Source organism: Athene noctua, chromosome 36, assembly GCF_965140245.1.
Source record: "Athene noctua chromosome 36, bAthNoc1.hap1.1, whole genome shotgun sequence".
Lineage (NCBI taxonomy): Eukaryota > Metazoa > Chordata > Aves > Strigiformes > Strigidae > Athene > Athene noctua.
In genome coordinates this window covers 742,088-884,279 of record NC_134072.1, presented here as the reverse complement: position 1 = coordinate 884,279, position 142,192 = coordinate 742,088, and the positions used below count along the sequence as shown (strand labels likewise).

Below are 142,192 nucleotides of genomic sequence, written 5' to 3'. Positions count from 1 at the left end.
GGGGTCCCACCCAGTTCCTGCGTCCATTTTTGGGGTCCCCATCTGACGGGGGAGGGAAATGGGAGACACCCCCCCCCCTTCCCTCCGCACACCCCAACATGGCGGCGCCCACCAGGGAGGCGCCATTTTTGGGGTCCCGGGGGATTATGGGGGTTCCCGCCACCAGGGGGAGCCCTTGGGGGGGGGGAGGGGGTGTCCCAGTTCCAAACTGGTTTGTACTGGGAGCGGGGGGAGGGGTGACAATAAAGGTGTTGCCACGGCACAGCGTGTGTGTGTGGGGGAGGGGCGTACTGGGCCTACTGGGCGAGGGGGGCCAAGAGCACTGGTGTAAACTGGGGTGAGGCCCAGGGGTGTAAATGGGTGGAACTGGGAGTGGGGGCCAAACCCAGTGGTGTGGAGTGGGGGGTTTTAATGGGTCAAACTGGGGTTGAACTGGGATGGCGGCCAAGCCCACTGGTCCAAACTGGGGTGTAACTGGTGTGGGGGCCAAGCCCAGTGGTTCAAACTGGGGTGTAACTGGTGTGGGGGCCAAACCCAGTGGTTCAAACTGGGGTGTAACTGGGATGGGGGCCAGATCCACTGCCCAGGACCACGGTGGGGGCCAAACCCAGTGGTGTAAACTGGAGTGGAACTGGGATGGGGGCCAAATCCAGTGTTCTGGACTGGGAGCTTTAGTGGTCCAAATTGGCTTATATTGGGTTGGGGGGCCAAATCCCTTGGTCCATACTGGGGTGAACTGGAATGGGGGCCAAGCCCAGTGGTGTAAACTGTGGTGGAGCTGGAGTGGGGGCCAAATCCAGTGTTGTGGACTGGGAGTTAATAGTCCAAACTAGTTTATACTGGGTTGGGGGGCCAAATGCTTTGATCCAAACTGGGGTGGAAGTGGGATTGGGGCCAAATCCAGTGCTGGGGACTGGGGTGTCAGCCAGGCCCAGTGGTGTCAAATGGGGAGGAAGCGGGGTGGGGGCCAAATCCAGTGCTTGTGACTGAGGGCTTTAATGGTCCAAACTGGGGTTGGGGGCCAATCCCAGTGGTCCAAACCGGGGCGTAATGTGAGGGGGCCAGGCCCAGTGGTGTAAACGGGTGGAACTGGAGGGTGGGGGCCAAATCCAGTGTTGTGGAGTGGGGAGTTTAATGGGCCAAACTGGGGTGGAACTGGGTTTGGGGCCAAATCCAGCGCCTGGGACTGGGGTGGCGGCCAGGCCCAGTGGTGTAAAGTGGGGAGGAAGTGGGTTGGGGGCCAAATGCCGTGGTCGAAACTGGGGTGTAACTCAGGTGGGGGACATGCCTGGTGGTGTAAACTGGGGTGGGGGCCAAATCCAGTGGCAGCACTGGGGTGGCAGCCTGGCCTGGTGGTGTAAGATGGGGTAGAAGTGGGATGCGGGGCCAATCCCAGTTGTTGCAAACTGGGGGGGTAACGGAGATGGGGGCCAAATCCAGTGCCCAGGACTGGGGTGGAACTGAAGGGGGGCCAAGCCCAGTGGTGTAAACTGATACGGAAGTGGGGTAGGGGCCAAATCCAGTGTTGCAGACTGGGAGCTTTAATGGTCCAAACTGGGCGATACTGGGGTGGGGGCCAAGCCCAGTGGTGTAAAGTGGAGTGGAACTGGGCTGGGGGCCAAACCCAGTGCTCTGTACTGGGAGCTATAATGGTCCAAACTGGGTGATACTGGGCTGGGGGGCCAAAGCCCTTGGTTTAAACTGGGGTGGAATTGGGATTGGGGCCAAATCCAGTGCTGGGGACTGGGGTGTCAGCCAGGCCCAGTGGTGTAAACGGGTGGAACTGGGCTGGGGGCCAGGCCCAGTGGTCGAAATGGGTGGAAGTGGGGTGGGGGGGCCAAGCCCGGTGGTGTAAACTGGAGTGGAACTGGGATGGGGGGGGCAGATCTGGTGGTGTAAAGGTGGGGTGGATGCGGGATGGAGCCAGGCCCAGCGGTGTAAACTGGGGTGGAAGTGAGGTGGGGGCCAAATCCAGTGTTGCAGACTGGGGTGGAACTGAAGGGGGAGACGTGCCCAGTGGTGTAAACTGGGGTTGGAATGGGATGTGGGGCCAATCCCAGTGGTCCAAAGTGTGGTGTAACTGCAATGGGGGCCAAGTCCAGTGGTGTAAACTGGGGTTGGAGTGGGATGGGGGCCAAATCCAGTGCTTGCGACTGAGGGCTCGAATGGGTCAAACTGGGGTGGGGGCCAATCCCAGTGGTCCAAACTGGGGTGTAACTTTTGTGGGGGCCAGGCCCAGTGGTGTAGAGGGCGGAACTGGAGGGTGGGGGCCAAATCCAGTGTTGTGGACTAAGGGGCTTCAATGGTCCAAACTGGGGTGTAACTGGGGTTGGGGAGGGTCAAATGCTTTGGTTCAAACCGGGGTGGAACTGGGTTTGGGGCCAAATCCAGTGTTCTGGTCTGGGGGCTTTAATGGTCCAAACTGGGTAGTACTGGGTTGGGGGGCCAAATCCCTAGGTCCAGACTGGGGTGGAACTGGGATTGGGGCCAAATCCAGTGCTCGGGACTGGGGGGGGGGGTGGGGGGGGTGAGGGCCAGGCCCAGTGGTGTAAACTGGGGTGGTAGTGGGATGGGGGCCAAATCCAGTGGTCTGAGCTGGGGTAGAACTGAGGGAAGTGCTCAGTGGTGTAAACTGGGGTGAAACTGGGATGGGGGCCAGGCCCAGTGGCCGAAACTGGTGGAAGGAGGAGGGGGGGGCGGGCAAGCCCAGTGGTGTAAACTGGGGTGTAACTGGTCATCCTGTGCCCGGTACTCGATCAGGGGTTTAAAGGGGTGCTGGGCCAAGGCTTAATGGTGTAAACTGGAGTGTAACCGGGGTGCAGTTGGGGTGCGGCGCAGACACAGTGGTGCAACTGGGGTGAACTGGGATGGACCCAGCCCCACTGGTGCAACTGGGATGGAACTGGAGTGGACTGGGGTGTGGCCCAGCCCCCGTGGTGTAACTGGGGTGTAACTGGGGTCAACTGGGCTGCAACTGGGGTGCGGCCCAACCCCGGTGGTGTAACTGGGCTCCGGTGGCGTAACTGGGCCCCGGTGCTGTAACTGGGAGGCAACTGGGACGTCACTGGGCTGGGGGGGGCGCGGGGGTGGGTTCGCTGATGCCAGCAGGAGCGGAACTGGTCTTACTGGGCCCAGTGGTGTAACTGGGGTGTAACTGGGTGGGCCCGGACGCCCCCGGGGGGACCCGGGAGTGGTCGGACTGGTTGAGGTTGGGGACTGGGAGGGACTGGGAGGGACTGGGAGGGACTGGGGCAGGACTGGGACTCCGGGGGTGCCGAAGGGACCCGCGAGCGCCGGGGCCCCCCCCCGTGTCCCCCCGCGTGGCTCTGGCGTCCCCCGTGTCCCCCGATGCCCCCCCGGGGCCCCCCCCGGGCCCCCCCCCCCCCCCCAGGGACCCCCGGGGGCCCCCGCGGGAGGGGGGGGCGGGGGGGGGGGCGCGCTACCGGCTGAGGGTGACGACGGGGTCCCAGTGGGGGGGGGGCACGCTGGCGCCTGTCACCCTCGGCCTGGTGGGGACGGGGGGACAGAGCCCCCCCTGCCACCTCGACTGGCCCCTCCACCGCCTCTGCCCCGGCACCGTGAGTGCGCTGGGAGGGACTGGGGGGCACTGGGAGGGACTGGGGGGGGACTGGGGGGCACTGGGAGGGGGCTGAGGGGGACTGGGAAGGGACTGGGGGATGACAGGGGTGATGGGGGGGTGACATCAGGGGTGACGGGGGGACAGGGTGATGGGTGACAAGGGGTGACACGAGGGGTGACAGGGCTGACGGGGGGTGACAGGGGGTGACAGGGGGTGACAGGGGGTGACGGGGGGTGACAGGCGGTGACAGGGGGTGACAGGGGGTGACGGTCGGTGACGGGCGGTGGTGCCACCGCAGACGGTGGTGACAGAGGTGACGTCGGGGCGGCCCCTGGGGACCCTCCTGCTGCTGCGGGTGCGGAAGGAGCCGCTGGTGTCCCTTGTCCCCGACCACTGGTTCTGCGCCCGCGTCACCGTCACCGGGCCCCTGCGGGGGGGGGACGCCGAGGGGGACAGCGATGGGGACGATGGGGACAGCGATGGGGACAGCGAGGGGGACACCCCCAGGGCCACCTTCCCCTGCTACCGCTGGCTGGAGAGCGGCTGCCTGGAGCTGCGGGAGGCCACCGGTACGGGGACACCGGGGGACATGGGGACACTGTGGGGACATGGGGGGACATGGGGACACTGGGGGACATGGGGACACTGTGGGGACATGGGGGGACATGGGGACACCGGGGGACATGGGGACACTGTGGGGACATGGGGACACCGGGGAACATGGGGGGGACACGGGGACACTGTGGGGACATGGGGACACTGTGGGGACATGGGGGGGGACATGGGGACATAGCGGGACACTGAGGGACATGGGGACACTTGGGGACATGGGAGACATGAGGGGACATTGAGAACATGGGGACACGGGGACAAGGGGACAACCATGGGGACTTGGGGACATTTGGGGACAAGAGGATGTCACGGGGACATGAGGACACCGTGGGGACACGGGGGACACAGGGGGGACACTGGGGACACTTGGGGACAAGGGAACCCCATGGGGACAGGGGGACATGGGGCCACCGGGGAGATATGGGACATGGGGACACTTGGGGACACACGGGGACATGGGGACACAAGGACGTGGGGACACTTGGGGACACTTGGGGACACCACAGGGCCACCACGGGGACAAGGGGTCACCTGTGACGGCCACCACCTGCCGTGACACGGGGAGTGGGAGCACTGGGAGGGAACTGGAGGCACTGGGGGGGGCTGTGTCACCTGTCCCCGTGTCCCCGTGTCCCCGTGTCCCCGTGTCCCCCAGCCCGGACGCCGCGTGGGGCCGCCTGGGAGCCGCAGCTGCTGCAGCAGCGCCAGGAGGAGCGGAGGGAGCGTGAGGAGGCCTTCCAGTATGGACTGGGAGCACTGGGAGGGCACTGGGAGGGTACTGGGAGGGTACTGGGAGCACTGGAGGGTACTGGGGGGGCACTGGGAGGGTACTGGGAGCACTGGAGGGCACTGGGGGGGCACTGGGAGGGTACTGGGAGCGCTGGGAGGGCACTGGGGGGTTACTGGGAGCACTGGAAGCACTGGGGGCTTACTGGGAGGGCACTGGGAGCCCTGGAAGGTCACTGGGGGAATTACTGGGAGGGTACTGGGAGCACGGGGAGGTTACTGGGAGGTCACTGTGGGGTTACTGGGAGCACTGGGGGGTCACTGGGAGGTCACTGGGGGGTCACTGGAGGGTCACTGGGCATTACTGGGAGCACTGGGAGGTCACTGGGAGGTCACTGGGTGTTACTGGGAGGACGGGGGGGTTACTGGGCGTTACTGGGAGGACAGGGGGGTTACTGGGGGTTACTGGGAGCACTGGGGGGTCACTGGGAGGTCGCTGGAGGGTCACCGGGCGTTCCTGGGAGCACGGGGGGGTCACTGGGGGGTGCCGGGGGGGCACCGGGGGTTACTGGGCCGCACTGGGAGCACTGGGAGCCCCGCCCCCAGGTGGGCTCCCTTCGCCCCGGGCTGGCCCTGGCGCCTGCGCGCGCTGCCCCCCGCGCTCTGCCCCTGGCCCCGCCCCCCGCCGGACCCGGCCCCGCCCCCGGAGAGGCCCCGCCCCCCGGCGCTGCCCCCCGCCCTGGCCTTTCCGCTGGGACACCGGGCCAGCATCGCCGCCCGCGCCGCCGCCGCGTCAGTGTCCCCGAGTGTCCCCGAGTGTCCCCGGGGGTCCCCCACCCTGTCCCACGGGCCCCCTCCCCCGGCTCCTGTGTCCTCCGTGTCACCTGGTGTCCCCTGGTGTCCCCGTGGCCCCCACCCCACAGTGTCCCCAAGTGTCCCCAAGTGTCCCCTGGTGTCCCACACCCTGTCCCATGTGCCCCCTCCGCCGGGTCCTGTGTCCTCTGTGTCACCTGGTGTCCCCTGGTGTCCCTGTGGCTCCCACCCCATAGCGTCCCCAAGTGTCCCCAAGTGTCCCCCACCCTGTCCCATGTGCCCCCTCCCCCGGCTCCTGTGTCCTCCGTGTCACCTGGTGTCCCCTGGTGTCCCCGTGGCCCCCACCCCACAGTGTCCCCAAGTGTCCCCAAGTGTCCCCTGGTGTCCCCAAGTGTCCCACACCCTGTCCCATGTGCCCCCTCCCCCGGCTCCTGTGTCCTCTGTGGCCCCTGGTGGCCCCTGGTGGCCCCGTGGCTCCCCCCCACAGTGTCCCCAAGTGTCCCCAAGTGTCCCCTGGTGTCCCACACCCTGTCCCATGTGCCCCCTCCGCCGGGTCCTGTGTCCTCTGTGTCACCTGGTGTCCCCTGGTGTCCCCGTGGCTCCCACCCCATAGCGTCCCCAAGTGTCCCCAAGTGTCCCCCACCCTGTCCCATGTGCCCCCTCCACCGGGTCCTGTGTCCTCCGTGTCATCTGGTGGCCCCTGGTGGCCCCGTGGCCCCCACCCCACAGTGTCCCCAAGTGTCCCCAAGTGTCCCCAAGTGTCCCCTGGTGTCCCCCACCCTGTCCCATCGGTGCCCCCCCATGTCCTGTGTCCTCCATGTCCCCACTGTGTCCCCAGAGTGTCCCCAGGCCTGTGGCCCCTCCTTGTCCCCTGGGTCCCCAACTGTCCCCCCACCCCACAGTGTCCCCTGGTGTCCCCACCGTGTCCCCACAGTGTCCCCACGGCCCCTGCTGTCCCCATATCCCCCATGTCCCCCGCCCCGATGTCCCCACAGTGTCCCCATGTCCCCTGGTGTCCCCATATCCCCCAAGTCACCCCGCTGCGGTGTCCCCATGGTGTCCCCCGGTGTCCCCATGACCCCCATGTCCCCCCCCAGTGTCCCCATGTCCCCCCTGTCCCCTGGTGTCCCCATATTCCCCATGCCCCCCCCCCGTGTCCCCTGGTTTCCCCATGACCCCCCCATTCCCACCGTGTCCCCCCTGTGTCCCCCTGGTGTCCCCCGGTGTCCCCATGTCCCTGTCCCTGTCCCCCCTGTGTCCCCCCCCGGTGTCCCCATGTCTCATTCCCCCCCCGTCCCCCCCATGTCCTCATGTCCCCGTCCCTGTCCCCCCTGTCCCCCTCGGTGTCCCCATGTCCCCATCTGTGTCCCCATGTCCCCCCCCATCCCCCCCTGTCCCCCCCGTGTCCCCATGTCCCTGTCCCTGTCCCCCCCGGTGTCCCCATGTCCCCATCCCTGTCCCTGTCCCCCCCTGTCCCCCCCGTGTCCCCATGTCCCTGTCCCTGTCCCTCCTGGTGTCCCCATGTCCCCATCCCTGTCCCTGTCCCCCTCTGTCCCCCCCGTGTCCCCATGTCCCCTCCCTGTCCCCCCCGTGTCCCCGTGTCCCCATCTGTGTCCCCATGTCCCCCCCCGTCCACCCCTGTCCCCCCCGTGTCCCCATGTCCCTGTCCCTGTCCCTGTCCCCCCCCGTCCCCCCCGGTGTCCCCATGTCCCCATCTGTGTCCCCATGTCCCCCCCCTGTCCCCCCCCCGTCCCCCCCGGGTGTCCCCATGTCCCCATCCCTGTCCCTGTCCCCCCCTGTCCCCCCAGTGTCCCCATGTCCCTGTCCCTGTCCCCCCGGTGTCCCCATGTCCCCATCTGTGTCCCCATGTCCCCCCCCGTCCCCCGCTGTCCCCCCCGTGTCCCCATGTCCCTGTCCCTGTCCCCCCCCTGTCCCCCCCGGGTGTCCCCATGTCCCCATCTGTGTCCCCATGTCCCCCCCCGTCCCCCGCTGTCCCCCCCGTGTCGCCATGTCCCTGTCCCTGTCCCCAGGCAGGTCCGGGTGCGGCTGCGGGGGCTCCGCCCCGGGGGCTCCTGGAGCAGCTTCGAGGACGTTCGGGAGGCGCTGGGGGCGCCCGGGACCCCCATCAGCGGTGGGTGCCCCCCAAAAAAGGGGGGACCCCGGGTCTGGGGGGGTCACAGGAGTCCGGGGGGGGGACAGGGGGGGACCCAGGCGTTTGGGGGGGCACAAGAGTCCCTGGGGACACATGGGGGGGGGGTCAGGCGTTTTGGGGGGGTTCCAGGGGGACTCTGGAGTTTTGGGGGGGCCATGGGGGGACCCAGGGGTCCCGGGGGGGTCCCGGGGGGGGACCCTGGAGTTTGGGGGGGGACCCAGGCACCTGGGGGGGGGGTCTCAGGGGTTTGGGGGGACCCTGAAGTTTGGGGGGAGCATGGGGGGGACCCAGACTCCTGGGGGGGGGTCCCAGGGGATTTTGGGGGGGTCCCAGCGGTTTGGGGGGGACCCAGACACCTGAGGGGGGTCGCAGGGGTTTTGGGGTGACCCTGGAGCTTTGGGGGGACATGGGGGGACCCAGGCACCTGGAGGGGGGGTCACAGGGGTTTTGGGGGTACCCTGGCATTTTGGGGAGGGCCATAGGGGGGACCCAGGCACCTGGGGGGGTCCCAGGGGTTTTGGGGGGACCCTGGAGCTTTGGGGGGGCCATGGGGGCACCCAGGAGTCGGGGGGGTCCCAGGGGTTTTGGGGGTACCCGGGGGTTTTGGGGGGCCATGGGGGGACCCACGTGTCTAGGGGGGGTCCCATGGGTTTTGGGGGGACCCCGGATTTTTGGGGGGGCCATGGGGGCACACAGGCGCCTGGGGGGGGATCCCCGAGGTTTTGGGGGTACCCGGGCATTTTTCGGGGGGCCATGGGGGGGACCCAGGAATCTGGGGGGGTCCCAGGAGTTTTGGGGGGACCCTGGAGCTTTGGGGGGGCCATGGGGGCACCCAGGCGCCTGGGGGGGGGATCCCCGAGGTTTTGGGGGTCCCCGGGGGTTTTGGGGGGACCCTGGAGCTTTGGGGGGGCCTTGGGGGGGACCCAGGCGCCTGGGGGGGGGATCCCCGGGGTTTTGGGGGTCCCCGGGGGTTTTGGGGGGGGCCCACGGCTTGACGCAGGCGTGGGGCCCCCCCAGAGTACGTGGTGCAGCACTGGCAGGACGACGCCTTTTTCGGGGCGCAGTACCTGAGCGGGGTGAACCCCGTCCTGCTGCGCCGCTGCTCCCGCCTGCCCCCCAACTTCCCCGTCACCCCCCCCATGGTGGCCCCCAGCCTCGGCCCCGCCACCTGCCTCCAGCGCGAGATGGAGGTGAGACCCCCCCGCGAGAAAAGGGGGGGCGGGGGGGGCACCCCGATATTCTGTGGGGTCCCAGGTGTCTGGGAAGGGGGGGGTGGGGGCTGGAGGGTCACGGGGACCCCCCGAGTTTTGGGGGGGTCGCAGGTGTCTGGGGAGGGGGGTGGGGGGGAGCCGGGGTGGGTCGTAGGGACCCCGCAGTGTTTTGGGGGGGCTGGGGGGGGGGTCATGGGGACCCCGTTTTTTTAGGGGGGGTCCCAGCTGTCTGGAGGGGAGGGGGGGGGGCAAGGGGGTCACGGTGACCCCGGTTTTGGGGGTCCCAGGTGTTGGGGCAGCGGGGGGGGGGGGCGCGGGGACCCCATTTTTTTGGGGGGTTCTAAGTGTCTAGGGGGGGGGGGGGAGTCATAGGGACCCCGTTTTTTTTGGGGGGGGGCCCAGACATCGGGGGGGGGGGCCACACCCCCAGGTTTGGGGGTACTCGGCCATTTGGGGGGCTCGGGCACCCCAATATCCCAACCAGGGCCGGGGGGGGGACGGGACATCCCCCCCCCCCAAATCCGGGGGATCCCCAATGTTTGGGGGGGCTCAGGTGTGGGGGGGCACCCCCCGTCTCGGGGGCCGTGGGGTGCCCACGGCTCCGGGGCGCAGGGGGGGCGCCTGTTCCTGGCCGACTACGCGCTGCTGGACGGGATCCCCACGGGGCGCCTGGGGGGGGCCCCCCAGTTCCTGGCCGCCCCCCTCTGCCTGCTCTGGCTCAGCCCCCGCGGGCAGCTGCTGCCCATCGCCATCCAGGTGCGGCCCCAGTGTCCCCAGTGTCCCCAGTGTCCCCAGTGTCCCCCAGTGTCCCCAGTGTCCCCCAGTGTCCCCCAGTGTCCCCATGGCCCCATGTCCCCAGTGTCCCCATGGCCCCCAGTGTCCCCATGGCCCCCAGTGTCCCCATTGTCCCCCAGTGTCCCCAGTGTCCCCCAGTGTCCCCATGGCCCCATGGCCCCAGTGTCCCCAGTGTCCCCAGTGTCCCCCAGTATCCCCAGTGTCCCCAGTGTCCCCCAGTGTCCCCATGGCCCCAGTGTCCCCAGTGTCCCCCAGTATCCCCAGTGTCCCCAGTGTCCCCAGTGTCCCCATGGCCCCATGGCCCCAGTGTCCCCCATTGTCCCCCAGTGTCCCCATGTCCCCATGTCCCCAGTGTCCCCATGGCCCCCAGTGTCCCCCATTGTCCCCCAGTGTCCCCATGGCCCCCAGTGTCCCCCAGTGTCCCCAGTGTCCCCCAGTGTCCCCCAGTGTCCCCCAGTGTCCCCATGTCCCCATGGCCCCAGTGTCCCCATGTCCCCAGTGTCCCCCAGTGTCCCCATGTCCCCATGGCCCCAGTGTCCCCATGTCCCCAGTGTCCCCCAGTGTCCCCATGGCCCCAGTGTCCCCCCGTGGCCCCAGGGTGTCCCCCCATGTCCCTCCTGTTCCTGGGTGTCCCCATGTGTCTCCATGTCCCCATGTCCCTCGTGTCCCCCCCCATGTCCCCCCTTGTCCCTCCATCCTCCATGTCCCCTTGTCCCCATGTCCCCGTGGTGTCCCCATGGCATCCTCTTGTCCCCACATGCCCCTTGTCCCCATGATGTCCCCACGGTGTCCCCTTGCCTTCCCATGTCCCCATGGTGTCCCCATCCCCCGTGTCCCCACGGTGTCCCCTTGTCCCCTCCATGTCCCCATGGTGTCCCTCATGGTGTCCCCATGCCATCCCCATGTCCCTGTGGTGTCCTCATGGTGTCCCCTTGTCCCCACATCCTCCATGTCCCCACGGCGTCCCCCTTGTCCCTCTGTGTCCCCATGTCCCCCATGGTGTCCCCTTGTCCCCTCCATTTCCTCATAGTGTCCCCATGGTGTCCCCATGTCACTCTCATGTCCTCACGGTGTCCCCTTGTCCCCTCCATGTCCCCATGTCACCCCCATGTCCCCATGGTGTCCCCTTGTCCCCTCCATGTCCTCATGGTGTCCCCACGGTGTCCCCATGTCATCCCCATATCCCCATGTTGTCCTCATGGTGCTCCCTTGTCCCCACATCCCTCATGTCCACACAGTGTCCCCTTGTCCCCTCCATGTCCCCATGTCACCCCCCTGTCCCCATGGTGTCCCCTCGTCCCCTCCGTGTCCCCATGCCATCCCGTGTCCCCATGGTGTCCCCTTGTCCCCTCCGTGTTCTCATGGTGTCCCCTCCGTGTCCCCATGCCATCCCTGCGTCCCCACGGTGTCCCCCTCGTCCCTCCGTGTCCCCGTGACGTCCTGTGTCCCCACGGCGTCCCCCTCGTCCCTCCATGTCCCCGTGACGTCCTGTGTCCCCGCGGTGTCCCCCTTGTCCCTCTGTGTCCCCGTGACATCCCGTGTCCCCACGGCGTCCCCTTGTCCCTCCATGTCCCCATGTCATCCCCATGTCCCCACGGTGTCCCCTTGTCCCTCCATGTCCCTGTGACATCCCGTGTCCCCATGGTGTCCCCTCGTCCCCTCCGTGTCCCCATGGTGTCCCCATGGTGTCCCCTCGTCCCCTCCGTGTCCCTGTGACATCCCGCGTCCCCACGGCGTCCCCCTCGTCCCTCCGTGTCCCCGTGACGTCCCGTGTCCCCGCGGTGTCCCCCGCAGCTGTCGCAGCGCCCCGGCCCCGCGGCGCCCATCTTCCTGCCGGGGGACGGCCGGTGGGGGTGGGCGCTGGCCAAGCTCTGGGTGCGGGGCGCCCACTTCACCCTGCACGAGATGGTGCCGCACCTGCTGCACGGCCACTTCCTGGGGGAGGCCTTCGCCCTGGCCACCCACCGCCTGCCCGCCTGCCACCCGCTCTACCAGGTACCCCAAACCCGCGCCCCAAACCCGCGCCCCGAAATCCGCGCCCCAAACCCGCGCCCCAAACCCGCGCCCCGAAATCCGTGCCCTGAAATCCGCGCCCCAAACCTGCGCCCCCAAACCCGCGCCCCGAAATCTGTGCCCTGAAATCCGCGCCCCAAACCCGCGCCCCGAAATCCGTGCCCTGAAATCCGCGCCCCAAAACCTGTGCCCCAAACCCGCGCCCCCAAACCCGCGCCCCCAAACCTGCGCCCCCAAACCTGCACCCCCAAATCTGCGCCCCCAAACCCACGCCCCGAGACCCTGCACCCCAAAACCCGTGCCCTGAAATCCACACCCCAAATCCTGCACCCCAAACCGGCACCCCGAAACCCTGCACCCTGAAACCCTGCACCCCGAAACCCGCGCCCCAAAACCTGCACCCTGAAATCTGCACCCCAAATCCTGCACCCCAAACGGCACCCCGAAACCCTGCGCCCCGAAACCCTGCACCCCGAAACCTGTACCTCAAATCCCACACCCCAATTCCTGCACCCAAACATCTGCAACGCAAATTCCGGGATCTCAAACTGCACCCCAAATCCTGCACCCCAAACTGGCACCCCGAAACCCTGCACCCCAAAACCCGCGCCCTGAAATCCGCACCCCAATTCCTGCACCCAAAACTCTGCACCTAAAATTCTGCGCCCAAAAATCTGCAATGCAAATCCCGGGATCTCAAACTGCACCCCAAAACTGCACCCCGAAATCCACACCCCCAAATCCTCATCCCAAATCCTGCACCCCAAAATCTGCACCCCAAAACTGCACCCCGAAACCCTGCACCCCGAAACCCGCACCCCAAATCCCCACCCCAAATCCTGCACCCCAAAATCTGCACCCCGAAATCTGCACCCCGAAATCTGCAACGCAGATCCTGGGATCTCAGACTGCACCCCTAATCCCGCACCCAAAACTCTGCACCCCAAAACTCTGCACCCCAAACCCCTGCACCCCGAAATCCACACCCTGAAATTGGCACCCCAAAACCTGCACCCCAAAATCTGTGCACCAAAACCTGTAACGTAAATCCTGGGATCTCAAACTGCGCCCCAAAACCCTGCACCCCGAAATTGGCACCCCGAATTCTGCACCCCAAAATCTGCACCCCCCCCAAATCCTCGCCCTGGCCACGCGCTACCCGCACCCACCCTACCAGGGACCCCAAAACCCTGCACCCCAAATCCACACACCAGAGCTGCCCCCCCCCCGCCCCGGGGCACCCCCAGACCTTCAGGTGTCCCCCCCGTGTCCCCATCGCCCCTGCGTCCCCGGGAGTCCCCCTGTCCCCAGGTGTCCCCAAGGGTCCCCACGTCCCCCCACATGTTCCCACAGTGTCCCCGTGTCCCCATGTGCCACGTCCCCTGTCCCCACATCCACATGTCCCCATGTCCCCGTCCCTGTCCACACGTCCCCACGTCCCCATGTCCCCTGTCCCCATATCGCCATGTCCCCATGTCCCCACATTCTCATGTCCCTGTCCCTGTCCCCATGCCCTCATGTCCCCTGTCCCCATGTCCCCATACCCCCATGTCCCTGTCCCCTGTCCCTGTCCCCATGTCCCTGTCCCCATGCCCCCATGTCCCCTGTCCCCATGTCCCCATGTCCCCTGTCCCCATGTCCCCATGTCCCTGTCCCCATATCTCCATGTCCCCACTTCCCCATGTCCCTGTCCCTGTCCCTGTCCCCATGTCCCTGTCCCCATGTCCCCTGTCCATGTCCCCATATCCCCACATCCCCATGTCCCTGTCCCTGTCCCTGTCCCCATGTCCCTGTCCCCGTCCCCAGCTCCTGCTGCCCCACTGCCGCTTCACCTTCCACATCAACATTTTGGCGCGGGAGACGCTGCTCAACCCCGGGGGCATCATCGACCAGGTCAGCTGCCACCCGCGCCCCCACCTGGGGTGACACCCGGCCACCGCCCGGGGTGACACCCGGCCACCAGCATCCCCCCTGGTGACAACCCAGGTGCTTGTGTCCCCAGGGTGGCACCCAGTGGCCACCCGGGGCCCTGCGGTGGCACCCGGGTCCCCCCAGCCATGGGGGACATCGGGGTGGGGGGAGGCCGGAGGACGCTGAGGGGTGGTGACGTCCCCAGGCCACCGCCGTGGGGCGGGAGGGGACACTGGAGCTGGTGGCCCGGGCGACGGCGGCGCTGACCTACAGGGAGTTGTGTGTCCCCGATGACCTGGAGGACCGCGGGGTCACCGATATCCCCGACTACCACTATCGCGATGACGCCCTGGAGATCTGGGGGGCCATCGAGAGGTGGGGTGGGGACACGAGGTGGGGACAATGGGGGTGGGGCGCGTGGAAATGGGAACGATGAAGGTGGGGACGACGGGGGTGGGACATGGGGATGGGGACAACGGGGATGGGGACAAAGGGACAGGGATGATGGGAATGGGGACCTGGGGATGGGGACAGTGAGGATGGAGACAAGGGGGATGGAGGTCATGGGGATGGGGACAATGGGGCCACGGAGATGCGGCCACGGGGATGATGAGGATGGAAGCAACAGCGTTGGGGACATGGGGTTGGGGACCACAGGGCGTGGCCCTGTCCCCGTGTCTCACCGGTGGCCCTGTGGTGGCCCTGTGGTGGCCCAGCCTGGTGGAGGGGATCGTGGCTCTTTACTACCCGGAGGACAGTGACGTGGCCGAGGACCACGAGCTTCAGGCCTGGGTGGGCGAGATCTTCACCTACGCTGTGCTGGGCAACGAGAAGACGGGTAGGGGACACGGTGACAGTCGCGGTGACGGGCACGGGCACGGTCATGGTCACGTCAGCGTGATGGTGACCGGGGTGGTCATAGTGGTGGTGACACCACGGTAACGGTCACGATGATGGTGATGGCGATGGTCACGGTTGTGGTCGTGGGCACGTCACAGTCACGGTGACATCGGGGCCACCATCACCCCACAGTGACGGTGACGGCCGTGGTCACGGCTATGGTGTTGGCTGTGGGCATGCCGCAGTCGTGGCCATGATGACAGTCACTGTTACAGCCGTGGCCAAGGCCTCACACCACAGTCACGGCCACCATCGCGGTGATGGTCATGGCCATGCCATGGTCATGGCCACGGTCGTGGCCAGACTTGTGACGTGGCAGGGGCGTGGTCACGGCAGTGGGTGTGGTTAAGACATGGGATGGCCTTGGGCATGGTCACAGTCATGGCCACGGGCATGGTCATGGTCATGACATGGTAGGGACATGGGATGGGCATGGCGATGGTCGTGGGCGTGGTTGTGCCACGGCCACCGTCAAGACATGGAATGGGTATGGTCACGGTCATGGTCACGGTCACGGTCACGCCATGGACACGATCACACCACAGCCAAAATACAGACGGGTGTCATGTTCGTGGCCACGGTCACGTCGTGGTCATCGTCAAAATATGGGATGGACACGGTCACATCCGCTGTCACGGTCATGCCATGGTCATGGTCATGCCACGGTCAAGGTATGGGATGGGTGTGGTTGTGTCCACGATCATGGTCATGCCATGGCCATTGTCCAGACGTGGGGGGGACATCGTCATGCCCACAGTTGTGGTCATGCCATGGGCGTGATCAAGGCATGGGATGGCCACGGTTGTCTTCATGATCACGGTCACGCCATGGTCAAGACACGCGATGGGCACGGTCACGTCTGTGGTCGTGGTCATGCCATGATCGTCACAGACATGGAATAGACACGATCATGGTCACGGCCGTGGTCGTGCCACTGGCACGGTCACACCATGGTCAAGACATGAGCAGGCACGATCATGGCCGTGGTCATCAAGACATGTGGGGAATATGGCCGTGGCCATGGTTGTGGTCCTATCACGACCACGGTCAAGACGTGGGATGGCCACGGTTGTGTCCATGACTATGGTCATGGCACGACCACGGTCACGGCCACAGTCAAGCCATGGTCAAGACATGGGGTGGGCGTTGCTGTGTCCATGGTCACGGTCAAGGCATGAGCTGGACATGGTCATGTCCACGGTCACGGCCGTGCTACGGTCTAGACACAGGATGGGCGTGGTCATGTCCACGGTCACGGCCGTGCTACGGTGTAGACACAGGATGGGCGTGGCCATGTCCACGGTCACGGCCGTGCCATAGCCATCGTCAAGACGTGGGATGGGTGTGGTCATGGTCGTGTCCACGGTCAGGCCACAAACTGGGCATGTGATGGTCACGGTCACGCCCTGCCCGTGCCGGGGGGTGTTGGTGGGGCCCATGTGTGGGGGCTGCCCCTGGTGGGTGACATCATCGATGACCTCACGCTGCCCCGCCCCCCAGGCTTCCCCTCCAAGCTCTGCAGCCGCCCCAAGCTGGTGAAGTTCGTCACCATGATCATCTTCTGCTGCTCCGCCCGGCACTCGGCCGTCAACAGCGGCCAGGTGGCACCTGGGGACACGGGGGGACACGGGGGGGGGACGCGGGGACACGGGGAGGACGTGGGGACCTGGCGGGGGGATGTGAGGACATGGGAGAATGTGAGGGGACACGGGGGAACTTGGAGGGTGGAGAGACCCAAGTGTCCATGTAGGGCTCAGAGGTGGCCACGGAGCCACTTTGGTGGCCGGGGGGGGGACATGGGGACATGGGGGGGGTGGGGAGACCCAAGCACCCCTGTGTGGGGCTCAGAGGTGGCCACGGAGCCACTTTGGTGGCCATGGGGGGGACATGGGGACATGGGGGGGGTGGGGAGACCCAAGCGCCCCTGTGAGGCTCAGAGGTGGCCACGGAGCCACTTTGGTGGCCATGGGGGGGACATGGGGACATGGGGGGGGGTGGGGAGACCCAAGCGCCCCTGTGAGTCTCAGAGGTGGCCACGGAGCCACTTTGGTGGCCATGGGGGGGACATGGGGACATGGGGGGGGTGGGGAGACCCAAGCGCCCCTGTGTGGGGCTCAGAGGTGGCCACGGAGCCACCTTGGTGGCCACGGGGAACTTGTGGATGTGACAACCACCCGGGTGGCTCCGGTGGGACCCGGGTGACCTTGGAGGAGGTCGGGGGGCGCGTCCCCCCCTCTACTGACCCCCCCCGCCCCCCCAGTACGATTATGCCGCCTGGATGCCCAACACGCCGGGGACGCTGCAGCGGCCACCACCCACCAGGAAGGAGGAAGCCACGGCCGAGCTGTTCCTGGCCACCCTCCCGTCCCCCGAGGCCACCGGCGCCCTCCTGGCCCTGCTCAGCGTCGTCAGCTATGAGGGCGGCGAGCCGGTGAGGGGGGGCCCAGGCGTCCGGGGGGGGTCCCCAACATGTCCCCAAGGGCACCCAGGTGTCCAAGGGGTCCCCAACATGTCCCCAAGGGGCCCCAAATGTCCCCAGGAGGACCCAGGTGTCTGGGGGGGGCCCTCGCATGTCCCCAAGGGGCCCCAAGTGTCCAGGGGGTCTCCCACATGTCCCCAAGGGCACCCAGGCATTGGGGTGGGGTCCCCAACACGTCCCCAGGAGGACTGAGGTGTTCAAGAGGGTCCCCCACCTGTCCCCAGGGGTCCCCAAGTGGCTGAGGGGGGTCCCCCACGTGTTCCCAAGTGTCCAGGGGGTCCCCCACATGTCACCAGGGGGGTCCAAGTGTCCAGGCAGGTCCCCACATGTCCCCAAGGGGACCCAAATGTCCGTGTGGGTCCCCCACATGTCCCCAAGTGTCCGGGGGGTCCCCCACATGTCCCCAAGGGCCCCAGGTGTCCGGGCAGGTCCCCCACATGTCCCCAAGTGTCCGGGGGGTCCCCCACATGTCCCCAAGGGCCCCGAGTGTCCGGGCAGGTCCCCCACATGTCCCCAAGGGGCCCCAGCCATCTTGGATGGCCACCCCCGGGGACCCAGACGTCCGGGGGGGTCCCCCACATGTCGCCAGGGGGACCCAGGCCCCTGGGCCCCCCCTTAACGTGCCCTGGGCCCCCAGCGGCCGCTGGGCTCCCGCCCGCAGGAGCCCTTCAGTGGGGCGGCCCCACGGCGGCTGATCGGGGCCTTCCGGCGCCGCGTGGCCGCCATCTCGCAGCGCGTCCAGCGGCGCAACGCGGGGCTGGCGCTGCCCTACCCCTACCTCGACCCCGCCCGCGTGCAGGAGAGCGTCGCCATCTGACCCCCCCGCGGCCCCAACCCCCTCCCCCCGCGGCACCGACCCCCCAACGTGGCCCCGACCCCCCCCCCCAGTGTCCCCAAACTCTTTGGATCATCCCCGACCCTCCCCATGGTGGCCCCAACCGCCCCAAGATGTCCCCAACCCCCCCCCACATGTCCCCAACCCCCCCGCGATGTCCCCAACCCTCCCCATGGTGACCCCAACCCCCCAATATGTCCCCAACCCCCCCCCACATGTCCCCAACCCCCTCGTGATGTCCCCAACCCTCCCCATGGTGACCCCAAGCCCCCCCCCAACCTCCCCAACATGTTCCCAACCCCCCCCACATGTCCCCAACCCCCCCAGGATGTCCCCAACCCTCCCCGTGGTGACCCCAACCCCCCAACATGTCCCCAACCCCCCAACATGTCCCCAACCGCCCCGGATGTCCCCAACCTCCCCCCGCCCATCAGCACACCCCTGGTGTCCCCTGTCCCCCCCCCAGAGTGTCCCCAACCTCCCCAGATGTCCCCACCCCCCCCCCCCCGGATGTCCCCAACCCTCCCTGGGCCATCCCCAAGCTCCCCGAGGTGTCCCCAAACCTGTCCCCTCCCCCCCCCCCCGTCATTGTCCCCATCTGCCCCGGCCCTGCCTCAGTTTCCCCAATGTCCCCAATGTCCCCAATGTCCCCCGTCCCTGCACTATGGGGGGGTGGACACGAGGAATAAATGTGGCTCCTCCCCCCCCCCGCATGGCTTGGGACTGAGTTGGGGACAAGGGACAAGCGTGGGGACAGCACGGCCATGGGGACACGATGACCATGGGGATGAGGGACACCACGGCCATGGGGACACCCCCGTCATGGGGACAAGGGACACTGTGACACATGGGGACACGGGGACCATGGGGGGGGACACAATGACTATGGGCATGGAGGGACACCATGGCCGCGGGGACAAGGGACACTGTGACAGTGGGGACACCCCGGCTGTGGGGACGAGAGACCCTGTGACACGTGGGGACACCGTGACACATGGGGACACAATGACCATTGGGACACCCTGGCCACGGGGACACGGTGACCATGGGGACAAGGGACACCATGGCCATGGGGACATGATGGCCACGGAGATGAGGGACACCATGACAGTGGGGACACCCCGGCTGTGGGGACACCGTGACCGTGGGATGAGGGACACTGTGACACATGGGGACACGGGGACCATGGGGGGGGACACAATGACTATGGGCATGGAGGGACACCATGGCCGCGGGGACAAGGGACACCGTGACAGTGGGGACATGTGACCGTGGGGACGAGAGGCCCTGTGACACGTGGGGACACCGTGACCGTGGGGACATGATGGCCATGGGGATGGGGACACCATGACAGTGGGGACACCCTGGCCGTGGGGAGAGGGGACACGTGACCGTGGGGACACGTGACCGTGGGGATGGGGACACCATGACAGTGGGGACACCCTGGCCGTGGGGAGAGGGGACACGTGACCGTGGGGACACGTGACCGTGGGGATGGGGACACCATGACACTGGGGACACCCTGGCCGTGGGGACAGGGGACACGTGACCGTGGGGATGGGGACACCATGGCCACGGGGCCAGCCGGGCCGCGGGGCCACGTGACACGCTTCCCCGGAGCCTCTGCGCATGCGCGGCTCCTGCCCCGCCCCCCAGGAAGCTCCTCACGGTGGGGGCGGGGCCTGGACGCGCGCGCGGGTGCCCCGGGGTCACCGTGACGTCACCCGTGACGTCACCCGTGACCTTCCCCGCCCCCCGGCGGGGTCACGGGGTCAGTCCGGCCTTGACGGGAGCGGGGGGGGCGCAAAGGCTTCTGGGTAACACCGCCCCTCCCCCACCGATGAGTTAACGGGGCTGGGGGTGCCCCTCCCCCACCGCGGGGGCACCCATGGGTGGGGGTGGGGTGGGGTGGGGGCGGGGCCCCTCTGCCCTCCCCTGGTTGGCTGCCGCCGGGGGGAGGGGGGCAGGGGGGTGGGGGGTGGGGGGGTCCCGCCAGCGCGCGCGGGAGGGGGCGGGGTCACCCCGGGGTCAACGCCCCCCCCCGCCCCCCACGACCCGCCCCCCCCCTCTGGTGGCGGCCCCGGGGCTGCGGCGGGGCCAGAGGCTGCGGAGCGGCGCGTGGTACGGGGGGGGGGGCACGCGTGACGTGACGTGACGTGACGTAGCGTGACGTGACGTGACGTAGCGTGACGTGGGGGGGGACCCCCAGAACCGGGGGGGGGCGTGGGGGGATGTTGGGTCCCGCGTGGCATCGCTGGGGGGGGGGGAGATCCCGCGTGGGTGCGGGGTCACGTGGGGAGGGGGGGTGAGGGGGGGGTCCCCGAGGGGTTTTGGGGTCCCACGGGGGGGTTGGGGGGTCCCTGAGGAGTTTCTGGGGTCCCACGGGGGGGGTTGGGGGGTCCCTGAGGGGTTTTGGGGTCCCACGGGGGGGTTGGGGGGTCCCTGAGGAGTTTTTGGGGTCCCACGGGGGGGGTTGGGGGGTCCCTGAGGGGTTTTGGGGGTCCCACGGGGGGGGTTGGGGGGTCCCTGAGGGGTTTTGGGGGTTCCACGGGGGGGGTTGGGGGGTCCCTGAGGAGTTTTTGGGGTCCCACGGGGGGGTTGGGGGGTCCCTGAGGAGTTTTGGGGTGCCACGGGGGGGTTGGGGGGTCCCTGAGGAGTTTTTGGGGTCCCACGGGGGGGGTTGGGGGGTCCCCGAGGGGTTTTGGGGTCCCACGGGGGGGGTTGGGGGGTCCCTGAGGGGTTTTGGGGTCCCACGGGGGGGGTTGGGGGGTCCCTGAGGAGTTTTTGGGGTCCCATGGGGGGGTTGGGGGGTCCCTGAGGAGTTTTTGGGGTCCCACGGGGGGGGTTGGGGGGTCCCTGAGGGGTTTTGGGGTCCCACGGGGGGGGTTGGGGGGTCCCTGAGGAGTTTTTGGGGTCCCACGGGGGGGGTTGGGGGGTCCCTGAGGGGTTTTGGGGTCCCATGGGGGGGTTGGGGGGTCCCTGAGAGGGTCCCCAGGGTTTGGGGGGGGGTCGTGGTGTTGGGGGGAGGACACCCCTGAAGTTTTGAGGGGGGGTCCCCGGGGTTTGGGAGTTCCCGAGGTTTACGGGGGGCCCTGGGGGTCTCTGGGGGGGGATCCCCAGCTTTGGGGTCCCAGGGATTTGGGGTGTCTCTGGGGGGTTTTTGGGGGGGACACTACACCCCCCCCCAAGTTTGGGGGGTCCCTGATGTTGGGGGGTCCCAGGAGACTTTGATGTCCCCGGGGGGGGGGGTCTCCAGGTTTGGGGGTCCCAGATTTGGGGGGGGGGGGGGGGCTGATCCGGCGATCCCCACCTTTGGGGGTGCTGGGGGGGGTCCCAGGTTTAGGGGTGCTGAGAGGGGGTGTCCCCAGCTTTGGGGGTCCCCTCTCACTCTCTCCCCCCCCCCCCCCCCCAAAGATGCAGTTGCTGCGGTTTTACGTGCGGCCGGGCCCCCCCGAGCGGGTGGGGGGTCCCGGGGGTGGATCTGGGGGGGCCCCCCCAGGGCTGGGTTTGGGGTCCCCCCTGCGGGTGGCCCGAGCCGTGGAACCGGGGGTCACCGCTGTCACCTGCGAGCTCTGCTACTACCTGGCCTGGGACGGTACGGGGGGGCCGGGGGGGGTCAGGGGGGGCCGGGGGGGAATATGGGGGGGACACGGCGGGGGGGGACACATGGGGGATAGGGGGGGACACTGGGGGACTTGGGGGGCGGCAGGAATATGGGGGGACACAGAGTGGGGGGGGGGGATTTGGGGACATGGGGGGGGGGGCCGGGGGCTTTGGGGGGGTCTCAGAGGGCTGGGGGGGGGTGAGGGGGCAGCAGGGGGTGCTGGGGGGCACTGGGTGTCGGGGGGGGGTGTTTTTCGGGGGGTCACAGCGTTTGGGGTGCGCAGGGGAGACCCCCCCCGACGCGGAGGAAGGTCGGATCCTGCGCTGGCTCCTGGGGTCCCCCCTGGGGGAGGGGGATGAGGTGGCCCCCCAAAGCTTCCTGCGCCCCCACGGCCCCCACCTGCTGCTGGAGATCGGGCCCAGGTATGGGGGGGTCCCAGGGGTGCTGGGGGGGGTCCCAGGGGTGCTGGGGGGGGGTCCCAGGGGTGCTGTGGGGGGGTCCCAGGGGTGCTGTGGGGTCCCAGGGCTGCTGAGGGGGGGTCCCAGGGGTGCTGGGGGGGGTCCCAGGGGTGCTGTGGGGTCCCAGGGGTGCTGAGGGGGGGTCCCAGGGGTGCTGGGGGGGGTCCCAGGGGTGCTGTGGGGTCCCAGGGGTGCTGAGGGGGGGTCCCAGGGGTGCTGAGGGGGGGTCCCAGGGGTGCTGGGGGGGGTCCCAGGGGTGCTGGGGGGGGCCCCGTGGGCGCAGTGGGGGGGTCCCAGGGGTGCTGTGGGTGCCCCATCGGGGGATCCCAGGGGTGCCTGCGGTGTCCTGTGGGGGTCGGGGGGGGTCCTGTGGATCCTGGGGGTCCCATGGGTGCCGGGGGGGTCCTGTGGGTGCCCTGTGGGGGGCTGTGGGTACCCGGTGGGGCGTCCTGGGGGTGCCATGAGGGGTTCCCATGGGTGCTGGGGGTCCCATGGATTCTGAGGGGGTCCCCTGGGTGCTGGGGGTCCCCTGGGTGCTGGGGGGGTCCCATAGGTGCTGGGGGGGTCCCCTGGGTGCTGGGGGTCCCATGGGTGCTGGGTGCCGACAGGTTGGGGGTCTCCACGGCCGCCTCCACCAACGCCGTGTCCCTGTGCCGGGCGGCCGGGCTGGGCCGGGTGCAGCGCCTGGAGCGCTCCCGCCGCCTCCTGCTCCAGGTGACACCGGGGACACCGGGGACATCGGGGACATCGGGGACATCGGGGACACTGGGGACACTGGGGACATTGGGGACATTGGGGACACTGGGGACACCGGGGACATCAGGGACATCGGGGACACCGGGGACACTGGGGACATCGGGGACATCGGGGACACTGGGGACACCGGGGACACTGGGGACATCGGGGACATCGGGGACACTGGGGACACCGGGGGCATCAGGGACATCGGGGACACCGGGGACATCGGGGACACTGGGGACATCGGGGACACTGGGGACACCGGGGACACCGGGGACACTGGGGACACCGGGGACACCGGGGACACTGGGGACACCGGGGGCATCAGGGACATCGGGGACACTGGGGACACTGGGGACACCGGGGATGGGGGGGCACCGGGGGCATCAGGGACGTTTGGGACACGAGGGGCACTGGGGACAGGGGGGACCTCAGGGGTGTGGGGGACATTGGGGACACCAGGGACATGGGGGGGGCATTGGGGACATCGGGGGTGTTGGGGACATTGGGGACATCAGGGATGGGGGGCACTGGGGACATGGGGGGGCTCTGGGGTCTTGGGGGGCATCAGGGACGTTGGGGGGCACTGGGGATGGGGGGGCGTTGGAGATGGTGGGGACATTGGGGGCATAAGGGACATTTGGGACATGGGGGGGCATCAAGGACCTTGGGGGACATCGGGGACACTGGGGGCATCAGGGACAGGGGAGCACTGGGGACACTGGTGACGTGGGGGGGGGCACTGGGGACATTGGAGACTTGGGGGGCATCAGGGACAGGGGGGGGGACATCAGGGACATGGGGGGGACACTGGGACGGGGGGACACTGGGGACATGGGGGTCATCAGGGACATCAGAGACGGGGGGGCCATGGGTGGCGGGGGGGGCACTGGGGAGATGGGGTGCGTGTGTGTCCCCCCCGTGTCCTTGTGGTCCCCGTGTCCCTGGGGGTGCCCCTGTCCCTGGGTTCCCCGTGTCCCCCCCGATCTGGGGGGGTCCCTGCAGGCAGCGGGGGTGTGACGTGGGGTGTCCCCGTTCCCCCCCCCCAGTTCGAGGGGCCCCCCCCGGCGGGGGCAGCGGGGCGCCTGGGGCGGGCGCTGCGGGACGCCATGACGGAGCAGCTGTACCCCGAGCCCCTGGTCACCTTCGGGGTCCCCGTGCGCCCCGTCCCCGTCACCACCATCGACGTCCTGGGGGGGGGCCCCCAGGCCCTGGAGAAGGCGGACAGTGAGCTGGGTAAGGGGGGGCGCGGGGAGGGGGGGGACAGGGGCTGTGGGGGGGCATGGGGATGGTCGGGGACATGGGGACAGGGGGATGTGGGGGCGCTTGGGGACATGGGGGACATGTTGGGGACACGGGGGGGACACGCGTTATGGGGGGGCAGGGGGTTATGGGGGGACATGGGGACGAGGAATGAGGGGGGGGCGTGGGGACAGGGATATGGGGGTGCTTGGGGACATGGGGACTTTAGGGGGGGACATGAGGTATGGGGGGGCATAGGGATAGGGGACATGGGGACAGGGGGATGTGGGGGCGCTTGGGGACATGGGGACATGTTGGAGACACGGGGGGACATGGGGACAGGGGGGATGTGGGGGCGCTTGGGGACATGGGGACATGTTGGAGACACGGGGGGACATGGGGACAGGGGGGATGTGGGGGCGCTTGGGGACATGGGGGACACGTTGCGGACGCGGGGGGGACATGGGGACAGGGGGGATGTGGGGGCGCTTGGGGACATGGGGGACGCGTTGGGGACGCGGGGGGGACATGGGGACAGGGGGGATGTGGGGGCGCTTGGGGACATGGGGGACGCGTTGCGGACGCGGGGGGGACATGGGGACAGGGGGGATGTGGGGGGGCTTGGGGACATGGGGGACACGTTGCGGACGCGGGGGGGACATGGGGACAGGGGGAATGTGGGGGCGCTTGGGGACATGGGGGGGACATGGGCTATGGGGGGGCAGGGGAATATGGGGGGACATGGGGACAAGGGGGGATGAGGGGGGACGTGGGGGGGCGTGTGCACGTGGGGGTGCTTGGGGACAAGGGGACAGGGATATGGGGGACATGGGGGTGCTTGGGGACATGGGGGGACAAATTGGGGACATGAGGGGCACATGGGCTGTAGGGGGTGCAGGGGGATATGGGGGGACAGGGACACGGGGGGGACGTGGGACATGGGGACACGGGGACGTGACGTGGAGGATGAGAGCGATGAGGCCGTGGGGCGTGGGGACGCGGGGCTGCTTGGGGACAGGGACAGGGGACAAGGGACAAGGGGACAGGGGGCCGTGGGGACAGGGGCCATGGCCATGGGGACAGGGGACAAGGGACGAGGGCCACGGCCATGGGGACGTGGATGTGGGGACACGGAGGACAAGGGACGAGGCACGTGGGGACACTTGGGGACAAAGCGTCACACGGACACGGGGTGTCCCTGAGGCCCCGGGTGCGGGTCGAGGGAGCTGAGGGGCCGTGGGCGGGGGGGGTGGGGGTGTCGGGGGGGGTCCCTGGGGACCCTTGGGGACACCGGTGTCCCCGCAGGCCTGGCCTTTGACCCCTGGGACGTGCAGTACTACACCCGCCTCTTCCGCGCCGCCGGGCGCAACCCCACCTCGGTGGAGTGCTTCGACCTGGCCCAGTCCAACAGGTGCCCCCCAAACCCCCCGGCCCCCCAACTGCCCCCCGGCCCCCCGACTGCCCCCCAGCCCCCCGACTGCCCCCCAGCCCCCCGACTGCCCCCCGGCCCCCCCAAACCCCCCGGCCCCCCGACTGCCCCCCGGCCCCCCAACTGCCCCCCGGCCCCCCGACTGCCCCCCGGCCCCCCCAAACCCCCCGGCCACCCAACCGCCCCCCAGCCCCCCCAGTTCCCCCCTGGCCCCCCAACTGCCCCCCGGCCCGCCCAAACCCCCCGGCCCCCCAACTGCCCCCTGGCCCCCCCAATTCCCCCACAGCCCCCCCAACTCCGCCCCGAGCCCCCCAACTGCCCCCCAGCCCCCCCAACTCCGCCCCAAGCCCCCCAACTGCCCCTGACCCCCCTCAACCCTCCTCTGGACCCCCCCAAATACTCCTGACCCCCCCCAATCCCACCCCCCAGCCCCCTCCCAGCCCCCCAACATCCCCCCGAGTCCCCCCAGGTCCCCCGGACCCTTCCCCCACCCCCAGGACACCCCCAACCCCCCTGTGACTGTGTCCCCACGGCCCCCACTGCTGCCACCCCCCGCGTCTGTGTCCCCCCTTGATGTCACCCCATAACCGTGTCCCCACGTCCCCCCTTGATGCCACCTCCACTGTCTGTGACCCCGCTGATGCCACCCCAGGACTCTGTCCCCACGTGTCCCCTTGATGCCACCCCCATATCTGTCCCCTTCTTGGTGCCGCCCTGTGACCGTGTCCCTGTGTCCCCCCTTGATGCCACCTTCATTGTCTGTGTCCCCCCTTGATGCCACCCCATGACCATGTCCCCATGTCCCTGTGTCCCCCCTTGATACCACTCCATACCCGTGCCCCCCCTTGATGCCACCCCATGACTGTGTCCCCATGTCCCCCCTTGATGCCACCCCCATACCCGTGTCCCCACATCCCCCCTTGATGCCACCTCCACTGTCTGTGTCCCCCCTTGATGCCGCCCCATGACTGTGTCCCCGTGTCCCCGTGTCCCCCCTTGATGCCGCCCCATGACCGTGTCCCCATGTCCCCGTGTCCCCCCTTGATGCCACCCCATGACCATGTCCCTGTGTCCCCCCTTGATGCCACCCCATAACTGTGTCCCCATGTCCCCGTGTCCCCCCTTGATGCCACCCCATGACCGTGTCCCCATGTCCCCGTGTCCCCCCTTGATGCCACCCCATGACCATGTCCCTGTGTCCCCCCTTGATGCCACCCCATAACTGTGTCCCCATGTCCCCGTGTCCCCCCTTGATGCCGCCCCGTGACGGTGGCCCCCGCTGAGCGTGTCCCCGTGTCCCCGTGTCCCCAGCGAGCACAGCCGCCATTGGTTCTTCAAGGGGCGGCTGGTGGTGGATGGGCGGGAGGAGCCGCAGTCGCTCTTCCAGAGCATCATGGGAACGCAGAGCTCCAGCAACCCCAACAACGTCATCAAGTTCTCCGACAACAGCAGGTGCGGCCCGGGGGGCAAGGCCGGGGGGCCCTGGGGTGGCCACCACCCGTGGGTGCCATGGTGTGGAGGGTTTGGGGGGATCCGTCACCCGTGGGTGCCATGGCATGGAGATTTGGGGGTTCCACCACCCATGGGTGCCCATGGCATGGAGATTTGGGGGTTCCATCACCCATGGGTGCCCATGACATGGAGATTTGGGGGTTCCACCACCCATGGGTGCCATGGCATGGAGATTTGGGGTTCTATCACCCATGGGTGCCCATGACATGGAGATTTGGGGTTCCACCACCCATGGGTGCCCATGACATGGAGATTTGGGGTTCCATCACTCATGGGTGCCATGACATGGAGATTTGGGGGTTCCACCACCCATGGGTGCCCATGACATGGAGATTTGGGGGTTCCACCACCCATGGGTGCCCATGACATGGAGATTTGGGGGTTCCACCACCCATGGGTGCCCATGACATGGAGATTTGGGGTTCCACCACCCATGGGTGCCCATGACATGGAGATTTGGGGTTCCACCACCCATGGGTGCCCATGGCATGGAGATTTGGGGTTCCATCACCCATGGGTGCCCATGACATGGAGATTTGGGGTTCTACCACCCATGGGTGCCATGACATGGAGATTTGGGGTTCCATCACCCATGGGTGCCCAGGGATAGAGATTTGGGGGTTCCATCACCCATGGGTGCCCATGGCATGGAGATTTGGGGTTCCACCACCCATGGGTGCCCATGACATGGAGATTTGGGGTTCCACCATCCATGGGTGCCCATGGCATGGAGATTTGGGGTTCCACCACCCATGGGTGCCATGGCATGGAGATTTGGGGTTCCATCACCCATGGGTGCCCATGACATGGAGATTTGGGGGTTCCACCACCCATGGGTGCCCATGACATGGAGATTTGGGGGTTCCACCACCCATGGGTGCCATGGCATGGAGATTTGGGGTTCCATCACCCATGGGTGCCCATGACATGGAGATTTGGGGTTCCACCTCCCATGGGTGCCCATGACATGGAGATTTGGGGGTTCCACCGCCCATGGGTGCCATGGCATGGAGATTTGGGGTTCCACCACCCATGGGTGCCCATGACATGGAGATTTGGGGGTTCCACCACCCATGGGTGCCCATGACATGGAGATTTGGGGTTCCACCACCCATGGGTGCCATGACATGGAGATTTGGGGGTTCCACCACCCATGGGTGCCCATGACATGGAGATTTGGGGTTCCACCACCTATGGGTGCCCAGGGATAGAGATTTGGGGGTTCCACCACCCATGGGTGCCCATGACATGGAGATTTGGGGTTCCACCACCCATGGGTGCCATGGCATGGAGATTTGGGGTTCCATCACCCATGGGTGCCCATGGCATGGAGATTTGGGGGTTCCACCACCCATGGGTGCCATGGCATGGAGATTTGGGGGTTCCACCGCCCATGGGTGCCATGGCATGGAGATTTGGGGTTCCATCACCCATGGGTGCCCATGGCATGGAGATTTGGGGTTCCACCACCCATGGGTGCCCATGACATGGAGATTTGGGGTTCCACCATCCATGGGTGCCCATGGCATGGAGATTTGGGGTTCCACCACCCATGGGTGCCATGGCATGGAGATTTGGGGTTCCATCACCCATGGGTGCCCATGACATGGAGATTTGGGGGTTCCACCACCCATGGGTGCCCATGACATGGAGATTTGGGGGTTCCACCACCCATGGGTGCCATGGCATGGAGATTTGGGGTTCCATCACCCATGGGTGCCCATGACATGGAGATTTGGGGTTCCACCTCCCATGGGTGCCCATGACATGGAGATTTGGGGGTTCCACCGCCCATGGGTGCCATGGCATGGAGATTTGGGGTTCCACCACCCATGGGTGCCCATGACATGGAGATTTGGGGGTTCCACCACCCATGGGTGCCCATGACATGGAGATTTGGGGTTCCACCACCCATGGGTGCCATGACATGGAGATTTGGGGGTTCCACCACCCATGGGTGCCCATGACATGGAGATTTGGGGTTCCACCACCTATGGGTGCCCAGGGATAGAGATTTGGGGGTTCCACCACCCATGGGTGCCCATGACATGGAGATTTGGGGTTCCACCACCCATGGGTGCCATGGCATGGAGATTTGGGGTTCCATCACCCATGGGTGCCCATGGCATGGAGATTTGGGGGTTCCACCACCCATGGGTGCCATGGCATGGAGATTTGGGGGTTCCACCGCCCATGGGTGCCATGGCATGGAGATTTGGGGTTCCACCACCCATGGGTGCCCATGACATGGAGATTTGGGGTTCCACCACCCATGGGTGCCCATGACATGGAGATTTGGGGGTTCCACCACCCATGGGTGCCCATGACATGGAGATTTGGGGTTCCACCACCCATGGGTGCCATGACATGGAGATTTGGGGGTTCCACCACCCATGGGTGCCCATGACATGGAGATTTGGGGTTCCACCACCCATGGGTGCCCATGACATGGAGATTTGGGGTTCCACCACCCATGGGTGCCCATGACATGGAGATTTGGGGTTCCACCACCCATGGGTGCCCATGACATGGAGATTTGGGGGTTCCACCACCCATGGGTGCCCATGACATGGAGATTTGGGGTTCCACCACCCATGGGTGCCCATGGCATGGAGATTTGGGGTTCCATCACCCATGGGTGCCCATGACATGGAGATTTGGGGTTCAACCACCCATGGGTGCCCATGGCATGGAGATTTGGGGTTCCATCACCCATGGGTGCCCATGACATGGAGATTTGGGGTTCCACCACCCATGGGTGCCCATGACATGGAGATTTGGGGTTCCATCACCCATGGGTGCCCATGACATGGAGATTTGGGGGTTCCACCACCCATGGGTGCCCATGACATGGAGATTTGGGGTTCCACCCGCCACGGCTGCCATGCCGTGGGTGCTGGGGGACCCCACGCGCCGTGGGTGCCGGCGGGGGTGGGTGACGCACCGGGGGTCCCCCCAGCGCCATCCGGGGGGTTCCGGTGACGGCGCTGTGGCCGCGTGACCCGGCGGCCCCGAGCCCCTTCGAGAAGAGGACGAGCATCCGCCACGTCATCTTCACCGCCGAGACCCACAACTTCCCCACCGGTCAGCCAATGGGGCTGGGGGGGTGGGGTGGGGCTTAAGGAATGGGCGTGTCCTAACCTGGCCCCGCCCCTTGTGCCCCCCCCAAAGCTGTGGCCCCCTTCAGCGGGGCGACGACGGGCACCGGGGGCCGCATCCGGGACGTGCAGTGCACCGGGCGCGGCGCCCACGTCATCGCCGGCACCGCCGGCTACAGCTTCGGCAACCTGCTCATCCCCGGTGAGCGCTGGGGGGGCGCCCCAAAAACCCCAGGGGACACCCCCCAACCCCCCCGGGGAGACCCCAATGCCCCAGGGACCCCCTGAAACCTCCTGGGACCCCTCCCTACCTCTGGGAGCCCCCCCAGATACTTTCAGCCCTCCTGGGACACCCCCCAATTTCCTCCTGGGGCCCCCCCCAATAACCCTGGGACCCCCCCCCAAATCTCCTCCAGGATTCTGACCCCCCCCGGACCCCCCCAATACATCTGAGAGCCCCCTAAATCTCCTCATGGATTCTGTAACCCCCTGGGACCCCCCAATACCTGTAGGAGCCCCCCCAGATACCCTAGATACTTTCAGCCCTCCTGGGATACCCCCCATTTTCCTCCTGGGCCCCCCCCAATAACCCTGGGACCCCCCCAAACCTCCTCCAGGATTCTGACCCCCCCCGGACCCCCCCAATACATCTGAGACCCCCCTAAATCCCCTCATGGATTCTGAAACCCCCTGGGACCCCCCAATATCTCTGCCCCCCCCCCCTAAACACCCCAGAACTTTCAGCGCCCCCCAGGTCATCCCCCAACTTCCCCCTGGGACCCCCCAATACCCCTGCCCCCCCCCCCGATAACCCTGGGACCCCCCCAAACCCCCTCCAGGATTCTGAAAGCCCCTGGGACCCCCCAATACCTCTGGGAGCCCCAAGCCCCCCCCAAACCACAATACCAAGGGGCCTCCCCCCCCCCGCATCCCCCTGGGACCCCCCAGAACCCCTGAGACCCCCCAAACCCCCCTCATGATCCCCCAAATGTCCCAGGACCCCCCCGGACCCTGCCACACCCCCCAATACCTCTGAGACTCCAGGGCAGCCCCCCTCCTCCCCCTCGAGGCACCCCAATACTTCGGGGATCCCCTCAGACCTCCTGGGACCCCCCCAATACCCCTGGGCCCCCCCTAAACCCCCTCCAAGATTCCAAACACCCCCTGGGACCCCCCAATAGCCCTGGGACCCCCAACCCCCCCGCCAGGACCCCCAATACCCCAGGAATCCCCCCCAAACCTCCCCCTCCCATCCCTTAGACCCCCCCCAACCCCCTGGATCCCCCCCAAAACTCCTCTGCACCCCCCAAAGCTCACTTGAGCCCTCAGAAACTCCCCTGGTTTCCCCCAAACTTGGGGTGTCCCCACCCCTGGGACCCCCCAAATCCCCCCCCCCGACCCCCTCAGATGGACGGGGACCCAAATATCGGGGTCCCCCCCAGGCTACGAGCTGCCCTGGGAAGACGGGGCGCAGCCGTACCCCAAATCCTTCGCCCGCCCCCTGGAAATCGCCATCGGGGCCAGCGACGGCGCCAGCGACTACGGCAACAAATTTGGGGAGCCCGTGCTGGCTGGTGAGTGGGGGACCCCCCCCCGGGGACACTTGGGGACCCCTGGGGACATTTGGGGACCCTTTGGGGAGACTCAAGGACTTCCATGGTCTTGGGGACCCTTGGGGACACCCCACAGCTTTGGGGACCCCCAGGACACTTGGGGACCTTCCCGTGACACGTTGAGATCTCCGTGGTCTTGGGGACCCCTGGGGACCCTCGGGGACACTCTACAGTGTTGGGGACCCCTTGGGGACATTTGGGGACGCTCTGGGTCACCCCCAAAGAGCCCCAGGGCCTCGAGGATCTCTGGGACATTTGGGGACCCTCTGGGTCACCCCCAAAGAATTCCAGGGCCTTGAGGTCCCCTGGGGACATTTGGGGACCCTCTGGGTGACCCCCAAAGACCTTCAGGGCCTTGAGGACCCCTTGGGGACATTTGGGGACCCTCTGGGTGACCCCCAAAGACCTTCAGGACCTTGAGGACCCCTGGGGACATTTGGGGACCCTCTGGGTGACCCGCAAAAACCTTCAGGGCCTTGAGGACCCCTTGGGGACATTTGGGGACCCTCTGGGTGACCCCCAAAGAATTGCAGGGCCTTGAGGACCCCTGGGGACATTTGGGGACCCTCTGGGTGACCCCGAAAAACCTTCATGGTCTTGAGGACCCGTTGGGGACATTTGGGGACCCTCTGAGTGACCCCCAAAAACCTTCATGGTCTTGAGGACCCCTTGGGGACATTTGGGGACCCTCTGGGTGACCCCCAAAGAATTGCAGGGCCTTGAGGACCCCTGGGGACTTTTGGGGACCCTCTGGGTGACCCTGAAAAACCTTCATGGTCTTGAGGACCCGTTGGGGACATTTGGGGACCCTCTGGGTGACCCCCAAAAACCTTCAGGGCCTTGAGGACCTCTGGGGACATTTGGGGATCCTCCAGGTGACCCCCAAAAACCTTCATGGTCTTGAGGACCCCTGGGGACATTTGGGGACCCTCTGGGTGACCCCCAAAGACCTTCAGGGCCTTGATGGCCCCTTGGGGACATTTGGGGACCCTCTGGGTGACCCCCAAAGACCTCTGAGGCCTTGCGGCCACCCCGGAGCGGGGCGGTGGCAGGCGGCGGAGGTTTTGGGGTGCCGGGGGGTGACACTGGGGGTCCCCCCAGGCTTCGCCCGCTCCTTCGGGCAGGTGCTGCCGGGGGGGCAGCGGCGGGAGTGGATCAAGCCCATCATGTTCAGCGGCGGCATCGGCGCCATCGAGGACGAGCACGTGCGCAAGGAGCCCCCCGAGCCCGGTGAGGGCCCCCCCAAACCACCTCGGCACCCCCAAATTGCTCTTGGGACCTCGTGTGACCCTCAAGCTTCCCCTGGGACCCCCAAATCCCCAAGAAACCCCTGGGACCCCCCCCTAACCCACCTGCATGAGACATCCCGACCCCCCCCGGGACCCCCAGACCCTCCCTGGGACCCCTAAACCCCCTGTGGAACCCCCAAACCCTCCCTGGGACCCCCAACCCCCCCATGGGACCCCTAAACCCCCTATGGGACCCCCAAACCCTCCCTGGGACCCCCAACCCCCCCATGGGACTCCTAAACCCCCTGTGGGACCCCCAAAACCCTCCTGGGGCCTCCAAATCCCCCCATGGGACCCCTAAACCCCCTGTGGGACCCCCAAAACCCTCCTGGGGCCTCCAAATCCCCCCATGGGACCCCTAAACCCCCTATGGGACCCCCAACCCACCCCCCCGGGGCCCCCAAACCCGCCATGGGACCCCCAAACCCCCCATGGTGCCCCCAAATGCCCCATAGGACCCCTAAACCCCCCCGTGGGACCCCTAAACCCCCTATGGGACCCCCCAAACCCCTTATGGGACCCTCAACCTCCTCCCAGGACCCCCAAATCCTTCATGGAACCCCCAACCCTCCCGGGATGTGTGAACCCCCTGTGGGATCCCCAAATTTCCCCTGAGAGCCCCCCTGAACCCCCCCCATGGGGCTCCAAACCTCCCCTGGGACCCCCAGCTCCCCCTCAGGTGACCCCCAAACTTCCCCTGGGACCCCCAAATCCCCAGGGAACCCCCTATGGGACCCCCAACCCCTCCCTGGGACCCCCAACCCCCCCGTGGGACCCCTAAACCCCCTATAGGACTCCCAATTCCCCCATGGGATCCCCAAATTTCCCCTGGAACCCCCAAATCCCTCTGGACCCCCGGGGACCCCCCCAACCCTCCAGGGACCCTCAAACCCCAACGGGACCCTCCCTGAACCCCCCCATGGGACTCCAACCCCCTTTGGGACCCCCAAATTGCCATGGGACCCCCAAGTTCCCTCATGGGACCCCCAAACCCGTATGGAACCCCCAGAAGCCCCCAAACCCCCTGTGGGACCCCCAACACCTTCCCTGTCCCCCCCAAATCCTTCACGGGACCCCCAACACTCCCAGATTGTCCAAATCCCACCATGGGACCCCAAAATACTCCTGGGACACCCCAACCCCCCCCCCAGCACCCCCAAATCCCACTGAGCCCACTGAGCCCCTTCACACTCCCTCATCCCCCCACCCTGGGACCCTAAAATCCTTGAGGGACCCCACCCCCCACCCTGGGAACCCCAAATCCCCCCCTCCAGCCCCCCCGGTCACCCCTGGGCCCCCCAATATCCCCCCACACCCTCCCTGACACCCCCATATTCTCCTCCCGCCTCCACCACCCGTGAGACCCCCAAATCCTCCCCCCAGGCTTCACTGGGACCCCCAAATCCCTGCCAGGCCCCCCCATCACCTCTGGGCCCCCCCAAATCCCCCCTCCATGTCTCTCCACCACACCCCTAACACCCCAAAATCCCCCCCAACACCCCCAAATGCCCCCCAGCTCCCCTCCACCATCTCTGGGACCCCCAAATCCTTCCCCCAGGCCTCCCTGAGACCCTCAAATTTTGCCCCCCAGGCCCCCCCATTCCTCCTAGGAACCCCAGATCCCTCCCCAGGCCCCCCAAACACCCCCAAATCCTTCCCAGTTTTCTTCCTCCATCGCTCCTAGGACCCCCAAATCACTCCTCAGGATGCCCCCCCACCCCTGGTACCCCCAAATTCCCCCCTTTCTCCCTTCTTGTCACCCTCGGGACTCTCAAATCGCCCCTAGACCCCCCCCGACACCCCCAAATCCCCTTTCCCAAGCTCCCCCCATCACCCCTGGGACCCCTAAATCCCCCCCCCATGCGCCTCAGGACTCTCAAATCGCCCCTAGACCCCCCCCGACACCCCCAAATCCCTCCTCCCAGCTCCCCCCATCACTCCTGGGACCCCCAAATTCCCCAAGTTCCCTGGGGGGTCTGAGGGGTCTCACCCCTGTCTGTCCCCCCCCCAGGGATGCTGGTGGTGAAAGTGGGGGGCCCCGTGTACCGTATCGGTGTCGGGGGGGGGGCTGCCTCCTCCATCCAGGTAAGGGGGGGTCTAGGGGGTCCCTGTGTGCTACGGGGGGGCGCTGGGAGTCCGTGGCGGGTGTCCCCACGGTGTGTGTGTCCCCCCCCCCCATGGTGTCCCCAGGTTCAGGGGGACAACGCGGAGGAGCGGGACGTGGGGGCGGTGCAGAGGGGGGACCCCGAAATGGAGCAGAAGATGAACCGGGTGCTGCGGGGGTGCATCGAGAGCGGGGGGGGGAACCCCATCTGCAGCATCCACGACCAGGGGGCTGGCGGCAACGGTACGGGGACACGGGGGGACAGGGGGACATGGGGGGACACGGGGGGACGCGAGGGGACATGGGGACGTGGGGGGACATGGGGACGTGGGGGGACACGGGGGGACGCGAGGGGACATGGGGACATGGGGGGACACGGGGGGACATGGGGACATGGGGGGACACGGGGGGACACGAGGGGACATGGGAACGTGGGGGGACACGGGGGGACACGAGGGGACATGGGGGTACACGGGGGGACATGGGGGGACATGAGAGGAAACGGGCGACAAGGGGGGTCACACGGGGACATGGAGACACAGGGCATGTGGGGGGACATGGGGGGCATAGGGGACACAGAACATGGGGGGGACACAGGGGGACATGGGGACACATGAGAGGACATGGGGGGACATGGGGACACAGGGACATGAGAGGATATGGTGGACACGGGGACATGGGGGGACGGGGGGGACACGGGACATGGGGGGACACGGGGACATAGGGACGTGGGGGGATGTGGGGACACGGGGGCCATGTGACATGGGGGGTTGTAGGGACATGGGGGACATGGGGACCTGGAGGGACATGGGGGGGATACAGGGACATGGGGGCACACGGGGATGACACAGGGACGTGGGGGGGGGACACGGACATGGGGGGGACATGGGCACACACAGGGGGTGTCCCCAGCGTCCCTGTCACCGCTGTCCCCAGGGAACGTCCTGAAGGAGCTCAGCGAGCCGGCGGGGGCCGTCATCTACGCCAGCCGCTTCCAGGTACCGGGACCCCCCCGTGGGACCCCCCCGGGACCCCCCCCGACCCCCTCCCCTTAGGGACACCCCACCCACAGCCACCCTCATCCCCCCTCCCTAGGGGCACCCCCAGGTGTCCCCAAGACCCCCCGGGACCCCCCCCACCCACTTTGTGTCCCTGATGTGACCCTGGGGTGCCCCCCCCTCCCTTTTGTGTCACTGTCACGTCCCCAAACCCCACAGGGACCCCCTGGGTGCCCCCCCTGCCCCCTTTGTGTCCCCCCCATGTCCCCAAACTCCTCAGGATCCCCCTGGGTGCCCCCCCAACCCCCTTTACATCCCCCAGATGTCCCCAAACCCCACAGGGACCCCCTGGGTGCCCCCCCCTGCCCCCTTTGTGTCCCCCCCATATCCCCAAACTCCCCAGGGTCCCCCTGGGTGCCCCCCAACCCCCTTTACAACCCCCAGGTGTCCCCAAACCCCACAGGGTGCCCCCCACCCCCTTTACATCCCCCTTGCAACCCCTGGGTGCCCCCCACCCCTTTCAAATGTCCCCCCAATAAGCCCCATAGGACCCCCCCCAGGTGCCCCCCAACCTCCCTGTGTCCCCGTTTCCCCCCCCTTTGCCCCTCGGTGCCGCCCTGGGACCCCCGATTCCCCCCTCTATCCCCCAGAAGCCCTGTCCCCGCGGTGCCCCCCTCGGTGTCCCCTGTCTGTGTCCCCCCCCACCCTGCCCCGCGGTGACGGGGGGTGGTGGCAGCGGGGGGACCCCACCCTGAGCGTGCTGGAGCTGTGGGGCGCCGAGTACCAGGAGTCCAACGCGCTGCTGGTGCGGCCGCCGCGCCTGGGGCTGCTGCGGCGCTTGGCCGCCCGCGAGCGCTGTCCCCTCTGTGTGGTGGGGACCGTCACCGGCGACGGGAGGGTAAGGGCGGGGGGGCGGGGGGGGTGTGGGGACGTGGAGATAGAGGGACGTGGGGACGTGGGACGTGAGATGTGGGACGTGGGGACGTGGGGATGTGGGATGTGGGGACGTGGGGACGTGGGACGTGGGACGTGGGGACGTGGGGACGTGGGGACGTGGGGATGTGGAGACGTGGGATGTGGGACGTGGAACGTGGGACGTGGGACGTGGGGACGTGGGACGTGGGGACGTGGAGACGTGGGACGTGGGGACGTGGGGACGTGGGACGTGGGACGTGGGACATGGGGACATGGGGATGTGGGATGCGGGGACGTGGGGACGTGGGGACGTGGGACATAGGACACTGGGATGTGGGAACGTGGGACATGGGGACATTGGGACATGGGGATGTGGGACATGGGGACAGGGGACGTGGGGACGTGGGACGTGGGACGTGGGGATGTGGGACATAGGACACGGGGATGTGGGGACATGGGGACATTGGAACATGGGGATGTGGGACATGGGGACATGGGGACAGGGGACGTGGGGATGTGGGGACATGGGATGTGAGAATATGGGACATGGGGACATGGGAAATGGGACACAGGGATGTGGGGACATGGGACATAGGATGTGGGGACGTGGGACATGGGGATATGGGACGTGGGGATGTGAGGACATGGGAACATGGGGATGTGGGGACATGGGACGCGGGGATGTGGGGACATGGGGACATGGGACACGGGGACATGGGACATAGAGACATGGAGATATAGGGACATGGTATGTGGGGATGTGGGACATGGGGACATGGGACGTGGAGATATAGGGACATAGGATGTGGGGGTGTGGGACATGGGGACATTGGGACATGGGGACATTGGGACATGGGGACATTGGGACATGGGACGTGGGACGTGGGGATACGGGGACATGGGACGTGGGATGTGGGGACATGGGGACATGGGACACGGGGATGTGGGGACGTGGGGGACACCATGGGGACGTGGGGACACAGGACATGGGGTCACGTTGGGGACGGGGGGGCCGTCAGGCCTTGTGGAGATTGAGGGACACGGGGGGTCCCGGGGGTGGCTTTGGGGGTCCCTGGGGTCCTTTTGGGGTCCCTGGGGGGTGTTTTGGGGGTGCCCCGGCCCTGCTGACACCCCCCCCCCCCCCCCAGATCGTGCTGGTGGATGATCTGGAGGCGCCGGTGCCCGAGGGGGGGTCCCACGAGGGGCTCCCCACCCCCGTCAACCTGGAGCTCGAGTGGGTGCTGGGCAAGATGCCCCGAAAGGTGAGGGGGGGCGGGGGGGAAGGGGACCCCCGGGGGCACCCGCTGGGGTCACCCCAGGGGCTGGGAGCCGAGAGTCACCCCTGGGGTGTTGGGGAACCCCCCGATAGGGGTTGGGACCCCCAGGACGATGGGGACCCCCAGTGGGGACACCCAAGGGGGATGGGGAGCCCCCCAGTGGGGTTGGGGACCCCCCAGTTGGGAGTGGGGACCCCCAGGACGATGGGGACCCCCAGTGGGGGTCACTCAAGGGGGTTGGGGACCCTCCAGTTGGGAATGGGGACACCCGATGGTGATGGGGTCCCCTGTGATGATGGGGACCCCCAATGGCGACCCCCCCAGTGGTGATGGGGACCCCCCAGTTAGGAATGGGGACCCCCAGGATGATGGGGACACCCCAATGGGGACACCCAGTGGTGATGGGGACCCCCCCAGTTGGGAGTGGGGACACCCAATGGGGATGGGTGCTGTGGGACTGGGGACCCCCAGGATGATGGGGACCCCCCAGTGGAGATGGGGAGCCCCCAGTTGGGAATGGGGACCCCCAGGATGATGGGGACACCCCAATAGGGATGGGGACCCCCATGAGGATGATGGGGACCCCCAGTGGGGACATTCAAGGGGGATGGGGACCCCCAGTGGGAATGGGAACCCCCAGGATGATGGGGACCCCCCAGTTTGGAATGGGGACACCCAATGGGGATGGGGACCCCCATGATGATGGGGACCCCCAGTGGGGTGGGGCTACCCCAGTTGGGAGTGGGGACCCTCAGGATGATGGGGACCCCCCAGTTTGGAGTGGGAACACCCAATGGGGCCACTCCAGTTGGGAATGGGGACCCCCGTGATGATGGGGACCCCCCAGTGGGGATGGGGACACCCAAGGGGGATGGGGACCCCCCTGATGACGGGTCCCCTCGTGCCCCCCAGGAGTTCGTGCTGCAGCGGGTGCCCCCCACCCTGCGCCCGCTGGCGCTGCCCCCGGGGCTGTCGGTGCGGTCGGCGCTGGAGCGGGTCCTGCGGCTCCCGGCCGTGGCCAGCAAGCGCTACCTCACCAACAAGGTACCCGTGTCCCCCCGTGTCCCCCCATGTCCCCCCGTGTCCCTCCGCGTGTCCCCAACCCCGGCCACGGGCTCCCCTGGGCCAGCTGCTCCCCCCTGCACCCACCATCCCTGGCTGCCGTGGTCCCCTCCGTGTCCCCAACTGACTTGGTGGCCACAGCACCCTCTGTGTCCCCTCCCCACGTGGTGGCCACAGTCCCCTCCGTGTCCCCACCAATCCCCTTCGTGTCCCCAATGTACTTTGTGGCCACAGTCCCCTCCATGTCCCCAACCCATTTGATGGCCATGGGCCATGCCACATCCCCAGTCCCCTTGTGCCACCAATCCCCTCCGTGTCCCCAGCCTGCTTGGTGGCCGTGGGCCAGGCCATATCCCCTGTCCCTTTGTGCCACCAATCCTCTCTGTGTCCCCAACCCACTTGGTGGCCATGGGCCACGCCATGTCCCTAGTCCCTCCTGTGCCACCAGTCCCCTCTGTGTCCTCACTCCTGTCCATGTCCCCAATGTACCTGGTGGCCACGGTTCCCTCCATGCCCCTGATCCCCTCCGTGTCCCCAACCCCTTTGGTGGCCGTGGTCCTCTCCATGTCCCCGATGTCTTCTGTGCCACCGATACCTTCCGTGTCACCAATCCCCTTCCAGACGTCTGTGTCCCACCCCGTGTCCCTCAGTCAATGCCACTCCCTGGAAAATGTCCTACCCCGTGTCCCCGTCCCCCCCCGAATGTGACCCATCCACGTGCCCCTCAAATCCCGTCCCCGTGGCCACCTCCCAGCCCGTGTCCCCCACTGACGCCGCTGTCCCCGGGGCAGGTGGACCGCTCGGTGACGGGGCTGGTGGCCCAGCAGCAGTGCGTGGGCCCCCTGCACACGCCGCTAGCCGACGTGGCCGTGGTGGCCCTGTCCCACTTCGACACGGTGGGGGCGGCCACAGCGCTGGGCGAGCAGCCAATCAAGGGCCTCCTGGACCCGGCGGCCGGCGCCCGCCTGGCGCTCACCGAGGCCCTCACCAACCTCGTCTTCGCCCGCATCACCGACCTCCGCGTGAGTACGGCGCCGCTGGGGTGGCCACGGGAGCGGGGACTTGCCTTTGGCGTGGCTACGGGGTGGCCATGCCATGGGGGATGTGCTACTGTCACGGCAAGGCCATGGCGTGGCTACGGGAGCAGGGACGTGGCTTTGGTGTGGCTACGGGGTGGCCATATCATAGGGGGCGTGCCACCCAATACATGGCGTGGCTACGGGAACAGGGATGTGGCTTTGACGTGGCTGTGGGGTGGCCATGTCACGGGGGACGCGCTACCGTCACGGCAAGGCCGTGGTGTGGCTACGGGAGTGGTGACATGGCTACGGGGTGGCCACATCATGGGGGAGGTGCCACCCAAAGCCCTGGCGTGGCCACGGGAGCGGGGACATGGCTTTGGCGTGGCTATGGGATGGCCACGACATGGGATGGCCCTGTCACACCAATGGAGACGGTGCCACTCCTTGCCACACCAGGACCACGATGTGGCCACAAGATGGGGCTGTGGGGCCACGGCACTCTAATGGCCGTGGCTACGGGTACCACAGCATGGCCGGTGTGGGCTGTGGCACAACCGTGGTGTGGCCAAAGGGGACCACGGGGTGGCCACGGCACAGCCCATGGCATAGCCACGTCATAATTATGGGACATGGGGCTACCGGGTGCTCGCCAGGGCCACCAGGGCCACAGGTGGGGTGGCACAGTCACGTCACAGCCACAGAGCCACCAGGACCACGTCACTGCCGGCGGACCACAGTATTGTCACCGTGGCCACGTCATGGGCCCAGGGGCCCGGACACGGCCATGGGCACCGTGTCACAGCCGTGCTGTGGCCACTGAGACCCCCGGGGCCGTGCCACAGCCCCAGGGTGGGAGGTTGGGGGCTACCAAGGGGCAACCTGGGGGCTTGAGGGTGGCAGGAGGGGGCTGGGACATTGCGGTGGCTCTGATGTGTCCCCCCGCTCCCTGTCCTGTGTCCCCTCGTGTCCCCGTGTTCTCTGTGTCCCCTCATGTCCCTATGTTCTCTGTGACCCCCCGTGTCCCCATGTCCCAATGTTCTGTGTCCCCCTGTGTCCCCTTGTGTCCCCATGTTCCCCGTGTCCCCATGTTGTGTCCCCGTGTCCCCTTGTTCTCTGTGACCCCCTGTGTCCCCGTGTCCCCATGTTCTGTGTCCCCTTGTGTCCCCATGTCCCCATGTTCCCTGTGTCACCATGTTCCCTGTGTCCCCTCATGTCCCCGTGTCCCCATGTTCTCTGTGTCTCTGTGTTCTGTGTCCCCGTGGCCCCATGTTCTGTGTTCCTCTGTGTCCCCTTGTGTCCCCATGTCTCCATGTTCCCTGTGTCCCCATGGCCCCATGTTGCGTCCCCATAATCCCATGTTTTCTGTGAACCTACGTGTTCTCTCGTGTCCACATGTCCCCTGTGTCCCCACGTCCCCGTGTCCCTTGTGTCCCCGTGTCCCCTGTGTCGCCCGTCCCCGTGTCCCTTGTGTCCCCCTGTGTCCCCATGTCCCCTGTGTCCCCCCGTCCCCGTGTCCCTTGTGTCCCCCCATGTCCCCTGTGTCGCCCGTCCCCGTGTCCCATGTGTCCCCCTGTGTCCCCTGTGTCCCCACGTCCCCGTGTCCCTCGTGCCCCCCTGTGTCCCCTCATGTCCCCACATCCCCTGTGTCCCCAGGACGTGAAGTGCTCGGGGAACTGGATGTGGGGGGCGAAGACGGGGTCGGAGGGGGGGGCGCTGGTGACGGCCTGCGAGGGGCTGGTGGGGCTCCTGCACCGCCTGGGCGTGGCCATCGACGGGGGCAAGGACTCGCTCAGCATGGCGGCCCGCGTGGGCACCGACACCGTCCTGGCGCCCGGTGAGTCCCGCGGGGCGGGGGGCGGGGTGCCACCGCCATCGTGGGCCATGGGTGACACGAGTGGGTCCCGTAGGTGCCACCGCCATTGTGGGCCACGGGTGACACGAGTGGGTCCCGTGGGTGCCACCACTGTGATGGGTGAAGGGTGACACAAGTGGGCCCCGTGGGTGCCACCACCATCGTGGGTCACGGGTGACACAAGTGGGTCAAATAGGTGCCACCGCCATTGTGGGCCACGGGTGACACGAGTGGGTCCCGTGGGTGCCACCACTGTGATGGGTGATGGGTGACACAAGTGGGTCCTGTGGGTGCCACCACCACGATGGGTGATGGGTGACACAAGTGGGTCCCGTGGGTGCCACTGCCATCGTGGGCCACGGGTGCCACAAGTGGGTCCCGTGGGTGCCACCACTGTGATGGGTGAAGGGTGACACAAGTGGGTCCCGTGGGTGCCACCGCCATCACAGGTCACGGGTGACACGAGTGGGCCCCGTGGGTGCCACCGCCGTGATGATGGGTGCCGGGTGCCACCACCACGGTGCTGTGACCCGTGGGTGCCACCACCCCTTCTCCTGGCCCTGGGTGCCCCACTGTGACCCCCCCCATGACCCCCCAGCCCCCTGGGTGACCCCCCCGTGACCTTTTGACCCCCCCAGGCACCCTGGTGGTCTCGGCCTACGCCGTGTGCCCCGACATCACGGCCACCGTCACCCCCGACCTCAAGTGTCCCGATGGCAAAGGTCAGTGACCCCGGCGGGTTTTGGGGTGCTCTGAACCCCGCGAGGCGGTTGGGGTGCCCTCAGGGAGTCACGCCCACCCCCGGGGAGGTTTTGGGGTCCCCCAGGAGCCCCCCATGATCTGTGGGGAGTTTTGGGGTGCTTACAGGCGTTTGACACTCTCCGTGGATTTTGGGGTGCCCGGGAGGGTTTTAGGGTAATCTGGGGGGTGATGACATCTTGGGGACGTTTTGGGGTGCTTTGACTCCTGGGGGGTGTTGGGGTGCCCTTGGGGGGGGACACTTACCTCCCTCTGGATTTTGGGGTCCCCCAAGAGCCCCCTTATGAATCCTGGGGAGTTTTGAGGTGCTTGCAGGGGGTTGAGACCCCCCCCATAGATTTTGGGGTGCCCAGGAGGGTTTTAGGGTGACCAGGGGTGAGTGGTGACCCCCTGGGGACATTTTGGGGTGCAGTGACTCCTGGGAGGTGTTGGGGTGCCCTTGGGGAGGGACTTTGGGGTGCTGTACCTCCCCCTGGATTTTGGGGTCCCCCAGGAGCTCCCCTGTGAACCCTGGAGAGTTTTGGGGTGCTTGCAGGGGGTTGAGACCCCCCCCATAGATTTTGGGGTGCCCAGGAGGGTTTTAGGGTGACCAGGGGTGAGTGGTGACCCCCTGGGGACATTTTGGGGTGCAGTGACTCCTGGGAGGTGTTGGGGTGCCCTTGGGGGGGACACTTCGGGGTGCTGTACCTCCCCCTGGATTTTGGGGTCCCCCAAGAGCCCCCCTGTGAACCCTGGGGAGTTTTGGGGACCCCCCCCCATGGGTTTTAGGCTGACCAGGGGTGAGCGTTGACCCCCTGGGTCTGTTTCGGGGTGCCGTGACTCCTGGGAGGTGTTGGGGTGCCCTTGGGGAGGGACTTTGGGGTGCTGTACCTCCCCCTGGATTTTGGGGTCCCCCAGGAGCTCCCCTGTGAACCCTGGAGAGTTTTGGGGTGCTTGCAGGGGGTTGAGACCCCCCCCATAGATTTTGGGGTGCCCAGGAGGGTTTTAGGGTGACCAGGGGTGAGTGGTGACCCCATGGGGACATTTTGGGGTGCAGTGACTCCTGGGAGGTGTTGGGGTGCCCTTGGGGGGGACACTTCGGGGTGCTGTACCTCCCCCTGGATTTTGGGGTCCCCCAAGAGCCCCCCTGTGAACCCTGGGGAGTTTTGGGGACCCCCCCCCATGGGTTTTAGGCTGACCAGGGGTGAGCGTTGACCCCCTGGGTCTGTTTCGGGGTGCCGTGACTCCTGTGAGGTGTTGGGGTGCCCTTGGGGGTACCTTGGGGTGCTCTACCCCCCCCCCCATGGATTTTGGGGTCCCCCAGGTGCCCTCCTGTGGGTGCAGCTGAGCCCGGGGCGGCACCGGCTGGGGGGCAGCGCCCTGGCCCAGGTCTTCTCGCAGTTGGGGGACACGTGCCCCGACCTGGAGGACCCCGAAATCCTGGCGGCCGCCTTCCGCGTCACCCAGAGCCTCATCGAGGGTGGGTGCTGGGGGGGGTCCTGGGACCCCCCCGGGGAGTTGGGGGGTCATGGGGGGGTGGAGAGGGACTCGGGGGGGGAGAAAAGGGGAGCCCTGGGAGGGGAATTTGGGGTGTGGGAGGGATTGGCGGAGGTGGGGGGATTGGGGGGGGGGATTGGTGCGAAGGGATTTGGGGTGCGTGAGGGGGTTTGGGTGTAGGAGGTTTTGGGGTGAAGGGGGGATTTGGGGTGCAGGGGAGGGATTTGGGGGTGCCATGGGGGGATTTGGGGTGCCGTGTGGGGATTTGGGGTGTGTGAGGGATTTGGGGTGCAGGAGAGGGATTTGGGGGTGCCATGGGGGGATTTGGGGTGCAGTGGGGAGATTTGGGGTTTGGGGAGATTGGGGTCCAGCAGAGATTTGGGGTGCAGCAGGGGAATTTGGGGTGTGTGAGGGATTTGGGGTGCTGGGGAGGGATTTGGGGTCCATGAAAGATTTGGGGTGCAGCAGAGGGATTTGGGGCGCAGTGGGGATTTGGGGTGCAGTGGGATTTGGGGTGCAGGGGAGGGATTTGGGGGTGCCATGGGGGGATTTGGGGTGCAGTGGGGAGATGTGGGGTGCAGGAGGGGATCGGGGTACAGTGAGGGTTTGGGGTGTAGGGCTCTTTGGGGGGGATTTGGGGTGCAGGGAGAAATTTGGGACGTGGGGGAGATTTGGGGTGCCGGGGATTTGGGGGTAGGAGGGGTTGGGGGGGGTGTGTGGGCTTTGGGGTGCGGAGGGGAGATTTGGGGTGCGGGGGGGGTGGTCCAGGTGTGCGGGGACTTGGGGTGATCTGAGGGGGTGTGGGGTGACCCCGAGGTGGGGGGTACGTGGGACTTGGGGTGACACGGGGTCGAGGTGCGGGTCGGGGCCACTTGGGGTGACGCCAGGGGGTGACGCAGGGTCGGGGTGACGCCGTGGGGTGACGTGGGCCAGGGGGACGGGTTGGGGTGACTCGGGGTGACACCGGGGAGTGACGTGGGGTTGGGGTGGGTTGGGGTGATGACGGGGGGTACACAGGGTCGGGGGGAGAAGGGGGGGTGACGTGGGGTGGCGCCGGGTCAGAGTGGGGGTCAGGGTGACGCCGTGGGGTCGGAGTGGGGTGACTTGGGGTGAGGCTGGGGGGTGAAACGTGGTCAGGGGGTGGCTCGGGGTGACACCGCCGGGTGACACGGGGTCAGGGGGTGGCTCAGGGTGACGCCATGGGGTGACGTGGGGTCAGGGGGTGACTTGGGGTGACACCAGGTTGGGGTGACTCGGGGTGACACCATGGGGTGACGTGGGGTCAGGGGGTGACTTGGGGGGACACCAGGTTGGGGTGACTCGGGGTGACACCGTGGGGTGACGTGGGGTCAGGGGGTGACTTGGGGGGACACCAGGTTGGGGTGACTCGGGGTGACACCGTGGGGTGACGTGGGGTCAGGGGGTGACTTGGGGTGACACCAGGTTGGGGTGACTCGGAGTGACACCGTGGGGTGACGTGGGGTCAGGGGGTGACTTGGGGTGACACCAGGTTGGGGTGACTCAGGGTGACACCGTGGGGTGACGTGGGGGCAGGGGGTGACTTGGGGGGACACCAGGTTGGGGTGACTCGGGGTGACACCGTGGGGTGACGTGGGGGCAGGGGGTGACTTGGGGTGACGCCATGGGGTGACGCCGGGTCAGGGGGTGGCTCAGGGTGACACTGTGGGGTCGGGGGGTGACTCGAGGTGACACTGCGGGGTGATGGGGGGTTGGGGGGTGACTCCGGGTGACACCGTGGGGTGATGGGGGGTCAGGAGATAACTTGGGGTGACACCGCGGGGTGACACCAGATCGGGGTGACTCGGGGTGACCCTGCGGGGTGACGCGGGGTCAGGGGGTGACTCGGGATGACACCGCGGGGTGACGCGGGGTCGGGGGGTGACTCGGGGTGACACCGCGGGGTGACACCAGGTCGGGGTGATTCGGGGTGACACCGTGGGGTGATGTGGGGTTGCGGAGTGACTTGGCGTGATGTCGCGGGGTGACGCGGGGTCAGGGGGTGACTCAGGGTGACACTGTGGGGTCGGGGGGTGACTTGGGGTGACACCGCGGAGTGACGGGGGGTCGGGGGGTGACTCCGGGTGACACCGTGGGGTGACACCAGGTCGGGGTGACTCGGGGTGACGCCGCGGGGTGCCGCGGGGTCGGGGGGTGACTCGGGGTGACGCCGCGGGGTGACGCGGGGGCGGGGCCTGACGCTGCCCCCCAGAGCGGGGGCTGAGCGCGGGCCACGACGTGAGCGACGGGGGGACGCTGGGCTGCCTGCTGGAGATGGCCTTCGCCGGCAACTGCGGCCTCCGCGTGGACATCGCCACCGCCCCCCCCGGAGCCTCCCGTGAGTCCCTGTCACCCCCTGTCACCCCCTGGGGACACCCCTGGGATGCCCCGTCCCGGGGAACGGCCCCCCCACCCCCCCATCTTGGGGAGCCCCTGGCGGCCCCCGGAGAGCCCCCAGCTCCGTGGCCCAGCGTCACGTGGCCCGGGGCCGGGTGTCCCCTGTCCCCCTGTCGCCGTGTCCCCTGTCCCCGTATGCTCATGTCCCTGATGTCCCCGCGTCCCCACATGCCCCGTCCCCACGTTCTGTGTTCTCATGTCCCCTGTCCCCATTATCCCATGTCACCGTGTTTTCTGTCCCCATGTCCCCATGTCCCCATGTCCCCTGTCCCCCTGTCCCGTGTCCCCATGTCCCCATGTCTCCCTGTCCCCATGTCCCCTGTCCCCTGTCCCCCTGTCCCATGTCCCCTGTCCCCTGTCCCCTGTCCCCATGTCCCCATGTCTCCCTGTCCCCATGTCCCCTGTCCCCTGTCCCCCTGTCCCATGTCCCCTGTCCCCTGTCCCCTGTCCCCATGTCCCCATGTCTCCCTGTCCCCATGTCCCCTGTCCCCTGTCCCCCTGTCCCATGTCCCCTGTCCCCCTGTCCCCTGTCCCCATGTCCCTCATCCCCGTCTCTGATGTCCCACGTCACCGTCCCCGCCGTGTCCCCTGTCCCCTCAGCGCTGGCCGTGCTGTTCGCGGAGGAGCCGGGCTTGCTGCTGGAGGTGCCGGTGGCCACCAGCGTGGCCGTCTGCCGCCGCTACCAGGAGGCCGGCGTGCGCTGCGTCCCCATTGGCCACAGCGGCCCCTACGGGCCCGACGCCATGGTGAGGGGACACGGGGACACAGCGGGGGGCAGGGGGCCCTGGCTGGCCCCGTGGCCACAGGACGGGACTGAGGATCTGCAGATCTGTCCCCGTGGTGTCACACTGGGACTGGAGGCGGCCATGGCCGTGTCCCCGTGATGTCACGCTGGGACAGGAGGTGGCCATCACAATGTCCTTGTGGCCCTGACCAGGCCTGTGTCCAGCTGCGGGTGTGGATGACAGTGGCCATAGTGATGGCCATGGTGGTGGCTGTGTTGGTGGCCATGTCCCCCTGTCCCTCACTATCCCCACGTCCCTGTGGCATGTTCATGTGGTGGTGGCCATGGTGGTGGCCATGTCCCCGTGTCCCCCACCATCCCCATGTCCCCGTGGCAGGTTGAGCTGGCCGTGGCCATGTCGGTGGCCATGTCCCCGTGTCCCTCACCATCCCCTTGTACCCGTGGCAGGTTCATGTGGTGGTGGCCATGTCGGTGGCCATGTCCCCGTGTCCCCCACCATCCCTGTGTCCCCATGGCAGGTTCATGTGGTGGTGGCCATGTTGGCGACCATCTCCCCGTGTCCCTCACCATCCCCGTGTCCCCGTGGCAGGTTGAGGTGGCCGTGGCCATGTCGGTGACCATCTCCCCGTGTCCCTCACCATCCCCGTGTCCCCGTGGCAGGTTGAGGTGGCCGTGGCCATGTCAGCGACCATCTCCCCGTGTCCCTCACCATCCCCATGTCCCCGTGGCAGGTTGAGGTGGCCGTGGCCATGTCGGTGACCATCTCCCCGTGTCCCTCACCATCCCCGTGTCCCCGTGGCAGGTTGAGGTGGCCGTGGCCATGTCAGCAACCATCTCCCCGTGTCCCTCACCATCCCCGTGTCCCCGTGGCAGGTTGAGGTGGCCGTGGCCATGTCGGTGACCATCTCCCCGTGTCCCTCACCATCCCCGTGTCCCCGTGGCAGGTTGAGGTGGCCGTGGCCATGTCAGCGACCATCTCCCCGTGTCCCTCACCATCCCCATGTCCCCGTGGCAGGTTGAGGTGGCCGTGGCCATGTCAGCGACCATCTCCCCGTGTCCCTCACCATCCCCGTGTCCCCGTGGCAGGTTGAGGTGGCCGTGGCCATGTCGGTGACCATCTCCCCGTGTCCCTCACCATCCCCGTGTCCCCGTGGCAGGTTGAGGTGGCCGTGGCCATGTCAGCGACCATCTCCCCGTGTCCCTCACCATCCCCGTGTCCCCGTGGCAGGTTGAGGTGGCCGTGGCGGGCGTGTCCGTGCTGTCCGAGCCCGTGGGGGACCTGCGGGCGCTCTGGGAGGAGACGAGCTTCCGGCTGGAGCGGGAGCAGGCGGCCGCCGACTGCGTGGCCCAGGAGGAGGCCGGGCTGCGCCGGCGCCGGGGACCCTCCTACGCCCTCACCTTTGACCCCCTGGAGGAGCCCCCCCTGCTCCGGCACATGGGTGAGGGGATGGGGAGATGGGGGGGGGGGCTGGGGGATTATTGGGGTGTGGGCGATCGCGGGGGCCTGGGAAGATGTGGGGGGGTCTCAGGGATTTGGGGGTCTGGGAGAACGTGGTGGCACATGGGGGGCTGGGGGTCACTTGGGGGTTCTGGGGGGTCACATGGGGGTCCAGGGGTCATATGGGGGGGTCACTTGGCGGTCTAGGGGTCACTTGGGGGGTCCGGGGGTCACTTGGGGGTTCAGGGATCACTTGGGAGTTTTGGGGGTCACATGGAGGTTGTGGGGGTCACTTGGAGGTTGTGGGGGTCACTTGGGGGTCTGGAGGTCACATGGGGGGTCTGGGGGTCACATGGGGGGTCTGGGGATCACTTGGGGGGTCCAGCGGTCGCTTGGGGGCTCTGGGGGTTCTGGAGATCACATGGAGGTTCTGGGGGTCACATGGGGGTTCCGTAAGTCCCTTGGGGTTCGTGGGGTCACTTGGGGGTCCTGGAGGTCACTTGGGGGCTCTGGGGGTCCTGGGGGGTCACTTGGAGGTCCTGGAGGTCACACAGGGGGTCTGGGGGTCACATGAGGATCTGGGGGTCACACAGGGGGTCCGGAGGTCACTTGGGGTCTCTGGGGGTTCTGCGGGGTCACTTGGAGGTCCTGGAGGTCACACAGGGGGTCTGGGGGTCACATAGGGATCTGGGGGTCACTTGGGGGCTCTGGGGGTTCTGGGGGGGGTCATTTGGGGGTCCTGGAGGTCACACGGGGGTTCGGGGGGGTCACATGGGGGTCTGGGGGTCACATGGGGATCTGGGGGTCACTTGGGGGCTCTGGGGGTTCTGGGGGGTCACTTGGGGGTCCTGGAGGTCACACGGGGGTTCCGGGGGGGTCTCTGGGGGGTTCCGGGGGGTGCGTGGGGCCGCGCTGACCCCGTGGCCCCCCAGAGCTGCCGGGCCCGCGCGTGGCCGTGGTGCGGGAGGAGGGCAGCAACGGGGACCGCGAGATGGCCGCCGCCTTCCTCATGGCCGGCTTCCAGGTGAGGGACCCCCCCAAAAAACACCCCCCCCCGCCCCCCCCCCCAGCTCCTGGGGGCCCCCCCGGGTATGCGGAGGGGCGGGGCTCGCCCGTGGGCGGGGTCCCAGGTGTCCCCGTGTCCCCAGGTCTGGGACGTGACGACCGAGGACTTGTGCTCCGGCTCCGCCACCCTCGACGGCTTCCGGGGGCTCGTCTTCGTGGGGGGGTTCAGCTACGCCGACGTCCTCGGCTCCGCCAAGGGTGAGAATTTGGGGTACCCCCCACCCCCAGTTTCACACCTGGGGGCAGTTTTGGGGGAGCCCAGGGGGGTGTTGTGAGGATTTGGGGGTCACTGTGGGATGAGCCTGGTTTTGGGGTGTCCCTAGTTTTGGACTGTACCAGGTTTTGGGGTGTCTCTAGTTTCGGGGCGTGCCAGGTTTTGGGGTGTTCAGGGTCCTTGGCTGCATCAAGGGTGAGAATTTGGGGTACCCCCCCACCCCAGTTTCACACCTGGGGGCAGTTTTGGGTGTTGTGGGGATTTGGGGGTCACTGTTGGGGTGTCCCTGGTTTTGGGGTGTCTGTGGGTGGGGGAAGTCCCTGTTTTGGGGTGTCCCTGTTTCAGGGTGTCCCTGGTTTTGGGGTGTCCCTAGCTTTGGGGTGTTCAGGGTCCTCGGCTCCGCCAAGGCTGAGAATTTGGGGTACCCCCACCCCACTTTCACACCTGGGGGCAGTTTTGGGGGGAGCCCAGGGGGGTTTTGTGGGGATTTGGGGGTCACTGTTGGGGTGTCCCTGGTTTTGGGGTGTCCCTAGTTTTGGACTGTACCAGGTTTTGGGGTGTCTCTAGTTTTGGGGCGTGCCAGGTTTTGGGGTGTTCAGGGTCCTTGGCTGCATCAAGGGTGAGAATTTGGGGTACCCCCCCACCCCAGTTTCACACCTGGGGGCAGTTTTGGGGGAGCCCAGGGGGGTGTTGTGGGGATTTGGGGGTCACTGTGGGGTGTCCCTGGTTTTGGGGTGTCCCTGGTTTTGGGGTGTCTGTGGGTGGGGGAAGTCCCTGTTTTGGGGTGTCCCCGTTTCAGGGTGTCCCTGGTTTTGGGGTGTCCCTAGTTTTGGGGTGTTGAGGGTCCTTGGCTCCACCAAGAGTGAGAACTTGGGGTACCGGCCCCCCAATTTCATATCTTGGGGCAGTTTGGGGGAGCCGAGGGGCCGCTGTACCCCAACACGGGGGGTGTTGGGATTTGGGGGTGACTGTTGGGGTGAGTCTGGTTTTGGGGTGTCCATGGGTTGGGGGAGACCCTGTTTCGGGGTGTGTCAGGTTTTGGGGTGTCCCTAGTTTCGGGGTGTGCTAGATTTTGGGGTGTTGAGAGTTCTGGGGGCTCCAGGCTTTGAGGTGCCCCTGGTTTTGGGGTGTCCTTGTTTCTGCATGATGTCAATTTTGGGGTGTCTCTTGTTTTGGGGTGCCCCTGGTTTTGGGGGTGTCCCTGTTTCTGAGTGACCCTGGTTTTGGGGGTGTCCCTTAGTTTTGGGGTGTCCTTTGTTGTGCAGGTTCCCCAGGTTTAGGGTGCTCGTCTCTTGGGGAGCGCCCCTGTTTTGGGGTGCTCCTGGTTTTGGGGTTCCCCTGTTTTTACAACAGAATATTTGAGGGTGTCTCCGTTTCTGGGTGCCCCCGGCTTTGGGGCCCTCCCTGGTTTTTGGGGTGTCCATTTCCCAGTGCCCCCGTTTTGGGGTGACCCTGTTTTGGGTACTGCCGGTTTTGGGGTGCTGCTGGTTTGGGGGTGCCCCTGCGGCGCGATGCCTCAGATTTTGGGGGCGCCCTTGGTCTGGGGGTGCAGGGTGTTGGGGATGCCGGGGTGCTGTGTTGGGGGTCCCCATTTTGGGGGTGCTGAGTTGAGGGGGGGGTCCCCATTTTGGGGGATCCCCATTTTGGGGGTGCTGAGTTGAGGGGGGGTGTCCCCGTTTTGGGGGATCCCCATTTTGGGGGTGCTGAGTTGAGGGGGGGGGTCCCCGTTTTGGTGCTGCCTCTAGTTTGGGGGTGGCGTTTGGGGATGTTGGGGTGCCGGGTGGGTGATCCACAGTTTTGGGGTGCCCCCGTTTGGGGGTGCGGTGTTGGGGGGAGGGGTGTGTCCCCATTTTGGGGGGCCCCCCCGATGTGATTTGGGGGGGGGGGGGTGTCTCTGCGTGCAGCCAGCGCGCTGCGTGCGGGCGTCCCCATTTTGGGGGTGCTGGCGGGGGGGGGTGTGCGTGTGTGTGTGTGTGTGTGTGCGGCCTTTGGAGGTGCCGGAGGCTGGATTTCGGGGTGCCCCTGGTTTGGGGGTGCCCTGAGCCCCCCCTTTGCCCCCCCAGGCTGGGCGGCCGCCGCCCGCTTCCACCCGCGGCTCCGCGGGACCCTCGAGCGCTTCCGCCGGCGCCCCGACACCTTCAGCCTCGGCGTCTGCAACGGGTGCCAGCTGCTGGCGCTGCTCGGCTGGGTGGGGCCCCCCCAAGGTGGGCGCGGGGGGGGCACCCACGGGTGGGGGGGCACCCTTGGGGGGGAGTGTCCCACCTTGGGGTCACCCCCGGGGGGTGCCGGGGGGGGGTGATGCCATTAGAAGGGAGGATTTGGGGGGGGGGGGGGGGGGGGCACCCATGGGTGGGGTCAGTGACCCTGGGGGGGGTGGGGGGTGTCCCTTGGGGGGTCCCCTGGGGGGGGGGGGGATCCCTGGAGGGTTTGACTTTGGGGGGGGCATCCCCTTGGGGGGGGGGTGTCCCTGTGGGGTTGTCCCCTGGGGTGGGAGGGGGTCCCCTGAGTTCTTGGGGGGGTCCCCTGAGTCGGGGGGGGTCCCTGAGGGGGGGGGGTGGGGTCCCTGAGGGGGGGGGGTGGTGTCCCTGAGTCGGGGGGGGTCCCTGAGTCGGGGGGGGTCCCTGAGGGGGGGGGGTGTGTCCCTTGGGGGGGGGTTTCCTGGGAGGGTGCCCCTGGGGGTGTCCCCTTGGGGGTCGGATTTTGGGGGGGGGGGGGTCTGTGTCCCCAGGGGGGTGTCCCCCCCCCGGCGGGCGCTGACGCTGTGGGGTGCAGCGGAGGGGGCCCCCCCCGCCGTGGTGCTGAGCCCCAACCTCTCGGGGCGCTTCGAGTCGCGGTTCGTGACGGTGCGGGTGGAGCCCGGCCCCGCCCTGATGCTGCGGGGGATGGAGGGCGCCCGCCTCGGCGTCTGGGTGGCCCACGGGGAAGGTGGGTGCTGGGGGCACTGGGAGCACTGGGAGCACTGGGAGAGCTGGGAGGGATGGCAGCGTGGGGGCACTGGGAGTATTGGGAGCGCTGGGAGGGCACTGGGAGCACTGGGAGGGGTGGGAGGGATGGCGGCGTGGGGGCACTGGGAGTATTGGGAGCGCTGGGAGGGCACTGGGAGCACTGGGAGGGGTGGGAGGGATGGTGGCGTGGGGGCACTGGGAGTATTGGGAGCACTGGGAGGGCACTGGGAGGAGTGGGAGGGATGGCAGCATGGGGGCACTGGGAGTATTGGGAGCGCTGGGAGGGCACTGGGAGCACTGGGAGGGGTGGGAGGGATGGCGGCGTGGGGGCACTGGGAGCACTGGGAGGGTACTGGGGGCAATGGAAGGGCACTGGGAGCACTGGGGGTACTGGGGGTCATGGGGGCACTGGGAGCACTTGGGGGGGGCAATTGAAGGGCACTGGGAGCACTGGGAGGGTACTGGGGGCAGTGGAAGGGCACTGGGAGCACTGGGGGGGGGGCACTTGGAGGGCAGTGGGAGCACTGGGGGGGGGCACTGGTAGGGCACTGGGAGCACTGGGGGTACTGGGGGCCATGGGGACACTGGGAGCACTGGGGGGGGGCACTGGTAGGGCACTGGGAGCACTGGGGGTACTGGGGGCCATGGGGACACTGGGAGCACTGGGGGGGGGCACTGGTAGGGCACTGGGAGCACTGGGGGTGCCGGGGGGGCCCTGCTGCTCTTTGGGGTGACCCCCCCCCGCCCCGTGTCCCCCCCAGGGCGGTTCCAGTTCCGGGAGCCGGGGGGGCTGGCGGCGGCGCTGGGGGGGGCGCTGGTGCCCCTCCGCTACGTGGACGACGGGGGGAGCCCCACGGGCGAGTACCCCCTGAACCCCAACGGCTCGGGGGGGGGCGCGGCCGCCCTCTGCTCCCCCTGCGGCCGCCACCTGGCCGCCATGCCCCACCCCGAGCGGGGGGTGCGGCCCTGGCAGTGGCCCTGGCGGCCGCCGGCCTGGGGGGGCCCCGCGGGCCGGGGGGGGGCGGCGGGGGGCGGCGACGCCCCCTGGCTCCGAATGTTCCGGAACGCCTGCGAGTGGTGCCTGCGCTGGCCCCACGGCCCCCAGTGAGCCACGCCCCGGGACACGCCCCCGCGGAGCCACGGACGGAGCCACGGACGGACACATGGACGGACACATGGATGGACCACGGACAGACCCACAGACAGACCCACGGATGGAGCCACGGATGGACACATGGACAGACCCACGGACAGAGCCACAGACGGAGCCACAGATGGAGCCACAGACAGACACATGGATGGACACATAGACAGACCACAGACAGACCCACGGACGGAGCCACGGACGGACACATGGATGGACCACGGACAGACCCACAGACAGACCCACGGATGGAGCCACGGACGGACACATGGACGGACACATGGACAGACACATGGACGGACACGTGGATGGACACATGGATGGACCACGGACAGACCCACGGACGGAGCCACGGACAGACCATGGACAGAGCCACGGACGAGCCACGGACGGACACATGGATGGACCACGGACAGACCCACAGACAGACCCACGGATGGACACATGGACAGACCCACGGACAGAGCCACAGACGGAGCCACAGACAGACACATGGATGGACACATAGACAGACCACAGACAGACCCACGGACGGAGCCACGGACGGACACATGGATGGACCACGGACAGACACATGGACAGACCATGGACAGACCCACGGACAGAGCTGAGTCACGGACGGACCCACAGACAGAGCCACAGACAGACCCACAGACGGACCCACGGACAGAGCTGAGTCATGGACGGACCCACAGACAGAGCCACAGACAGACCCACGGACAGACCCACAGACAGACCCACGGACAGAGCTGAGTCATGGACAGACCCACGGACAGACCCACAGACAGACCCATGGACAGACCCACGGACAGACCCACGGACAGACCCACGGACAGACCACGGATGGACCCATGGATGTAGCCACAGGCAGACCTATGGCTGCCCCACAGACAGACCCACGGCCGGACCCACGGCGCCCCCCAGCACTGACCAATGGGAGCCCGACCCCCATCACCGCCTCCACCAATAGAAAGCTCCGGACCGCGGGGGGGCGGGGCTTGTAATAAAGTGCTTCGGCTGCAGCGGGGGGGGGCGAGGAGTTATTGGGGGGACCTGGGGGGGGGGGGATGGGGGGGCACCCGGGTCCCTTTTTGGGGGGGGGGGAGTTGGGGGGGGATGGGGGGGACACCCGGGTCCCCTCGGGGGGGTGAGGGGGGGATGGTGGCACGTGGGTCCCATTTTGGGGGGCGGGGATGGGGGGGGGGGTACGAGGGTCCCCTGGGGGGGGTGAGGGGGTTGGGGGGGGCACCCGGGCCCCCCCCCGCGGCATTTCGGGGCGCGGGGTTGGGGTTCAGGACCCTCCCCCCCCCCCGCCCCATCCACCTCCGGCCGTTTGTCACCTCCGCCCCTCCCCCCGCCCCCGATTCCCGCTGATTTGAGCCCAAAAGGCGCCGGGGGGGGGAGGGGGGGCCCGAGCGTGGGAGAACGCGAGCGCGCGCGTTCCCAGGGCCCCTCCCCCCGGCGGGTGCCGGACACGTGCGGGATCAAAGGGGCCGCCGGGCGCCCCCTCCCCCCCCCCAAGGGCCTCGTGCCGCTTCACACCCCCCCTCCCCCACCCCCCTCCCCCCCAGCGGATCCAGGGACGGGCCCAACCCCCCCCAGTGCTCCCAGTGCTCCCAGTTCCCTCCATCAGTGCTCCCAGTGCCGCCCCAGTGCTCCCAGTGCCTCCCAGTGCCCCCCCAGTGCTCCCAGTGCCCCCCCAGTGCTCCCAGTTCCCTCCATCAGTGCTCCCAGTGCCGCCCCAGTGCTCCCAGTGCCTCCCAGTGCCCCCCCCAGTGCTCCCAGTTCCCTCCATCAGTGTTTCCAGTGCTCCCAGTGCCTCCCAGTGCTCCCAGTGCCCCCCCAGTGTTCCCAGTGCCCTCCCCAGTGCTCCCAGTTGCTCTCAGCACCATCCCAGTGCTCCCAGTTCCCTCCATCAGTGCTCCCAGTTCCTCCCAGTGTTCACAGTGGCCTCCCCAGTGCCCCCAGTTCCTCCCAGTGTTCCCAGTGACCCCTCAGTGTTCCCAGTGCTCACCCAGTGTTCCCAGTGCCCCCAGTTCCTCTCAGTGCTCCCAGTGTTCCCCCCACTGTTCCCAGTGCTCCCAATGCTCCCAGTACTTCCAGTAACACCCCTAGTGCCCCCCAGTACCCCCCACTGCTCCCACTGCTCCCCCAGTACTCCCCCAGTGCCCCCAGTGCCTCCCCAGTATCTCCCAGTACCCCTCTACCGCCACCAGTGCTCCCCCAGTGTCCCTCCCCAGTGTCCCCCAGTGCTCCCACTCCTCCCAGTGCCTCTACTGGTCTCCCCAGTACCCCCAGTACTCCCAGTACCCCCTCCAGTATCCCCAGTGTCCTCCCAGTGCACCCAGAGCACTCCCAGTGCTCCCCCTCTCCCCACCATGTCTCCAGTGCCCCCAGTAACCCCCCCCCGTATCCCCAGTGTCCCTCCAGTGCCCCCAGTGCCTCCACTGCCCCTTCCCAGTGTCCCCAGTACGCCCAGTGCCCCCCCAGCATTCCCAGTGTCCTCCTCAGTGCCCCCACTGCTCCCAGTGCTCCCAGTGACCCCCCCAGCACTCCCAGTGTCCCTCCCAGTGCCCCCAGTTCTCCCAGTGACCCCCCCCAGCACCCCCAGTGTCCCTCCCAGTGCTCCCAGTTCTCCCAGTGACCCCCCAGCACTCCCAGTGACCCCCCCCAGCACCCCCAGTGTCCCTCCCAGTGCTCCCAGTTCTCCCAGTGACCCCCCAGCACTCCCAGTGACCCCCCACCAGCACCCCCAGTGTCCCTCCCAGTGCCCCCAGTTCTCCCAGTGACCCCCCCAGCACCCCCAGTGTCCCTCCCAGTGACCCCAGTTCTCCCAGTGACCCCCCCCAGCACCCCCAGTGTCCCTCCCAGTGCTCCCAGTTCTCCCAGTGACCCCCCAGCACTCCCAGTGACCCCCCCCAGCACCCCCAGTGTCCCTCCCAGTGCTCCCAGTTCTCCCAGTGACCCCCCAGCACTCCCAGTGACCCCCCCCCAGCACCCCCAGTGTCCCTCCCAGTGCCCCCAGTGCTCCCAGTTCTCCCAGTGACCCCCCCAGCACCCCCAGTGTCCCTCCCAGTGCTCCCAGTAACCCCCCCCCCCCAGTGTCCCCCGCTGCCCCCCCAGTCCCCCTCCTCCTCCATCTCCCCGGCCCCCCCCAGCGCTCCCCCTCCCCCCCACTGCTCCCAGTGCTCCCAGTTCTCACTCCACCCCCCCTCCCCCCCGGACCCCTCCGCCCGAGCCCCCCGCCCCGGGGCGGGGCCGCCCGCGCCCATAAAGGTCCCTCCGGGCCCCCCCGGGCCAGACCCGCCCGCCCCGGCCCCGGCCCCGGCACCATGAGCAGCGCCGCGGAGCCCCACAGCGACAGGAAGGTAACGGCGGCCCGGCCCGGCTCGGCCCGGCCTGGGCTCGGCCCGGTTCGGACCCCTCCGGCCCGCTTCAGCCCCCCTGGGCCCGGCCCGGCTCGGCCTGCTCCGGGCTTGGCCCAGCTCTGCCTGGTTTGAGCTTAGACCAGCTCAGCCCGGTTTGGCCCGGTTCAGCCCGGTTTGGGTTCGGCCCAATTCAGACCCGCTTTGGCCCAGTTCAGCCCATTTTGGCCTGACTCGGCCCGGCTTGGCCCTGTCTGGGCTTGGCCCAGCTCAGCCCACTTTGGCCCAGTTCAGCCCTGTTTGGGTTTGACCCGGTTCAGCCTGGTTGGGGCTTAAATTGATTTGGACCTATTTGGCCCAGTTCAGCCTTGTTTGGGCTTGGACTAGCTCAGCCCGGTTTGGCCCAGTTCAGCCCGGTTTGGGTTTGGCCCAATTCAGACCCGCTTTGGCCCAGTTCAGCCCATTTTGGCCTGACACAGCCCAGCTTGGCCCTGTCTGGGCTTGGACCGGCTCAGCCCAGTTTGGCCCGGCTCGGCCCGCTCTGGGCTTGGGCAGTTCAGCTCACTTTGGGCTTGGCCCAGCTCAGCTGAATTTGGCCCAGTTCAGCCTGGTTGGGACTTAAATTGATTTGGACCCATTTGCCCCAGTTCAGCCTTGCTTGGGCTTGGCCCAGCTTGGCCCTGTCTGGGCTTGGCCCAGCTCAGCTCAATTTGGGCTTGGCACTGCTTAGCCCAATTTGGCCCGGTTCAGCCCAGTTTGGGTTTAGCCCGGTTCAGACCCCTTTGGCCCAGTTCAGCCCAATTTGGCCTGACTCAGCTCGGCTTGGCTTTGTCTGGGCTTAGACGAGCTCAGCCCAATTTGGCCCAGTTCAGCCTTGTTTGGGCTTGGACTAGCTCAGCCCACTTTGGCCCGGTTCAGCCCGGTTTGGATTTGGCCCAATTCAGACCCCCTTTGGCCCAGTTCAGCCCAGTTTGGCCTGACTCGGCCCGGCTTGGCCCAGCTCAGCTCACTTTGGGCTTGGCCTGGTTCAGCTGAATTTGGCCCAGTTCAACCTGGTTGGGACTTAAATTGGTTTGGACCCATTTGGCCCAGTTCAGCCTTGTCTGGGCTTGGCCCAGCTCAGCTCAGTTTGGCCTGGTTCAGCCCGGTTTGGACTTTAACTGGTTCAGACCCATTTGGCCCAGTTCAGCCCAATTTAGGTTTGTCCCACTTTAGCCCAATTTGGGCTTGGACCAGTGGAGCTCAATTTGGCCCATTTCATCCTGGTTTGAACTTGGCCCAGTTCAGCCCTGTTTGGGCTTGGCCCGGTTCAGCCCCATTTGGCCTGGTTAATCCAAGTTGGGGGTTGGGGGTTTAACTGGTTCGGACCTGTTTGGCCCAGTGTGGGCTTTGCCTGGTTTGGCCCCATTTGGCCCAGTTCAGCCCAATTTGAGCTTGGCCCAGTTTGACCCCTTTTGGCTCGGTTTGGGCTTGGCCCAGTTCAGCCCAGTCTGGCCTGACTCAGGTCAATTAGGGTTTGGCCCAGTTCAGCCTGGATTGGGCTTGGTCTGGTTTGCACCAGTTTGAACTTCAACTGGTTTGGCCCCATTTAGCCCAGTTAGGTCCAGTTAGGGTTTGGCCCAGTTCAGCCTGGTTTGGGGCTTGGTCTCGTTTGTATCTATTTGGCCCGATTTGAGCTTGGCTCTGTTCAGCCCAGTTTAGTCCAGTTTGGGTTTGGCCCAGTTTGACCCAACTAGTGTTTGGTCCAGCTCAACCTGGCTTGATCTTGGCCCAGTTTGGCCCCATTCGGCCCAGCTTGGCCCAGTTCAGCACAGTTCCAACCCGTTAGGGCTTGGCCCATTTCGGCTTTGCTTGTGCTTGGCCCAGTTCGGGCCAGTTCCCAGTAAGGGCTTGGCCCAGTTTGGCCCAGTTCCACCCACTTAGGGCTTTCAGCCATGATTGGTCTTGGCTGGGTTGAGCCTGGTCTGGCCTTGGCCCAGTTTGGCACACCTTGGCCCAGTTAGGACTTGCTGCTGTTTGGGCTTAGCCCAGTTTGACCCCGTTCAGCCCAGTTAGGACTCGGCTCAGTTCTGCCCCATTCAGGCTTGGCCCAGTTCAGTCCAGTTAAGACCAGACCCAGTTCAGCTCTGGTTTGACCCAGTTTGTCCCAGTTTGGGTTTGGCCTAGTCAGGACTTGGCCTGGTTCAGCCCGACACAGCTGAGTTCGGCCGTGTTCAGGATTGGCCCCCTTACGCCCAGTCTGGGCCATCTTGGCCCAGTTTGGCCCATCTAGATCTTAGCCCAGTTTGGCCCAGTTAGGACTTGACCCAGTTTGGCCCAGTTCAGCTCATATTGGCCTGGTTCAACCCAGTTCAGCCCAGTTTGATCTGTTTCAACCTGATCTAGCCCAGTTCAGCCCAGTTCACCCCAGTCTGGCTCAGTCTCCGCCCAACCCAGTCCAGACTTGTCCCAGCCCAGCCCTGCTCAGCCCAGTCTGGTTCAGCTTGGCCCAGTTCGTCCGAACCCAGTTAAACCCAGTCCGAGTTTGTCCTGACTCAACCTGGTTTGGCCCCGGCTGGCTCAGATTAGCCCAGTTCATCCCAGTTTGGCCCACAGTGGGCTCCCTCTCTCTTGGCCCAGCTCAGTTGGACCCGGTTTTGAGTTTGATCTGGTCTTGCTGACCCAGGCCTCGTCCCCAGTTTGGCCCAGTTCAGCCCCAATCCAACCCAGTTTGTCCCCAAAAGATTTGATCCCAGCCCAATTTGGGCTGGTTTGGCCCCAACCTGACCAGTTTGGCCCAGTTGCCCCCAGTCTGGTTTGGCCCAGTTTGGCCCCAACCCAACCCAGTCCGATTTAACCCCAGCCTGGTTTGGTTCAGTCCTGGCCCAGTCTGGCCCAGTTTAAACCCCAACTCAACCCATCCCATCCCAGTTTAACCCCATTATGACCTGGCCCAGTTTGGTCCAGCTTTGGACCAGTTAGGCCCAGCCCAGGTCCTAACACAACCCAGTTTGGTCCCAGTCCACCCATTCTCAACCCAGTTTGTTCCCAGTCCAACCCATCCTATCCCAGTTTAGTCCCAGTCCAACCCGTCCCATCCCAGTTTGTTCCCAGTCCAACCCATCCCAACCCAGTTTGGTCCCAGTCCAACCCATCCCATCCCATCCCAGTTTAGTCCCAGTCCAACCCATCCCAACCCAGTTTGGTCCCAGTCCAACCCATCCCATCCCAGTTTAGTCCCAGTCCAACCCATCCTATCGCAGTTTAGTCCCAGTCCAACCCATCCCATCCCAGTTTAGTCCCAGTCTAATCCATCCCATCCCAGTTTGTTCCCAGTCCAACCCATCCCATCCCAGTTTAGTCCCAGTCTAACCCATCCCATCCCAGTTTGTTCCCAGTCCAACCCATCCCATCCCAGTTTAGTCCCAGTCTAACCCATCCCATCCCAGTTTGTTCCCAGTCCAACCCATCCCATCCCAGTTTAGTCCCAGTCCAACCCATCCTATCCCAGTTTGTTCCTAGTCCAACCCATCCCATCCCAGTTTAGTCCCAGTCCAACCCATCCCATCCCAGTTTACTCCCAGTCCAACCCATCCCATCCCCGTTTGTTCCCAGTCCAACCCATCCCAACCCAGTTTAGTCCCAGTCCAACCCATCCCATCCCAGTTTAGTCCCAGTCCAACCCATCCCATCCCAGTTTACTCCCAGTCCAACCCATCCCATCCCCGTTTGTTCCCAGTCCAACCCATCCCAACCCAGTTTAGTCCCAGTCCAACCCATCCCATCCCAGTTTGCTCCCAGTCCAACCCATCCCATCCCAGTCTGGCCTTGTTGGGACCCGGCCTGGTTCGGCCCTGGCCCGCTCAGGCCCGGCTTGGGGCTCACTTTCACTCTGCCCCTCCCCCTCCCTCCCCTCCCCCGCCCCGGGCAGCTCCTGAAGCCGCTCATGGAGAAGCGTCGCCGCGACCGCATGAACCGCAGCCTCGACCGCCTCCGGCTGCTGCTGCTCGCGGCCACCCGCGACGAGGTGAGGCCCTGTCGCCACTATCGCGCCTCGATCGCGACTATCGCGGCTCTATTGCGACTATCGCGGCTCTATTGCGACTATCGCGGCTCTATCGTGGCTCTATCGCGACCATCGCGCCTCATCCGTGACTATCACAGCTCTATCGTGGCCCTGTCGCGCCTATCGCACCTCGATTGTGACTATCACAGCTCTATCGCGACTATCGTGGCTCTATCGCGGCTCTATCGCTACTATCGTGCCCCGATCGTGACTATCACAGCTCTACCGCGACTATCACAGCTCTATCACGGCTCTATGACAACTATCGCTCCTTGATCGTGGCTATCACAGCTCTATTGCTACTATCGTGGCTCTATCATGGCTCTATCGTGGCTCTATCACGACTATCGCAGCTCTATTGTGACTATCACAGCTCTGTCACGGCTCTATCGCGACTATCGCGGCCCTGTTCTCAGTTCTAACGCAGCCATATCGTGGCTCTTCACAGATTTATTGCGACTATCACGACTATCATGACTATTTGGGGTCGATAAGGGCTCGACTGTGACTATCACAGCTCTGTCATGATATTATCGTGACTATCACGGCTCTGTCGTGGCTTTATCTCGACACCTGTGGCTCTGTCGCAGCTCTGTAATGACCTTCAGGGCTCTGTCATGTTCCCTGGCGGCTCTCTTGTTGCGCTATCACGATTATTGTGACTGTCACGACAGGTGCGGTGCTGTCGTGACTTTCACAGCTCTGTCGTGACTCTCAGGGCTCTGTCGTTACCATCCCACCCTTTCTCGTGACGCTGTGGTGACTCAATCACAATTATCTGGGGGCTCTGTCGTGACTCTGTCGTGACGCTCGGGGCTCGCTCAGGGTTCTGTCACGATTATCCGTTGCGATTAATCACCTCGGTATCTTGTGGCGGCAGCTTTGTCCTGCTGCCTCCCGCCCACCAGGGGGCGCTGTCGCGGCTCTGTCGGGACATTATCGGGACATTCTTGGGGACACTCTTGGGGACATTATCGGGGCACTATCGCGATACTATCGGAGCTCTATCGGGGGGCTCTGTCGGGTCGGTGTCGCGACGCTCCTGGGGTGTTACTGGGGCACCATCACGACCCCCCCGGGATGCTCCGGGGGCTCCGGGCGCTGCCGGGGAACTCTCGGGGTGCAACGTGGGGGCACAACTGGGTCACGCTTGGTGGTCTGTCAGGACACTGTCGCGACACTATTGGGGCGCCACAATTGGGGAGCTCTATCGTGACACTATCGTGACACTATCGGGACACTATTGTGACACTATCGTGACAATATAGTGACACTACTGTGGCACTATCATGACACTAATGGGAAGCTCTATTGTGGCACTATCATGACACTATTGGGGAGTTCTATCGTGACACTATCATGACACTATTGGGAAGCTCTATCATGACACTATCGTGACACTATTGTGACACTATAATGTCACTCTTTGGGAGCTCTATCGTGACACTTGTGACACTATCGTGACACTATAATGGCGCTCTTTGGGAGCTCTATCGTGACACTTGTGGCACTATCATGACACTATCGTGACACTATCGTGACACTACTGGGGAGCTCTATCGTGACACTATCGTGACACTGTCAGAGCACTCCTGGCCCCCCAGGCCTTGCTCACGGCTCTCTAGGGGTGCTGTTGGGGGCCCTTCGGTGGTTCTGTCACGACACCGCGGCCGCCCCCGCCCCCTCCCTGCCCCCCACCATCACAATCCGTGTGACATGTGTGTGTGTGTGTCCCCCTCCCCTCCCCCACCCGGTCTCTCTCTCTCCCCTCCCCCCCACCCCCCCCAGCGCCTCCGGAACCCCAAAGTGGAGAAGGCCGAGATCCTGCAGAAAACGGTTCAGTTCCTGCGGGCGCAACCCCTCTCAGGTCCGTGCCTCAGTTTCCCCCACCCACCCCGGGGACCCCCGCCCCTGCCCCACAGCCAGCCGGGGAGGGGGGGGGACACACACACGCCATGTTGTGGCTTCTCAGGTGGCTGCTATGGGGCTGCGTGGGGGGAGGCGGGGGGGGGCTGAGGTGGTCACCGTGTTTCTCTTCGGCACAGAGCCCTCGGGGACGGAGGAGCTGTTCCTGCGGCGCTACCGTAGCGGCTACCGGGAGTGCCTGGCCCGTGCCGCTCGCTTCCTCCGGGCCATCCCAGCGGAGCCTCCCTGTCCCGGCCAGGGCCCCACGGCTGTTTGCGCCCCGCCGCTCACCGCCGGTCCCGCTGACAACCCCGGGCCCCCCGGCCGCCATGGACTGCCCGCGCCGCGGGTGGGGCCCAGCTGCCCTGGTTACCACGGTTACGGGCCTGGTTACCACAACTTCGGGCCTACTCCGGGGCCTAGTCTGGGGCCTACTCACAGGCCTGACTGCGGCCTTGGTTACCGCCCCGGTGATGGCCCTGGTTGCCCCAGTGGTGGCCCGGGTTGCCCCGGCGATGGCGCCTGTTGCCCTGATGATGGCCCCGGTTGCCCTGGCGACAGGTCCAGCTGTCCTGGTTACCACGGTTACGGGCCTGGTTTGGGGCCTACTTTCGGGCCTACTTTCGGGCCTAGTTGGGGTCCCAGCCTGGGGCCCCAGCACGGCCCCAGCGGCCATGAGGACTCACGGCGGTGCTGCGCCAAGGAGGAGGCACCCAGGGGGGGCGAGGGGCTGCCGGGGCCACCCCACCATGTCTGGAGACCCTGGCCCTGAACCGCAGGGCGCCCAGGGGTGGTGGCGGGGGGGCAGCTCTGCGTCCCCCACTTGCTCACTGGGAGGATGGGGGGGGGTGTGTGCTGGGAGGATGGGGGGGGAACTGGTACACTGGGAGGAAGGCCCTTTTTGAGTACTGGGAGGACAGCAGTAAACTGGTATGCTGGGAGGAGGTTTTTAACGAGTATACTGGGAGCATGGCAGTTTTCACTGGTATACTGGGAGGAAGGTGGGTTTTGAACTGGTATGCTATGAGGATAGTGGTTAGTGATTTGTATACTGGGAATTTTTTTTTTTTTTTTTAAACTGGTGTACTGGGAAGACAGGGGTTCTTAACTGGTATACTGGGAGGAAGACTGCTTTCTCACTGGTATACTGGGAGAAGGGTTTTTAACTGGTATACTGGGAGGAAGGCCCCTTTCCACTGGTGTGCTGGGAGAACGGAGTTTTTTCACTGGTATACTGGGAGGACTGAACTTCTTTACTGGATATACTGGGTGGATGTGAAAGTTTTAACTAGTATACTGGAAAAAAGGCGTGTTTTCACCCGTACACTGGGAGGACAAGGATCTATTACTGGGGGAGGATGCAGGGGTTTTACTGGTGCACTGGGAGGAGAGGGTTTTCTTTTTCACGAGTATACCAGAAATAAATTTTTTACAGGTATACTGGGGGGAACAGATGGTTTTAACTGGTGTACTGGGAAGAAGGGGACTTTTCCCTTAGTATACTGGGAGGATGGCAGTTTTTAACTGGTATACTGGGAGGATGGGGAGGTTTGCTGGTATACTGGGAGGAAGGTGGGTTTTTTCACTGGTATACTGGGAAGATGAGGAACTTCCCCAGCTCTGGAGCTGCTCCTGTTTTACCCCAGACCTGGCGTTAATCCAGTTTTCCCAGAGTTGGTCGATGGTCTTCGAATTGAGGGTTTCTGCCCCAAAACGCAGCCCCAGGTCCTGGAGGCCCAGAACAGGGGGACCCTTCCTCCATCCTCCCTTGGGGGAGGAAATCTGAATCCTGGCCAGAAATTGGGAGGACTGGGAACGGCTCTGGGAGGCATTGTAGGGGGAACTTGAAGCTCCTGGGGCCGGTTTTGGGGTGAAGGGGTGGTGTTTTGGGGGTCTGTTAACACTTTCTTCCCAGTACAGGTGGAGCCTTGGCGTCCCAGCCAGCCCCAGATCCTAAACTGGGGGGGGGGGGGGGCTAAAAGGGGGTGGGAAGAGGGGTGGGGGGGAAAATATCTTTTTTTATTATAACCTTTTTTTTTTTTCCCCCCTTTCCTGTATTTGATTTGTGTCCCCTTCCCCCTTTTTTCATGTATTTCTGGGGGAAAAAAAAAATTAATTCAAATACAGAATGTGTTGTGTCCTGGCTGCTTCTGGCATCAGTGGGGGCGCGGGGGCTGTGAGACACTGGGGAGCCCCCACCAGGCCTATGGGTGGGCGGGGGGGGTCTGCAGGGAGAGAACGTAGCCATGGGCTAGAAATGACCTTGAAAAACGTTATTTCGTGGAATAGTTGAGGGTCGATGGCACCTCTGGAGGTCGCCTGGTCCAACCCCAGCTAGAGCCGGTGGCCCGGGATCGTGCCCAGATGGCTTCTGAGTATCTCCAGGGTGGGAGCCTGGTCTGACTCGGTCACTCTCACACTTACAGGTTGTTTCTTGGTGATCAAAGGGAACCTCCCGTGTCCCAGTTTGTGCCCGTTGCCTCTTGGTCTTGGCACTGGGCGCCGCTGAGAAGAGCCTGGCTCCGTCTCTGCGCTCTTTGCAGGGGGGTTGGCCTAGATGACCCTTGGAAGTCTCTTCCAACCCAACCCATTCCGTGTAGGGCCTCTGCACGAGGTCCAGCAGAGCACGTCTCCTCGCTCAGGAGGAGCGTTGTCCACCGGGAAACTCCTGGATTCGAATCGCAGAATCATTTCGGTGGGAAAAGACCCTTAAGATCATCGAGTCCGCCCTAAACTTAACCCTGCCCACCACTGAGCCATGCCCCTGAGCGCCACGTCTACACGTCTTTGCCACACCTCCAGGGATGGTGACTCCACCACTCCCTGGGCAGCCTCTTCCAGGGCCTGACAACCCTTTCCACGTAGAATTTTTCCCTAATATCCAACCGAAACCTCCCCTGGTGCAACCTGAGGCCATTTCCTCCCATCCTTGTTACTCGGGAAAAGAGACCGACCCCCACCTCGCTCCAACCTCCTTTCGGGTGGTTGTAGAGAGCAACAACGTCTCCCCTGAGGCTCCTTTTCTCCAGGCTCGACACCCCAGTTCCCTCAGCTGCTCCTCACAGCGTTTGTTCTCCAGATCCTTCACCAGCTTCATCGCTCTTTGGACTCTCCCCGTCAGGCTGGTTGAAGCCCCCCGTGAGGACCAGGGCTTGTGACTGTGAGGCTGCTCCTCTCCGCCGCTTGTTCTTCCTGACCCGTAGCCACACCCCACCCCGTCCCCGTCCCCCGTTCTTGACTTCATCCCAACCCAGGAGGTCTCAGCTGGCTCCTCATCCCTCCCCATGGAAAAACTCCGCGCTCCCCACAAAGGGCAAACCCTCCTGCTCCTTCCGAAGGAGCTCGTGTCCCTCCGCTGCAACACCGCGGTCGCGGGAGCCGTCCCGCCCCGTCTCCGTCACCCCCACGGGGTCGTAGACCTGCGGCTGGGGGCAGGTTTCCCACTTATCAGTCACGAGCGGCAGGTTCAGGGCATTTTCCTGCAGGACGCTTTCCACGTTTGCCGATTTTCCTAATGCGATTTCATTCCAGTTTAAAAAAAAAAAAAAAAAAATCAGCCCGGAGATTTTGGCCAAGTCGCATTTTGATGTGGCCAAGGTGTGAGCAGTCACAGAGAAGAAACAGAGAAAAAACACCTTTTTTTTTTTTTTTTTTTTCCCCCCCGCAGGCAAAATTTTTGTGCTTGTTTTTATAGCTGAAAGGGGAGATAATAAATTTTTGGCAACAGGTAAAAATTCAGCTTTTGGGAGACATATTGTCTACCTCAAAAAAATAACAGTTATTAATGTGCAGGCATAAGCAACCGCCCTACATTGATGACTGTGGTTCAAACTATCATGAAACTTGTTCCTCCAGCACCCGGCCCCACCTCGGTTTCTGTTTGTACTTTCACTGGCAATAAAAGATTTTTTATTTTTTTTTTTCCCTCACGTGCAGTAAGATAACAGTCATGCTATATTCACGTCAGGTCCTCGTGAGACCTTGAGACACGCCTGCTCAGCTTCCGAGGTCTCCAGCAGCTCTTTACAGCTGACAAGTCGCTCCTGTCTTTACACGGGGAGTTGCAAAATTTCTTCCTTTGACCCAGTGACGATTTGGGGAACGTGGCCCTTGGGATGACTATCGGGGCTGTGACTCTGATTAACAACAACAAAAAAACCCCATAAATAACGCCAAGATTCAGTTTCAGACCACGGTCCTTCTCTCTGCAGTGGTTCACATCGCACCTGACCCAAAAAGTGCTGTTTTGACCCGTTTTTAAACATGCAGGCGGATGAAGGTCTTGCCCGGGTATCAGCACATGGAGTTTATGCCACGGCTGCAGTGTCTTGGGTCTGCTACGGGTACTTTGAAAACGGATTTTAAACATGTTTATTGTTCTTCCATGGGAACGCAATGGTTTGGTTGAAATTACTTCAGGACTCGGCGAGCGAACACAATCAAAATGTCTGGGTGTGAATTGTTATAGACTGAAAACTCCCGGGTTTTGAGACTGGGCTCACTGCGAGATAAACCTTCAGGCTACATTGGGGTTCTGCCGAGCCCTGTGGGCTTCGGTTTACTCGAGTGGCAAATAAACGAACAAACGAAAGTAAAAATAAAGGGGAAAAGGGATGGCCTGAAGGATGTCGGCAGGATACTTCAGTAATTTAGCAAGTGAGAACGTACCGTAGCTTCCACTTGCAGGTCAACACGTTCTTTGCGCGAGGAGGAGTCGTGGTCTCCAACTCCGCGTCAGGACTCCCCGCACGTTTTTCACTTTTAGCATAAAAATAGAAAAATAACCCCTAAAACACCTGCCCTGCCCTCCAGGGGAGGCGGAAGGGTGGAGGTGCAGGAATCATTTATATCTTTTCCTTTTTTTTTTTTTTTTTTTTTTTTGGTGGTTTTGAACGAGTCTTTTCCATATGAATTAACTTTTGGAATGTGATTTTTAACATTTAAAAAATTTCTTTTCCCTTTTTACCTCCCCCCGAATGCCTGAGGTAGGCGTTTCATCCTTTTGTTGTGAAAGAGGCAGATTTTAGGGACGGGCACATCATTCCTAGCGGCTGATTTTTTTTTTTTGTTTGAGGGTGAAGTTTGATCCAGGCAGGTTCCAGGAACCTTTGTTGAGTTGGAACCAATTTTTTTACTTTCATGGATTTGCCAGAATTCCCTCGTCTTCAAGCGACTGATTGGCTCTTAACATAACCGGCTCTTAATTCCCGCGAATCTAATCGAGACACAAGAAAATGCACTTGATTTTTCAACATCTTGACTTGTTTTTACATTCCCCGCGTGGTGGCTTGACCCAGGTGCCCACCAAAGCTGCTCTATCACCCCCCTCCTCGGCTGGACAGGGGAGAGAAAATATAACGAAAGGCTCGTGGGGGGAGATGAGGACGGGGAGATCACATGGCAATTACCACTTTTACCGTAATTGCCACGGGCAAAACAGACTTGACTTGGGGAAATTAGTTTATTGCCAATCAAATCAGAGGGAGGTGATGAGAAATACAACCACATCTTACAATCACCTTCCTCCCACCCCTCCCTCCTTCAGCTTTGCTCCTGATTTGTCCACCGCCTCCCCCTCAGCGGCGCAGGGGGGCAGGGGATGGGGGTTGTGGTCAGTTCTTCCCCCATTTTTTCTGCTGCTCCTTCCTCCTCAGGGGGGAGGGCTCCTCACACTCCTCCTCTGCTCGAGCGTGGGGTCCCTCCACAAACTTCTCCAGCGTGGATCCTTCCCACAGGGCTGCAGCTCTTCCCAAACCGCTCCAGCAGTGGGGTCCGCGGCTCCGGCCAGGATCCTCCTCCAGCGTGGGCTTCCCACGGGGCCACAACCTGCCTTGGGGCACCCACCTGTTCGGGCGTGGGGTCCTCCACGGGCTGCGGGTAGAGATCTGCTCCCCCCCGGGCCTCCATGGGCTGCACAGCCTCACCGTGGTCTTCATCGCGGGTTGCTCTGCTGCCCGGAGCGCCTCCTCCTCCTCGTTTTTCACCAGTTTTGGTGCCCGCAGAGTTGTTCCTCTCACATATTCTCACCCCTTTGCGCCGCTATTGTTGTCCCCATCGTTTCCCCCAAACTCTCCTTAAATACGTTATCCCAGAGGCGCAACCACCGTCGCTCACGGCCTTGGCCGACGGTGGGTCCATCTTGGAGCCGCTGGCGTCGGGTCTATGGGACATGAGGGGAAGCTTCGAGCAGATTCTCACAGAAGCCACTACCCCTGTAGCCCCCCCAGGGACCAAGACCCGGCCCCGCAAACCCCAACATTTCCATTCCTGCAATTCAACGTTGTGTCACGACTTGCGGAAAACATAAATCCGCGACAGCAGGAACGTGAATTCAGGGGCCATGCTTGTTTCTCGTGAGGGAGGGCTCTGTGGAATCAGCAAAACAAAGCTGTAAATCCTTAAAAAAAAAAAAAAAAAAAAAAAAGTCCAGCTAGGCTGGAGGCGTGTGGCTGTCATTGGCTTACCTCGTTAGCAAATGATACGCCTGGCTGATAACAGGACGGAATAAAACATGGATTTACAGCCCGGCGCTGAAACAGCTGAAAAAGGAAGGAGAAAGAGCCACAAGGTGCGTAATTTAATTTACTGGATACCTGTTTTTTGAGAAATTTTTGCTCGCCTGCTGCCCGTTTGCCTGGTGGTTGAACAGACATTTATAAACCCAACATCCTTATTTTTAGGGTCTAGATACTTGGGAATGAAAGAAAGGAAAATTGGGTGTTACGGGTGGTTGGGGTGGGTGCTGAGGGCATTAAAAACATTAATAATAATAATAATATTAACAATAATAATAATATAACGAATACGGGTTTACCATTTATTGTTATTATTGACAATTATTCTTTCAGTTTTTCCCCCGAATGAATGTCAGCTCTTAGGGGTCCTGGTTAATTTTCAGTCGATATAAAAGGGAATTGCAGAGAGGCCGAGACACTTTAGTGTTTAAAATAGATTTTTTTCAGCGAAGTGTTTTTGGGCTGCTTGGCCATGAGAGGTGAAGAGGTGCAACGGGCTTAATTTTTTTTTTTTTTTTATGAACTCACTTTTCTTCTCCTTCACAAATAACTGGCTGAGTATTTTTCTTTTCTTTTCTTTTCTTTTCTTTTCTTTTCTTTTCTTTTCTTTTCTTTTCTTTTCTTTTCTTTTCTTTTCTTTTCTTTTCTTTTCTTTTCTTTTCTTTTCTTTTCTTTTCTTTTCTTTTCTTTTCTTTTCTTTTCTTTTCTTTTCTTTTCTTTTCTTTTCTTTTCTTTTCTTCCCTTCCCTTCCCTTCCCTTCCCTTCCCTTCCCTTCCCTTCCCTTCCCTTCCCTTCCCTTCCCTTCCCTTCCCTTCCCTTCCCTTCCCTTCCCTTCCCTTCCCTTCCCTTCCCTTCCCTTCCCTTCCCTTCCCTTCCCTTCCCTTCCCTTCCCTTCCCTTCCCTTCCCTTCCCTTCCCTTTCCCCTCCCCTCCCCTCCCCTCCTCTCTCCTCCCCTCTCCTCTCCTCTCCTCTCCTCTCCTCTCCTCTCCTCTCCTCTCCTCTCCTCTCCTCTCCTCTCCTCTCCTCTCCTCTCCTCTCCTCTCCTCTCCTCTCCTCTCCTCTCCTCTCCTCTCCTCTCCTCTCCTCTCCTCTCCTCTCCTCTCCTCTCCCTTCCCTTCCCTTTTTTTTTTTCCCCCCCTTTTTTTACAGCACATGAATATTCTCCTACATAACAGGAGGTTTTGTTTGCTTGAAAAAATAAAATTTGCAAAACCAAAAGGTGCAAATTCATTCAGTTTTAGTTCTGGAGTTTTGGTAAAATGGGAAAAAAAAAATTCACTGTAATTAGAGTTGGATGAAAATTATGTTTTGTGAATATTTAAAAGGAGTTTTCAGGGAGGAAAAGAAATCCCCCAGTGATGAATCACGACCTCATCCGTGTTAATTGAATTATTCTGAATATGCGAATTATTGCACTTGGCCCTTAGAGTAATGCGTTCACGAAGGGATATGCTTTAAGGTCGAAATAATTTCTGGAGTTTTCCAAACCTGTTGTTTTTGTTTTCCTTCTATAACTGCGTTTGTCTGGGTGTAGATGGAAAAGAAGAAATTCAGCAAATTGGAAATTATATTAATCGTCCTCTTCTGTTTGGTGGTGGCCGTTGCCTGTGTTCTCATCGGGGTTTTAGCAACGCGGGAAACCGTGTCCAAAAGCCCCCGTAAGTGCTGATTTCTGCTGCTGGACAGGGAAAAAAATCCTCACCTTGAGCTTTTTTGATCTTTGATAAAATCGTGATTTAGACATTATTTAAACTTGAGAGAGTCTGTTAAAATATATTGAAATGTAATATAAAATGTATAATAGATGATATAAAATACAGATGCAATGCGTAATTTATTGTTTAGATATGAATAGATCAAATTTTATGTGAAATATATTCTAGATATGAATAAAAGATAAAAATAAAAATAAAAGTAAAAGTAAAAATAAAAATAAAGTAAAAATAAAAGTAAAAGTAAAAGTAAAAATAAAAATAAAATAAAAATAAAAATAAAAAATAAAGTAGAAATAAAAGTAAAAGTAAAAATAAAAATAAAATAAAATAAAATAAAAATAAAATAAAATAAAATAAAAATAAAAATAAAAATAAAAATAAATAAAAAAATAAGTAGAAATAAAAGTAAAAGTAAAAATAAAATAAAAATAAATAAAATAAAAATAAAAATAAAATAAAATTAAAAAAAATAAAGAAGTTGAAATAAAAGTAAAAGTAAAAATAAAAATAAAATTAAAAAATAAAAATAAAAATAAAATTAAAAATAAAATAAAAATAAATAAAATAAAAATAAAAATAAAAAAATAAAGTAGAAATAAGAGTAAAAGTAAAAATAAAAATAAAATAAAAATAAAAATAAAAAATAAATAAAATAAAAATAAAAAAATAAATAAGATAAAAATAAAAATAAAATTAAAATAAAAATAAAATAAAAATAAAAATAAAATAATAAAAATTAAATTTAAAAACTAAAACTAAAAATAAAATTAAAAAATAAAAAATAAAATTTAAAAAGAAAAATAAAAATAAAAATTAAAATTAAAAAATAAAAATAAAAATTAAAAACTAAGAATAAAAATAAAATTAAAAAATAAAAATTAAAGTTAAAAACTAAAAAAAAAGAAGAAAATTAAAAAAAAATTAAAATTAAAAAAATAAAAATAATAATAAAAATTAAAAATAAATTAAAATTACAATAAAAATAATTCTTTTGCAATCTGCAGAAGCAGTCCGCTGCCCCCCGGATCTCGTGGGGATTACTTTACTGCCCACCGTGATCAGAGTCTTCAAGAATGTGGAAAATCACCAATTCCCCCCTCCCAAAAACAAACAAAAAACCATTAGAAGCAACATTTTCCTTCCGCCCTTTGCAGATTTCCGATTCGGGGATTTGCGGCTCCCGCCAGAGCGGAGCCGGTGGCCGGGGTGACGCCGAGCGCCAGAACAAGCGGGGGGACGGGGGGTGAAAGGCAGATGTGATCCCCCTAAACCCTCCCTGTCCGTTCGCTCCGGTTTCTGAAAATCCGGTGGCGGCTGGAGACTCTGCGGAGGACGGAGCCACTGAAAGGGCCTTTCATAATCGCTGGCACCACAATAGTAGTAGTAACGCTAATACCCGTAGTGCTGCTAAGAGTAGCGCTAGTACCCATAGTGCTGCTAAGAGTAGCGCTAATACCCTTAGTACTGCTAAGAGTAACGCTAATACCCATAGTGCTGCTAAGAGTAACGCTAATACCGATAGTGCTGCTAAGAGTAGCGCTAATACCCTTAGTACTGCTAAGAGTAACGCTAATACTGATAGTGCTGCTAAGAGTAACGCTAATACCCTTAGTACTGCTAAGAGTAGCGCTAATACCCATAGTGCTGCTAAGAGTAGCACTAATACCCATAGTGCTGCTAAGAGTAACGCTAGTAATAATTTGAATTAATTAACTTTAAATTAGTGAATAAGAACTTTATTAATATAAATAAATGGTAACAACAAAATTTTAATCATTTCAATCATTTCAATCATTTCAGTATTTTAAATAATTTTAATAGTTTTAATAATGTCAATAATTTCAATCATTTTGGCATTTTAAATAATTTAAATAGTTTTAATAATTCCAATCATGTCAATATTTTAAATAGTTTTAATAACTTCAATCATTTCAATAATGTCGAGCATTCCAATCATTTCAGTATTTTTAATAATTTTAATAATTTTAATCATTTCAATCATGTCAATATTTTAAATAATTTTAATAATTTTAATCATTTCAATAATGTAAATATTTTAAATAATTTTAATAATTTCAATAATTTCAATCATTTCAGTATCTTAAATCATTTAAATAGTTTTAATAATTTCAATCATGTTAATATTTTAAATAATTTTAATAATTTCAATAGTTTCAATAATGTCGATCATTCCAATCATTTCAGTATTTTAAATAATTTTGTTTTAATAATTCCAATCATTTCAATATTTTAAATAATTTTAATAGTTTTAATAATTTCAATCATGTCAATGTTTTAAATCATTTAAATAATTTCAGTAATGTCGATCATTTCAATCATTTCAGTATTTTAAATGATTTTAATAGTTTTAATCATTCCAATCATTCCAATATTTTAACTAATTTTAACAATTTTAACCGTTTCAATCATGTCAATATTTTAAATAATTTTAATAATTTCAATAATTTCAATATGTCGATCATTCCAATCATTTCACTACTTTAAATAATTCTAATAGCTTTAATCATTTCAATCATGTCAATGTTTTAAATCATTTTAATAATTTCAGTAATGTCGCTCATTTCAATCATTTCAATATTTTAAATAATTTTAATAATTTCAATAATTTCAATAATGTCGATCATTTCAATCATTTCAATATTTTAAATAATTTTGCTAGTTTTAATCATTTCAATCATGTCAATGTTTTAAATAATTTTAACAGTTTCAATAATGTCGATCATTTCAATAATTTCAGTATTTTAAATAATTTTAATAGTTTTAATCATTTCAATCATTCCAATATTTTAAGTAATTTTAACAATTTTAATAATTTCAATCATGTCAATGTTTTAAATAATTTTAATGGTTTCAATAATGTCGTTCATTTCAATCATTTCAATATTTTAAATAATTTTAATAGTTTTAATAATTCCAATCATTTCAGTATTTTAAATAATTTTAATAGTTTTAATAATTCCAATCATGTCAATGTTTTAAATCATTTTAATAATTTCAGTAATGTCGATCATTTCAATCATTTCAGTATTTTAAATAATTTAAATAGTTTTAATAATTTCCATCATGTTAATATTTTAAATAATTTTAACAATTTTAATCATTTCAATCATGTCAATGTTTTCAATCATTTAAATAATTTCAGTAATGTCGATCATTTCAATCGTTTCAATATTTTAACTAATTTTAATAGTTTTAATCATTCCAATCATTCCAATATTTTAACTAATTTTAATAGTTTTAATCATTCCAATCATTCCAATATTTTAACTAATTTTAACAATTGTAACCGTTTCAGTCATGTCAACGTTTTCAATCATTTCAATCCTTCATTTCGATAACGTGGATCCTTTGGATCCTTTCAATAATTTCCGTTCCAATCGTTTGAGATTAACCCCTCGACTTCTCGCCTCACAGAATTCTCCCCAAGCTGCCCCGGCACGGCCAGAGCCGAGCGCATCGACTGCATCCCGGACCAAGTAGCTACCAAGGTTGGGAAAAAATGAGAAAAAGAAGCCAAAAATTTTAACAATTCGATAGCTTGACACCCGTGGAATAAACGAATTACCAGAACGACTTACCCTCTTTCCGCCGGAGCGGATTTTTGTCACGGTTTTTGAGCGGCCTAGGCCTGAGCGTCTCCGTGGCGCCGTGCAGCCGCGGTCAGTCAGGATTCCCCCGGTTGCCCCCGCCGCCGCGGTGCCTTTTCCTCCTGTTTCCTGCCTTTTCCGCGCCTGGAGCAGCGGCGTAAAGCCTGTCCTAAGGACTTAAACCCGAGTTGGGAACAAAATGGTGCCAAGGCCAAGCACCTTGGGAGCGGTTGCCCTCTGCTGAGTGCGGGTCCCGGTTACTGTGCGCTTAAGTTACGTCGTCGTTTAGCGACGTGCCGCTTTGTGTCTTTATATAATAATTCACTTCCTGACGGCTGCAGATGTGGCTCTGTTCATCCAGCAGCTCATCGCGCCTACAGACGTGTGCGTTCCTGTCTTTATGTACGTATTTCTTTCTTTATGTCTGTCTAGATATGTGTTCATTTACTCACGTCTTTATTTTATAGGTATTCCTTTATTTATGTCTTTATCTTTATATTTCTGTCTTTATTTTTATATGTATTCATTTATTTATGTCTTTATTTTTATATTTATTTATTTATGTCTTTATTTTTATATGTATTCATTTATTTATGTCTTTATTTTTATATTTATTTATTTATGTCTTTATTTTTATATGTATTCATTTATTTATGTCTTTATTTTTATATTTATTTATTTATGTCTTTATTCTTATATTTCTGTCTTTATTTTTATATGTATTCATTTATTTATGTGTTAATTTTTATATTTATTTATTTATGTCTTTATTTTTATATGTATTCATTTATTTATGTCTTTATTTTTACATTTCTGTCTTTATTTTTATATGTATTCATTTATTTATGTCTTTCTTTTTATATTTATGTCTTTATTTTTATATGTATTCATTTATTTATGTCTTTATTTTTATATTTCTGTCTTTATTTTTATATGTATTCATTTATTTATGTCTTTATTTTTATATTTCTGTCTTTATTTTTATATGTATTCATTTATTTATGTGTTAATTTTTATATTTCTGTCTTTATTTTTATATGTATTCATTTATTTATGTCTTAATTTTTATATGTATTTATTTATGTCTTTATTTTTATATGTATTTATGTCTTAATTTTTATATTTATTTATTTATGCCTTTATTTTTATATTTATTTATTTATGTCTTAATTTTAATATTTATTTACGTCTTTATTTTTATATGTATTTATGTCTTAATTTTTATATGTATTTATTTATGTCTTTATATATGTATTCATTTATTTATGTCTTTATTTTTATATGTATTTATTGATGTCTTTATTTTTATATGTCTTTATGTCTTCATTTTTACATTTATTTATTTATGCCTTTATTTTTATACTTATATATTTATGCCTTTATTTTTATATTTATTTATTTATGTCTTAATTTTTATATTCATTTATTTATGTCTTTATTTTAATATTTATGTCTTTATTTTTATATTTATTTATGTCTTTATTTTTATACGTATTTATTTATGTCTTAATTTTTATATGTATTTATGTCTATTTTTATATGTATTCATTTATTTATGTCTTAATTTTAATATTTATTTATGTCTTAATTTTTATATTTATTTATGTCTTAATTTTTATATGTATTTATTTATGTCTTTATATATGTATTCATTTATTTATGTCTTTATTTTTATACGTATTTATTGATGTCTTTATTTTTATATGTATTTATGTCTTTATTTTTATACGTATTTATTGATGTCTTTATTTTTATATGTATTTATGTCTTCATTTTTATATTTATTTATTTATGTCTTTATTTTTATATTTATTTATGTCTTAATTTTTATATTTATTTATGTCTTTATTTTAATATTTATGTCTTTATTTTTATATTCATTTATTTGTCTTTATTTTTATACGTATTTATTTATGTCTTAATTTTTATATTTATTTATGTCTTTATTTTTATATGTATTTATGTCTTAATTTTTATATTTATGTAATGTCTTTATTTTTATATTTCTTTATGTCTTTATTTTTGTATGTATTCATTTATTTATGCCTTTATTTTTATATTTATTTATTTATGTCTTTAGTTTTATATTCTATCATTTATGTCTTTATACATATATTCATTTTTTTATGTCTTTCTTTAAGTCCCACGTCTTGCATCACCCCTAAAATTTAACCGAGTTTTTTTTTAGAAGGTTCCGTGTGGAACGGAGCGGGGGCGCAAAGTGACCAAGCTGAAAATCCTCTTATTCCCTTCATGAAGCGTTGATTTTTTTTTTTTTTTAATTTTTTTTTTTTTTCATTTATTCCAGGATTAAGGTGATTTTACGGCGCCTTTTTTTTTTTTCACCATGACGTGGTAAAAGGCTCTTTGAGGAAATGGCAGTGAATTTAAATTAGATGTAAACGCGTTTGTCTGATAGGGAGTCTGGCATCCCTCGTGCATGGAAAATATATTAACAAAAATGTAAAATAACGGAGCGGTTGCGCGTGCGGCCGCGCCGCCGCCCTGGTGCCGGGGCAGAGGTCAGGAGTTAGGGCTTAGGCCGCGGGAAATCCTCCGGCCTGATCCCGGGGCCGGTCGCTGTCGGGTGTTTATGGCCCCGCGGGTGCGGCGGGCGTCGCTGGTTATTTACCCAAGGGGAGAGAGTTTATAATTACGCAAATCAGCGTTTGCATGGACTCTGCTCCTCTCTCCGTGCTGGGCGCCAGAGTTACAGACTATAAAATATGGTTACGATAATAGTTGGTTTTTTTTTTAAAATCTGCTCTAGTTACAGACTATAAAATATGGTTACGATAATAGTTGTTTTTTTTTTAAAAAAAATCTGCTATCGTTACAGACTATAAAATATGGTTACGATAATAGTTGTTTTTTTTTTAAAAAAATCTGCTCTAGTTACAGACTATAAAATATGGTTACGATAATAGTTGTTTTTTTTTTTAAAATCTGCTCTAGTTACAGACTATAAAATATGGTTACGATAATAGTTGTTTTTTTTTTAAAAAAAATCTGCTATCGTTACAGACTATAAAATATGGTTACGATAAGTTTTTTTTTTTTAAAAAAATCTGCTCTAGTTACAGACTATAAAATATGGTTACGATAAGTTTTTTTTTTTTTAAAAAATCTGCTCTAGTTACAGACTATAAAATATGGTTACGATAAGTTTTTTTTTTTTTTAAAAAATCTGCTCTAGTTACAGACTATAAAATATGGTTACGATAAGTTTTTTTTTTTTTAAAAAATCTGCTCTAGTTACAGACTATAAAATATGGTTACGATAAGTTTTTTTTTTTTTAAAAAATCTGCTCTAGTTACAGACTATAAAATATGGTTACGATAAGTTTTTTTTTTTTTTAAAAAATCTGCTCTAGTTACAGACTATAAAATATGGTTACGATAAGTTTTTTTTTTTTTAAAAAATCTGCTCTAGTTACAGACTATAAAATATGGTTACGATAAGTTTTTTTTTTTAAAAAAAAATCTGCTCTAGTTACAGACTATAAAATATGGTTACGATAAGTTTTTTTTTTAAAAAAAAAATCTGCTCTAGTTACAGACTATAAAATATGGTTACGATAAGTTTTTTTTTTTTAAAAAAAATCTGCTCTAGTTACAGACTATAAAATATGGTTACGATAAGTTTTTTTTTTTTAAAAAATCTGCTCTAGTTACAGACTATAAAATATGGTTACGATAAGTTTTTTTTTTTAAAAAAAATCTGCTCTAGTTACAGACTATAAAATATGGTTACGATAATTTTTTTTTTTTAAAAAAATCTGCTCTAGTTACAGACTATAAAATATGGTTACGATAATAGTTTTTTTTTTTTTTTTAAAAAAATCTGCTATCGTTACAGACTATAAAATATGGTTAGGATAATATTATTTTTAAAAAAAAAAAAATCTGCTATCGTTACAGACTATAAAATATGGTTACAATAATAGGGTTTTTTTTAAATATATCTGCTATAGTTACAGACTATAAAATATGTTTATGATAGATTTTTTTTAAAAAAAATCTGCTATATTTAGAGACTATAAAATGTTTATGATAATAGTTTTCTTTTTTAAAAAAGTATCTTCCATAGTTACAGACTATAAAATACGTTTATTATAATAGATTTTTTTAAAAAATTATATCTGCTCTAGTTACAGACTATAAAATATGGTTACGATAATAGTTTTTTTTTTTTAAAAAAAAATCTGCTCTAGTTACAGACTATAAAATATGGTTACGATAATAGTTTTATTTTTAAAAAAATGTATCTTCTATAGTTACAGACTATAAAATATGGTTACGATAATAGGTTTAAAAAAAATCTGCTATGTTTATATAAAAAAGTATAAAAAGTATATCTAAACAAACATACCGTAGTGCATATAATATCAGCACGACACAATATTAGATGGTCTATATATAAAAATTATTTATTTATACTTTAAATTTTTAAATATATATATATTTAAGTATATATATATATTTTAAAATTTAAAGTATAAATAAATAATTTTTTAGGTTGACTGCTCCTTTCTCAGAGCTGGGCGTGAAACTTACAGTCTCTAAAATAGAGATACTATCAAAGGTTTTTTTATATAAATATATGTATATATAAAAAGTTTCTCTATATAGGAGTGTATATATATAAAATAAATATGCTATATATAAAAAAAAAATATATAGGTGTGTATATATATGAAATAAATATGCTATATAAAATATATATATAGGAGTGTATATATAAGAAATAAATATATTTATAGGAGTGTATATATATAAAATAAATATATATAGGAGTGTATATATATAAAATAAATATATATAGGAGTGTATATATAAGGAATAAATATGCTATATATAAAAAAATACATAGGAGTGTATATATATGAAATAAATATGCTATACATAAAAAAAATATATAGGAGTGTATATATATAAAATAAATTTGCTATATAAAAATATATATAGGATTGTATATATAAGAAATAAATATATATATGAGTGTATATATAAGAAATAAATATGCTATATATATAAAAATATATAGGAGTGTATACATATGAAATAAATATGCTATATTTAACAAAAAATATAGGAGTGTATATATATAAAATAAATACGCTATATATAAAAATAGATATATAGGAGTGTATATATATATAAAATAAATACGCTATATATAAAAATAGATATATAGGAGTGTATATATTTATAAATTAAATACGCTATATATAAAAATAGATATATAGGAGTGTATATATATATAAAATAAATACGCTATATATAAAAATAGATATATAGGAGTGTATATATATAAAATAAATACGCTATATATAAAAATAGATATATAGGAGTGTATATATATATAAAATAAATATGCTATATAAAAAAATAGATATATAGGAGTGTATATATATATAAAATAAATATGCTATAGATATTAAAAAATATGTAGGAGTGTATACATATGAAATAAGTACGCGACATATAAGACATAAGAATATAACAAAATAGTGTAACTGTATATATAATTTATGTATATAAACCTATATATGGTTTTAAAATTATAATTATAAAATATTATTTTGATAGATAATTTATGTATATAATTTTAATATCATTTTTATCTAGAATTTATAATTTTATATAGATAATTTTTATATATAAAGAAATAATTTTTCAGGTGGACTCTGCTCCTTTCTTGGTGCTGGACATGAGAGATACTGACTAAAAACCACCTATACTCCTAAGGAAGTTTTAAATAAATATATATATGTGTGTGCGTGACGCTTCCTGAAAGTGCAACGTCACTGACAGCCATGAAGATTATTCAAAGCCCTATTTAAATATTCGTCCTTTAATAATTTTATTTCAATAGGCCTCGCTCTAGGAAGAAGAAAGAGTAACTGGAAGATGCTAAAGCCGAGTTAGAAAACTGGAGAACGGGGATATTAACCAGCCGGGCCTTGGGCTCGCTCTGATACCGAGGGATTAATTTTAGTCTTTAGTCCCGAGAGTCGTTGCGTCGGTTTTTAGAGTCGTCGTGGTTTAGGGGATGGAGCTGGGTTTATCTTTACGGCACACCCGTCCTTGGTTGGGCCGAGGCTGCGTGCGGACTCGGCCCTCGGCTCCCCGCGGGGTTCCCCGCGTATCGCTGTGACACTTTGACCCCGGCAATGGCTCGTTGCGTTAACGACGGGGGGGAAAAAAAAAAAAAGAAATTAAATTGATTTATGACCCAAATCATCCCTTCGGCAGCAGAACTCGTTTAAAAAAGTGAGTGAACGCTCAGTTTTCTAACGGCAGAGTGAAGGCGGCCTCGTGCCGTGGGGCTGGAGAGGTTCGGTGTCGTGGTTTAAATGACGGATCGAATTGCTTGTTTGGGGGATTTTTTTTTTTATTTTATTCTTTTTTTAAATAAAAAAGTGGTTTTTTTCCTCAATTTGCGGCCATGCGTAACTCCCCCGGACATTTCTGCTGTTGAGGTTGACGTGACCGACGCAAGTGGAGATGCCCACGAGACACAAAGAGCCGACGGATTTGCCTCTGTGCTCAAATTTTTTTTTTTTTTTTTTTTTTCACTATTTTAAAAGGAAACCTTCACTTTTATATATTCTTCAGGGAGAATTTTCATTTTCACCCTTTTTCTGGCTCTCGCAGCCACAAGCCGATATTCTTTAATTATATATTCAATAGAATTGAATAATAATATCATTTCAATCATTTCTTTAACGGACTCGTGTCGCTCGTAGCTTTAAGAAAGAACAAAATTACAAAATACTCATTTTTTTTTTTAAACTAATAAGCAATATTTCACATCACATCCCCCAGACAAGTTGTCCGGGCTTTTGGCCACCAAACGGGCCGAGAGGTCGTCCAGTGACGGAGGCAAGCTGGTTGCCGCTATTCGGCAGGTTTGTTGCTCGGGTGCCTTCGGCGATGGGATTTTTTTTGACTGAAAATCTCCTTTTTTTGGGCCAGAGCCTCTGCACCCTCCGCGGCTGCTGCTGGAGCCCCCAGAGCGACCCCAGCGTGCCCTGGTGCTTCTTCTCCCTACACCACGGGTACAAGGTGGACGGCCCCGTGGAAACAACTCAGGAGGGTGAGTTGGCACCAAAGCTCCCACGCGTGCGGGCAGGCAGACTCCATTTCAGTACCAGTAATTATTTCATTTTATTTCATTGTATTTTATTTTATTTTATTTTATTTTATTTTATTTTATTTTATTTTATTTTATTTTACTTTATTTTATTTTACTTTATTTTATTTTATTTTATTTTAATTTGATTTGATTTTATTTTTAATTTTTTTTTGTTCTGTTCTACTTTATTTTATGATTTGATTTTATTTTTATTTTATTTCATTTTATTTTATTTTTAAATTTTATTTTATTTTTTTGTTCTGTTCTACTTTATTTTATGATTTTATTTTATTTTATTTTAATTTAATTTTATTTTATTTTATTTTTAAATTTTATTTTATTTTTTTGTTCTGTTCTACTTTATTTTATGATTTGATTTTATTTTTATTTTATTTCATTTTATTTTATTTTTAAATTTTATTTTATTTTTTTGTTCTGTTCTACTTTATTTTATGATTTGATTTTATTTTTATTTTATTTTATTTTATTTTATTTTTAAATTTTATTTTATTTTTTTGTTCTGTTCTACTTTATTTTATGATTTGATTTTATTTTTATTTTATTTTATTTTATTTTATTTTATTTTATTTTTAAATTTTATTTTATTTTTTTTGTTCTGTTCTACTTTATTTTATGATTTGATTTTATTTTACTTTCTTTTTATTTTATCTTACTTTATTTTTCTTATTTTAGTTAATTTTATTGGTTTTTATTTTTTAAAAATTTAATTTAATGTTATTTTATTTTATTTTATTTACTTTATTTTTAAATTTTATTTTATTTTTTTGTTTTATTCTGTTCTATTTTATTTTATGATTTTATTTTATTTTACTTTCTTTTTGTTTTATCTTTATTTTTCTTATTTTAGTTAATTGTACTGGTTTTGTTTATTTTAAAAAAAATTAATTTAATGTCATGTCATTTTATTTTATTTTATTTTATTTTATTTTATTTTATTTTATTTTATTTTTAAATTTTATTTTATTTTTTGTTTTGTTCTGTTCTACTTTATTTTATGATTTTATTTTATTTTACTTTCTTTTTATTTTATCTTTATTTTTCTTATTTTAGTTAATTTTACTTGTTTTGTTTATTTTTTAAAAATTTAATTTAATGCCATTTTATTTTATTTTATTTTATTTTATTTTATTTTATTTTATTTTATTTTATTTTATTTTTTAATTTTATGTTATTTTTTGTTCTGTTCTATTCTATTCTTTATTTTAAGATTTGATTTTATTTTACTTTATTTTTATTTTATCTTACTTTATTTTTATCTTAGTTAATTTTACTGGTTTTATTTATTTTTTAAAAAATTAATTTAATGTAATGTAATTTAATTTTATTTAATTTTATTTTATTTTATTTTAATTTTTGTTATTTTTTATTCTGTTCTATTCTATTCTATTTAATGATTTTCTTTTATTTTACATTATTTTAATTTTATTTTACTTTATTTTTATCTTATTTCACATTATTTTATTTTAGTTAATTTTGCTATTCTCAAAATTTTATTTTATTTTTATTTTTTATTTTGTTTTGTTCTGTTCTACTTTATTTTATTATTTGATTTGATTTTACTTTATTTTTATTTTATCTTTATTTTTATCTTATTTTACTTTATTTTATTTTAGTTAATTTTACTGGTTTTGTTTATTTTTACAAAATTTAATGTAATTTTATTTTATTTTTTATTTTGTTTTGTTCTGTTCTATTCTATTCTTTATTTTAAGATTTGATTTTATTTTACTTAATTTTTATCTTTATTATTATCTTATTTTAATATTTTTTAGATTTTATTTTATATTTTTTTTCTGTTCTATTCATTTTATGATTTGATTTTATTTTACTTTATTTTTGTCATTATTTTTATCTTATTTTACTTTATTTTAGTTAATGTTACTATTTTTAAAATTTTACTATTTTATTTTTTATTTTGTTTTGTTCTGTTCTATTCTACTTGATGATTTTATTCTATTTTATTTTAAATTTATTTTACTTTATTCTTATCTTATTTTACTTTTTATTTTAGATAATTTTACTATTTTGGTTTTTTAAAAATATTTTATTTTATTCTTTTTATGTTATTTTTCTGTTCTATTCTATTCTATTCTATTCTAGTCTAAATCTATTCTGTTCTAGTCTATTCTACTTTATGATTTTATTTTATTTTATTTTAAATTTATTTTACTTTATTCTTATTTTACTTTATTTTAGTTAATTTTACTATTTTGGTTTTTTTAATATTTCATTTTATTCTTATTATTTTATTTTTCTCTTCTAGTCTAGTCTAGTCTAGTCTAGTCTAAATCTATTCTGTTCTAGTCTATTCTACTTTATGATTTTATTTTATTTTTATTTTAAATTTATTTTACTTTATTCTTATTTTACTTTATTTTAGTTACTTTTACTATTTTTTAAAAAAATATTTTATTTTATTCTTTTTATTTTTCTATTCTAGTCTAGTCTAGTCTATGCTAGCCTAGTCTATGCTAGTCTAGTCTAGTCTAGTCTAAATCTATTCTGTTCTATTCTTTCTACTTTATGATTTTATTTTATTTTAAATTTATTTTACTTTATTCTTATCTTATTTCACTTTATTTTAGTTAATTTTACTATTTTGTTTTTTTTTAATATTTTATTTTATTCTTATTATTTTATTTTTCTGTTCTAGTCTAGTCTAAATCTATTCTGTTCTAGTCTATTCTACTTTATGATTTTATTTTATTTTTATTTTAAATTTAATGTACTTTATTCTTATTTTATTTTAGTTAATTTTACTATTTTGTGTTTTTTTAAATATTTTATTTTATTATTTTTATTTTTCTATTCTATTCTAGTCTATGCTAGTCTAGTCTAGTCTAGTCTAAATCTATTCTGTTCTTTCTACTTTATGATTTTATTTTATTTTATTTTAAATTTATTTTACTTTATTCTTGTCTTATTTCACTTTATTTTAGCTAATTTTACTATTTTGTTTTTTTTTAATATTTTATTTTATTCTTATTTTATTTTTCTGTTCTAGTCTAGTCTAGTCTAAATCTATTCTGTTCTAGTCTATTCTACTTTATGATTTTATTTTACTTTATTTTAAATTTATTTTACTTTAATCTTATTTTATTTTAGTTAATTTCACGATTTTTGGTTTTTATTTTGTTTTACGAAATGAAAGTAAATTCCGTTCAATGCAATGAAGTGTGTGTAGGGGTAGGGCGGGGGCGACGGTTTAACTGACGGAGGCGAGTCCTACGGCCGGAATCGATCCCTGGGAGGGCCGAGGCGCTGGCGCAGCTCGCCGGGAGCGGTGTGGCTGCCCCCTCCCTGGCAGGGCTCAAGGCCGGCCTGGACGGGCTTTGGGCAGCCTGGGCTGGCGGCGTGATCTCATTCCACCCCCCCAAGGGTTCCAGGCCACGCTGACGCGTCTCCCCTCCCCTTCGCTCTTCGGGAGCGACATCGCCCGCGTCCTGCTCACGGCGCAGCACCAGACGCCCAATCGCTTTCGCTTCAAGGTGAGATTTTTCTCTTCATTATCAACAAAATTTTGGCCTGGCTGGAGCATGACGGAGATGCCGGGGGGGTATAAAGGCAGATTAATTCTCTTTCTCGTCCCATGACTCCCCCCCAAAATACAACCTGCTACTTCCAAGGTAAAATTTTGACCAGGAGCATCTTTTTTGTACCCGGAGGAGCCAAGTTTTTCAGGATTTGCGTGTGAAAAATTGCAAACACCTTTTAAAAGATCAGCTTTGACTGTCTGCCTTCCCGCCCGCTGCCCTTCTGTGGAAAATGGTTTTGCACCAAATACATTTATTCACGACTATTTCAGCAGAAAGCTTTAACCCTTTCTTTGCGTTTTACGGAAAATTTGGTGCTCGGTGCGTAGCAAATGTGCAGAAATCTGTGGGTTTGGGGAGTGGACAGAACTTCTGTTGTTTGGCTTTTTTTTTTTTTTTTTAAATTTTTATTTCGTTGTTTTTGTTTTGTTTTGTGGGGTTTAGTTTTCGTTTGCTTTTAAGATATTATTTTTAAATTTTATTTATTTATTTATTCATTTTTTTACCCCTCTGTTTTTGGTTTGTTGGTTTGTTTTTGGTTTTTTTTTTTTTTTCCCCAAAATTTTAAAATTTTCTTGGGGCTGGAGCGTGTTTGCCACATGTTTTCCTGCCAAAAATCTGGAAGTCAGGCTGGATTTGGCTCCACCCAGCCATGGTAGGACACGCAGAAAGACTGAAGATGAGATGCTGAAGAAGGGCTGGGCAATGCCTACAAATAGGGTCCTGCAGAATTCTGCCTCCTGCATATTTCCAACGGGGAAAAACACCCTCAGATCAAGCAGTAATGGGAAATACTCTCGTTACTGCCCAAATAAAGAGGCTGAATAGGTTTTCCCAGCCTTAATTTTGCCATTTATTGACGTTGACTTGTTGTGACGCTGTTTTGAAAACAGGTGGGGTGTTTTTTTTTCGCCAAGCGAAATTCAGATGGTCGTGCTGGAAAGTGTTAAAACGAGGCGTTAATTTCGAAATTATTTTGTTCTTTAAACATATATATTTTTTCTTTAATCATATGTAGATCACTGACCCTAAAACACAAAGATTCGAAGTCCCTCATGAGCATGTGAGACCCTTCAGTGGTCCGGCAGCCTCCAACTTAAAATATAAAGTTGACGTCCAGCAAAACCCCTTTGGCATCAAGGTGACTAGAAGAAGCAATGGAGGAGTTTTGTGAGTAAATTTTGGGCTTTTTATCCCTAAAATCACGTGGCCATCTGTTTTCTCAGAAGGTCTATGTTGCTTTGGGTGTCCTCTTCGGCGCGTGAACTGATTCTCCTCTTCTTTTGGTGGATAAATAGCACGAAAAGACTCTTTCTGCATAAAATTTGGGAGACGGGGAGGTCTAACGCACCAGGTTTGGCTTTTTCCGCATTGGCTCCGGGCCCTTAATCCCAGGGAGAATTGATTAATTGTGCCATCGATTCATCAATAACAATTACGTCTTATTTATGACGTTGCTCCTCAAGTTCTCAACCCCCCCAAATCAGGTGGTGTTTTGGGTGTGTGATAGGAGACTATTTAGTACCAACTATTTAGTGCTAAGCTGGTCCTTGAAAACCATGAGTAAAATATTCAAAGTGCTTCTATACTGAAGGATTTTAATCCATTTGTTTTCTAAAAAAAAACCCAAAACCAACCCAAACCCACAACTAGAGAAAGCAAAGCTGGACTAACAGCCTTGCACCGAGACCCACCTCAAGCCGGAAGCCTCAGGGGTAAATATTTATTAAATCAATTAAAAAGTGATGGCTTAGCTGACCACTAGCAGAGTCAGATTGCTATCAACTCTTTAATTAATTAGGATTTGCATTTTTTCCTCTTATTAGCATTGTCTGCTTTCTTAAAGGCCTCTCTGAAGGCTGATTTATGATCAGCGAGGGGGTGCTCAGGACTGGTTTAGTTGACACGTGGCGGGGAAAATAATTTAATTTGTCTGGACCCGCTTGAAACAGGTCTAGATTTGTTTAGATTTTCCTTTCGGTTTTGATTTAATTTGGAGGAAAAGATGTCGGGGTGTTTGAAACGTGCGTTCGGACATTGCTTAAATTTTCCTTAGGTTTTTATTTAATTCGGAAAAAAATTAGAGTTGTGTTTGATGGTTTCGATGAAAAAAAAAAAACCAAAACAACAAAGCAACGCAATGAATAGATTTTTATTAAAAACCCCTCGGTATTTTTACAGCAATACGCAACATGACTGGTTTTGGGTAAAATATGAGATGCGTGTGATAAAATGAGTAGCGGCACGTGTTGGGTTGGTTTGTTGGTTTTTTTTTTTGGGGGGGGGGTGTTAGTGATCCTAATGGATCCAACCTTCAGCACCAAAATTTTTCCGCCACATGTCATCGTCCCGCCAGGTTCGACACCACCATCGGCCCCTTGCTCTACGCTGAGCAGTTTCTGCAGCTCTCCATCAAACTCCCCAGCAGCAACATCTACGGGGTGGGGGAGCACGTCCACAAGCAGTACCGGCACGACGTCAACTGGAAAACCTGGCCCATATTCAACCGGGACACGGCCCCGTCCGGAGTAAGAACTTATTTTATTCCGTTTTTTCTTCATTTCAAGTCAATTCTGGAATCTGGCTGTAGTTGGCACATTAATATCCTGTGAGGGTTTGGGGATTTTTTTGCCTTAAAGACTTGGCAAGTTTTGCCAAATGTGAGATACCACCGAACAAATTCCCGTCGAATGGCTTTTTGTAAATATTTGGATTGAATTTCTTGCGTTTTGCTGCAAATCAGCTGATGAATATTCATACCTGGCAGGTTTGGGGGTTTGCTTTTTTTTTTTTTAAATTTAAAAATTTTTTTTAATTTACCTGCTCATGAAGATGCAGCATTTTTTCCTTTCGTGGCATCGAACCTCGTGAAATTATGCAAAGCAAACCAAATCTGCCAGCAATTATTTCGTTTCTACATTTTCTGCCTTTTTTTTTTTTTTTTTTGAGGTGATTTCTAGCGCTTCTGGTTTTCAAAATGTGTAAAAACATATTTTTCCATCTGCAATGAGATGTTTTATCCTGAATCCGTGAGGTTTTGACGCTCTATCGCTGCATTAACTCGCAAAGTTTGTCATTTAAAATCAGTCATGGGTATTTATATTAATTTTTTTGCTTTTATTGCTTTTTCTGACTTGGATTCCCCCCCACAACAATATTTTTTTGGGGGGTACTTTGGGGGAAATAGTCAAATGTTATTTCTTATTGATATATTTTGGGCTCGATGAGAAAAAAGGAAATATTAGGTAGAGTGTGTAAGTGCTTGACTAAGGTAATGTTGCCCAAAATCCCCAATAAAAACCATTAAATTTCTGGTGAATAATCAACAACAGGGAGCAAGAAAAATGGTGTAGATCATGAAAGAAGAAATAATAAGTATATTTTTACATTTTATTTGAGTCTCCAAACCAGCTTATTTATAACGAAAGCATCTCAAACTCAATTTAAAATTGTTTTTCGTTATTTGAGATAATAATGAGATTAAACGAGTATTAAATGGAGATTATTTAATGCAGCGCTAATCCTCACGCTGAATTTAGACTAAGTCCTGAAGGCTTTTGCTGAAATAGGAGTGACCTGGACAGGATTCGGGGAGAAGTTCGGTTGGCAGTTAATCAATGTTTTAGGAGAAAAAAAATATTTTTTTTTCAAAATGTTGAGGCGTTGTCTGTGGGCTGAGACACCGGTTTTGATTTTTGAAGCGAAAACCGGAATTTGTCTCACTAGCAACGAAATTTATTGTAGAATAACTCTCCTTTATTTTCTTTCCACCCTCACCAGAGATGCAATTTATTATCTCCATCTCTGAAATAACGGGTACGTGGAGGTTCTTATCCAAACGGCGCAAATTTGGGGTAGATTTCCTAAATTTGTGCTTTCAACTAAAGACGTTCCCATAAAAGCGAGAAATAAAAATAATGAGGTCATTCTCGACTATTTTATTTATTGCTGTTTGTTTCTTTTTGACAAGTTTAACCTCAGGTGTGATATATTTTTGAGATGCCCCAGGGTGCATATAGTTCCTGTTTGGGTTTTTTTTGTTTGTTTGATTATTTTTTTGTTTGGTTGGGGTTTTTTTGTTTTGATTTTGGTTTTTAGGTTTTGGGGTTTTTTTGGTGGTGTTTCGGTTTTTTGTTTTTGTTGTTTTGGAGGTGTTTTTTTGGTTTTTGTTTGGTTGGTTTGGGTTTTTCTTTTTTTATTTTTTTTTCTTGTGTGTTTTTTCTTTTTTTTTTTTTTTTTTAAATCAGCTTTTCCGTTTCCCTTTAAGAACATGGATAACTTATACGGCGCTCAGACTTTCTTCTTGTGTTTGGAAGACAACACTGGAGCCTCTTTTGGCGTTTTCTTGATGAACAGCAATGCCATGGGTAAGGATGTCTACTGTAGAAGTATTGCAAAAAAAAAAAGAAATTATTTCAATATATTATTCAAATGATCCGCAAAGCCATGGCTAAGAATGCCTCCTCCATAGCTCTAAGTATTGCAAAATAAATAAATATATTTATAAATGATCCGCAGGGCTATTGCACTGCGACCCCGCCGAGCTGATGTAGATATTTTTTTTTAAAGTTGACAGTCACATGTCAAATTTTGAGGAAAGTTGCCTTAAAATCTGCGACTGCAGGCGTTTTTCCGAGCATTTCCTTGTCTCCTATACAAGCAGCGCTACGGTTGTGTCGCAGGATGGGTGTCACACACCTTGTGGGCGTTTTTTGGGCGCGTTCAGGGATGTTTCAGGACAAGATATTAAAATCTGATTTTAAATTTATACTGAGCGGCACTTGTAAATTCGTGCCTGTAATTCCTCTTCGATAAGCGTGTCCATATTTGGATGCTCCACAAATATTCAACCATCCTGAGGCTGAAAATTTAAGGAGCAGTTGGGCCATCAGATTTCTCTTTCTGGATTGTAAAGGACTGTAAATTTTTTCGGAAAAAAAAAGAAAAGAAAAGAAAAGAAAAGAACGGAAAACTTTCCACCTTCATTGCAAGCTCCAATAAGGGTTTTGGGCTTCCTTGAATACTTTTATTTGATATTTTCTCCCGATCAATTTTTACATCTTTTGCATTGGCTTCGCGGTTAGGTTTAGGTAACAACCCAACTCGAATTTGTGCTTTTTTTTTTTTTTTTTTCATGCAGAGTTCGCCCTGCAGCCGGCGCCGGCTGTCACTTACAGAACAATTGGGGGAATTCTTGATTTTTACATCTTCTTGGGAGACACCCCCGAGCAAGTGGTGCAGGAGTACGTGAAGGTACGTGGGGGAACCCCAAGCCAAAGGGAGTGGATCCTCCGTCCTTGGAGGCTCTTGCTCCTTCTGCTTTGACCGAGGGTGATCTTTGAGTCGATGATCTCCAACCTCCATCATCCTGTTGCTGATCTTGAGAAATTATGCACTGAACAGTTTTGTTGTGGGTTGGGTTTTGTTTTTGTTTGTTTTTTTTTTTTTTTTAAGTTTTCTATTCTCCCTCTTTATTTTCACGACTCTTCACTGTTTTATCAATCCAAAATTATAACTCAGGGTTTGCCCCTGACCCCTGGGATTTCACGCTAACACAATTTGATGGCGTTGGAGTATCTATACTCTACGTAGCTATTGCATCTATGGAAACGAATTCCCATTTGTGTTTTTGGTGGCCAAATACATTTTTCAATGACTTCTTAAGGAAAGGGTAAGTAAGTTTTTAAACAGCATTAAATTTAGTTTGCTAGTAACTTAAATATTCACGTATTCTATTCTATTCTATTCTATTCTATTCTATTCTATTCTATTCTATTCTATTCTATTCTACATTTATTCTATTCTAAATGTATTCTAAATCTATTCTAAATCTATTCGAAATTTATTCTGTTTATTGTAAATTTATTCTAAATTTATTCTAAATTTATTCTATTCTATTCTAAATTTATTCTAGTCTATTCTAAATTTATTCTATTCTATTCTATTCTATTCTAAATGTATTCTAAATCTATTCTAAATTTATTCTGTTTATTGTAAATTTATTCTATCTATTCTAAATCTATTCTATTCTATTCTATTCTATTCTAAATCTATTCTATTCTATTCTATTCTATTCTATTCTATTCTATTCTATTCTATTCTAAATGTATTCTAAATCTATTCTGTTTATTGTAAATTTATTCTATCTATTCTAAATCTATTCTATTCTATTCTATTCTATTCTATTCTATTCTATTCTATTCTATTCTATTCTATTCTATTCTATTCTATTCTATTCTATTCTAAATCTATTCTATTCTAAATTTATTCTAAATTTATTCTATATTCGATTTGATTTGATTCAATTCGATTCGATTCCGTTCCATTCCATTCCGTTCCATTCCGTTCCGTTCCGTTCCATTCCGTTCCGTTCCATCCCATCCCATCCCATTCCATTCCATTCCATCCCATTCCATTCCGTTCCATTCCATTCCATCCCATTCCCCTCTACACTTTTCATGCCGTTTCCCTTATTTCTAGGCAGTTTCCCCTTACTTAGATCTCCCCAATTTTTCAGGCTCATTCGCAGCTTCCCTTTACCTCGCCTCTCGGCAGTCCTGCTCCTGCGACCAGGAGCGCTGGCGTTGCGCCGGTACCTGAGGTTTTCGCTCAGGCCTAACAGCTGCTGTGTAAATCCGAGACTAAGAATGTCATTGCAGCTGAGCGCCTCCGGGCAGGCGGCGGACGTGGGGGCGTAACGCCAGCAGCCAGGACGAGGCGGCGATCTGCTAGGGCAGAAATCCTATCAGATGTAACCTTAGAATAGATAATAACATACAATAATTAATAATATAAACCCATTTCATTCGTAATATAACATTTATATTATAGTACATAATCGGCAATATAAAATTTAAATTAATTTATAATATAAATTATGTATACTTTATATACTATATGCAATGTATACAATTATATATTATCAATAACAATATAAATTTTATTATTCAATGATATAAAATCCATATAATATAAATTACATTATATACATTATACATGTTATATATAATATAATATAATATAATATAATATTACATTACATTATATACATTATACATGTTATATATATTATATTATATTATATTATATTATATTATATTATATTACATTACATTACATTATATAATATAATATAATATTACATTACATAATATAATATAATATAATATAATATAATATAATATAATATAATATAACATTATATTATATTATATTATATTATGGTATGTTGTTATGTCATATCATATCATATCATATTATATTATATTACATTATATTATATTATATTATGGTATGTTGTTACGTTATATTATATTATATTATATTATATTATATTATATTATATTACATTACATTAGATTACATTAGATTAGATTAGATATTATGTTATGATTATAATAGATTATGTTATTTATATAATATAGATTTTATATTAATTTATAATATAAATTATGTATTATAATATAGTGTGTATAACTATATTGTATATAATAATGTTAATATTATTTAATAATATAAAATTGATATATTACATTATATATTATACATCATATATTATATATTAGATGGAATTCTATTATATATTGCACTATATTATTTATAAAATAAAAATGTTATATTATTTATAGTATAAAATGTATAATATACTATATATTATCCATTATATTAAATGATATATAATAATATGAGATATTATTTAATAATGTAAAATTGATTATATGTGATATTGTATTATATATCGTACATTACCTATTATAACTATTATACGATATATTATATTACGTTATATTATATTACATATTATTTCTATAACATGAAATTTATATATAGTGTTATATATTTATTAAATTTATTTAATTAAAAATATATACTTTAATATACAACAGAATAAATTACCCCTTTTGGTAGCAACGGCTCCATCATTCCTCCCGTCATTCACATTTGGTTGAGTTGGGTTTTTTTTTTTGGAAAAGCAAAGCAAAGCAAAATCCATCAGCGTCGCGCGGTCGGCCGGACCAGCCGTGGCGGTGGCGGCGGCGGCGCTCCGGTCCGGGGGCAATCCGGGAGGGGGCTGACCGCGCTCGCTCTTTTTCCTCGGAATTCCCAGTTCCTCGGCTTGCCGGCGTTGCCGTCCTACTGGGCGCTGGGGTTTCAGCTCAGCCGCTACGGCTCCGCGTCCCTCGCCGAGGTGAAGGCTGTTGTGGAGCGGAACAGAGCAGTCGGACTCCCTTACGTGAGTAAAAACATGATTTGTTAATTTTTTTTTTTTAAACCTCTCAACCCACTTTTCTATATAAAATGATTCTGAATGTCCTTTTTTTCATGGAAGCAATTATTTTATTTGTTTTATTTATTATTTCCACCTCAATATTTTTATTTATAAACTCTGGCTTAAGCTGTGAACCGACGACTTCCAACCCAATATCCAACATGCAAAAACTATGCAAAATTCATCTCACGCACTCTGGAAAATTCAAAGCGTCACAAGCCAATTTTCAATTTTTTCCCCCGATTTAGCGATGGATAAGTGTTTTTTTTTAAAAAAAAAACCACGCTGTGTGCCCGCAGGCAGCTGATGGCTGGTTTTGGGGGATTTTGAATGAAAACGGGGCCTGGTGAGGGCCCGGGCCCCATGTCCCGTTTTGTCCCGTGTCCCTCCAGGACGTCCAGCACACGGACATCGACTACATGGAAGCGAGGAAAGATTTCACCTACGACAAAGTGAACTTCAGAGACCTCCCCAGCTTCCGAAATTATTTGCATGACTACGGGCAAAAATACGTTATCATACTGGTGAGCGTTCGGCTAGTTATTTTTTGCGTCTTAAATAATAGAATTATCGGGATAAGTGGGTTATATTTAATTTTTTAAAATATAGATGTTGTTACAGGAGACTTTCTGTGGTGATAGGTGTAGAGCTCCAGTACTTGGTGGAGAGAACAGTTATAGATTAAAATATATTTAATAAATATTTTTAAAAAGTAAAGATAATACAATTATTAATACATAGGATATATTTTATTTATATCAATTATTTAAATGCATTTATATTATTATAAATATTTGTATTATTAAAGATTAGTATTCATATCATTATAAAGATTTGTATTATTGAATATTATAACAGTGCTATATAGATTTATAATTATTTTATTATTCATCTATATTGGCATGATATAAATAATAATATAATCAATATAACGTTCTAGATAGTCATATTTATAAAATAATTTTATATAAATATAACATTTATACTAATTTAAAATAGAAAGAGAAAATTTAAAATAACTAGAAATCGAAAATTTAAAATAGAAAGAGAAAATTTAAAATAACTAGAAATTGAAAATTTAAAATAGAAATAGAAAATTTAAAATTAATAAAAATCGAAAATTTAAAATAGAAATAGAAAATTTAAAATAAATAAAAATTGAAAATTTAAAATAGAAAAAGAAAATTTAAAATAAATAAAATTTGAAAATTTAAAATAGAAATAGAAAACGTAAAATAACTAAAATTCGAAAATTTAAATAGAAATAGAAAATTTAAAATAAATAAAATTTAAAATAGAAATAGAAAATTTAAAAACATTATCTCTTAAATGTAAATGTAAAATTTAAATTTTACATATAATCTATTTTAAATGTAAATTTAAAATTATAAATAGAAAGAGCAAATTTATAAATTTTATAATTGAAATTTAAATTTTACATTTACATTTTAAAGATAATGTTTATAAATTCGCCATTTTTATTTTGTTTTCTATTTAAATGCAACATATATTTTAAATTTTACGTATAATATGTAAAATTACTATAATATGTAAAAATACACATAATATGTGAAATTTAAAATATATGTGAAATTTTAAAAAATTAAAATGTAAAATTTAAAAAATGTAAAATGTAAAAAAATTAAGATGTATAATTCAATACATAAATTATATGTAAAATAAATTTAATGTATATTATGTTTTAAATTTCAATTTAAAATTTAAACTGGAAAGAGCAAATTTATAAATATTATAATTGAAATTTCAATTTTACATTTACATTTTAAAGATAATGTTTATAAATTCGCCATTTCTATTTTGTTTTGAATTTAAACGTAACGTATATTTTAAGTTTTACATATAATGTTACATATTATACATATATATACATATATTTACATATATATACATATATATGTACATATTATATGTAAAATTTAAAATATATATAAAATTTTAAACAATTAAAATGTAAAATTTTTTGAAATTAAAATTTAACATTTTATAAAATGAAAAATTAAAAAATTAAAATGTAAAATTTAATACGTAAATTAGATGTAAAATGAATTTAATGTATATTATGTTTTAAATTTAAAAGTTAAACTAAAAGAGCAACTTTATAAATGTTATTTGACAATTGAAACTTAAATTTTACATTTCAATTCTGCATCTCATGTATCTTAAATTGAAATTTAAAATGTAAACTAGAAGGAGCAAATTTAGAAATGTTATAGGACAACTGAAATTTAAATTTTGCATTTAACTTTTACACACGACATATTTTGCATTTAAATTTAAAATTGAGAAATCTCAAGTTTAGAAATATATTTATAAAATACGGCTTCAATATGTTATATATTATAAAATAATAATTAATTTTATTGTTGTAGTGTGATATTATATGTAATATCATATATAATATTATGCTATAGATGATATCGTATATAATGTTATATCTTATAGAATATATTTTATATATTATATTGTATATATGATATATATATGAAATATTTATATCATATATTATATTGATATATGATATTATATATTATGTATATGATATATGATATTTATGACATTATATATGATATTATGTATAATATCACTATAATATATAGAATATTATAATTATATAAAAATGAATATAATCATGTAACAATAATTATAATTATAATGATAATAATTGTTACATGAGACATCTTCTCATGTTGCTGGGCTCTACACAATCCGTGGAGAGAATCAGCGACCGATGGAGAGAACCTTCATACGTGTTTATATATTTATTTATTTTTTACTATATAAACCGAGGTTCTGTCTGTCTGTGAAACCCAACCCACCATGTCAGGAGTTCCGCGCCGTTGCTGGGCTCCACCCAAGCGCCGGCGAGCGGCCGGAGCCGGTGGCGAGCTCTTCTCTTGCCCGCGGCTTTGGGCCTTTTGTAGGACGCGGCGATCGGCACCGGGGCTCTGGCCGGGGGCTCGCCGTACCTGCCCTACCAGCGGGGACAGAGCGGGAACGTTTGGGTCAACGAGTCGGACGGAGTGACACCGTTAATTGGACAGGTGAGAAACCCCTGACAGAGCCCGAGCCCAAATCCCGTTGAGTTTGGGCCGGGGTAATTTTCCTTTTTTTCTGCAATTCTCAACATTTCACAATATTTCCTGATTTTATATCATTTATTTTTTCTTTAATTTTTTCTTTTTTAATTTTTTTTTTTTTACATTTTGACCTTTCAAAAGCAAAAGCGAGAAATTTTGAAGGGTTGAGAGACAGAAGCACCTAATATCTGTTTATTTTCAATAGATACCGGGGAGAAATTCCCCCTTTCCTGCTTTGAAAATCTCTTTATAAACAGGTTTACAAATGCGGCGGCTCATCGTAAATCTTGAGTAACTCAAAAGTAATTTTGACTTTAAAAATAACTTCGGGGTTTAGAGCTCATAAATTAACAAAGCTATTTTCTGCCTTCTTTCTGAGTGTCAATTTAACAAGGATATATTTAAGATTAATTGATAATTAATATTAACAGTGAGAATATTAGTTAATAATGATGTTTCACTCACGCAATTTACAACTCGAAAACCTTCTCCCGATCGCTGTATCGACACTGTCTTGCAAAACTAATAATCCCAAGGTTTTACACCCAAATGTTTCTCTGAGATTTGCATAAATCTGAAGGAAATCTGAGGATTTTCATCTTTCTGCCAGGTCATCGACAGTTTAATTTTTTTTATTTTATTTTTTTTTTTTTTAAATTTTTTTTTTAAATTGCAGGTGTGGCCGGGAAGAACGGTCTTCCCAGACTTCACCAACCCTGACTGCACCAGCTGGTGGGTGGAGGAATGCAAAATATTTTACAACGAGGTGCCCTATGACGGGATCTGGATCGTGAGTAAATCCTGAAATGTTCCCATTTGCCCCAAACCAGGCTCTTGGCAAGTCAGGTTTTAATCTGCATTGGTTCGAAGGAAGATTTACTGAGAATACCCTGAAATCCGCAAGGGAATTTGTATCTTTTCCGCAGCGTTCAGTGCACTCGGGGTGAAATCTTTGTTTTTCTGCTGTTGGAGGGATTTTATTAGAAATTCCATTTGTCCAACGCATCGGTTGCTTGCTTCTTTCAATAAAGTGTATTTAATTTAATTTAATTTATCCAACAACTGACTGTGACGAGGATCATAATTACTACACTGACTTTTAATTAAAAAAAATTTTTGGGGGGTGAAAAGATGAACACTTTTTGTAGGATTTTGTCGGGTTTTAGCTCAATCAAGTCACATCTCTCAGGACGGAACAAACAACCTTTGTTTATAACGCAGGATTTGGGATAATTCTGGATTTCTCCACTTTGGGGGGAGTACCACCATCACCACTTTCGGATGTTCAAAAAGATTTTATTTTTTTTTTTTTTCTTTGCTTATTTTATAAATCTCTGTCCCGGTTGCTGGATGAGGAATTTGGCAGCTTCTTTAGATGTTTCTTTTGCCCCCAAGTCATAGTGGCTGCAAGTGGGTTTGTAATGGTATATTTGGCTGAAAACCCAAGAAATATTGCTGTTATGGATAAACGTTGTAGCTGCCATCTGAAATTCTGATTTGTGGCGTTTTTTTTCAGGATATGAATGAAGTAGCCAACTTTGTTCAAGGCTCAAGCAAAGGCTGTGAGCAGAACAACTTGAACTATCCTCCTTTCACGCCCCGTAAGTCCGTTGTCTTTCGCCGTGGAGAAAAAAAAAAAACAAACAGAAGAAACCCAAAATGTTTGGGAGTTACCGTCCCATCAGCTAAGAGCATGCGAGGGGATTTTTACTACGGGTTTTTCAATCATTATTATTGACTGAAATATGCCTACAGCCAGATCAATGATGCGGTTTGTTTAGCACATTGGAAAAAACCATCTGATTTTGTCTGATTTTACTCCAAATGATCACTGAGTGTTGCCACTCTCTTAATTTGATCTAACAGTGGTGTTCATTTTCTTGTCATGCCAACAGTTTTAGAGGCGAATTAAAATTCTTTATTAAGTCAGAAATTTGATTGTTGCCGGTGCACGGTCAGATCAAATCATTCAGGAATTTGGGGGTTAGTTTTTGGGTGAGTCCTTCCCGGCGCACAAAATCCATCCTGAAGCTGGATTTAAGCTTATTAAATTGAAAAATGAACGTAGCATCAGGCTACTAAATCCCGCCCTGCTTGCAAAGCCGCGTTTGCACGTGTTTTAGCGGCAGCCAGGGAGTTATTTTGCTATTTCTACACTAATTGCTGCGAGATACGGGAATTTTGAAGACAGAGGTGTTCTTTGTTAAAGCGGAGATGAACAAGCCTGGAAACCCGTGGTAACATCGTACGACACGGGTGAGCACTGAGCACCTGGTGTTGATGCAAATGCCAAAGCGAGAAGAGGGACAAAACGTCATGATTGTGCATGAAGGAAAAGAATAGAAATATTGTTTTTTTTGTTTGGCGCTTTTTTTTTTTGCCTTAATTAATCGATTAAACTTTTTTTTTTTTTTCCAAAAAATAATTTAAGTGCACTTCCAAACGCTTTCCCTGCAGATGTTGTCGATAGACTCTTGTATTCCAAGACGGTCTGTATGGATGCGGTGCAGAAGTGGGGGCAGCAATACGATGTTCACAACCTTTATGGATACTCCATGATCCTCTCCACACAACGGTGAGGAATCCTTCTTCGTTTTTTTACGAAAAAACTACGCAGCGTAGAGCATATGGCCTCTATTTAGAGCCATTTCGTTCCCCAGAGAACCTGATCTGGGGATCAATACGAGCGACCAGTCTTCCCACAACGGGCTGAACCTAGTCATTCAAAATGGCATTTTTAAAAAAAATTCCAGTTGAATTCTGAATCAAAATTCAAAGTCCTGGTGTTGGATTTCAGCGATGCCGCTGTCAGTAGAGGAAGCTGAAAGGAGGCCTGAGCTTTATTATTTGGAGTTTAAATGTGCCACAGGTTGGCAGGCAAAACGTCTATTAACTAAATTAATAGATTTATTAAGATTAATATATATATTAAGATAAATATATATTAATCTTAATATAGATTACCTTAACATATATATCTTAATTATAATTATATTAAAATATATATAATAGTATATATAAATATAATTTTCTTGATATATATAATCTTAATATATAATTAATCTTAATATATTTTATTAATTTAGTTAATAGACATCTGGTTAAACTTAAGTCAGTCTGTGTTCTTAGCTTATTTATCATTGTGAATGAATAAATGACCATGAATAGAAACTTTCCTTATTACAAATATCGTTGTCTCCACAACTTTTTTTTTTTTTTCCTCCCCCCTAATTCCAATTTTTTTTTTTTTTTTTTTGTTAACTTTCAGAGCCATCGAAACTTTGTTTCCTGGAAAACGAAGCTTCCTGCTTTCGAGGTCTACTTTTGCAGGATCGGGAAAGTACTCAGGACACTGGCTGGGGGATAACACGGCGTCGTGGGACCACATAAAATGGGCGATACCCGGAATGCTGGAATTTGGCCTCTTCGGAATCCCTTATGTATGAAAACAGTCATGTATGGCACCTTTGCCAAATCAGCGTGTATCCCTGATCAAGATGTATAAGCCCATCTGAAAAATAATTTAAAATTATATAAATAAATACATACACCAAAAAAAAAAAAATTAGAAAAATGTGTAGGAATAAATTACATAAACTAATAGAAAATAAAAGATAATAATACACTGGTCACATAATATAATAAATTAATCCCCTTTAATAAATTTTAATCCCTCTGTAGATTAAACCCTTTAGAATTCTGGTTTAAACAATTTTTTCCCCAAGAATATTTAATCTTTAGGCCATTTCCTTCTGTTGTTTATTGAATTTGTGCCTATATGGCTATCAAATATATTGTTTTATATGTTTCCAGCCCCCTGATGCTTCTCTATTTGTCATTCATTAGTGACTGATGTGAAGCTCATTAAAAACGCAATAGGAACACCCACTTATTAATGAAATGCCCGTTTTCCTTTTCAGGATTTGAATTTCTGTGACTTTTCGGCTATTTTGCTGATGTTTGGATGTTAGCACCAAACAAGAAGATAAATCCCCGTGAGAGAGACCAATGAGCAGTGTTAGCTTGTAGACAATTTAATTTTCTGTACTACCTATATTTGATTTATTATTAAATGTGTAGATGGCAGGCTGTAAAATTAATGGCAGAAATCTGATGTTACTGGAAAGATCTGCACTTACCTGGCTACTTCTGCTACAAAAAAACCGTCTTGGAAACCAGAAATTCTGTGGTTCAACCAGAGGAAAATACAAATTTAGGTAGAAATGAGAGATTTGGAAGACTCTCCGTAGAAATGTTGAATGATTCTATTACCCTGGTTAGCAATTAAGGATAAATTGAAAAAAAAAAATAATCTCTGCAACTCAGTCCATGGAGGGTTTTTGAGTAGATGTTGGAGGCACAATGCAATGTAAACGGTTTTTTATTTTAAGATCGGAGCAGATATTTGTGGTTTCTTCGAAAACGTCACAGAAGAACTTTGCAGACGGTGGATGCAAGTGGGAGCGTTTTACCCGTTTTCCAGGAATCACAACACTGAAAAATGCATAGTGAGTGGTACACCCCGCCACGAAAACTTGTTTTGCGCTACACGTTTCCATTCTGAGAATTAAATTCAGTTCTGATCGTTAAATTTCTGACACCGACCATTAAATTGCCAATCTGGTTGGAAACTGGTACAGCCTTGTGCTTTGGGAAATCCTCCCTCCAGAAGGTTTAGCGCAGGGTTATTTGTGGGCACGAGAGGGTGGATTTGGCATAATTTCATTTTCTGAAATCATCATCTGACACCCGATTTGGTCCCTTTTGGTGGTGGCTACAATGAGGTGCAAGCGCTTGCTGCTGTCTGACCTGCCACCCTGATTTCTGACTGCACCCCTCAGCCGCATCCTGAACGCTCGGTGCAACAGTAAGAATAATAGTAGTAGTAGTAGTAATAGTAACAATAATAGTAACAGCAATAGCAATAACGGTGGCAGCAACAACAATAGTAAAAAGAATAGTAACAATAATAACAACCACCAATAATAATAATAATAATAATAATAATAATAATAATAATAATAATAATAATGTATTTTTTACTTTCAGCCCCAAGATCCAGCTGCCTTCGGACCCGATTCAGTTTTAGTGAATTCCTCAAAGCACTACTTGAATATCCGCTATACGTTGCTGCCCTACCTGTACACACTTTTTTACAAAGCCCATACCCAAGGAGACACGGTGATGCGGCCGCTTCTCCACGAGTAAGTTCGACTTTCCCAACACTAGGACAAAAGGATTCAGGCAGGTCGAACACTGTTGGGGATTTGCCTGTGAAGGATCCTGCCCATCGTCGCACCCACAGACGTCTACGTCCACAAAACAGCATTTTGGAGGCATGGGGAGGGCGATCAGAACCCATCTGTAGTTTCCGCACGCACGTCGTTACGTCAGTGTCAAAATGTCACTGACAGCTGATGCAATTATTCTCTTTCGGGATAAATATATTTGAAATTTTTAAATTTCTCATCTTTATTCTCTGTATTGTCTTGAAACTCTTGAATAGAACTATACGAAGACCAGACACCCCCAGACACACTTATTCCTATGCATAATTAATACATACAAAAATTATAAGCTGTGAATTTACTTCCTTAACCTCAGATTTCCCCCATCAAAAATATTCTTGGGGCGTCACCATATGACGCTCTTCTCTAGACAACCGAGACGTTGAAACATTCCGATTGCTCATGATAATATGAGTTGACACGTTATTAACGAGTAAGTGCAATTAATGCCGCTGCTTTCCTCTTTGTTTAGGTTTTATTCCGAGGAAGCGACGTGGAGTGTGGATAGACAGTTCTTGTGGGGTCCAGGGCTCCTCATTACCCCCGTGCTGGATCCAGTAGGTCACAATTTTTTGATCCCGTGTGATGAATTCAAGGGGGAATTGCCCCAACAAGTTGAATTTCTTGACGCTTTATTCCCCTCGTTCTTTTATTCCCTCGGTTTGAAACTTCCAGGTTTTCTATCTTATTCCATCTTTGGACGATACTGTTACTCAGCTTAAAAGTCAGAGTTCCCCTATTTAAGGCGTATGTATTTCCCCTGAAATCATACTCTTCCTCCTTTTTTTTAAGCTTAGGGGGAAAAAAAAAAAAAAGAAAAGAAAAATAGGATCTTCCATTTCCTTGATGAACCGAATAAATTTGCTCTGGTTCTTTTTGCGCCTGAAATTTCCTGGCAAGGACTGGAAAGAGCATCCCCAAAGAGCCCGTCCTTCGTTAGCTTTAATATATCCCCAGCGGAAACATGTGTCTTAATACAAACTTTGATGATACCCTTTTTTTTCATGCATATTCAATACCATTTTCTCTAATTTAATTTTCTCCTTAAATTCATCATTTTTTTTCCTAAATTTAATTTTGTCCTTAAAACTCAATTTTCTCTTCAAAATTACATTTTCAATATATTTATTACATTCTTGTTGGTCTCTTCATAAATCCAGGGTGGTTTGTTGTTTTGTTTGTTTTTTTTTTTTTTTCTTTTCTTCATTTGCTGCTCTCCATGAGAGAGCCCACAACATACTCCTATCACTGTCTAAATAGTAAATCTTGCCTTTTTCTGCCATTATTTTTATATTGCTGTATTACTTCTGTTTTCCCATCCTTTGGGAATCTGATCCTTTCAAAATTCTGCTTCACCTCCTCCTTGCATGACCTCTGCATTTCATTTAGAGTCAGCTTCTTTATTTCTCGCTTGTTTTCACTTTACCCGTGATTCATTATGACCAAAAAAAAAAAAAAAAAGAAAAGGATCGTTGCTTTTTCTGTTGCAAAATCTTGTACATAATACTCACAAATTCTCGTGTCACACCGGCTATTTAGCAGAAATAAATGCAGCAAATATCTGAAAAGCGCCAACATGGAAAAAGTAAAATTAAGATTTAATGATGCTTGTGAATACCCCCTGAGAGGGTTTCCTTGCAGCATCGTAATTTTGGGGTACAAACAGTGAGTTTCTGTTTTCAGCTTGGATGAGGTGATACTTGGATTATCTTCTCTTTTATTGGGGGGGGCGCCGTTGCGTGGGAAACTGTGAAAGAAAACAAAAACCAAGGAGAAAAATTGATAGTTTTCTCATTGTTGACTTTATTATGATTTTTGGAAATTTTTTGTTCTTTCTATTTTCTCTCCCCTGACCAGTTGAAGCAGGGGGGGGGGGAAGTGATAGAGAGGTTGGGTGGGCACCTGGCAGCCACCCAAGGTCAAGCCACCACGTTGGATGAACTTAAGCTTCAACGTGAAAATAATTTCTGGGTTCCCCTTCCAGGGGGTGAACGTCATCCAAGCGTATATCCCTGATGCAGTCTGGTACGATTATGAGTCGGTGAGTAACTGGGATAACTGGGAGGGGGGGGGGGGGCTGCTAAATGTCCAAGTGAGAAGGTCACGTAGGTGTGGGGTCAAGTTCAGGGTTTAGGAGGACCTGGATGAACGAAACCTTTATATATAATATATATATATATATATATATATAAGCGAAATAAAATGTTGCTAATGCACAACATAATGTTATAAAATGCAGAGTATAATAAAATATTATGAAGGCACCAAGGGGTTTTGCCATTAGCTGTTGCTAATTTAATTTCTGGAAATAAATTTCCCCCCGCTGTGGTGATGGTTTGAGTTGGTGGAGAAGGGACAGGGTTGGCTTCAGACATCCCAGCAGGACTTGGTCTGGCTGGGTTGGTTATTAAATAAATAATCGGATGTAATAAATGGAATTAACGTAACGAGAGTTAAGTTATTCGTACGTAGCATTTTGCAGCGTTCTGGTCTGCGCTGGTTTGACTTTCGTGACCATCGGCAGCAATAAAGACATCACAGAGCTGAAACCTTTGACTAAGTAAGGCAGAAGGCAGAATTAAGCTAAAACTCAGGATTTAAGGCGGCAGCGAGTAATTCAACCTACTCCTCCTTTTTCATCCCTGCTAATTAGGGTGCAAATATCTGGTTGAGGAAACAGTGGACAGATATGTACCTTCCCGCGGACAAAATGGGGCTTCACCTAAGAGGAGGTTACGTCTTCCCCTTCCAACAGCCGGCCACCACAACGGTGGCAAGGTAAATCGCCAGAATGAATGTTTTCACCACTAAATTGATATGAAATGTGATTTCGAGAAGGGACTCAAGGCCACCGGGTTGCAGGGAAAAAAAAAAAAAAAGTAACATAATTACTATTGCTATTGTTGTTATTATTATCACTGTTGTTATCATCATAATCACCATCACAATCATCATTATTATCATTATTTTATTATCATTACATGACAACATTACATTATTAGTAGTATTTGTAGCACTATTTATATTATTATTTAGTAATATTTAGCATTTGCTAATTTGGGAATTAACCGTCAGTCACCGCTCGCTGCCACGGCTGCTGACAAAACGTGGTTAACGATTAACCAGAAGGCGTTGGGGTTTTTTTTTCCGTGTCACTTTTTTCTAATTTTGCCATGGATTTTATTCTGTTGCATGAAAATCATTGAACACAAAAACCTTGGGCAGCCAGGGAGTTACTCAAGACAGTTCTCAAAGGTTTAGAAGCCCTGCTGAACACTATACTCTTAATAAGAACATTGAAGACTGCTTAGATATTTATTATACATCTAAAAACTTATTATTTTTCATTTATTATTTATTATTCTTACAGCCGTAAGAATCCCATGGGACTGATCATTGCACTGGATGATAATAACGAAGCGGTTGGGGAGTTATTCTGGGATGACGGAGAATCCACAGGTGAGTCTTTATCGACCGTTGGAGTGAATTAATGATGACAACCAAAATATTAATACTCACAGGTTTGAATCATTGAGCTGGTTTCATGGAAAAAGTCTATTAAAAAAAAAAATTAAATATTTTAAATAAATAAAAAAAAATCTTAAAAATGAAACTACGTACCTAGCTATGAGTACTTTTTCACCATCAAGTGGAAAATGTGATTTTCTTGATTTTTGTGAGTTTTTTTTGTGCTTTTTCAGATTTCACAATATTCTTACATGCATTAAGATTTTGCCGACTGTTACCCCATGCTGCCACCATTGATGTATTTTCTCTTACGCACCCAAATGACTTGCACAAGAACACACACAATCCACATTACACAAGGAGCTTCAGTTGAAGTTGAAAAACTCGTACACTTACTGAATGGTTTGGAATGAGTAAAATTCCTTGGGAAATCAGCAGAAATGGTGTTAACTCAAAAAGTGAGGTATTTAACCCACGATTTGTTAAGGCATTTGGTTCCCACAGCATAGGCGTGAATTTGAGTAAGCTGAACTCAAGTGCGGTTGTTTCCAACCTCGCTTTTCGTTAATATCTGCCTGAAAACTCAAATGTTGTTCTTTCCAACCTCCCTTTTCGTTAATATCTGCCTGAAAATTTATTTTTCACACGTAATAATCAGGCCAAAACCGTGCAACCTCTTGTGATGAGGCGGGATCGATATTACTCAACTCCTAAGTGCTTTTCTATCAAATAATTTACATCCGTTTTAAGAAAACCACTTAGTGTAAAACTAAGGTCATAGCTTAATTCTACCCAAGGAAAAAAAAGAATTTTAGGCTAAATTATTTTTTCTTACTGTGATAATGAATGCCTTCGGAGCACAGCTGTGTCTAAGAAAGGCAGAGGGGATTCCAGGGCAACGGAAGACCCTTGCCAGCAAAAATACTTTTTATTTTAATCTTGAGATGAAGGGATTTTTGGAAAATGAAGAACCTTGAATTTTCTAGGGTATTTCTGAGGCTTCACTTAGGCATCCGTTTTTATTAGATTTAACTTTGACTAGATTTAGCTAGATTAACTCCGGATACGTAAATCCTTCAGGTGCTTTTGAAGATCATTCAAGATGCATTTTCTAGAAAAGACAGAAAGCAGTTTAAACATTTAATCTGAAATTATTTTGGGAAGACCTTTTATAAAAACACTCAAGCTTGTATTAAAGGGGGATTATTTTTTATTATTACGACTATATTATCGCTATATTATTACGTGGTGATGATGATTGTTGCTTTCATTTGACAGATTTTATTTCTTTGTTCGCAACCAACTGTAACGGTTGGCCTAGATGATCTTCCAGGTCCTTTCCAGCCTAGATGATTCTGTGAATCTGTGATGTTAAGAGCAAAAGGCTTTATTTTATGGCATATTCCTGCTGCTGCATCTCAGGTGGACTTGATCTTCTCTAATTCACATGCTGTTATTTCCGTAGGCTGCTGCGAATGGGAAACTTAACGCGGTTTTCCAAAAAAAATGGGAAAAATATTTGAGCTTTATTAACTCTACTGAAAGAAAACGTAGGTTAGAAACTAGAAGTTCCTCAACCTTAGAGAACAGATCAAGTCAAATTGCTAAAATAAAATCAAAAGTAGATGGTGAAATGGCACAGGTTTGATGTTAATATATATGGATTTGATTGGAGATTGTAGTTCTGCATCTAAGAGAAAAAAAATTGGAAAAAAAAAGTGGATTGTGACAGACAGCTAGGAAAGGCTTTCAGGAGTATGGAGAAATACTTCTCTAAGGACAGTAACAATAAAATAAAATTAAAAAAAAACCAGAAATATGTACAATAAATGGGGCAAAAGTGGGCAGGTTAGGTGGCTTTCTGGCACCATAACATCACGACTTGATAGATAACTTCTGAACTTGACAAAGACTATTAAAAAAAAAAAAAAAATTGGGAAAATGTAGAAATAGCAATACCCTGCATTGATTCAACAACGTTGGCAGAATGTAAAATATCGACACTCATTTTTCCCTCTTCAAAAAATAATTAGGATTTTATAGATTGTCCCGCCTTGCTCAGTGGAGAAGTTTTTGGAGGTAACTGTAATGATAATAATAATAATTAGCTTTTTTTTTTTTTTTTTTTTTTTTGGCTTTCTAGCTTTCCTTTCTTAACACTCTCTCATTCTGCACTGCAGCTGTAATTTTTTTTTCTCCACATTTTAGGTACTGTTAACAGCAAATCTTACATTTCTTACGACTTTAAAGTTTCCAACGTAAGTATATATTTTTTTAAAAGGATCTGATTTTCATTTCGAATTTTAATCATTGTTATTTTTTATGGATATTCTTTTTTTTTTCCCCTCCCCATAGTCCTAAAATATTTAAAAGTGCTGTTTCAAAGTGTGTCACTTGACCAAGATGGAAATCTGATATTTGTCTTTTTTTTTTTTTTTTCTCTGATTATTTTACTATCTGAAGATTCCTAATTTCCTACCCCTTTATAGAACAACAACAACAACAAAATTTATAAAGTTTATAGTATTTTATAGAGCAGAAAAACTGTAAGACAGCAGCAGCAGTTAGGATAGAATGGATTGTTTGTGAGTCTCAAAAATTTGAAAAATTTACAAGAATCTTTGTATATTGGAAAAAAACGTAGCTCGATGTCTACAATGAGTGAGGTGAAGAGTGAGGCCAGAAAATGTTGGAACGCAGAGTACCACATAATATTTTTTTTTATGGCAATAAGAAAGTTTTATATCGGTGTGCGTGACGACCACGGCACAGTTTGAGAGGTTGGATTCTTCTAATATTATTAAATATAATTGAACAGAGTTTGGCTTTTCTATGTCAAGAAAAATGAATGTATTATATGCACAGGAATATAACGCACATAATACAGAAACATAGATAATACACATAACCACGTTTTACAGGAAAAAAAAAATAAATTGTTGCTTTTCAATTTAAATGGGGGGAAGTTTTGCCAATTCGATGCAATTATTTCATTATTCCGCAGAACGTTCTACAAATGAATGTCACAAACAACAACTACACCGATCCAAACAACCTGATGTTTGAAGAAATCAAAATATTGGGATTACTCCAGGAACCGGTGGCGGTCACTGTGCTGCAGAACAACGATGTGCAAAATTCTTCTCATAATATCACCTATAATCCTGCGGATAAGGTAAATTATATTAGGAAAACTGGAATGAAAAATCTCTGGAGTTGCACCAACCGTATTTTATATTTTGCAAAGGAGAGTACTCAGCACTGTGGTAAATGCCACAATATGCGCAATTTTTTTTTTTACTAAAGCCTATGATTATGTCATTTATCTTAATAATCATGTTAATTACACTAATAATGTCGATTACACTAAAGATGGTGGGTCTCCATTTTGCCCTCAGACATTGTACGTGACACAAAACTTATTTCTGCCTTTATTTGTGCGGGTACATTCAATTTATAAGGGGAAGAGCAGCTTTAGGATTTTCGTTGATATTGTAGGAGGGTAAATAATATTTAAATTGTTCAACTACTTGCATTTTAATTTAAAAAAGTAAAGAGCTGTGCACTTATCTTCACCCCTGGTGTGATTCTACAGGACTTGTGGGATCGGATCTTTTTCAGATTTTCTGTGCAGGAATTTCAGACGCGTGGATTTGTAGAAATAAGGGTCTTTCGGGAGATATGCGAGGTTTGGCACGAGATGCTGTGTAGGGCAATTTTTTTTTAAGGCTCTGAAAAAAAAATATAAATTGATGGGAGGTAGAATTTAACAGCGCTTTGTTGTTTGATATTTACAGGTTGCGCTCATACAAGGACTCCAGCTTGAGCTGGGAAAATCGTACTCGTTAAGATGGACACCAGGAACCAGCGTCAACGAAAAATATGATTGTTATCCCGGCCTGAACGCTTCCAAGGAAAAATGTGAACAGCTTGGCTGCGTCTGGAGCGTAAGAAAAAATTTGTGGGGGAAAAAAAAATAAAAATAATTGGGAAGAAGCCTGTAAAGAACTGTAAATTTATATTTGTTTTTACAACAAGAGTCGCATCTGACCTTATGTCTGAGAGAGAAAGACGTAAAATTAGGTGGTTTATTGAAACTAGAATAATTTTCAACAACCTCAGGTCTTCTGGAGTATGCGAAAAATAGAAAAAAATTTTTGAAACGTGGTAATGAATAATATATAGGGTTATAAGAAGTAGAATAGACTTGAGATCATCATCTTCATGCAAGTCTCTGCTGGAACCGCAAGGGTTTTTTTTTTTACTTTATTTAACAGTTATACTCATTGGAAAAAAAATAAGTAAATAAAAATAATAATTAAAGAATAAATGTAAATAAACCTGATTCCTACAGAATCGAGAATAAGAAGAAATTCTTGAGCCTCAGGGTTCATCCTTCTGTGAATTTACCCGGTGGTGCCCCTGTCTGTCGGATTTACCCAAGTCGTAATTCTTGATATTGAAGCTTTTTACAGGATAACTTCTATTTTTGGATATCACAGGGCTGTAAATACATGCCAGCGTTGCGCCCGGAGGGGAATGCCCTTCGGAATTCTTTTTCAAATGACATCAGTCTATCATTCCCCAAAATCTTCATTTTTAAAACTTGGACGTGTTGTCTCGGGATGAAGTCGTGGTCGTGACTCCTGAAACAACAAGGGGCTGATAGGGTTGATAAATTTCCCCAAGTTTGTCGTGTTATTAGAAATATTTTTGTAATTTAAGATATTTGGAAATGGTTTTTCAGCACATTCTGGTTGAATTATGAACTGGATAGATGCAAACCCCTTTCTTAAGTCAAGAGCGGCTTCGAATTTGGTGGCAAAAGATGAAAAACTATTCATTAGGAATAAAGATGAGATGAGCAGGTCTAGTTTAAATAGGCGGGAAAAAATTATAATTATTCAGAGGAGGGAAGACAACACAATATCCAACATGAGCACATCTAGCTCGAGAATAATTTGACTGTTTATATTTGATTACAGAAGAAAAGGAAAAGTTACTTTGACCTCGCTATCAGGAGATATTCGACAGATAAACCACAATTCCCAAAGGGTATTTTAAAGATCATTTTTATGAGTAAAGAAATGTCAAAGCTGATGGCGAGCTCTCATCTGACATTGCTAATAAAGTCTGGGCACATCCCCTCGAAGGTTTCCAAAATGGAAACCAGAGAGACTTAAAGGCCTTTTTTTGTGTGTGTGTGTGGGATTGACGTGAAGGTTATAGACAGAGGGAATATTAAATCATCATCATCACTTTTAATGATGCAGACAGGTCTGAGTAGGCTTGAACTTATTCATTATATCTAAAATAACATAGAGATCGATGGGTTCAGTGCTGCTTCTTCCTTGTTCAACAACAGCTTGAAGCTTTAAACAGAATTCTACATTAACTAGTTAGCTGGTAAAAAGAAGAGTTTGGGAATTTTTGCTGCTAAATCGAAAAAAAAATGTCAGCAAGCAATCAATTCTCTCCTCCTGTTTCCACCCGCAGGAAGATGCCTCCAATGTCAGCGTTCCGTACTGCTATTACAACGGCTCCGACAACCCTTATTCCATCGTCGACGTAAAATACACATCATCGGGTGTGACGGCCAATCTCACCCTCAACAAGAGCCACCTCAAAGCCTTCGAGAAATCAATGTTACCCATCAGTACCCTTCACCTGGAGGTGAAATACCACAACAACCATATGTTGCAATTTAAGGTAACGCGGAATTTCTTTTGTATTGTTGTACTGGTCAAAATGGTGTTGTTTCTGGGAATAACGCTTCTGGTCCAATTTTGTGTTATACGGATGATGCTTTGTCTTCCAAAGAAGTTTCTCTTAACCACGTAGTTTGCATTGCTTAGTCTTGGATCAGCCTCTATGATACAGAAAACCTGGGGAAAAATCTCTTGAAACTGGCTGGAAATTCAACCAAAAAGCTGAAATGCATTTATAGTGCGTAAAAATAAACGTGAATCAATATATGTCAATAATTAAACACGTGATTCCTGGCCCAAAATAAAACCTTAAGGCTCGTTATTTCCTGACCCAAATATTTTGTAGGAATTTGAGAAAGAACACATACAGAGAGAAAATGCTTATTTTGGCGAATTTACTCAACTATTTTAGTAATTCAAATTTCTTATTGGTAAGAAACAAGTGGACAACTCTTTGTGTCCGAGTCTTCCACTCTGTAGACTCAGAGTCGATAGGAATGCAAGAAAGTGATTTCACTATTTGAATCCTGAAATCTTGAAAACGTAATTTGCTAATTTATGCATTTTCCGTGGACGTTGAAACGAATTAATTTTCCATACACAGATTTATGATTATGCAAATAAACGATATGAGGTGCCAGTAGCACTAAACCTCCCTGAGACCCCAGAGAGCACAGCTGAGAGTCGACTTTATGACGTAACGGTTCAGAACAAACCCTTTGGCATCCGGGTTCGACGCAGAAGCACAGGGACGGTGATGTAAGCCAGGCTTATTCCATTTCATCTTAAAATTTCGTTTTGCTAATTTTAATTTTTAATTTCATTCTGTTAATTCTATTCTTTTAATTTTTTTTTTTTTTATCTTTTCATTTTTCATTTAATCGTTCCTTCCCCTCCTCTTTCCTTCTCTTCACCTTTTTTTCCCTTTTTTTCCTGACAAAATATTTTACTGTCTGGTCTGTTCTAAAAGCCATGAGGCAAGATTTTGTGTCCCTCCCATAAAATGGCCACATGACTCAAATACTAAACTCTGCTCCAGCAGCGGTCGCTTGACCTGTGCATGAGAAAATTAACCCCGAGGAAGGATGGAGAAGGTGACCTGGAGGAGATGCTGGTTTTAACCCCAACTGGTGAAGGTGTTTCCCGGCCACCTCATACTTCGATTTTGCTAAAAATCCTCAAGTAAAATTTGTAGATGTTTCCAAACACCATTTTTTGTGCGTCTCCCAAGTATCTGGGACACACAAAAATTTTCTACACTTTCTAATATTTCCTTTAGGTGACTACAGTGTTGTTTTAAGAAGGGACTTTTGTGTTTCCTTGGGGTATTTTTTTGTCTAATGTTCTTTGATTTAAAATAGTCTGACATTATTTAAAGTAATCAAAATTTAATTGCAGGTTGAGTTCCTTTTTTTGCCAACCAGAGTAAATTATTCCTTATTCAGCCTTCCACATCCATGGAAGTCATTGGAAGAATATCAGATTGTGACTCAGTTTTTAACAGAAAAAAAGTTGATTTACACCTAATGTTTCAACATAATTGCACGACCCCACCAAATTAAACTCTAAAAAAAGTTTACTTTCTTAAGAAAAAACCTCTAAAAACCAGTCCTAATGTTGTTTATGCTTTCCTGACAACCATAATTTTATTCCAAATTTTGTGAATAATGAGTATTTTACAGAAAAAGAGTTGGCCTTAGAAGGGTGACCCCCAGCTACGCCTGACGCTGAAATTGTTGCCATCTTGTTCTATTTTCTTCCTTTTCAGCTGGGATTCTCAGATACCGACTTTCACCTTCAGCGACATGTTCATCCAGATTTCTACCCGCTTGGCGTCCCAATATTTGTATGGATTTGGCGAAAGCGAGCACACCATGTTTCGACGCGACATGAACTGGCACACCTGGGGGATGTTCGCCAGGGACCAACCTCCTGGAGTAAGTGGGGAAAAAAAAAAAAAAAAAATTAAATCCTCGTTTTGCTTTGTTTTGGGGAATTTTTGCTTTTTTGCTTTCTACTAGCCAGTGCTGACTGGCTCTGGGGGTACAGGCTGGGGGATGAACGGATGGAGAGCAGCCCCAAGGAGAGGGACTTGGGGGTGTTAGTGGATGGAAAATGGGCCGTGAGCCAGCAACGTGCACTCACAGCCCGGAAAGCCACCCGTGTGCTGGGCTGCACCAGGAGAATTGTGGCCAGCAGCATGAGGAGGGGGATTCTCCCCCTCTGCTCCGCTCTGGTGAGACCCCCCTGCAGGGCTGGGTCCAGCTCTGGGGGCACCAACAGCAGAAGGACACGGACCTGCTGGAGCGGGGCCAGAAGAGGACATAAAAATGCTCTGAAGGATGGAAGATCTGTGCTGCGAGGAAAGGCCGAGAGCGCTGGAGTTCTCCAGCCTGGAGGATAGACGGTTTATTGTGGCCTTTCAACACTTAAAGGCGATTTATAAGAAAGATGGGGATAGATTTTTTTAGTGGGGTCTGCTGCAATAAGACGAGAGGAATGGTCTTAAGCTAAAAGAGGGTAGATTCAGACTGGATATAAAGCATTTCTCTATAAGGAGTGTTGTGAAAGGAGCAGGTTGCCCAGAGAGGTGGTAGATGCCCCATCCTTGGAAAGATTCACGGTTGGGTTGGACAGAGCTTTGAGCAACCTGGAGATGTCTCCGCTCAGTGCAGGGGGGGTGGGACTTGATGACCTCTAAAGCCCGTTCCAACCCAAACCATTCTATGATTCTATGATTTGTCCTCCTTGGTCAGATCCAGGCAAAGTTCTACAACTTTGGGATTGAATTAGGACTTCCAGAGTCAAAAAAAAAAAAAAAAAAATCAGCATATTCATGTATTCGTTTTTGCATAACACGATTAATCATGGATTAATCATGGAATAGCAGTACCTTATTATGAATATAATAAGTACCTATAATATGAAGTTTTGAAATGTTTTGAGTAAATAAAAAATGAGAGAAAGTCACCGGCTTGCCCTGCTGGTAAAAGCTACCTGGAAGTATTTGAAAAGAAGAAGTTTTCTCCTAGAGAAGGGATTTTATATCAACAATATTTGAAGTTTAAAAAGTAATTTTCTTCTCTTCCTGCCTTGGGCATTAGGAAACAGATTGACCTCAAAATTTGAAGCTGAAAATGATTCCTCGTGGCCAACATTGCGCGGTCAACATGCAAGATCCATTGTTACACGCTTGACCATTGTGTGTCTGATCATTTATGAACCTTGTTATTTGTAATGGATAATTTTTGTAGAAGCAAATAACGGAATGCTTACAATGTCTTTCCAATAGAAAATACTTCTTTTTTTTTTTTTTTTTTTTTTTTTCAGTACAAGCTGAATTCATATGGTTTCCAGCCGTTCTACATGGGTCTTGAAGAAGATGGCAATGCCCATGGAGTTCTCTTGCTTAACAGCAATGCAATGGGTAAAAAAAAAATAAAAAAAAAATAGTTCGCTTTATTTTCTCAATCTATTTTAGCTCAATGTTCAGTTTTTGCCTTACCCAGGCATTTGTTGTCTTCTTGCACCTCCTTCATTTTCCAGACGTGACCTTCCAGCCCACGCCTGCTCTGACGTATCGCACCATTGGGGGAATTCTGGACTTTTACATGGTTTTGGGCCCAACACCAGAGCTCGTTGTTCAGGAATATACCGCGGTACGATTCTCCTAGTGCAAATTCAGGGGTTTGGGTTGGGTTGGGTTGGGTTGGTTCACTTTTTAGAGTTTTCTTTGGGGGGGGGGTTGTTCTGTATTTTCAGTGGGGTTTTTTGTTTGTTTGGTTTTGGGTTTGTTTTGGTCTATTTTCCCCTACTTGCAATAAATTTTTTTTTTTTTTTCATTTGTAGCTGGTTGGGCGACCAGTCATGCCCCCCTACTGGGCACTGGGATTCCAGTTATGCCGCTACGGGTATGAAAATGACACCGAAATCGCCAACTTGGTGGAAGACATGAAAGCAGCCGGGATACCCCATGTACGTTGAGAGCCATTAAAGCCTGTGATGGTGCTTGAATTTCTGGCTTCGGGGTATTGCCTAATTTAAAACAGTAAAAAAATTTTCCATGATTAATGCCATAGTTCAGCTTTTCCGTGCGTTCTACAGGGAAACATGTGGGAAGTAAAACAAAGCAACTTCATTTGCATCGTACATTGTCCTGTGCTGAGAAAGCTACTTTTTGGAATGGGTTGTTATTTGAAAAGTGGCAAAAGCTTTAGACCTAGTGAAATTTTATGTAAATTAAGCATGGCTTTCACTTTACATGTAATTAACACCGAATTATTTCAGCACAGAGCAACCAATTCCCTTGTTTCTGGACAGTGCGTAGTAACACACACACACATATATTCAGACATAGTCTGAATATATAGTATGTATATTATATATATATAAAATATATATATATAAAATAATATATATTATATATATATAATAATATAATATATAGAAATATATAGTCACACATATACACACACAAATTCAGGCGTGATTTTTTTTGTTTTAATGTATGAATTCCTACCTTTTCAAGAAATACAGTGGTGAAAACTGAATTTCAGACTGGATAGGTTGTGTTCATCTGATAAAGCGAGCTTTAAGCTGCAGCAGATTCCAATTTTACATTAAAAAAAAAAAAAAAAAAAAAAGTTTGCCTAATATCGCAGGTGGCTGGTGAACTTGCTGATGGATGATGCCATTCAGGAAACGACAAAAAAAAAAAAAATTATTTTATTTTAATTTTGTGTGTGTGTGTGTGTGAACTGCAGGATGTCCAGTACGCAGACATTGATTATATGGAACGGCAACTAGACTTCACCCTCAACCCGCGCTTCACCGGATTACCAGCTCTAGTTAAAAAAATACAAGAAGAAGGAATGAGGTTTATCCTAATCCTGGTGAGTGTTGAATTCTGGTTTTTAATTGTAGTATGTTGTTGCAGAATACTGAATGCGTTGAACAGCGTTTTTGCCCTTCTGAGCCTAAAAGTAAAATCCTATTAATTTTGATTTTAGGATCCAGCCATATCTGGTAACGAAACCGATTACCTTGCCTTCACAAGAGGTTTGGAGAAGGACGTCTTCATAAAATGGCCCGACAGCAATGACATTATTTATGGAAAGGTGCAGTTCTTAAAAAGCTGATTATTTTATCCAAATAACACCATGACAAGTTAGACGTTGGGGAGAAGGCTTCTAACATCCCGTCCATTCCCAGAAATTTAGTTGACACGTTGAGATGACCTCAGCTTGTGGTGACTTTTGGATTTACGCAGCAGGAAAGCTTTATGGCTGCTGATACTCGTTATTTTATCCGGTTTAATTCGATTATTTTAACATCTCCTTCCTCCTGGTAGGTCTGGCCAGATCTTCCCAACGTGGAAGTTAATAACTCACTGGATTGGGAAACTCAAGTGGAGGTAAATGTTGATGTCTTCTGGTGACTGACACAAGCAGAGAGGGAGCAGCAAATTTGTTGAGGTTTATAACAGTGAGCCGGCTGATTAAATCTTATCTAAGAAGTCAGCGACGCTTTTTTCTGTCAGAACATACCCCCCCCCCCCCCAAAAAAAAAACCCCAAATAACGTCAGGGTGAACTGCAGAAACTGTCCAACCTTTCTGCAAAAACATTTGAAAGCTGTAGCAAACCCATGAATTTTTAAAGAAATAAATTTTAAAGAAATAGATTTTTAAAGAAATAGATTTTAAAGAAATAGATTTTAAAGAAATAGATTTTTAAAGAAATAGATTTTAAATAGATTTTTAAAGAAATAGATTTTTAAAGAAATAGATTTTAAAGAAATAGATTTTAAAGAAATAGATTTTAAATAGATTTTTAAAGAAATAGATTTTTAAAGAAATAGATTTTAAAGAAATAGATTTAAAATAGATTTTTAAAGAAATAGATTTTTAAAGAAATAGATTTTAAAGAAATAGATTTTAAGTAGAGTTTTAAAGAAATAGATTTTAAAGAAATAGATTTTTAAATAAATAGTTTTTAAAGAAATAGATTCTTAAAGAAATAGATTTTAAATAGTTTTTTAAAGAAATAGATTTTTAAAGAAATAGATTTTAAAGAAATAGATTTTTAAAGAAATAGATTTTAAAATAGATTTTAAAATAGATTTTAAATAAATAGATTTTAAATAAATAGATTTTTAAAGAAATAGATTTTTAAAGAAATAGATTATTAAAGATTTATTTTTTTAAAATAAACTAAATCCCAACATTTTAGCAGTGGGTTGCTTTCACTTCTGTGTCTATATATATATATTTTTTTTTTTTTCCTACAGCTCTACCGAGCGTACGCAGCTTTTCCAGATTTCTTCCGCAATTCCACAACTGAATGGTGGACGAGAGAAATCGCTGAAGTCTACACCAACCCACATAACGCCTCGAGAAGTTTGAAGTTTGACGGCATATGGATCGTAAGTGTAAAAAATTATCCTATTTCTGAGGTTTTTCTGCATCTTTTTATCCTGAGATCGGTTCTCAACACCTCAAAACCCAGCAACGTTCCGAGGCCTGCGAGGAAGCAAGATGCTTAATGTTAAATATAATGAATGGTCGACTATAGTTTAAAAATCCTTCTCATTAACAGCATCATCATGTGTTTTATTTTTTTGCCTGTTGAAAAATTTCACTTTCTCAAGTCTTAATTATTTACTTCTGACCTGCCTGTGGCTCTTTTGTGGTGTTGTTTTTCTTCTATAAATTCCTAACCTTTTTTTAAAAATTATTTTTAATAAGAAGCTATTTTTTTTTTTAACCATTACTACTTCTGCGAGGCAAAATGAGTTAAAGGACAGGTTTAGCTTGCTTCTTAGCTGAAGTGGACTTGCAATAACTGTAGACTTCATTAAATATTAATATATTCTTACAGAATACCACAGAACATTTAGAAACCCAGTAAAATATTCGGTATTTTCCTGTAGCCCAGCTCTGGTGTACTGCTGCAACCACAGGACCACGGGCACCAAGGACATGAGTCCAAGCTCAGAGATTTTAGTAATTTGCATACCTGGAGCTATATTTTCTGTATTAATTTCACTTTTCACAGAGAAAAACCCGCCCTTTTCCAGAAATATGGATGATAAATGAGAAGTTCTTAAAGCTGAAGCCTCTACGATGCTTTAATCTCTGTGAGATATTTAGAATCTGCCTATGAAGGGAATTTCTCATCAAAAATTTTATCTGTTGAACCATTGTTTTACACTGATTAAAAAAGAAATGCAATGGGTGGCCCTGAAAATTTGAATTTTCCTGTTCATCTAATTGACTCGGTCAGCCCGCTGACAACGGGAATTAAATATTGTGGGCACAAACTACAGCAGTAAGAGAAATTCTTTCAGCGGGCATTTTCCTTTCTGTTTTCAGGACATGAACGAACCTTCGAGCTTCGTTAACGGTGCCGTTGGCGGCTGTAGGAATCAACAGCTCAACTTCCCACCGTATATACCCCGTAAGTCTGATCACTGCTGGGAACATTTTGGATCGCTCTGCTGTGCGTATGACGCGACAAATGTGGATTAAATGCCAAATTCAGAGCCAAATCCATACCTGAACCCACAACAGAAAGTCCATTTTTGGAGGTGATCAGCGCTCTTCCCTCCAGTCTTTGTTGGTGAGATCAGTCATCACGTGGCACTTCTGAAAATTAAGATATTTTTTTTGGCTAGATTTATCTATTTTTTTATCTAGGGATTTTACTTTGCCTGTGGTGAAGGTTATGGCTTTCAGGGTTTTGCGTACTTTTCCCAGATGAAAAATGTTATTCATGACGAAAACTTTCAAAAATATCCGCGTGTCTCCTCTGATTCCTCATTGCCTATATGCAAGATTATAAGACCTAATTTGAGGAATGGTCTTGAAATATTTTCTTAGCAGGGCTTGACTTGAGTACTGGTGCAGAGCAGTAGTAATTGGCAATAACTCACAGATGTTTGATTAGAATATTTCTGTTGCTTCCTGACGTGTTTAAATATAATTTCACGGGAAATAGGCATTTCTCAGGAAATATAATTTTTTCAGAAATAGACATTTCTCCCCATGTTTTCTGGGTGTGTGGCTGTTATGGTAATATTTACAAAGATCTGCAATATTTTCTGAGTTAGGATATATTCTGTTTACACTTTGATCCTCCTCAGGAAGAGCATCTAGAATGGAGTTACTATTTCTTTGGCAGAACTAGATACTTAGGAGCATCAGACATTTCAGGATTTCCTACATTTCTGATAGTGAATTTCAACATTTCCTAAATTTCTGAAATCTAATTTCAGAAAGATAAATAAATGACCGTGTGAATACTTGAAAGGAAGTGACCGCCAACCAAGATGGCGCAAATTAAAACAAACAAACAAACAAACAAAACAAAACCCACCTCATTAAATTTCTCGCTGGATGAAAATTGTTAAAAGTCAAGTGTCTTCATTCCCTTCCCGATAGATTTAGGATCCAGATCGGAGGGACTGCTTTTCAAAACACTTTGCATGGAAGGTCAGCAATATCTCCCGGACGGTTCCCAAGTCCGTCACTACGATGTTCACAACCTTTACGGATGGTCACAAACAAAACCGACCCTTGAGTAAGTTGCCTTTTTTTTTTTTTTTTTTAATTTTCTTTCCAAAATATACAGCAATTTAATATTTGGTGACTATATTCTCACGATGAAAAGTTTCACCCATTTATTTAGCGTAAATAGTTTTTTTCTTACAATTTTACTTTTCATCTGAATAGTTTCTGTTCTTAAATTCAGTGAAATGTTTATAATTTCACCCCAAAACACCTCACCCCCCAAAAAACCTCTTCTGTCCCTTAAAAGACAGAAGTGAGAACACTTTGATTAATCAATCAAAACGTCAGTGATAGTTTGAAGTGCTTAGAGTAATTCAAGCCCACAGAAATTTTTATTTCCACCTATTTCTGTGAGAATATGGTTCGTTCATAGTGTTGATTTTCCTTTAGCCTTACCTCAAGGGAGGGAAGAGCGATATTGATTTTTTAAATATAGTCTACAATACAGCCATTCTTAAGCGAATATAATGAAAATAAATAAAATGGTGCTGAAAAGGGCGAATTAACTTCTGAAATGGAAATTGCGTGCCTAGGTTGTCCTTCAAAAAATTGTCTCAATTTCAACCTACAAACCACTTTTTTTTTTTTTTTTTTTGTCCATCCCCTATTTCACTGGGGGAGGGAAGTAAATGACCGGCCACGTGTTGATTGGCTACTGACCGAGTTCCAACCACAACATGTATCGTAGTTTTCAATAACTCCTGATTTAATGATAATATACCAACGCTTCATATCCAGTTTAATGAATAAGTGAAGAACAGTGTTTCTTTATAGATCTGCGCAACCTTAACCCCCCTAAAACCATTTAGATTAGCATAAATAATGAAAAAATCTACCTGAATTTTTAACTGAGAGGATGTTCCTTTTAGGAGCTGACAAGACAGGAAGGGCATAACAATTATAATACTGTTAGCCAGATCGAAAATAATTTGGTTATTGTAAGCAGGCAGCAACTGAACACAAAGGGGAATATTATCGTTGAATATTGTCTGTTAAGAAGGATTTTCTTCTTTTTTAAGAGACACTATAATGTATTATTTATTATTCATCATATTGTAATTACAAAATTATGTATTGTAATATATAATATCATTATAATATATTATAGTATATTATATTGTCATATATTGCATTATATGATGTATTAGATATATTTATATATACACATATCTACATAAAATATATGTCTATACGTATAATATAAAGAAATATAATAATAATTATAATAATAATAATAATAATGACAATATATTGCAAATAAATAGAAGAGACCAGAAGACTTACTGTGTGTCTTGGAAAAAAGAATTGCAGTACATTCGTTTAGTTTGGTTACTAAGGGAATTTAAGTGAAGAGCATTTTTTTTAATAGGAATTTTAGAGTCACAAAAGTTGCAAATCCTGTAGAAAAATAGATAATACTTTATTAGAAGCAGCTTTTTAGGACGTTACGGTGGAGGTACCGAGAGAGTAAAGTGATTTTATCAGTGAAGGGCTTTAATTAGGGGGGTTTTTTTGGGTGAATCTTTACAGATTGCAGAGGAATTCTCCAAAAAGTCAGAGTTAATGCACACACGGGAGTCAGACGCCATAGATCAGCAACATACGTTTTTAGCAAAAAGTGGCAGAATTATCATCATAGAAATTAAGAAGCATAAATTCTGCCTAACTCAGTTAATTTATTTTTTTTTTTTAACTTTGTTTTTTCATTTTTCACTTTTTTTTTTTTTTTTTAACAACTTGGTTACCTTTACAGGTGTCTTGCTGTAGTGGTACAACATCTCTTTAAGGACATTAAATACGTTACATATAATTTCAGGAACGGGGAAGAAAAGAAAGGAAAGGAAATTAAATCCTGTTCAACGCTATCCTTGAACAGTTATTAAGCCCTGGCCTAAACCACACAACTCTCTTGCTTATGGAAAAGCCAAATAAAATCAAACCAAGAGGTTTGCTCATTCCAAGATGTGTCCCATCAGTTGGGTCTTCGTTGCTGTGCGGCCCATACCCACTCCAAGACAAAAACATCAACTATAATATGACCATTTGTAGACAAAATCCATTCTGGCTATTTCAAATAACCTTATTTCCTTTGCAAAGTTTACAGATCAAAGGGTTATTTTTGGTTCCAATGCCCTTTTTGGCAACTAACGCCATGCTGACAGGTCTAATATTCCCAGTACTTCTGGTCTGACCCTTATTACTGCCTTGGTCTCAATTCTGTTCACATCATTTTTAACCGTTGCTGCAAATTGTAATAATTATTGTAACAACAGACTAACGTGCCCAGGACCAGATCATGTAACCTTTAAAAAAACCCGCTAAAATTGGGCGAAACTTCTGTTTTCCCATGAGCCTTAACTGGAAATCCTTAATTCAGCACCTCCTTGCTTTGCCAATTCATTTTCTAATCAGTTTGTTGATCCTTAATTCTTAGTTTCTGCTTAGTTTTTAGTTTCCGCAGATGTGTGGCGCATAGTGAATCCCAATAAAACCCACATCTTGGTTGGGTTTGTGGCTGCTCATGCTCACAAGGACAGCACAGCAGCGCTTTCCTACAGAAGGAGCCATTTTTATTTTTGGAGTGGTGCGTAAGGCCTTGTACAACGATCTTAATTTTCACCTCATTGGTTTCTTCTCCCAGTGCCTTGCGGAATATCACAAAGGAGCGAGGAATCATCGTCACCCGCTCAACATACCCCAGCAGCGGAAAGTGGTCGGGACATTGGCTGGGGGACAACACCGCGGCCTGGAACCAGCTCGATAAGTCCATCATCGGTATGTTGACACAGTCTATAACCAATTTGTTCCATGTTTCTTCTTGGTTTCCTTCCTAAGAATCATATTTTTTGAGTCAAGACAGGCTACTGGGTTGACTAATCTGAATTTATGGCCAATTTCCTCTTGACTTTTTTTTTTTTCTCCTTATTATCACCTGTTGGGAAAGTCTTCATGGTTTCTATAGGAATTGGGTTGGGTTGATTGGGTTTGAGCACCACGTTGCCCTCAAATTCATCCCGTCACCTTCCTGTCATCCTCTCCCTTTTGTCCAAAAGCTGCTGCTTTGCTTCTTGACAATGAGATTTCATGAGAGAATTCTTGAAATTCTTTTCTTTTTCTTGTTCCAAGTTGTATGATCTATGCAACCCTCCACACTAAATCAAAAAGTGCCGTTATTATTGAATTTTTTTTTTTTTTTCCTTGCAGGTATGATGGAGTTTAGTCTCTTTGGAATATCTTATGTAAGATCCTGATTTATTGCCTTACATTTCAGTTATTTTTATTAACAAAAACATATAGTATTGACATAGGATTTTTTTTTTATTTTTTATTTTTTTTTAAATTTTCAGACAGGAGCAGATATCTGCGGGTTCTTTGGAGACTCAGAGTACGAGCTGTGTGCTCGATGGATGGAGCTGGGCGCCTTTTACCCCTACTCAAGGAATCACAACGGGAAAGGAGTCAGGGTGCGTGCCTTCCATGTTTGCTTTGACTGAGTTTTTTATTTCCCATATTTTCCCCATTTTCTAATTTTTAAAAATTTACGTCAGATATATGCCATTTTTAGGTAAATACCGCACATCTACAAGAACAAAATCCTTATTTTTCATGTCTTCCAATTCTACTTAAACATACCACCTCTCAAGACTAAAATAGTTGGTTTTTTTTTTTCATGTAGGCCATTTTTATTTCAACATACCACACTTACAAGACTAAAATAGTTATTACTTTTATGGCTACACACATTTAAAACAGCAAAACTGACCTTAGTGCTGTTATCCTGAATTATTCTTCCTTTTCCAGCAAATTAGAAAAGGGAAAAGTGGGACAAAATTGCCAAGTATCTCAAATTCCTGTACTTCGCCCACTTCCTGCTGTAAAATATCGTCTTTCTTTTAAGAATATATGAAAATAACTGTCTAAATGCAGGACTGTGCTGTCTAAAAAACTGAGATAACTGGAAAAATAGCAATAAGGGAAACACCATTTTTATCCTCGTTAGAGCTTGAGGTCAAGCAGAGTGGAGCTATTTGTGCGTCATTAAAGAACGGAGAAATAAATAAAGGTACTCAATTGGAAGAGAACAAGGAATTTGCAAGGCTCCACCCAGATCTCCTTTTGTTGTGTCAACTTTGAGGCATGTTTGACCGTGTTTGCTGCTTAATTAAATGAATTTATGGGTGACATGTAAGATAAAAGATGCTAAACATGAGGGCTGATTTCCTCCCATCTCCTCCCAAAAAAATAATCCTGTTTGAGTGGTGGGAGACTCTTTTCTCTTCTTTAGAGGCAAGATCCTGTTGCCTGGAATTCAACGTTTGAAGAAATGTCCCGGAAAGTGCTAAATATAAGATACACCCTCTTACCCTATTTGTACACATTAATGTATGAAGCCAACGTTCACGGCAGCACCGTGGTCCGTCCTCTGCTCCACGAGTAAGTCTGGTCCTTCCTTCTTTGTTAATCATGAATCTTCTCTGAAGTCTGTAGGATTTCCGTAAAATGGTTTTCCCCGTTACATCGATTTTTTTTTTTTTTTTCCTTTAAAACTGGCAAAGGATCAAGGAAACGCACGTTCAACATCACGTCCCCATGACAGCTCAAGCTGTCCACTTCCAACAATACCAACATTTTTTTTTTCTCTATAAATAAAGTTAATATATAAATTTTAAAGCTCATTCTCATCATCCCTAACGGTATTGAGCAAATATGTTCTGCCAGGTGCTGGGTATATGTAGAATCAGAGAGCGAGTGTTGCAAAAGTAGCTGGGCAAAAATTTTAGGCCAAGAAACAGAAAAAGAGGGTGAGAATTGGGTTATTGACATAAGTCAAGACACTTGCAGGGTAAGGTAACTAATTTTGGTTAAACTGATGCAGCAATTTTTTAAAAAAATTATATTAAAAAATATATATACATGTTTTAAGAGGTATAAGACTATTTGTGGCTGGTCAGAAGGGGCAACGTGTGCCAAAGACTGCTTAATGCCTTAACATTAAAAATTAAGCCTAATATTTAAAAATGCTTGCCTTACAGTAAAAAACACCGAGCATGTAATCCTGGCCTAATTCTGACTAATCTCAGACTTGATTCTGTCAAAGTACCTGTCAAAAACCTAAAGGGAATCAGGAAGTAATTGGGCCACTACTTGATTTTCCTGTGGCTAATATCAAGCAAAAGTGTGGTTTTTTTTTTAAAAAAGTTTTGTGATCTAAATATACTAAATAAAAATTGTAGTTTGTATGTACATATAGGTCAACACGAAGAAACAGCAGAAAAACAAATTAAGTAACGGTATTTCCATGAGAATTTTCATATTAGGAATTTAATAAATACATTCTTGACGAGCACCGATACATTTGTAGACAAGAGGCGATTCACTTTTAATAATTATTTATGGTTAATAAATGGGTAATAAATATCACCTACTATTAGTGGTAGCATGTTTATGGTTGAGGAAATGGTATTTTTACTGCGAGAAAAAGCTTCAACCAGGAGATATTTTTGACACCAAAGGTATGACCGCTCCTCTGTTACTTGGCAGGTTTGTGGAAGACCGAACGACGTGGGAAATATATAAACAATTCCTGTGGGGGGCGGCACTGCTCATCAGCCCTGTACTGGAACAGGTGAAATATCAGAAAAACTGGGAAAAGAATTAGAAAATATTAGAAACTGATGAAAAGATTAAAAGCGACTTGAGCTAAACTTTACTTTTTGGCTTTGATAAACCAAAAATATTTCATTCCAGGGTGCTGTAGAGGTGAACGCTTACCTACCCAATGCCCGCTGGTATGATTACCACACAGTAAGTCATTTTAAAAAATTGTGTTATATATATATATATTTTTTATTTTAATATGTTTAACCAAGAGCACAGTGTGCTGGGGCGGAGTGTGAATCCACCACCTCTGTTTTACCAACACGTGTCCGGTAGGAGGTTTTAATGATGTAAAAAAAAAATCACATTGGATAATCTTTTTGTTAAATTAATCAGTTTGTTTTAATGTAATCTTGTTCAGTGTGTCCAGTTAAATAATATTTATAATCTGAATATACATATAATCTGGAATAATTCATATAATCTGGAATAATACATATAATCTAAATATACATATAATCTGGAATAATACACATATTCTGGAATAATACATATAATCTGGAATAATACATATAATCTGAATATACAAATAATTTGGATTAATACAAATAATCTGGAATAATACATATAATCTAAATATACATATAATCTGGAATAATACAAATATTCTGGAATAATACATATAATCTGGAATAATACATATAGTCTGAATATACAAATAATCTGGATTAATACAAATAATCTGGAATAATACATATAATCTAAATATACATATAATCTGGAATAATACATATAATCTGAAACGCTTGCATGGTTGTTGTTTTTTTTTTTTTTTTAATCCTTCAACAATACATATAATGATTTTTCTAAGAATGATGCCAAGTTTGAAACAATTTTTACAGCCTCGGGCTTTAAAAGTCCCCCCATTTATCAAATGGTGTGGTTTATAGATGCAGAAACTCAGATTTTATCTTGAAAATGTGTAGTTCTGCATTAAAAAAGGATTCGTTGTGCAACTTTCTTGGTATTTATCTAAGTACTTATAAACTTTCGTTCTAAAGAAGAGTTTAAATGGGTAATTCGACAAAGAGACTATCTTTAGTGTTTTGTTTTGTTCTGTTTTATCATAAATAGGACGAGTATATTGGCTTTCGAGGGCAATTCAGATATTTATCATCTCCTTTGGGACACATCAACCTCCACGTCCGGGGTGGTTACATCCTCGCTCAGCAAAGCCCTGCTAATACTACGTTTTACAGGTATGATTAGAAGAACTGAACAATTAAAAATTATTTTAATTTTTTTTTTTCTTTTCACAGTAGATCATTAGTGGCCTAACAAATAAATTCTGTATTAATACACAGCAGGAGAATTTTTCTGGATTTCTTCTTTTCAACTTGCGAAAAGCAAAATTTTCTGGTTTTCCATACACCACGCTTGGAAATATCTCCCATTTTGTATAAATATTGGCAGTCCTGGGAAAATCAATATGTATGGTAACACCTGAACTTTACGGCAGGGTTTGGGGTTTTTTTTCTTCTTTTTTTGTTTTTCTTTCCACAGCCTACAAAAAATGTAACACTACGGATTGGGGAAGACCGGTAACAGAGATAAGTTGTGTCTAGAAAATAAGCTATAGCACTTGAGAAACATAAAATATGATTGCCCAAGAAAAATATTCTTTTTTTTATAGCCGAAAAAAACCAAGAATTTTTTTTTTTTTTTTTTTAATAGCCGAAAAAATCCGTTGGCGCTTACCGTTGCTTTGAATGACAGTCAGCTTGCAGAAGGGCAGCTTTACTGGGATGACGGCGTGCGCATTGGTAAGTACCAAGTTTCTTATTTCCGTGATAAATTAACTCATTCAGAGTCTACAATGCATAAATATTGCCTTTGTTGTTAGCTCAGTCAGTTGTTAGCATGAACAGTTAATTTTTATTTTGGGTTTATTGCATCATTGGTCAACGTGGCATAGGAAGCATGAGCACAAACCGGGAAAGAATTTACAGTAAAATGATTAAACTTAATTAATTAAACTAAAAAGTAAAACAGTAAAACCGATCAAATGTGAAATGAGTCAAATGATGGTAAGATAATAGCATAATGTTGTTATTATAGAATATACAGTCTGCATAAATTAAATTGTGCCCTGGGCATGGGACGATGTATATACTAAAGATTTGTTCTCAGACCTATGGGGAATATTTAACTAATTTCTTTGATATTAATAAATTCAAATTATCTTCAGGTAAGGCACAGCTAGAAGTCTCTTACCCTTTTCATCTGTGGTGTGTTATCCTTGTAATGTTTGTAAACTCTCCCCTGAGATTATCACAAGTAATGCACAAAATTGTGATTTTTTTTTTTTTAATGTTGCAGGAAGTCTGCACAATGTCTATCCTTCCACACAGTATATGCAGCACAATTCTTCTATTTATTTTTTTTTTTAAAAATAAAGGTGAATAGCAAATATTCTTTCTTTTTACCAGATGCGTATGAAGATGGTGTATATCTGCTGACTTCATTTACTGCTCATCGGGTAGGTCGTGTTACCCAGGGGGTTTTGAGTACCCAGAGTGATAATTGTCGTATGTTTAACTAAAATATTTTAATCTGACACTTAAAAAAAAAAATGTTTCAATATCCCAACATGCCAATAATCCTCTGTGATGGGCTAGCTCTTACCCAGGATTGTGAAAACCCTTGCAGGTTTTAATTTTATTTTTTTTAAAAATTATTATTATTTTTTTAAAGCAATATATGCAACAGCATATCCTAGCTGGATAAACAAATTTTGCAATAAATTGGGGCAATTTAATTTCATTCAGCGGGGTTGTTCCACACGTGTATATTTATATTAAGTAGCCGGCCCAGCCTGAGACTCCCAAGACAGACGTTGGTTCAGATTTTTTTTTTAACTGCACATCAGTTTTCAATAAGTGAGGAGATTTAATTTTGCAATAAAAATCCCAGACATACCCATTCCCAAATTATTCTTATAGATATATATATATATATGAAGGAATTTAGGAGTGTTTTGTGTCCAGGCTCCAATATAATGCAATTAATATAATTAAATTGAAGAATTAAACACAAATTGAGAAGAATTATTTAACAAATTAAGAATTAAGAACAAATTTAAGCTGGATTCGGAGGATGTTTAGCTTACTGCTATATTTGTTGTATATTCAGGGTGTTATAATTTCTTATCATTCTGAAAATGCCAGTTGTATTTATTATTTATTTTATTATATATATATTTTATTTATTTTAAATATATTTTATTTATACAGAATTTGTATAAAGCGAAAGCAATGCAGAAATCCAGTGAGGTCAATATTTTGTCAGGGGTGTATTCTGCATTATTTTTGAGATCGTTTGCTGGCGTTTATGTTAATTAATACATTTTATCTCATCAGAGGGTGAATATTTTATAGCCTTGAGGTTAAGCCTATCTCTTTCTCGGGCTGTTTTTCTCAGGCCGCGTTTCTCTCAGGGCTGGTTTTTCATCTCTCACGCACACATATATCTATAGATAAAACACAAATTTAGTTGACCAGCAAGAAATGACTTTATACAAAATAAATATGTCCAATCCGGAATATCGTCTCAGTTAGAGCCAGGAAAGGGCTTTCAAATGGTTTACGGATGTAGAAGCATCCAGTAGAGCCGTGGCCTCCAAATTTTTTTGACCTCGCATCCCAAGCAGTGAAAAAAAATTTTTGAGCACCTCCCCCAAGTTACACATATTTTTTTATAAATTATTTACATGTACTAATATACTATTCTGTGCATTATAAGGCATACATAAAATGAAAAATTTTTAAAGGCAGGTAAAGATTAATTAGATGTCATTATAAAAATATTTTAAATTCTATTCATTAATACTGCAGAAATATTAAGGCAGGTAAAGATTAATTAGATGCCATTATAAAAATATTTTAAATTCTATTTATTAATAGTGCAGAATTATCAAGGAAGATAAAGATTAATTAGATGCCATTATAAAAGTATTTTAAATTCTATTTATTAATAGTGCAGAAATATTAAGGCAGGTAAAGATTAATTAGATGCCATTATAAAAATATTTTAAATTCTATTCATTAATAGTACTGAAATATTAAGGCAGGTAAAGATTAATTAGATGCCATTATAAAAATATTTTAAGTTCTATTCATTAATACTGCAGAAATATTAAGGCAGGTAAAGATTAATTAGATGCCATTATAAAAATATTTTAAATTCTATTTATTAATAGTGCAGAATTATCAAGGAAGATAAAGATTAATTAGATGCCATTATAAAAGTATTTTAAATTCTATTTATTAATACTGCAGAAATATTAAGGCAGGTAAAGATGAATTAGATGCCATTATAAAAATATTTTAAATTCTATTTATTAATAGTGCAGAAATATTTTCTTCCCACACCCCAGTGGATTTTCTTGTGCAGCAGAGGACAGAATTTTCTATCAAATACCCACATTAGGAGCCTGATGGAAAAGCAGAGAAAACCTAGTTGGGCAAAACCTGTTTAAATTTGTCATTTGTAAGAGTTAATTATTTAAAAATCCTTAAAACAGAGACTGGCGTGGCGTCGCTGGCTCAGTTTCTGACTACTTCTAATCATTATTCTTAATTTTATCATTTTTCTTCGACCCAGAAGGTCGGCCACGGAGCAGTTGCTGTGTGGGAAGGTCAGCTGTCAGTAGGGCTTATCATAATTATCGACATTTCCAGTATGTCAGCTCGAAATTTTGGTTTTGAAGCGGTTGAATATCTGGAATTAAATAGGATTGTAATTATTTTCATAATAAAAAATATTTAAAACAAATCCTTTTTATATGGTAAGGAAAAAGTGTGTTGTTTCATTCGCTTTCCAGGTGGCCGAAGTGTGTTATTATTTTATCCTCATTGCTCTTGTTTCTGATTCATTTTGAATTCGTTAAGTAATTGGACATTAACTAAGGGAGAAAAGGTGTTTTTTTGCTATTTGCAGTTGTAAGATTACATAGTAAATGCACGTTTTCCTGCTCTTACAGAAAGCTGATAAGGAAAAGCTTAATTAAAGCAGTCTCAAATTGACCGATAATGAAGGACATAATAAAATAATGTAACTATATAATTATATTCTATTTATATAATTGGATTATAGCAGATTTGCATGGAAGAAGAACCAGGACGTGATTCAACACGCGCCAACTCTGGGCAATTTAAACAATATTCTCTGTCTAGAGACCTGGTAGAATCGGGAAAAAATTAAATTGTGAACCCATTATCTACCTAAAAGCAAGTCAGCTGGTCCAAGAAACGCTCCTTCCTCCCCAGTTCGTACTCCTACTTTGCTAGGCCTGGAAGGAAGAGTTTTGCAATCCATTCTCAGCATTTTTACTCTTGCAAAAAGCAATATTAAAAAAAAAAAAAAAAAAGGTTAAGAAAATTAGTAAAACACCTGCGGGGCTTGAGCAATAACAAGTGGAGGCACAGAAATCTTTCCGGTGAATTTAGTAGTTTGGGAAACCTGAAGAGAATTAAAGGAAAATGTGAAATAAAGGTCCGAACTATGAAAACATGTTGTTTCAATCCTTTCTTACGCTGCAAAACTCCCGTCAGGGAAAATTTAATATTCAGCACCTCAAGGGTATGAGAAGTCTGCAAGAGATCTGCTAAGGTGGAGGAACCAGGAAAATCAAAGCCTCCAATAATGGGAAAATAAATAACGGATTTTTTTAAATTTTTTTTTTTAGCTGAAGAAGAGGAAAAAATTGTAAACCTCAAGTGGGCTGAAAAAAAGTGTATTCTGACAAGTAACCACCCACGGACAAACCACTGATTTTCTTATTCCTCTTATTTCAGAACATCTTAGAGATAAAGGTTTTGCACCGTGGTTATGACGATCCAAATAATTTGAAGTTTACTCATATTAAAATTTTGGGGGTCACCTCAAATGCCCAGGAGGTGACAGTATCGCAGAATGGTGAAGCAATCCAGTCGCCTCATGCTGTGTTCTACAACGGACAAAAACAGGTAAATCAACGATTTAGGGGGAAATCTGATCTTTGTCATCAATTAAGTGCCCTTAAACGCTTGAAGATTCACCTGTTGGATGTAATATAATTTCTAAAATCTATTTATTTACTGGAATAAACACCACTGACATCTAAGAAGTAAGAACTCGGGGTGCTTTTGCGACAGTTTTTTTATTTCCTACCCAATTGCCACAACTCATGGTCACACCGTTCAGCGAGACCCTCAAGCGCAAGTCAGTTGATGTTTAATTTAATTTAATTTACCACCTTTCCACAGAACTCGGTGCTCCGTTGAGGCTCATTTCGCTCTGTCTTTCCGCGGAAAGCCAAAGGAGAATGTATTACTGTAGTAAAATATAAAATTATTGTAGAAAAGGAATAGATAATAGCAATGTTATGTAAAATGGATAGTAGCAAAGCTTAATATAATGCAACGTAATGTACTGTAATATGGTATGATATGACATGACATGATATATGGTATGACATAATATGATAAAATATAATATGGTATAATATATTGTGATATGATATGATATAATAGGTCATAATAAAATATATTAAAAATAATAGTATATAATGTGTAATGTAATATATTAATATATAATGTAATGATATATAATACATAATATGATATATAATATGATGTAATATAATATAATATATAGTGTAAGGTAATATAAGGTAATATAAGGTTAATGTAAGGTAATATAAGGTTAATATAAGGTTAATATAATGTAATAGAATAGAACAGAATAGAATATGTGATATATGATATGATATAATAGGACATAATATAATAAGATATATCAAAATAATATAATAATATATAATGATATGTAATATAATATGATAATACGTAATCTGAAAATATTTGAATATTGTGTTTAAATATTTATATATATGATTATATACATAAATATTCAAAAAGATGAATTGAGAAGGCAAAGAATCTGAAATCATAATGTGCCGTCTGCTACGAGCGGCAAAGCCCCAAGACACCGTCAGAGCCGAGCCACTCATTGCTTTTTTTCCGTTCGTTTTTCAAAGGTCCTGGAAATCACCAACCTTGAACTTGAATTAGGCAAAGACTACACACTGCAGTGGAGCTAAAACACCCGCAAATGGCGCTGGCTGTCGAGCTCAGCTTTCTCATCTTCACAAATTGTTTTTCCCTCCTCCTTCTGCCTCTTTCGCTTCTGAAAATACTTTGCACTACGAGCGTGTAAGTCAGTTTGTGTTATTACGTGTAGGAGGAGTCGTGGCTTGGCGTCGATCCTGTCTGACTACACGTTGTCGTCGTAGAATGGAATCTGTTGGGTTTTAAACTTTATGGCACTTCGCTATGACTTGGTCTAATTCAAAATGAAAATACGAGTGTGAAAGGAAAGGGTTTCCCTAAGCTGATGCTCGCGGCATTTTATAAAAACATTGGGATGATCTGCAGGTATCCGGAGCAATAAATCTGCTCATCATTTAGTTTACACCCCCATTTATGAGTCGCGGGTACCGAGAAATATTTAAGGGCAACGATATGGGTTGATTTAAAATGTAAATATGCTTCGATTGTTGGCGATCTATAAAACACCGCGGCACCTGCAAAAATCCTTGAGGGTTTTTTCTGTGACCTTAAACAGGCACTTGAGTTCTCCAACATTTTGATCTGAAGTTGTGTAAAATTAAACTTGATGTTTCGATGCTATCTAAAAATAAATAGAATCTCGAGTTTTTATTGAGGTTTTTACTGCGTTTTTGTTTCACAGACGGAAATGTTGTGAGTTTTCTGGGGTAGTGGTTCGTGTTAAAGACTTTTTGTACCTCAGAAGTGCAGTGTGTGACCTAAACAGACTGATAATGAACATTTCCAATTAAGTTTTGGGGATTAAGTGTCTGTCAGAGGTAGCGGTAATCTCTAGAGCCCTGTGCTTGAAACCAACTTGAGTGGTTCCTCTACACATTAAACTTCTGTCATTAAACATCTAAATAGCCATTATCACTCCAATTATAGGACTAAATCTCTTGCGACTTCCCAACACTTCAGGGAAATTGGAAACGTAGGGGAAAAAAAGGATCATTTCAGATTAAACTGACCATATCAAACAATATTTTTCACCAAAGTCACTTGTAATTTTTGTGCTGCAACATCCTAGATGCTCGCACGCGTCTTGCAGCGCGTCCCACTGCAGGTAGCACCACTGAAGTCCAACAAGATTAATTTTCCATAGAATTCAACAAGCAGCAAAAGTACATTCTGTTTATTCGTGGTATAATTATGCAAAGGCTTTTTAAATTTTTTTCAACCCAAAATTTAATTCAACCCAGTCGTCCCTGGAGAAGCCAGGTTGCATGAAGCACGTCCAAGATCCAGCTGAGAAGTCCATCCCCAGGTCAAGGTCCTGCTCAGGGAGGCCCACGGGCATGTCTGTGCTGAACCTGCAGGGCTAAAAATCCAGATTTGGGCTGAAATGGTCTCATGGGCAGAAGAGGAGGGTGGAGGGTCCCCATGAGGCTCCTCAGGGCCGTAAAGGCCGTTGACAAAGCAGAGCTGAGCCCCTTGGGTGCCTGGGTTCCCCAGCCACCTGGGTCCCCTTAGACTTTTTGGTTCCCCCTAGATGTGTGTCCCCACTCCTGGCACCTGGGTCTCTCAGAGGATGGGGTCCCCAGAGGACTTGGTATCTTGGATGTCCAGGTCTCCCGGCCACCTGGATCGCCCTTATAGATCATACTGGGTGTTGTGGAAAGGCATTTAAAGAACAAGGCAACCATCAGGCGCAGCCGACATGGTTTCACAAAGGGAAAGTCCTGTTGAGCTGATTTGACCTCCTTCTACAACACAAGGTCACCTAATGGAGGAAAGGAAGGTGGTGGATGTAGTTTTTCTGGATTTAGGAAGACTTTTGATACCGTCCCTCACAGCAACCTTCTGGACCAGCTGTGGGATGAGCAGGCCCACAGTGCTCTGGGGGAAGAAGGGGCTGAAAGGCAGAACTCAAGGGGTTGTGGTGAACGTGGCAGCATCAGGTGACCAGTCAACAAGGCTCAATCCTCGGGCCAGTACTGTCGATATTTTTATCAATATTTTGGATGCAGGAGTTGAATGCGCCAAGTTGGCTGATGCTACCAAACTGGGAGGTGCTGTGGAGTCTTTTGAGGAACAAGAGGCTTTGCAGAGGGATCTCAATAGATCGGAGCATTGGGAAAACATTATTGGCATGAAATTTAAGAACAAATGCCGGATTCTGCACCCGGGAAATGTAAGCCTGGGCACAAGTATAAACTGGGAGAGGAGTGGCTGGAGAGCAGCCCTGCAGGAAGGGGTCTGAGGGTGCTGGCTGACAGCAGGTTCGAGAGGAGTCAGCAGTGTGCCCTGGGAGCCAAGAGTGCAGTCCTGGGCCCCACCATTTACGAAGGATGAGAAGGTCCTTGAACGCACCCAGAGGAGGGCAACCAAGCTGGTGAAGGGCTGGAAGGAAGGTCCTGTGGCTGAGGACGCTGGGTTGGTCTGGTTGGGGGAGAAGGAAGCCGAGGGGTGACCTCGTGGCTCTCTGCAGCTTCCTGAGGAGGGGATGTGGTGAAGGAGGATCCAGGGACAGGACTCACGGGAATCAAAGAATCACAGGAAGGTTTGGGTTGGAAGGGACCTTAACGTCCACCCAGTCCCACCCCCCTGCCATGGGCAGGGCCACCTTCTGCTAGCCCAGGATGCCCAAAGCCCCGTCCAACCTGGCCTTGAACCCTTCCAGGGAGGGGGCAGCCACAGCTTCTCTGGGCAGCCTGTGCCAGGGCCTCACCCCCTCACAGGGGGGAATTTCTGCCTTAGATCTGATCTAAATCTCCCCTCTTTTAGTTTAAAACTATTACTCCTCATCCTATCCTTATACCCCCTGATCAAGAGTCCCTCCCCCCTTTTCTGTAGCCCCTTTCAGTCCTGGGAGGCCGCTCTAAGGTCTCCTTGGAACTTTCTTTTCTCTGGATGAACCCCCCCAACTCTCTCAGCCTGTCCTCATGGGGAGGCGCTCCAGCCCCTGATCATCTTCAGGGCCTCCTGGGGACACAGAGAAGCAGGTCTAGGTGCTGCATAGGACACCTTTCCATGCATTGTGCATCTTTCCGTGAAACACACAGGCCCAAAACACAACGTCCAGCTTTATTCAGAGGGGCCCGAGGCAAGCTGGAAGGCACGGGGGTCTGCACGGAGGAAAGGAGCAGCCCGAGCAATGCTGCTGAACACGCCCCGCTTCTGCCTCGTGGGGGCTCGGAGGCAGGTAACGAGGGGTCAGCAGGGCCTGGGGGAACAGGTTGCCCCAGTTAATAGAGCAAAACTTTCACGGGCTGCTTCTCAGTCCTCTCGTTAATCCCTCTGGAGTTGTTCTTTCAGATCTGCACAGGAGGGAAGCAGCAGCATCAGAAGTGGCTCTTCTTCAGCCTTGGACCTCTAAGGGAGATAAATTTGGGGATCAAAAGAAGGAGGAGGGGGGGAATCATAGAATCATTTAGGTTGGAAAAGACCTTTGAGGTCGCTGAGTCCAACTGTAACCCTAACACTGCCGAGGCTACCACTAAACCGTGCCCCTAAGTGTGACATCTACACATCTTTTAAATACCTCCAGGGATGGTGACTCGGCCACAGGTGAGGAGCGATGCTTTTCAAATTCTCTGTACAGAACAACCTCCCAAAACAGCTTTGAATGAAATGTTTGTTTGTTTGTTTCTCTCTCTCTCTTTTTTTTTTTTTTTTTTCCCCTTTGGAAAGGAAGGTGGAATAACAGTCAAACTGGGTCATTTTCTGGCAAAGAAGATGAAGTCCCAGGATTCTAAAAACAAGTGTGGCCTAATGAAAGTGAAATATTTACCTCTTCTCTTCATCAGGCAATGGGAAAAGAAAAAGATGAGTCCATTGATGGTAAAGAATGAAGCCCCAACAATGATCTCTGGAATCCAGCTGATTTTATGACCTGGGAAGGAATCAATGATGACTTTAACATGACACAATCTTTCCCCCTAACGGAGATGGTGATTCCTACCATGAGCAAGCCCATCAATAACCAACATCATCTTAGAGGGAAAGGGGTGAACTTCCCTCCAGCTCTGCAAATCCCCTCAACGGCAATCGTGGGAATGGGCATGGGAGTCCATGGGTGTCAAGACTGTGACAACATACTGGTGTCACTTGATGCTCTAGTGAGGGAGGGTTTGAAAACTCACTTTTCACATTGACATTGACAACACAGCTCCTTTCTGACCGAACAGGACGTTCAGACTTCATTACAGAATAGGCACAACTGTAAGACCCAGAGAGCTCCTCTCCCGTAAGGCTGAGGTTGTAGCTGTAGATTTTCATGTTCGATACCGGGATGGAGACTGCAAATCCAACGTCCGCATAGTACTGCACTTCTTTAACATCACCTGAGGGTGCGGGGATGGAGCAGAGTAACTTGACGTAGTTCCCGGGTCTATAGACCTGCTGCTGAGGATCCAGGGATAAAGTTGGGGCCGTGGGAGCAGCTGAGGGAAAACAAACAGCACGTAACCCGAGGAATCCGCTCGCTATTGCCATCAGGAGCTGTGCACAAACCCCGTGGTTTTTCCCAATGTCAGGACTCAGCCTCGACAAAGGGACTAGAAAAGGAGTTCCTTATTCTTCTGACTGTTACGGGGGCAAATCCAGAGCCTGGATCTACAGAACAGCTTCTGGGGGTCACTTGTGGCTCTTTTTGATGCCCTTCTTGAACCACGGGCAGAGGGAAAAAGACCCGCAAGTACCAGAGGTAAGAACACAAAGCAGCTTAAACGTTTTTTTGTATTCACTGAAGGACAGGAAAATAAGTATTTTCCCTGCCCAAACTAGGAAGGCAGGTAACACACCCCAAACCCGAGGGAAAGTGCTGGGGAGGCTCACTGCCCTAAGCCCTCTTGGAGGCGGCACAGCTGTTAGGCCAACTTATTCCTGCTGTCTCAGAGAAATTCAGGAGCCCAAAAGGAGCTTGTCAGAAGCCAGAGATACTTCATCTGCACTTTGGCAACCAAATGACAGGGCCATCGGGCAAGATGATGCTCTGACAGGAGGCGCGCGGTGCCTGGGCTGATGGTACCCAGCTGTCTAGGCAAGAGCAACCTACCCTGAACCTTAACTGAAAGAGGAACGCTCCTATCAGACGGAATTTCTTGTCCCGAGTCCTCCACAAAGTACACACACGTGTACTCCCCGGCAGATGCTGCTGTGGCTGTGAGCTTGAACGAGGCCATTCTGAGGGAGTAAGATGGTCTTGAGTAGATTTGCTGCCCACTTTGATTGAAGAACCGAAACCCGCTGACTGTCCTCTTTGTCGCAGCCAAGCAGCTCAAAGTGACCTGTTCCCCTTCATAATAGAAATGATACCTCGGAGCTACGGAGAGTGTGGGGGCTGGCAGAGGGTCTGGGGAAGACAAAAGGGATTTGGAGGATATTTGGAGGGAGCTTTCAGAGAGGAAATGGGAAGCGAGGTGCCCCTTTCCCTCCGTTTCACAAAACACAACCTCGCCTGGTCGTCAGAGGCCCGGGTGAGCTGGGGAGCATCTTCTGAGAGGTCAAACTGCCCTTACCCGCAGAGGACGCAGCCAACGACAGCAGCTGGAGGAAAGTCGTGAGAGAGCGGCATCGAGACGGCGAGAGAGACGGGGCTGCAAAAAGGGGAGAGAAGAAGTCACTGACGCACCAACTGCCCCTCCAAGTCCTGCCCCGTTTGGCCACCGGTCAAGAGGGCAGCCCCTCCCCAACCCCCTGGAGTCACACAGCTCCTGGCTACTTTCTGCGCCACTGTGGCATGGAAAGCCTGGACTGGTCACAGAGAAAACCCGTGAGAACAGTTTCATGTGCCAATGAGGCCGCCCCTGGGAGAAAAATCTGCAAAACTCATCACGTCCCCAAGCTTATCTTTTAGCTACATGCAACACGTGTTGGGTGAGATTATTTCTTCTGTCAGAAGCGGTTTGGAGATTGGCAACAACTGAGATCAGCACTGGGAAACGGTGAAACGGAAAGAAATGGGGCTGCTGGAGGTGTCACAGGGTTAGGAAGGACGGGAGATCTCATGGGCCCTGGCAGGGGAGAAGGGAGGCGCTGAGCCAGGGTGCAGGACAGGATGAGTGCCCCGTCTGCCTGCATCAAAGCCTTGGCTGCAGAAAGGAACCCCTGGGGCTGTGGGCAGGTGCAGGGCGGGGGCTGTTGCTCGCATCAGAGATGAGGAGGGTCTGGGGAGCTGTGGTGGGCTGGCCTGGGCTGGCAGAGCAGCCCCACACCGCCATGTGCTTCCCCTGCCCCCAGCAGGATGGGAAGAGCGAGCAGAAAGAACAAAAGTAAGAGAACTCACGGGTGGAGGTAAAAAAAACGACATCAAGGAAAGAGAAAGAGAGGAAAAAAACCTGAACAAGCGATGCAAAGGCCATCGCTCCCCACCTCCCACAATTCCGGGATGCCCAGGCAGACCCCGAGCAGTGGCTGCTGGCCCAGACCCCATTTCCCTCCGCTGTTATTGATGAGCACGATGTGGAGGGCTTGGAACATCCCTTTGGTCATTTGGGCTCAGCTCTTCTGGTTGTGTCCCCTCCCAGCTTCTCGCGCACCCCCAGCCTTCTCCTTGCAGGGCAGAATGGGAACCGGAGGAGGCCTTGACCCCGTGCTGACACTGTCATCAGCAGCCGAAGCTCTGGTGTGTCACCCTCACGCTTGTAGCCACGAGTCCAAAACCCCAGAAAACTAACCCCAGCCAGGCAGATGCAAGAGAGGAGCCCGGATCCTGGTGTGGGAGTGTGATGGTTTGACTCCAGCTAAATGCCAGGTATCCACCAAGTCGCTCTATCACTTTCCCGCCCCCCCCCCCCCCCCCCCCCCCCGCCTTTCCCCTTTTTTTTCTCAACAGGGTAAAGAGGAGAAAGAAGATAAACCAACCCTTGTGGGTGAAACAAAAGCAGTTTTAATATAAGCAAAGCGAAGCAAAAGTCCGCGCGCGGAAGCAAAAGCAAACAGATTTATTCTCTACTTCCCATGGACAGGCGATGTCGGGCCTTCTCAGGAAGCAGGGCTCCAATACGCGTAGTAGTTGCCTCGGAGGACCGAGGGTCACCCACCCCTCCCTCCTTTCTCCCAGCTTTATACTGAGCAGACGTCACAGGGTCTGGAATATCCCTTGGGTCGGTTCGGGTCAGCTGTCCTGGCTGTGTCCCCTCCCAAGATCTCGCCCACCCCGTCCCACTGGGGGAAATGTCAGGAAGAGCCTTGGTGCTGTGTGAGCACTGCTCAGCAGCAGCCACCACACCAGGGTGCTGCCAACACCCTGCAGCTCCCAGCATAAACCACAGCACCGTGGGGCTGCTGTAGGGGAAAACCGATTCCAGTTCAGCCAGACCCAGTACAGTCAGCAACAACCCATAGCATCAACAGCAGCGTAGGAGGGGCCCAAGTCATCCTGATGCAAGAGGACACGAGCAAGTTCCTGACCCTTCTTCTCACTGATGATGGTGAAAAATTAGTGCTGAACAGAGGTGGGATGGAGGCAGGCCTGAGCGTTTAAAGTCCTGGAGCACAGTTCTGACCTGAGAGAGATCTTTTTTAGACAGATCATAACGGGGTTTCACCCCCAGCCAGGGATGAACCAATCCTACTCTGGTTCTCAAGCCAGAAACCAGAGGAAGAAAGAACAGCTGATCAGAACTGATTTCATAAGAACCTACACCAGAGAAAATGAAAGACAATGGTGGAACTGATATTTAGCAGCCACAACCTTTTGCCACAAAGAAGATGATGTGTTGGGAACCCCTCCAGCACCACCACAGCAATGAGTTTTCAGCCAACAAATCTTCATCTCCTGAGAACATTGGTGTCCAGCTGACAGGACAGAACTAACAGCATCAACCCTTCAGAGAAATATATAGAATAGAATTAGAATAGAATAGAATAGAATAGAATAGAATAGAATAGAATAGAATAGAATAGAATAGGAATAGTTCTGTTGGAAGGGACCTACAATGACAAACTACTGACCACTTCAGGGCTCACCAGAAGTTAAAGCATATTATTAAGGCCATCGTCTAAATGTGTCTTAAACACTGTGGAGAGGAGAGGAGAGGAGAGGAGAGGAGAGGAGAGGAGAGGAGAGGAGAGGAGAGGAGAGGAGAGGAGAGGAGAGGAGAGAGACAGGGTTATAGAGAGGATGATGAAATACGGGACAGGAGATTGGATTGAAAGCCAGAAAGGACAGAAGGATAAAGAAGAGATGATGACAGCAAAAGAGAGGACTGGAGAGGGATATAAGGCAGAAGGGTAGAGATAAAAGAAAGGAAACAGATGGAGAGAGGAGAGGGGAAGAAATGAGTAAAAAAGGAAAAAGTAGAAATAAATGTACGCATGGGGGTGGGGGAAGGCAAAGCGGGGGATGAGAGACTCACTGAGGAATAGGAGGAGGTGTTGGATGATCATGGCACCGCAGTCCCGGGGGTGCTGAGGGCTCTGTGCCGGCCTGTCCAGGAGAGGAGTTTGCTGCCCAGCGGCTCTGTCCTGCCCTCTCCATCTGTCTGACTCGAGGGGGTGTCCGAGGGGCAGGGAGAGGAAGTGCTGTGCAATGAAGGAGAAGCCACTGACCACAGCTGAGAGCTCGGGGGAAGCTGCGCCCTGGATGGTGTGTGTCTTGGCGTTGTCATTGTGTTCCCAGAGATCTTTTCCTCCCCACGTGCTCTAGAAATCACCTTCGGGCTGTCTCTTTGCTCCATGAACAATGTTCACCTCATCCCTCCCATGAGCTGGGGCACAGAACGTGGCCATTAAATACAATCTCTTGCCTTCGGCGTCCTCCTTCACATCAGCTGACACAGGATCAGCAGTAGCAAGGTCCTTTATTCTTGTT

The 142,192-nt window shown here is 50.0% G+C and overlaps 4 protein-coding genes across 5 annotated transcripts; 3 read left to right on the top strand and 1 right to left on the bottom strand.

The window, feature by feature from the left end:
• Window positions 1-5,597: 5,597 nt before the first annotated feature.
• On the top strand, window positions 5,598-18,009 carry LOC141972849 (hydroperoxide isomerase ALOXE3-like; the record flags this gene model as incomplete). The annotated part of the gene is made up of 11 exons (XM_074930885.1): window positions 5,598-5,710; window positions 7,762-7,862; window positions 8,901-9,073; window positions 9,707-9,850; window positions 11,684-11,884; window positions 13,709-13,795; window positions 14,019-14,188; window positions 14,530-14,651; window positions 16,214-16,314; window positions 16,974-17,144; window positions 17,830-18,009. Coding segments are annotated over 11 exons (1,563 nt in total), but the record flags the coding sequence as incomplete, so codon positions are not given.
• A 2,006-nt stretch (window positions 18,010-20,015) lies between these two features.
• PFAS (phosphoribosylformylglycinamidine synthase) lies at window positions 20,016-55,463 on the top strand. The gene is made up of 29 exons (XM_074930905.1): window positions 20,016-20,148; window positions 21,442-21,622; window positions 21,915-22,053; window positions 22,698-22,803; window positions 23,877-24,063; window positions 25,375-25,480; window positions 26,810-26,950; window positions 29,970-30,094; window positions 30,182-30,310; window positions 31,551-31,682; window positions 32,823-32,951; window positions 35,022-35,095; window positions 35,201-35,357; window positions 36,051-36,112; window positions 36,849-37,010; window positions 38,176-38,289; window positions 39,217-39,348; window positions 40,158-40,388; window positions 42,042-42,222; window positions 42,879-42,962; window positions 44,303-44,458; window positions 46,706-46,831; window positions 47,491-47,636; window positions 48,864-49,074; window positions 50,006-50,097; window positions 50,222-50,336; window positions 52,416-52,556; window positions 53,125-53,277; window positions 54,059-55,463. The coding sequence occupies exons 2-29, from the start codon at window positions 21,442-21,444 to the stop codon at window positions 54,403-54,405; spliced, it is 4,059 nt and encodes a 1,352-aa protein (XP_074787006.1). The 5' UTR covers window positions 20,016-20,148; the 3' UTR covers window positions 54,406-55,463.
• A 16,342-nt stretch (window positions 55,464-71,805) lies between these two features.
• Window positions 71,806-133,477, top strand: LOC141972819 (maltase-glucoamylase-like). 2 transcript variants are annotated; one of them, XM_074930855.1, is made up of 47 exons: window positions 71,806-71,913; window positions 75,394-75,495; window positions 82,576-82,696; window positions 86,135-86,244; window positions 87,308-87,459; window positions 88,646-88,817; window positions 90,557-90,656; window positions 91,430-91,542; window positions 94,397-94,522; window positions 94,951-95,082; window positions 97,501-97,620; window positions 98,333-98,446; window positions 99,173-99,257; window positions 100,114-100,231; window positions 100,925-101,096; window positions 102,048-102,164; window positions 102,706-102,860; window positions 103,417-103,501; window positions 104,929-104,985; window positions 105,598-105,722; window positions 106,315-106,403; window positions 108,621-108,670; window positions 109,417-109,587; window positions 110,210-110,359; window positions 111,909-112,121; window positions 112,725-112,879; window positions 113,889-114,057; window positions 115,451-115,547; window positions 115,667-115,779; window positions 115,970-116,095; window positions 116,884-117,012; window positions 117,130-117,237; window positions 117,471-117,533; window positions 118,408-118,542; window positions 119,492-119,576; window positions 120,560-120,698; window positions 123,330-123,463; window positions 123,893-123,927; window positions 124,036-124,152; window positions 124,974-125,122; window positions 126,230-126,314; window positions 126,437-126,493; window positions 127,421-127,545; window positions 128,021-128,109; window positions 128,776-128,825; window positions 132,142-132,312; window positions 133,365-133,477. In XM_074930855.1, the coding sequence occupies exons 1-47, from the start codon at window positions 71,806-71,808 to the stop codon at window positions 133,425-133,427; spliced, it is 5,451 nt and encodes a 1,816-aa protein (XP_074786956.1). In that variant the 3' UTR covers window positions 133,428-133,477. The 2 variants fall into 2 exon arrangements, with proteins under 2 accessions (XP_074786956.1, XP_074786957.1); XM_074930856.1 differs by having other exon boundaries at window positions 71,806-71,929; window positions 75,422-75,495.
• A 2,970-nt stretch (window positions 133,478-136,447) lies between these two features.
• LOC141972878 (Fc receptor-like protein 5) lies at window positions 136,448-141,830 on the bottom strand. Its single transcript, XM_074930921.1, has 6 exons — window positions 141,738-141,830; window positions 138,897-138,974; window positions 138,434-138,730; window positions 137,520-137,819; window positions 137,168-137,269; window positions 136,448-136,749 (listed from the first exon to the last, which is right to left on the bottom strand). Exons 1-6 carry the CDS (start codon window positions 141,766-141,768, stop codon window positions 136,736-136,738), a joined length of 822 nt encoding a protein of 273 aa, XP_074787022.1. The 5' UTR covers window positions 141,769-141,830; the 3' UTR covers window positions 136,448-136,735.
• Between the last annotated feature and the right edge of the window lie 362 nt (window positions 141,831-142,192).

What these genes read in the sequence shown, in the direction of transcription:
- PFAS (XM_074930905.1), top strand. Translation starts at nt 21,442, where the DNA reads ATGCAGTTGCTGCGGTTTTACGTGCGGCCGGGCCCCCCCGAGCGGGTG. An exon ending in CTGCTGGAGATCGGGCCCAG is followed by an intron (nt 22,054 to 22,697) that starts GTATGGGGGGGT and finishes GGGTGCCGACAG; the next exon opens with GTTGGGGGTCTCCACGGCCG. An exon ending in CCAGGGGGCTGGCGGCAACG is followed by an intron (nt 35,358 to 36,050) that starts GTACGGGGACAC and finishes CGCTGTCCCCAG; the next exon opens with GGAACGTCCTGAAGGAGCTC.
- LOC141972878 (XM_074930921.1), bottom strand. Translation starts at nt 141,768, where the DNA reads ATGATCATCCAACACCTCCTCCTATTCCTCA. An exon ending in ACACCTCCTCCTATTCCTCA is followed by an intron (nt 138,975 to 141,737) that starts GTGAGTCTCTCA and finishes CCCTTTTTGCAG; the next exon opens with CCCCGTCTCTCTCGCCGTCT. An exon ending in TGTCAATGTCAATGTGAAAA is followed by an intron (nt 137,270 to 137,519) that starts GTGAGTTTTCAA and finishes ATTCCTTCCCAG; the next exon opens with GTCATAAAATCAGCTGGATT.
- LOC141972819 (XM_074930855.1), top strand. Translation starts at nt 71,806, where the DNA reads ATGGAAAAGAAGAAATTCAGCAAATTGGAAATTATATTAATCGTCCTC. An exon ending in CGGACCAAGTAGCTACCAAG is followed by an intron (nt 75,496 to 82,575) that starts GTTGGGAAAAAA and finishes TTTTTGGGCCAG; the next exon opens with AGCCTCTGCACCCTCCGCGG. An exon ending in AGTTTGACGGCATATGGATC is followed by an intron (nt 118,543 to 119,491) that starts GTAAGTGTAAAA and finishes TTCTGTTTTCAG; the next exon opens with GACATGAACGAACCTTCGAG.